The following is a 124132-nucleotide window of genomic DNA, read 5'->3' on the forward strand; positions in this document are numbered from 1 at the left end:
AGTGCCACCATTGTTTAGAACCCAGTAGACCAGGCTTAGAGAGCTGCAGTAGGATAGCTTTGTGTGAAGCAGGCGCAGAAACTAAAGGATGGGTGAATAAGAGTTTATTTTATTTATTTATTTATTTATTTTTTGCAGGGAGATTGTTTTTTGAAATCAGCATGATTAAAAGTTCCACCAGCAAATTGGATTCAATAGCCGACTGGTTTCATTTGGATTCACAATGTATATGATCTTCAACCCATCTTTACAGAAATTAGTCTAAATTCAGATTGTAGAGGCGCATAGCGTAATTAGGACACACCAGTACTGGTCATTATCTGAATTTCCAACAGGGAATACTTTTGTACTGTGTCTGACCCACAAAAACAAGGCTGATACATAAATATTAAAACCTGACTCGACTAACCCCAATAAGAGGAACTGTATAAGCAATGGGAAGAAAATCGTGGTAAACAGTTCTGAGAAGTAATCTTATGACTCCATATTACTTATTATTTTACAGTTTATTTTCCAGATTCTGTTTTAACCTGGGTGAAGCCTATTATGCCACAAAACATTTGCAGGTTCTTCTCTCCCTGTGTTACAATAGGTTATTTCATGCTGCCGTATGGAACTGTTGAGCTAGTACACTATATAGAACAGAGGAAGTTAGCGCTGTGGTAAAAATGGGCTTCACTTTTGTGCAAATTAAAAAAAAAAAAAAAAAAAAAAACTGGATAAAAAACAACTTCAATCGAAAATAAATTCAAAATAAATTCAAAATTGTTTCCTTATTAGAAAAAAACTACTAAAATAAATCAATAATCAATTTATATTGAGATGTGTTTTTGCTTGTATCACACAATGAATCCAGTTCAGTTACAAATACGTGTAACTTTACTTACCCTCATGAAAATAACCTATAGGTTACCTATAGAAGACATCTATATAATTTCTATAGAATCCTATAGAAGATCTATAGGCTATTGTATTGAACCAAGAGGTTTTATAGACGATTGGGACATTTGGCTTATAGGCTATAGAAACCTATAGGTACCTATAGGGGATTGGGACATTTGGCCGATAGGTCTATAGAAACCTATATGTTATTTTGGTAAGGGTTATGTGTGTAGTTTCTATAGATTTGTCACAATTTATTAATTATTAGCATCTTCGACACGTCGCGTCGTAATAATACGTTACCATTCTTGATACATTCATGTCTGAATTGTTGTTCAGTGTTATGCCAAATAGTCTTCTGTCAGTATTTGGCACTTTAGGTGCTACTGGCCTTGCCAAATAATGTCTCTGGTATTTGTCATTCAGACGCAATTTCTAGTAATAATGTGCACTATACTGTATAACTTTATTGATTGACTATGTCATTTGTTTTACATTCTGCTTTGTAAGACTGGAGAACATCATTGTATTGATAATTAGTGCAACTATTGTAGCGGAACCGAATTACCTTAGTTCTATGTGTGAAATCTGCAAAAATAGTCCTCGACACATTTTTTTGAAATATGTATTTTTTTTTTTTTTAGAGTTGTATAATACATCTAAGGTTAAAACATATAAAAATTTGATACTCAGCTTCTTATACAATAATTAAAGATATACTGTATACACGGAGAACATAGCTTTTATTTAAAACAGAAGGGTGTCCTGCAAATAAGTTCAATGTTACTGTACAATTAATTTGTTTCTTTACTACATTATTCAAAAGTTTTCAATGCGAAACCACTGAAGGGAGACCGTTTTTAGCAGACCGAGTCAAAGACTCAAACTAGGCATGCGCGCTAAATACAAATGAGACTACTCTTCTCGGCATAACACGGGGTATTATGAAAATATTGTGACCCCTGAAGCATTTGGGTTGGATTAGGCAAAGGACTACAACGCACGTGATGCAATTGCACAAACGGTTAAACCAAGACATTTATTTAAACATTTCTGTATGCACATATAGATTTTGTGCATTTATAGTCAGATCCAGTTTACCCCCTATGTTTTTAGATTCGAAAGCCCCAAACGTGTTCAGAACGATATCTGCTGCTCAAGTTAGCTGATCTTTTTAACTTGAAATGTTTAAGAAACCGAACCGGAATTTTAGGAGGAGACGGGCTGATTCGAGCGAGGAAGATGAGATAAAGAGGACAGGAGAAGAAGTGCAAGGGACACAAGAAGAGATTCACGTATCTACCGCGGCCCGACAGAGCCTGCAGCAGCAGCTAGGCAGGGGCATCGCCTGTAATTCTAAGCGGGAGTCGGTGAGCTCCAAACCGGATTCAGGGGATGGAGACGATCCGCTAGAGAACGACTTAAATGATCAGACTTCAGAGGTAGCAACTGAACAAGGAATAGACGAGACAGTAGAAAAGAAAAGGAAAAGTGAAATCAAAGAGAAAAAGAAAAGTGTGTTGAGTTTTGTTGATGATAAAGGTAAGCGCTCGTTACCTGTTTGTTGCTCAAATACTGCAGCATGCCTGTGTGTCGTCAGTGTCAGTCAGTCAGTTTCAAGACTTAGTAAACGTACACACGTCGGCCAATTTGGGATATTTTGTTTACAATTTGTAGCTCTTTGCATTACCCAGAAATTGTGTTGGCCATTTTTATTAGCACTTTGTAAAACCTGAGACCGAACAGTCAATTATTCGTTCAGAAAAGTAATATAAATAATAATAATTAAAATAAATGTACACTATTACAGTCCACGCTTTACAGAATTAATACTTCTGCAAAACCATAGAAGTGCTCACTGAAAACATTTGTATTCCTTTTTTTTAATCTTTTCAGTTTATAGAAATGAATTTAAGATTAAGAAGCCTATTGCAAACACAATTGTTTTCAAAGCACAGAAGAAAGAGGAAGCTCGACCAGCAGATAAAAAGCTTGTACAATCTAAAGGTAAAGTAACTTTATTACAAGTATTCATTAAACATTAACTGTTATGTTTCTCAGGTTTGTAATGCATTTTTTTCTAGCTTCAGCACCACAGTATATTGTAGAACATGATTTACTAGTTACTTTAATGGGGTTGCATTGGTAGTGGCAAAACCTTTTTCTTTAGACTTTCTTAGACTGAATAGATTAAGTCATATGTGCCTGCTGTTTACAATTAGCTTGGGAAGATCGCAAAGCAGGGAGCAGCTCTGGAGAAGAAGGTGATGATGCTGAAGGAGATGAGATGTCTGTTGGAAGCGATGATGACAGTAGCTCCCAGACATCTAGTAGATCCTGTTCATCAGACTCTGCCGCGGGTTTGTAATGAAAACAATATACTTCTGTTTTTATTTTTTATTATTATTTCTAGCCATTATGTGAACAATTATACTGAGTGTTTTGTTTTTATTTTGTATTTTTTTTTAAATTATTCTAACAATTTATTTTTTGTAGCACTTTAATTGCACATTTTAACGTAGAGACTTACAGGCACTGGCAAGTGTCTAAATGCCTTTCTGTACAAGCTCCTGTGCTGTGTGCCACCTTGACTAATTTTAGAATAGTCCACATTTTTTAAAATGCAGCTAGTCTACGTTTCAGACAAAATGACCTGAAACACATCAGAGGAAAGTTGTAAGTGTTAAGCAGCTTACAGAACATTCGCTGATCACTTTAGATCTTGGGATTTAAACCTGCATCACCTCTAAAGAGCCTGAAGGGTCAGTCCTGAAATGTGGCCCATTTGGCACAAATTGGATTTAAGGCTGTGGTTTTATTACTGATCATAGTGCTAAGACAAAAACATATTTCTTAACCGATATGCCTGTTTGCTTTTTACTCTTTACATCTGCTTTGTTTAGTGCAGGTGATATCCCTGATGCCCAGCAAATCCAGGCAGCCAGAAGGCAACGTCAGCTGGCTAGAGCCCAAAAGGACTTCATTTCCTTGGACAGAACCCAGGGAAATAGCTCTGGAGTAAAGGATCAAGAAGATGGAGATAGTGACCATGAGCCAGATAATCATGAGCAAAGGATCCAGTTTGCACCAAAACCAAAAACCTTAAGACAAAGGATAGCTGCAAAGATTGGTGAGTTACACTAAAATGTATTTTATTACATATACCTGTAAACTGAATTGTTACAGCAAAATGGTTTAACATATGAATCATTCCATCAGACATGTTTGAATCTGAATCTGGTCAGTGCCTTTATCCTCTTTGTATGAATCCCGTAGGAGGAAATACAGTTAACTGCTAAATATGTAACGACAGTTTACAAGAATTCAATTTTTCAATTTGAGGACTGCACAGTTAAATGTGTGAATTATGCTATTTTATTCTCATTCTACACCAAAGTGTTTCTATTGTCGTTTGGTGTCTAGGTAGGACTGAAAGTGAAGATGAAATGACCGACAGCCAGGAAGATGATTATCAGACTCTGTGGGAGAAACAACAGATCCGAAAAGGGACAAACATCCCACAGGTAGGATTCCACATCTCCCATTCCTTCTTGGTCCCGTTCCAGGAATAGCCCACAATTTCACCCTTTAACAGCTTAATTTTTATTTTTTTGGAGAGATTACGAATTGGTGATGTGTAGGTGTTATGACTTAATTGCCCACTTTAGTGTTAAGTTTAGGATTAAATGAGTCAGTGGTGGAACAGTTGTCCAATGTATCTCATTCTGTTGTTTGTTGTTAGCCATTAAAGTCTGCACACTTGTAATTCTTGCAGAGTTGTAATGACTCGGAATCAAGTCGAAATTTTTTGTGGCTCAACTCGACTTGTCATTTCCATCAAATGACTAGGCTTAACTCGACTTCTTGCTCAAAAGACTTGACTCAACGTATCACGCAAAAAAGTCTCCATCTGACTAATATTAGGTTGTTCAAGGTCAGTGCTAATCAGGGTCTGTGAAACGAGAGGTTAAAGACTTTAACTTAGGCTTAAGTTTTTTTTTTTCTTTCTTTTCGGTCATGTCTTATACTTTGTAAACGTACACACGTCAGCCAATTTGGGATATTTTGTTTAAAATTTGTAGTTCTTTGCATTACCCAGAAATTGTGTTGCCCATTTTTATCATTTTTATTATTCATTCAGAAAAGTAATAAATAATAATAATAAATAATAATAATAAAAATAAATGTACACTATTACTGTCCACGCTTTACAGAATTAATACTTCTGCAAAACCATAGAAGTGCCACTGAAGTTTTATCTATGTGTATATAAAAGTATAAGACATGACCAGGAGAAAGTTTAGAAGATTTTTTTTTTTTGTACATTTTCAGTACAGTATTGTTTTTTTATGCCATTAGGACTCCAACAAACACCGTTTTGTGTTTTTGTGAAACAGTATCTGTTACTTAAATGTCTACTTGACATTTATTGGAAAAAGACAGTCCAGCTTACACCAAGAGGAGAGATGCGTAGTACAGATTCGTGTTACCTGTGAATTATGTAAAACTGAATTATATAACAGTTTGCCTCCTGTTTTTTTTTATTTTTCTGTTTGTCTCCTATGTGCTAAAACCTTGAAGTAATATCTCAACATGAAATGAAATGCCACCAAATGTCCTTTCATTTGGTTAATGTATCTGAAACAAAACTGTAAGGGAGTGCCAGTGTTGAAGTGAGAAAATATGTAGATATGTTCTTTGTTTTGTGGTATAACTCATTACTAAACATCCAACCCAGTTGAGCACAGAGAAAGGGGTCTTTATACAGTGGCAAAATGTGCTTATAAATAGATCAAGGAATCAATTTCACTAAAATGGAAAGGTGCAAACATAGCAGAAACCGTGGACTTTTAATGGTGAACATAAATGGGGCAAGTATGACCACATTACTGTGCATCCTAATTTTGTATTTAACTTTTTTTTATGTATAGATTGTTAATCTTCTGTAAAACTAATCTGATTAAATCAAGACATCTTGAACTGTCAGAACTAATGACTTGAAGTGACTCGAGCCAGGTTGGTGACTCGACATGATCAGTTTAGTGACTCGACTCGAGCTTGGCATGTCAAAGACTCGACTCGAGTCTTTACTCCCAAATGACTCGTCTCGACTCGACTCGAGTCCCAATTCTGGTGACTTGTTACAACTCTGAATTCTTGAATTCTTCTTTTCTTTTTCAGATTTCAGATATTGATAATTCCAGAAAGGTTGTGAAACATTTCAATTCTGCTACATCCCTTCCTCCAGTCAACCTAGAAATCATAAAGAGGCGTTTAACTAAAAAGCAAGTAATAATGATCATTATGTATTATTGCAAGCCATTGGCTAATTGTTTTAACTTCTGAAACTCCAGTTGGTGTTTGTTATGAATCTACTAGGTTATGTGACCAGTCATTACAAAATCAGTCAAATGTCAAAATAACAGATACAGCCCAAAAACATGTAACTTTTTCTTTAAATCCGCTTCATAGATCACAATTAAAAACTGTGAGTGGCATATCAACAGAAGGGCTCGTGACTGCTCTGATACATGGGGAGCGATTTGCTCTTTACATAGATTTTACTGTGTTTTTTCGACTAGGCTTGAGTCTGTAGGGCAGGTTCATCGAGCACACCAAAGGGAGCAGGAAAAAAATCAACAGGACATTGAGAGCGCCAAGACCTGTTTAGAAAACTTAGAAGATGCCTCTCGAGACCTCCGCTACAAATTCTACAAGGAAATGAGAATATATGTACAAAACTTGGTAGACTGCCTCAGTGAAAAGGTATGTTGGGATGGGGGTGGGTAGTAGGAGTGCTAACAAATTACATTACTGTATTCAGATACCTCAGATCATTGCCTCTCAGACAGTACGCTTCTGCTGCTGATGTGTTACAGTAACATGCAGTACCCTACGGGTGTACTATTTTAAATTGAGAATTTAGTCTTTGCATGTTAAATGGTAACGTAAATTAATAGTGGCCTAGGACTAGTGGTGCAATCTGCAAACTAATTTCTTATTCGATTATCGGATAGGCATTTATCTACAATAATCGATTCTCTGATGTTTTGTCTTTCAAAATAAACTTTTTTTTTTTTTAACTAAAAACTACTGTGCTTAATAGTTAAACAAAAAGTCACAATTTACCTTCAAATTAGAATGCTTTTGATTTATTAAAAATAAATACAAAGGACTTGTTAACAGAAAAGAATATGCGTGCGTCCACCTCAGATGTCCCTTTAACATTGGAATTATAAAAAAAATACTCTATTTTAACAGAAGTCATTCCTCTGTGAACTGTGGTTTTTCAATACTGTTAACCTTTTATGTCCAAAGCAAAATATTTGAGTTAATCTCACAAATCCTGACTAATTTAACTACCGTACTAAATTCAGCTTGTTTTTGTATAATATTGCCATAACCCTAACCCCCAAAAAGTACCAGTCTTTCTCAGATTCTTCCATTTGGGGGGAAAAAAAAAAGTATTGCCTTCATTTTTAAATCAATAAAACATGAATACAATAGGCCTTATGATTTGGCTTGTCCAGCGCGAACGTAGAGGCCTAAAGTGTGTATCATAGCAACGTGTGGTCGTTGTTTATCTACCGTACTAGCACTAAAAAGCGCATTCTCACACACTCAAGGTTTTTATGCAAACTGGCAACAGGAGACTTCAAACTTGGTTCTAAATTTATTATTATTATTATTATTATTATTATTATTATTATATCCAAGGCGACTTACAGAGACTAGGGTTTGTGAACTATGCATCAGCTGCAGAGTCACTTACAACGACATCTCACCCAAAAGACAGAGCACAAGGAGGATAAGTGACTTGCTCCAGGTCAGACAGTGAGTCAGTGACTGAGCTGGGATTTGAACCAGGGACCCCCTGGTCACAAGCCCTTTTTTTAACCTTTTCTTCAACCACTGGACCACCAATATATAATCGAAGCTCAGAAAATTTAAGGACAGATGATCAATAATCGATGCACTGATTAATTGTTGCACCACTAGCTAGGACAGATCAGTCGTATTTTAGCCCCAGCAAACCATATCATTTACTGCAGTTTGTAAGTTTTTGCTGTTTTGTTTAGATCCAGATGATAAGCGAAGTAGAATCGGATCTGCATCGCTTGTTAAAACAGCAAGCACAAGCTATTTTGAATCGAAGACGGGAGGAGGTCAAAGAGGAATCTTTATATATCCAACAATTCACAAGTGAGTGTTGTTCAGATGGTTCTGCATCGCAATGCAGATGGTGTTTGCTTTACTGCACAGAGGCTGCAATTCCAGCTTTGAAAGTACAGAAATGATTACAAATAAAAAGCATGAATACTGCACAGAATGTCCCAAAGTTTTATGACTGATGGATGCTCTTTATGAAAAGGTAACAAGAGGTGTACCCTGCTGTATTTCATTTAAGAAGTTAGGCTGTGCATTGACCTGTACCATTGGGACCTGAAAATATTGCAGTGTTTTGTTTATTTTCTCAGAAGCATTCATTCATAGGTAAACGTTCAGTCTCATGCAATTTAACGATTGTTTGTATAGTCGTATTGGCCATATCTAAAATCCTTATCCTTCCTTGTAACATGCAGTATTTTTTGTTGGGTTGACTTGGACACAAGGAGAGCTAAACATAACCTCTTTGCTTCCGATTATCAAGTCTGAACATTTGTCCACAACCAGCTATGTTCTTGAGTTCATGGCAGACATGACTGTTCTTACATAGGTTGTTCAGACTGCAGAAGCATTCCTTTTTTTATTTTGTCCCTTTTCAGATAACACTAGTTCATCTAATATTGGTGATAGGAAGAAATGCCTTGTGGAACAGAAGGAAAGAAGGTAAGTGAACATCTCAGTAATACTCTGAAACCTGTAATGTTGAGCTGCATATTTGACTATGAAGGCTATGAATGAGAATTCTAGTAAATTGGTGAAGCTGCATTTTGAAGAATATGTCATAAACTGATATATATATATATCTATGATATATATATATATATATATATATTATATATATATATTGAATGAGTGTTCTATTATTGTAGGGTGAGTCGCCAAGTGCCTAGAAAGTCCTGTGAGGCTAGGGCTTTAATCACAATTGGTCCGTCTGCCCTTTTATTAAGGTTTAATAGATGTCACGTTTCAAACTATTGAAGCTCTTCTTCAAATTTGTAGCATTTATTACACACACCACTGATAGCATATTACACTGAAACTAGTTATTGTGCTCCCAAGAGAAGTGTGTCCTTCTGCCAAGTAAAATAGGACATTCCTCATCTGAACTGAGCACATCCAATATTTCTCTTGCAGCTATAGAATGCTATACTGAAACTAAAATCTGTTGGGTGGCAGTATTGGTAGGGTTGTTACTTTTTTTTTTCGCATGTCACTTTCAGTAGAGGTCGAGCTAAAGAATATAAAGAAAATAAAATAAAAAAAAGTGTGTCCCCGTCCCCGGAATTGCAAGTTTAGCCTTTGCTTCTGCTGTTGAATTTTCAGGGCTCGCAGAAGGCAGATCAGTGAGAACAAAGCAGGTCATCATGAAGGCCTATCTAGTGATGATGAAGTAGACCCAGCTGACATGGGTGATTTCCAGAAAAGGAGAGGTGTGTGATGTAACAAAGAAGATGAACCTGGGTTTGTCCCCTAGAAGTTTATTTTATTGTTTAATGATAGGCCACATAAAGATTATGGTGAATTCCTTTTTCATGATACTGATGGCCTACATTTTGTATTTCCAGCTGTGGGAGGGGGTATACATTACTGGCATACTTTGGAAAGCAGACAACAGACATGTGATTAACTTTTCTTATTTTACTGCCCAGATGACATATTATGCGAGTCTTGGAAGATCTTCAATGATGTTCACGAGGACTTCCATAACATTAAGGACATCCTTTCAAAGTTTGATCAGTGGAGAGGCAGGTTTGCTGACTCCTACTATGATGCTTACATTGGGCTTTGTCTTCCTAAACTTCTTGGCCCTTTAATCCGCTATCAACTTGTTGACTGGAATCCCCTGAAGGTATTTATTAAGTCTAGATTTTTCTTTTCTTGATTACATTATTGTGGTTTATTATTCAAGACTTCTTGACCAAGGCCGATAGAGCCTGGGGTGGGATTTTTCAGATTGACACGTCCTTCCAAACTTAGCTGCTGCTTCAGCACTAAAATAATTTTCTGCTGACACCAGTACTGGACTACATGTTGTGGTCAGATCTGTACATAGTATAGGTTCTTAAAATCTCTGTCCCCTGCCCCCCAGGTTAACACTCACCTCTAGGAAATTCCCCATTCAATGGGGAGTTCTCCCTAGACCACGTGTCGGAAGCATTGTACTCCACTTACTGTTTTGTAGACACCAGATTTGGCTAATTAAGCTAATCAGACTCGCTGTATCAATGAGTACATCTTCTGTTTCCATCAGCAGCCACACCTAGTACACAGCTGTTACCAGAAGTACTTTGCTTCTCTGAAATGGAATCTAGTATGAACCCTGCAGTTATTTTAGCCAGTAACACTTGTTGATGACACTATTTTGCACGTTGACTTTTGACACATTTGGAATGCCTGTGATTATGGTGAGAAAGAGCCTTATACAGTACATTAAACTGGGTGTTATAAGGGTTGTAGTGTACCGTGGACTATGCATTGTACGCTCTGCACAATTCAGATTATTCAACACTGGATATAACACAGTTTTGTGAGTGTAATAACATGAAATAAAAAATGATTCCTGATAAGTTCTGTCTTTCAGACAGGTTACGACGTACATAAAATAAACTACAAACAGCTTTGCACGTGGAGTCATGTGCACACTCCAAAGAAAAACATGTTTTATTATTGGCAAGTGAATGCTTATGCCAATATGTCGTTTTATGCTAATAAATACTTTGAATAATGAACTTCTGTTAAATTCCACACAGGTGTCTTATCTTTAGATTTATAACCTTTTTAAATTAAGGGGTGCCTCCAGTCATTTCAGTTACCTGACAACACAGTGGTCACTTGAAAGTAAGTCTTCATTATTCTGTATAATTATATGGATTTGCATTGCATTGCAGGAAGATTGTGAAGACTTTGAGACAATGCCCTGGTACACAGCTGTGGAGCAGTTTTGTTATGGCAGAGAACATGAAGGATTTGAGATTAAGGATAACCCTGATATGAAAACCTTGCCCTCAATCATCGAGAAAACAGTCATTCCAAAAATTCAAGGTCAGTTCTTCACAAGACAGTCCTACTCTATGTGTAAAGGGTGGGGGTGTTTCTGTACATTTTTGATTTCCTCCTGGAGATATACTTCCATCTTGAATGTTATTAAGTGGAAGAATCAGCACTGAAAATGTTAAATGAGACAAAGTACATCACAGTAAATGGCAAACCAACAAACCAAAAAATAATACAATAAAATGTGCAGCCCTACAGCTTTACCCAACATTAAATTACTGTTATATGATAAAATATTGCAGATTTTGTGCAACATATTTGGGACCCTCATTCATCAACACAGACCCGATGTCTAGTGAGGCTTTGCAGGAAGCTGGAAGATGACTATTTACTATTTCAGGGTTCACAGAAGAAAGCAGTACAGGTAAAAAAAAAAAAAAAAAAAAAAACACCTTCTGTTTGTTTTTTTTGTTTTGATTTTTAATAATGGTCCACCAAATAAGAATTGTAAAGCCAGTTTTACTATAGGCTATTTTTAAAATGCCATTTTTGGAGAATATGCCTATAAATTAAAAGACACTTTGTATAGTGCAAGCTGTTTTAGCTTCCTTGATGCCCTTTGCAGTCTCATTGAAGGGTTCTTCATCTGTACTGGAAAACCATCCTACAACTTTGCATTAGATGTTGATTTGGTTTTACCTTTTTTCTAAACAGGATTTTGTTCATGCTGTAATCTTGAGAATGAGAAGTTCAGTTGATGAAGACGTGTTTATTCCTCTCTATGCTAAAAAGTAAGTTAATGACAGAGGTGACTTGTATATGGTGTGACTGGGCCTTTTCACATGTGAAATTTCACATACAGTATGTATTTGCAACTTTGGGGTGAAGTCAAACCAACCCCCACCACCCCCCCCCCCTCTTGGTGTGGACCAAGGTCCATTTGACGTGTTTGATTGGTTCACCCTTACCTGAGGGCATTGTTTTTTTTTTTTTTTTTTTTTTTTTTTTTTTAATTTTTTAATTTCGTTTGAAATAGAGTTATCTAACATAAAGAATAATAAACAGTAACGTTTTAGTTTGTCCATGTGCATACGTTTACACGTAAGCATTTATCAAATGGATCTTTTTATTTTTTATTTTATTATATTTTATTTTATACACCAGGTTCCTGGAGGACAGAAATTCATTGCAATGTCAGTTCCAGGACAAGCAGTTCTGGTCAGCTGTCAAGGTAAGAAAGTCACTAATTTGTTTTGATCTGAAGTTTATTTATGTAAGATAAGAAAAAGGTAACACTTTGTTCCTGACGTTTTTGATGAAGGCTTTAGTAGTCTGATTCAGCCTCTTGCTCTTATGTAATGCTTACTACTTATGCCACCAAGCAAAAAGAAAACAGTGGTTGAGTAGAATGGCTAGTATAAAGTAATGCATGTGCAGTTGGTATTTATAAATCATCAATCACTATAATAGGTTTTATTTGCATTTTATTTTTTTTTATTAATAATAATTTAGCTTCTAGGTAATATTATGCAGTGGGATGGCTTGGTACCAGAGGAGGTTGTAAAAGAACTGGCGTTAGACAAGCTCCTCAATCGCTACATTGTGATAACTCTTCTGAATACTCAACCTGGAAGAGACAGTGTGGAGAAGTGCAAAGAGGTATTGTGTGTGTTTAAGTTGAAGTACACAACCACAAATTGGAGTATTTTTTATTTAGTGCAACCTAAAATGTATAATTATGTAAAGGGTCTTTTTAGAGGAGTTTGTATGGCTGTAATAGTATATGAAAGTTTTCCTCCATTAGGATGGAATGTTGTGAAACACAAGTGAAATGTGGATAGACAGAGGATTCATGTTGCCTCTCAGTTTAGGATTCTTTGCGCTCAAGTACTTTGTACATTAGAAACTTGAGGATAAACCCCCTCATCTTCAGCCATTAAAAATGTTTACTACAGAAAATATGCCAAGAACCGATTCTTTCATTCTGTTTGACAGTTCCGTGGTACCCAACCCATGGCATATACAGAAAGCAATTTACCCCAGGCCTGGAGATCCTTTTTTTTAAAAAATGTATTTTGTTGCAGGAACACTGTACTTTACCATCAGTGTTGGTATGTTTGTGTTTTTCTTCCTACAGACAATTGCATGTTTTCCTAAGAGTTGGTTTAAAGATGTGAACAGCAGGTCTACACTCCCTCAGCTTAGAAACTTCAGCAAGCACTTACTCCAGACTGCACATACCTTGTGCAAGAACGTCAGTGAAAGCAGCATCAGGTAACTGATCTGGAACTTAACTGGCATGTTGCTTTTTTGTTTTGTAAAGGTGAGGTGGGTGTGTGTGTGTTTTTTTGAAAGCATTCAATTTCATCTAATTTGCAAAAGTATTGTTGTTCTTTTTATTGTAGGGAGATTGCAGCAGAAGTTGTGGTTCTTCTAGTAACCATCAAAGCTCTGGACCATGCAGAAGATATTATCAGGGAATACCAATTGGATGATCTAGCAACTCTTGGCATCAATTAATTGGGGAAAGGTTACTTAATCCTTCAGTTTCAATAAGCAATACATTTATTGAGCAACATAACTAAAAGAAATTCAAAAATGTGTAATGTCGATCAAGATGTAAACATTAATAAAGTGATTTTTTTTTTTGTATTATGTTCAGCTTAAGAATTATTATAAACCTTATATAGTGAAAATGTTATATATGAACATCTAAACATATAGCATTCCTAACAGTAGAAATCTTAAATTGAAATAAAACTTTAGTATTCTTATTTCATGTTAATGAATCCTAAATTAATTTTGTCAGCTTCTCTGCTGCCATGGTAACCCCACCACATTTATTTTTGCCAATTCATCTCCTGCTGCTTCCACCAGCTATGTGTAAAATAATAACACCCACTCTAAACAAATGTGTTGAACCCACATGGTGAATTGGATAAAAGTGAGTCTTCTGCTTAATGAAAGAAAATGCAATTTTTTTTTTTTTAAACTGTGCTTATACTGCTTTTTTTTATTACAATACATGGATCATTTCAAACTCGGGAACATGTCATTTTCCTTGTTAACTTATGATCCCCTAACCTTGATCCACAACACATTTTATATCCAGCAGCCTGTATTATCATGATATGCATAACTGACTGGAAATTTGTTTAGTCTTTAGACTGATCGTTATAGTCCTATATAGCCCCTGTGACATGTTGCTTATGAAAGACAGTGCTCTCTTGACAACATGTGTGGTGCATTTTTATTATTTTTTTCTAACCACACCCAATTTGGACACAGTAAGATTAATAGCTGACACACAGGTAAAAACTAAATCTGTAAAAGTTATACAATACAAAAAGAACATTTTAAGAGCAGACCACAATCGCCTGAACTATTTAAGCCTTACTGTTGTATGCAGTTCCCTAGAGTCAGTACTAAACATGTCCAGATGCCATCGTATAATGGTCTATCATTAAACTTCATTTAGAACTCATTTCTCTCTGTACTTCCTCCCAGATTTGTTTCTCTATCTTTGATGTATCATACTCCTTTAGCATGTCAAACTCCAGCCAGGGTTGATCCCATTTTTTGGCTTCTTTCATTTTTTCTTCTGATAGGCTTAGTTCAAAACGAATTCCCTGGATCTTAAACTTCGGATGCTCCCAACGCTTCGACCAGGGCTTAGGCTTCATTTTCACTTTAATCTTAATTTAAAAATAATAATAATATAACAAATAATGAATATAACAGCTTAATGTACCACCTACATACCCACTCTTAACACGTTAGATTATTAAGCAGACACATTTAACAGCGTCTAACAATATTGACCACAAGTGGATGGGCAGTGAATATATTTTTATGCATTACTCCCCAAAGGGCTCCTTGTGCATCACATCCTATGTCTGGGAAAATACTACAATAGGGACAAAGAAACTGAAATTTGTTAAGTATGGGGAAGAAGATTCACACACAACTTGCAATACAAAAAATTAACAGGATGGGCATCATACTAGTTGAACTAGTTAAATTGAATGAACTTGCATCTTACTTGGTTGACAGGAACCTCTCCATTTGCAGGGTGAGGCACTGGCTTCATGTTAAAGTCGATTGTGCAATATTCTGGTAAAGCATCACGTAGATACATCAGGTTATCATCTAGTCTCTTCTCTAACTTCAGCACCTCAATCTGGTGGATTCAAGGGTTGTAGAGTTCATAACAAATCTCAACCCCTACAAATGGAAAGCAAAATATTATATGAACACTAATACGAGTAAAAATAGGGAACAATGTTATTGCCAGAAAATCAAAAATAAGTTGTCCATAGCAGTAGGATGAGAAAAGAACTACAGAATGGATTTCCCTTTAAATCTTGCACAGTTTGAAACAAAGTGACTGCACTACAGTTAAGGCCTTACACTAATCCCATAATTTTAAAAATTACAAAAGTTTACAACAACAACAAAAAAAAAAAACTTAAATACAAAACAGATACTTCTAGATGGAAAAGCAATCTCCAGATTTACGTACACAAGTGATTTCATAAGAAAACAAAAACAGTACATTTGCTGATTTTAAAGAAAACATGCCCTTCTAAAACGCAACCAATGAAATTTTACCTTGCCCGTCAATAACGTTTCTCAGGACAAAAGTCGCTCCAAGTCCTTTGCCGGATATCTGGGTGCATATACCCACAAAACGGTTTATTTTTCCATTGGCATGGGGGTCTGCCACGTTTACAGCAAGAATGCTTCCTAAAACAAAAATAAATATGTTTTAAGTATTTATTTTAATATGCAGAACATAATTGTGTAGCACCTGGGCATAACAGACCTGATGGTGTCAACTGCATACAGAGCTTTGTTTAACACCAAATCTTGAACCTTTATTTGATCTTCAAACTAGATCCATAATATATATATGTGGAAGATCAATTCTCACGTGTGATACTGAAACAAGATGAACTGTTTCATTGCCCTACTTTTGTTATTGCCCCAAATAAAAAAAAAAAACATGTGAATCAAACACAGTACTCGCCCGCATAAAACTCAGGAATATTCAGAACTTTTCGCCTCTGAATCATATCCTTTCTCTCGATAATGAATTTGATTGGGTTGGTTCTCTGTCTGGGTGGAATGAACTCGGGACTCAGGAACCTGAAAAAAGAAGAAAAACAACCCACACATTTCCTTCATTTTTTGCCTTAATGTGGGAATCACTAGATTTTTATCTGGTATGCCTCCTTCCCTCCCATTAAATGTAGGAAATTAAGTTATACTTCCCAGGTATCCCAATTATTAAAGAGAACAAGGCAAAAAAATACCAAAGGGAAACAAACAAGTACACATTTTAGATTTTTTATAAGAATTTCCAAATCTGAGCCCTGTGGCTGGTGTTTATGTATGTTTAATATAAAACACAAGTTTGACATGTTGCCTTTTACTTTTACCTGACTTTAAATGTTTCCACTGAAATACAGTGTATTTATGAAAATGTCAGGAGGCTAAGTAATTCCCTCCATTGTATAATGCATTTCCTTCTCATATACTTCTCTAAATCCAGACTTTCCTTACCTTCTCTGGGTTCTCTCTGTTTGTGTCTTGTCCACAATAACGGGTTTCGGTGGAGGCATGAATTTCGGTGGCTGTCCATCTCCACTGTCCAAACTAAGAAGTGTGGTTGATGTTGACAACAATCCTTGATAAAGAAAACAGTAACAGCAAAACAATTGCTATTATTCTCACGCTAGAATGAACCAACGCTTCGACTCTATTTTTGGACATATCTTGATTTGTCTCCCGAGATCCACAGTTAAACGTGACAATGGAATAAAATCAATATTGGATTTTTGTGCTGCACTTTCTGAATCAATTTGGCAACTGTGCACGGCATTTGAAATTATCAAACGATTCTCAGCCTGACTTGACTTTGCACACTATCAGGCAGTAGACATGAGTCTCACTATATTCATGGCCCATGCTATTTTTTGTGTTTGTTTGTTGTACTTCAAACATCAAACTAGGCAAATTCAAAGTCACTCACGTCGATGAACGTTACTGCGCGCTGTCTTACTAAAAATGATAAATGTACAGCCATAGAAGCCTGTTCTGGAAGCTGCCATATTTGTACCTCACTGTGACCTCACATAACAGGTGAACAGCTTTGGTGGAGGGGTTCCCAACTAGGACAAACAAGTTCAGTGTCACATTTCGCTGGAGACGTCAGAAGAATCCTCTCAAAGAAGGGAATAGTTCGTTATCGAATTAATTGCGGTTCATATTGACTAAAAATAAATATACACGTAGAATAAATTAGTTATGTTTTTTTTTTTTTTTTTTTTTTTTTTTTTTTACAATACTGAATTAGTTTGTTTATTATTATTTTTCTTTAAAAACGTAAAGGGCTATGCACACCTGTAAAGTATGCACACGGGAACGAAGCGAACGACACGAATACAGCAAGACTGCATAATAAAGACGACAACTGTAGCTAGTCAGGAAAAGTAAAGACTGTCTCCTTTTGCTTATTTTATTGGAGAAGAAACAAAATAAATCAAAGAAAGAAATACTAGAGTATGGGTACACAACACACTAAAAAGGAAATTTAACAGTGACTGTTTATGTGATCTAGTTTAACATGTAAATTATAAAAAAAAATATACAACTATACATGTTTATTTGGAAATACTGAAGAAATTAGTTTAATATAATATACTTTTATTGATTTTCAATTAATAAAATCTTCTCATTGTGTGAATGTGATTATTATTGTTATTGGTCAATATTATTAAAACAAAGAAGGGTCATTTTACAGAAGTACGAAACCAGTGTGTGGCGATCCCCATCACTTTGACTAAAATTAAGGTTAAATAAAGAGAGAAATGTTCTGCTATTTCTTGCCATATGGCGTCCTTCTTTTTATTGTATTTACAACTACTGACAATGGCATTATGAAGAACATTATATTTTTCAACTTTAATAATTACATTCTCATTAATGCCCATTTATTTCTGTAGTCATCTCTGCGTGAGCGAGACAGTGACATTTTGACAGCCACTACCATTGACCTGATTTCTGATTGGTTAATTGCGACGCTAATAGCTCGTGTTGCGAATAGAAATAAAACAATGGTATTTCTAAATTCGCTCGCTTCGTTTGCTGCGCTAGATACGGCTGCGACGTGCATTGCTCCGTTTAAATCAATAGGTTTCATTTTTTTATTCGGTAGCTCGCTTCATTCGCGTCCGATGTGCATAGCCCTGCTGTTGGTAGAGAACAACATTTCCTACTGTGAAAAAAAAAAAAAGCGAACGAACGACTGGCTGTGAACATGAGATGTTTATTGTGTGGATTCTTATGATTAATATGCCAGTATACCGTTAACTTCTACTACACATTGCTATTTAGAGGAGTTAATGATTTTGGAAAAGAGATATTGCTGATTAAATGCAGACTTAGTGAAATCCAGTCAGTGTTTAATATGACGTAATTTCTAACGGGGATTGGTAATGAAACAAGATTTATCATGACGTCAGGTAATCAGTAACTGTTTTACAAACTACTGCACAGTAAATAAATGTCAGTCACCTTTAAAAGGTGTACAGTATATACAAGGAGTATTTGTATAACACCAGGAGGTGTCAGCATTATCTGTAGAATAGTCAATTGTTTATATTGAGCCCAGGAGACGCTTTTGGGGCCTGGGCGGGGCAATGAAGACCACTACTGTTAGCTTTGCAATCATTTTTGTGGTAAGTAAAAGTGGCGTGTACTCTGTGGTGAAACCCTATGCAAGCTAGATGTTTTGACGGTGTTAATGCTGATACATCTTAAATTGATTAATATGTGCTGCCTGAGCAATATTTTCAGTCTCACTTCAGTCAGACGGGCCCCTGGGTGTTTTTTTTCGAAATGGTCCGAACAAAAACTATTTTCCACAAGAGCGCTCACACTACACTTTGTTGCAATCCTGTCTGTTTCATTTACCAGACTCCAGCTCCACATCATTGAAAAGGCAACACTTGAAGCAGAATAATTTACTGTTCAATATTCATATAGTAACAAAAGCGCTTGAAAATAGCATTTATAACCCATAACGTGGGAAACAAACAAATATACTGTAGCGACCCGAGCACCGTTATGTGTCTGTTGGATTTGTATGTTGTTCCGTTTGTTTGTCTCCTGTCATGTCCTGTGTACATGTTGCGTGTATTGTAGGGTGCCACCCAAGAACGCCACCACCGCACTACTTCAGGACTGGAGAAGCGTGGTGTATTGAGCTGCTTGTGGCCGATGTCAATGATAAAATTTGGCGACTTCTTTCTCTGAAAATCGCTGTTGTCGGTTATAAAAGTAACTAGATTTGTCGCTAGTCCTTTGGCAGTGTTTCTGTCGCAAGGGGAACCCAAACATCGCTACATCTAGTGACAGAATCGCTAAGATGACAATACTGGTGCCACCACACCACTTGGAATGGGAGAGGCGTGAGGGATGGATCTGGTTTGTGTCAGGTCCATTTAACCCCCCCCCTAAGTCTCTCACCTTCAAACTTACGAACCCCCCCCCACTAAGTTCTCACCTTCCAAACTTACGAGAGTGGAAGGTTTGAATGCCTCCCCACTAAGTCTCTCACCTTCCAAACTTAGAACCCCCCCCCAGGTCTCTCACCTGCTTGGGGGGGGGGGTGGAGAGTGGAAGTCTCTCACCTTCCAAACTTACGGGGGGGGTTCCCCCCCACTAAGTCTCTGACCTGCCAAACTTACGGGGGGTGATGACCTTCAGAGAGTGGAAGGTTTGACCTGGGGGGGGGTGAAACTTACGAACCCCCCCCCACTAAGTCTTGAATGCTTGGGGGGGGGTAATTCAGAGAGTCCAAACTTTGAATGCCCCCCCACTAAGTGATTCAGAGAGTGGAAGGTTTGAATGCTTGGGGGGGGGTGATTCAGAAGAGTGGAAGGTTCCAAACTTGGGGGGGGGGTGATTCAGAGAGTGGAAGGTTCTCAATGCTTCCAAACTTACGAATTCAGAGAGTGGAAGGTTTCTCACCTTGGGGGGGGGGTGATTCAGAGAGTGGAAGGTTTGAATGCTTGGGGGGGGGGGGTGATTCAGAGAAGTGGAAGGTTTGAATGCTTGGGGGGGGGGGGGGTATCCAGAACCCCCCCCCCCAATGCTTGGTCACTCACCTTCAACTTACTTAACCCTGGGGGGGGGGGGGGGGGGGGATTCAGAGAGTGGAAGGTTCGAAGCTGGCCGCAAACAAAGCAGTCAGTCCACCAGTGCGAAACAGGAAGTGCCACTGGGCCTGTGGGAGATTGAGAGATTGAAGCCGTGGAATGAAGAACAGCGGGAGCCTGAGAGAGAGAGAGAGAGCAAGGAAATAAAAAATGCTTATTAATTGCACCTAGTACGTACTTAAATGTAGAATAATTGATTACAAATCAATTATCAGGACGTTTCGGACTATAAGTCCTTTATCGGCTAAATACAAAAAACAGTACTTTAATCAACTTCTTAACCCTCTTTTTAGGTGTAAAATATCTTAATGACTTGCTCATCCATTTAAAGAAACATAAAGATCTTTTCTGACTGATATTTATGACAAAACCCATCAACAGCATCGAACTTATATATTAGGGGATCTTGGCAAGACAGTAGCAACATGTGACAAGAATTTTTTTTAATTTTAATTTTAATTTTACTTTTTTTTTAAATATATAAATAATTACATGTGGATTATAATTCCTGCACAGAAACCACTTGTAATACGTATAGTTCGACATTAGAGGAAAGCTAATGATTAACAATCAGTCAACAGCAGCTTTGTATCTATTTGGTTGTAAATGCATTTAAAAGAAGCGCTTATCTGCATGCAAAAGTCTGGGGTGTGGACGTGTCAACAGAAATAGTTGAAAAGCACAGGGCTGCCGCTCTTCCTCACTGGCACTTGTCCGCTGGCTCAAATGAATTGCCTGTAACTCATTACAGTCCAGTAGTTGGAGATAAGAACACAATGAGAACATAAGCAAAGTTGGGAACGGGAAGGCGGTGTTAACCTGCCCTTTACTATCACACAGTTAGCCTCAGGACAGCTAATGCTTTTTTAAATGATGTTTATTATTCTGTGTCAAAAAAAATAAATAAAAAATACCCACTTTCACAGCTTAGTGTTTACATGAAGACGAATCATATACAGTGCTTGCTTTAATAACACCAGTTGTTTTGTTTTTGTTTTAAGTATATTCTGAACCAAATTAAATTACTTTTAATATTTTAGGTGCTTGTCAAAACAACGTGAAAACATCAGGAAAACTTGAAAAAGTTAAATGGGTGACACAGTTGCTAGAATATTAAATAAAGGCAATTTGATGATGATGATGATGATGATTATTATGATTATTATAAAAAAAGTCGTGTTGTTATTTAGTTATTTATTTATTTATTTTTAGTTTTAAACCCTAAGTATTAGCAAATAATTTATTAGACGTTTTTGCGCATGTGGAAAGGTTGTAGACTACAATTAATCCAGCAGAGTAATAGGCTGGGCTGCTATTGTTTTACACCTTGATTGGTGGGGCATTAGGACCATGTGGACAAACACCCACTTTAGGTAGGCAGGAGTGCCTAAGTTTCAACATGTCATAGTAAAGGTGATGTTTTTTCATGCCTTCTGTGTGTGAGGGGCTGATGCATTTAGTCAGCCTTGCTTGTTGTCAGCAATGGAACCAGATATCTACACACTGGAATGTAGACCACACATATTAGGAGCTGCCATTTAAACCTTCAAAATATAGAAAACGAAAAGAACTTCATACATGATTTTAAGGATGTTTGCCCCAGATGTGTCTTCCTCAGCTTTGAATTACACACTTTTCTTGGGAATAACTTGTTTGACAGTCTTCAGCAACTTTACCAAAAGTTCTTCTGACTTCTCAGGTAAGACAAAATCAATATACCCTTTGCATTACGAATAGTTTCAAAACTTTTTTTTTTTTGGAAATGGTGTATTTCTTCTACAGTATTAAAGCGGATTATTACTTTTTACACAAAAGATACGTGCAAATACAAACCGGTCAGTGTAATTTATATCGTCATCAGGTAAGAAGGGCAAACACGTTGTTACGTCTGTATTTAACACTTGCGTCTTACCTTTCGGTGTTCAGTATGACCACTTAAAGAGCAGATTATTTGAGTGTGTGGCAGTGTAAACGTTTGCTGTGATATACTGTAACTGTCACAAAAGTAGTTAGGTCCATGCTGTTTTCTTATTCCGAGTGCTGTCTTTTATACTTAACTGCGTATTGACAAGTTATTAGTTGTGGACATGGAGATGGAGTCGTGTGTATCAACCCATTTTGAATTTAACACAATGAATTGCAAGTCATCTATCAACATCAAAATTGTACACCTTTTTTAATAATTAATGATATAATTTGCATATTTACTCTACTGGTTTACCCTAGCATTGTTTTGATGTAATGGGAAGCAGTCTCATTAGCATTGTAATTACAACAATTTAAAAGCAGGATCCACCGATTTTTTTTTTTCTTTTCTTTCAAAATGATCAGAGTTGGAGAGGTGAGATTCTGTGTAAAGAAGCTGCAAATGCAGATCTGTGCTTTTTTATTTGCATCATTCTTGCTTGAAAATGTTTTTTCTTCTTGGTATTAGGTTGTATTAGTTTGAATATTATGTGTATAGACTGGGCAACCTGTATAAAATATGGAACCCATAACTTTTTATTTTCATTTAAATTAAGCCTCAAACAGTGAACTCCCGCAGTGTTAAACCCATTTCTTTTGGCCTCTTGTGTGAGAATGCACTGCAAACAGCCACTGCTATTACACCCGAAGGACTGGAAGTACATTCTAGGGGCAGGCAAGATTCATGTGTTAAAGTACTGTGCTGTACAGCTGAAGTGCTGCACTGCTCTCCTCTCTTGTTTCTGCAAGGTGGCACATGGTTGTGAATTGCTATTAGGAGCATGAAAGGCTGCATCAGTTTATTTATTGTGGGTGGTTTAACATGTAAACCCTGTACTGTCACTTCACTGCTAAGTGTCTCTTGTATGTTTATTCCAGCCTCTGACTTGATTTATGACTTGGCTTCTAGTGAAGTACGCTTTCTTCCCTCTGATAGCATTTATCAGACCCCATTCAGTGCATCATCAGTGACATCCATGTGTTAGCAGCTTTCAAATGGGCATTAAATAACACTTAAGATATTGAGTTTGAACTGCATAGAAAAGAAGGAGGTCTCAGTGGTGGGAGGGAGATTCATCATACAGTTTATAACTGTAATAAGCATTTCACAAGGTATCACATTCTCTGTATCTCAGGGCATTCAAAGGAATAAAGCACACAGTGTTATATCACAGTGATTGCAGTAAAGAGCTTGTGGAAAGGTATGTGCCGGCACCAGCATTTCAGTTGGATCGGTACAGGGTATTACCACAATGAAGGGATTGTTCAAGTTTCAACTAAATCACTTTTTTGAGCATTTACTGACACATAAAAAAATACTGTTTCTGATTCCAGATATTAAAACAAAATGTACTGAAATTGATTAATCTAGGATTTTTCAGCAGACTATTCTATATTATAAATTTGCAGTGGGTGATATAAATGAATATTTGTATTTTATATAAATACAGAAATATATATAATATATATATATATATATATATATATATATATATATATATATATATATATATATATATATATATATATATATATATATAGATAATTATCAGTCCAGGTCCATCTTTCAGTTGTAGTTACATTGCATGTACACTAATTTTGTCTTCCATTCAGGTGAAATTTACCAGGAATGTTAACATTCAGGTTAAATTGAAGGTAAACTGTATTGTATGCTATAAGCACCAACAAAAATTAGTTTATTCAAGTTCAAAAGCTTTGTCATGTTCTATTTTTATTTGTTAATTTAACCCTTTTGAATAGATATGTTTTGTTTTTAGCTTATTCTAAGAGCTTGCATTTGAGTCTTGGCTGAACAGTCCCAACATTGAGACTTTTTGAAGTGCCTTATATTGCTGTTACCTGCACATTCTTTATATACATAAGCTGTAGTCATTTTACATATCTTACCAAACAGGTCTATTCATGTCACACTGATATACAAAATTCGCTGGTTTTACACAAATTGAATGTGAATTCTTAAAAACACTGTTGTGTGTATGAAGCCAGGACTGAAGGATTAAGAGGCTAAGAGAGTCAATGATGCAAAGCAGTGGGACTCCGGTTTGCTTAAAGATACGAGAATAATACATTCTATACTCAACTGTGAACAAAATGGGGGGAGCCTTCCAGATACTCCAACAGTATCTACTTGACCAGCAATGAGAGGAATGAAAGCCTGGGGAGAGGAAGATAAAAGGAAAGACAAGGGCAACAGAAAGGACTGGGCTGGCTTTCTTGTGTAAAGCAAGTGGAATGGCACCGAAATATAACATACCTGTTCAGTTCGTCCAATCAGATTTTCTTAACCGAGGTACACAACAGGCTGTATTTGAATTATCTACACAGTGGCAGTGTTTAGAGCTACTCCTGTACATGTATTGAATAGACACTGCTGTACGGTACCATACCAGGAGAATGCTGTTAGATGTCGTTTTGCATGCCACCTCAGGATTAGAGATTGAGATTTGTAGGTTGTCCTAATTTGTGGTATGGAGTTGGTGACTTTAAAGCTGATGTAAAGAGGGAAAAGGCTGTTGTTACCAAGACTGATTCCAAGTTTGACATTGAGTTAAAAGGGACTTTGGAAGCAAGTGTTATTTGCTGTTGTTATTTCATGTTACCCAAGTAAAATAAAATATGTACACACGTCCCCTAGCATTGTCTCTTATAATATTAAACTTCTGCACCTTTCATAACAACCTTGTACCTTTGTTACACATTTTGTTTTAGTTGATTTAATTAAAGGTACTACTTTAAACCACCAAATCATGACAGCATTTTACTGGTGGGATAATAGAGCACTTTACTAAAACCAGGAGAGAATTAATAGCAGTTAAAGCTTGACAATCAAAACAAGCATTCAAGGCACAGAGAAGACGTGACCGCTTTGATCCCCTGAGCGCTTTTATGTTTAATCTTCACACTAGGGGAGTAACTTTGGTATTAAAATACAGCCAGAGGGGAGAGGGTAGAGGAGATCGTTTTGATAAACACAATTAGATGTTTTGATACCACATGTCTGTAAACACAGCTGTAGTTATAAAAAAAAAAACACCCACCCCTGCACTGTTAATTAAATACTATGATTGAGCAGTATATAATTAACAATGTGGAATTGTGTATGGAAGTGCTGAACAGAGTAGGCTGATATTGCATGGGCTGACTCTGTTTATATACAGCTAGGTATGGGGCCTGTGGCAAAGGAGGACTAACTTCAACCCATTCTGAGAAAACTCACACAGTGACTTATACAAGGCTGTAATATTTATGCTAGTTTATACTGTGCTTTTCAGAATCAATGTAATATCAAATTTCGTTGTCCAGACAGACACCCATACAAAATGTACTGCAATAATATTAATCCAGTACTATGCAATACTGCTACATTTTTATATTTTTAGTACCACATCCAGAATACCAATTTTATACTAAATTTATTGTTGGAATACTACATTCTCAAACACCTCAATGACACTATTGTCCTGTTCTGTTTAAAAATATTTTGCAGAATAACACGTTTGTTTATGGAGCCCTTTATATATATCTCGGAATAATACATACAGAATAAGTGTTCACTTCAGTAAGCTAGTTCATATGGTGTAATAGTTTTAATTTGAGGTACATTTTTAAATAAAGATTTCGTATTTAATGTAGTATGCTTTTTTTTTTTTTGTATATCATGTGTTATGGATTTCTCTGTATTTAAAGTATTATGGATTTTCTTGTCGTTACTGCATCTTGTAAAGCGCTTTGTGATGGTGGTCCACTATGAAAGGCGCTATATAAAATAAAGATTGATTGATTGATTGATTGATTTATTACCCCCCCCCCCCGGTTTTAGCCATCTTACGAAATACAAAGCCATTACCATGTAATATCTCAACCACTGGAAAAAAATAAAAAAAAATGCACACCCTAATGTGACTAGGAATATAAATTACTTGAAACCCACAGCTGTCATACTTCTGTTTGACAATAATAAGATGCATAATGAAAGATTTTTGATTGATTTGATTTAATGATTTCCTCTACTGGCTCACCCCAGCATTGTTTTGATGTAATGGGAAGCAGCCTCATTAGCATTGTAATAGAGAGGGATTAGTTGAAAGTTATACCCATGACGCTGTTCTGCTGTTAAACCTAGCAGACTCTGACATGCCATTGTTCGTTCCCTCTATGAACCTCACTTCATCCCACCTAACCTTTGTGCATATGAGGGGACTTTCCCTTGTGAATTCCTTCTCCTGGAGAAGAGTAGGAAAGAATTAGAGAGCATCCAAGTGTTTGGAAGCTTCTCTTTCATTTCACTTTGGGATTTATGATTATCAGTGGCTAAAGTTGTTTTTAAAATCAAGACAGATTCACCAGATCTTGGCAAAGGTTCATGTAGTTGTTTAGTTTGTTTTTATTTTCTGTTAATTAAATGATATGCATTGAAAAAAGGCAAGGGAAAACACGGTGGTTATTTATTTATTATGAAATAAAGGTGTTAGTAGCTTCATGTGCTGCGGGGCTCTGAATGGGTATAAGTTCAACACCAATTTCAATAAAACGTTGTTACTGTTATTGTTGTTAAGCACTGGTAATAATCTGAAGCAGTGGTATTTCAAAATAACAGAAGCACGTTTTTACTTTAGTGAAGCATGCTAGAATATTTTTTTTATTAGAAGTGTGTCTTCTTTATTGAAATTAGGGAGGGGCACCAATATCGATATTTTGATATGATATTGATAATTTTCATATCACGATATCGTGGTATTAAAAACCTCACATACGCTCAGAGAGACATAGCTTTTATTGCCAATATTGCTAAAAATACAAACCCAGTATAATCACGTTTAATTTGTACAACAAACCCTATACATTCCAGTTATGGTCAGTCTCGTAGGCAAACACCACACACTAAAGTATTATTTACCATTTTATTCAACTGATTTGTGTTTAGGTACAAAATATAATTTTCAGATCGCATTTTGTCCGTGTGATTACTTACGCTGTTATTAATGTATTTTTAAAATGTGAACTTTTGGTATTGTAAATGAGATGTACTTTAAAAACTTTAAAACACATTTAAAAATAATGTAAACTTAGGCATGACACAATACATAACAGTTTTAGAGGTGTTGCGAGTCAGCATTCATATGCAGCAGCTGAAGGTTCAATTACTTCCAGATTGGCTAGAAAGTCTGTGCGCAGTGAAGTATAGAAATATTTTGGTTTTGAGGTGGCTTCTCCATGGGTATTTGTGAAGTACTATTAAATTAAAGTAAGTTATTGCTTTTCATATATAAATATCTGTTAACATCTATATATTGTAGGGCTGGTAGGTGACATAATCACACATAAAGACATAAGTCCGATATATGCTCCTTGCAAGGGAGCCAGCTTCGTACAGCGGTATCAGAACTGTAATTTAGTATAAGAGGTTCGCACCCGATCTCCGCCTGTGTATGGATTGCCTCTCCCTGTGTGGTGCGCCTGCTTGTGTTAACCGAGATCACTAAAATATGTTTGATATTGCAATTGTGTATATTTTTCTGTGTTTTGGAAGACTTCAATATTATCGATATCGTCCACGTATTTCGATATACAATTTTCATATGGTTGCCCACCCCTAATTTGAAACACATATTCAGCTTTCATATTCAAGCTTGTTGTGTACTACTCATTCAATCAAACAAAGCAGGAATTTGCCCTCTATATCAATGGACTATATTTTGAAGCAAGCACAAAGGCAAAGACACAATTTCTTAGAGGAATAAGACCATTCAATGGTATAAAACAAGAATAAACTGTTGGCCACTCCTTCCTGCAGCTGAGTTTATACAGTTAAATATATTCTGTTGAAATTGTTTTATTCAGCAAAAAAAAAAAAAAAAAAATCTTTGCATTTGCTTCAGAACTAAGTCTTTTTTTTTTATATAGTAAACTAATGCTTCTGACATGGCAAGTATTTTTAACTGCCTTACTTAGGGAACACTTGCCTTCAGAAGAACAGTACTTGCTTTTCTTTGTTTGTTAATGCGTGCTCAGTAAATACCTATTGAACATTTTATGCTGAAACACCTACCCGATTAATTGCTCCAGCTAGTCCTTCAGTTAACAAAGTTAGGCACCTGTGATTGAGGCACACAATTCATTTACATTGATTTAAAACACTTTTGTTGTACTGCTTTTAGAATAAAACACCAAAAAGTAAGTGTATGTGTGTGTGTGTATATATATATATATATATATATATATATATATATATATATATATATATATATATATATATATATATATATATAATATCTCTCTCTCTCTCTCTCTCTCTCTCTCTCTATATATATATATATATATATATAATTAATTAATTAATTAATCTACCTATCTACCTATCTATCTATCTATCTATATATATATATATATATATATATATATATATATATATATATATATATATATATATATATATATATATATATAATTAATAATTAATTAGTGGTCACTTGATCGATTATTAGTCACATGTTTCTGGCAGTTCCCAGATCCATTCTCTAGCTACAGCAAGCAGGATGTTCCCAATTGACCATTGAGACGTGGGAAACCAACAAAATGTATTACATGAAGCTTTATGTACAGCACATTCCATGCATATTCTTTACACATTCAATTTAGATATCATACATAATTCTTATTTTTTCAATGTGTAAAACACCCAGTACACAGCTTATCTGGAGCGCTGCATGCACCTGGAATATGTTCCAAACATCCCAAGCTGTCCGAAAGCTAACAGAGCACAGGAGCTGGATTCTCGTGTGCAGCAGCTCCCTGTGTCCCTTGGAGAAAGGGTTTCTTTGATATCTCTGTGTACTCTTTCAATTTCTTGTCTTGCACATTTTCACATTGTAATCTTTGTTTGCAATTTCCTTGATATTTATTTGAAATATACCATGGCACAACTAAATATCTCCATCTCTATTCTGCTTTTATTATATCCATAGTCCTTTAGCTCTTCTACATGCTGATAAAGACATGTGGAGTTACCAACATTTTTATCAAATACTGTACATGGATTCATTATGGTTATGTAACATGTGTCCTTTGAGGTAATTTACTGCTAGGATCAGATTTAGAGAGATTTGGTTGATGAATTGCTATACTTAAACTGAAATTGTGGAGCATGCTTTCACTTTTATGGATCCCTGTGTTTTTGTAATGATTGACTTTTCTGTAGGAGAATTTCACCAGGTCACTGGGGCCAGCACTCCTCTGACTGTTCTTCAGTGAGCTTTGCTTGGTTTCCACAATACAAGTATTACTGGACCTCATTCTTAAGTTTCATCCATGCACACCGCCTTCTAAATATATGGTGTTGCTAATTGGAGCATTTACAAGTTTTGTACCCTGAGGCTGAATCTAAACCAAAGTCTTTCTGTCCCCTTTGTTATCTGAGGAACCATTGACCACGTTGAATTAAACTTCCAGCACCCAGCTCCTAGTTATACAGTATAAAAGCTATAGGTAAAAAGGTCTACATTGTAAACTGCTAACCCTTCTACAAACTCCCTGCTCGCAAGTGTACTCAACTGCGCAGCGTCACTGGAGGCTCCTCCAGAAGCAGCCGGTTCTCCCGTCTCTCAACAGTTTGAACAGTTCCGGCGGTCAGAGCAGCCGCTGGAGTGATTGATCACGTGGGAGGGACGCAAGACCCTGTTGATTTCAGGAGAGACCCCCAAGTAATGGGAAAACAAAAAGGAGGGTTGCAGATGATTGAAACCTGCTGTTTGTTGGGAGCGGGAAAGGTCGGCTTTTGTCCCTTTTAGGTCAGCATTCCTTTCAACACAGGGAACACAGAAATGTCAGTTGTCTTAACAATTGTATTATCATTTTTCTTTAGGTTTACTTTAGCTCATTTTCTGTTTTAGTCCTCACCTCCTAGTGACTTTCTATACAAGTTTAGAGCTCCTGTGACCTCATTACAGCTCCTAGAAATGTCTTGGTTCAGATGGTACACCAGAGTGTAACCACTGACTTGTCCTTCTGTCCTCAGTGAATGTAACAACTCCATTAGTAAGAAACAAAGAAATGTGGCATTTCTTACATGCTCAGCCCCTCCCCCAAGTCTTCTATAGAGGAGGTGATAGGACGTGGTGTTTCAGCTATCCATATTGAGGTTTAACTGGTCAGATATATATCTTAATGTTTTTAAAATGATGAAATCATCTTCTGTTTAGCCATGCATAATGATTATGATTGGACACTGGCTGAGTAAAAAGACTGCTGAGGTTTCTCAGTGACACACAAAAGAATCACTCCAACATAGACTACAAAAAATATGTCTGATATAAAAATAAAGTAAATGTGCATTTATATTTCAGAATATAATTTATTTGATATTTTGTTTCTCAGAAGTTGCTTAATTTTGGTATTCATGTTAGTGCATTAGTAATTATTTTCTGAGCTTTACTTTCAAACTAAATAAGAAAGCATTGCTTTACATGTCACTGCTTGTGTGGTGTTATTGTGTAGGTGGCACAGGGATGCAGAGAATGTATTCTGTTGCATTGAGATACTGTTTATCTGATGTTACCAATTTGACAAGGAGTGCTGATGTTAAAATGGAGGTATTCAATATTAAAAGCGCCCAGCTGTCTGTACTTGCATTAAAGAAAATAAGGCAACAGGATATCTTAAAATATGTATTTTTTTTTCACCTGTACTGTAGCATACAATTCTTTAATTTATTGTTTTTACTTGTGTTTGTGGTGTACTGTAGGTGTGTACCCACTTTTGAAGTAACAGCCTGGGCAGATACTGACTGAGTTCAGAATTTCTACAACCTGTTTGGAGACAGTCTGGAGCATTTCATCACTACCTTTTCCTCAGATGCAGTAAAACCTGAATGTCTAACTGCTATGCAATGAGAGTGTTAATTCTGTCTAATATAAGTTTCTAATGTTAAAAATTGGCATTGCAGGAATCCGTCATTCATTGGGGGTCCAAGGGGGTCCATTGAGGTATTAAAGTCTACCATATATGATGGTTGTTAAGCAGAACTATAAATTATGCAATTGGTGCTTTGTGACAGAAAGTGACATTTGACAAAGCCCGGACACAACATACAGAAGCTTAGAAATGGATACTGATAAAAAAAAAAAAAAAAAGTAAAATGTTTTAAAGGTTTGAATAATATGTCCTCCGAAGGTTCTCTTCAAGGTCTGCTTTGAGGTGCTAGTGTAGGATTGTTTCACCAGTAGAATAATGGTTAATGAATGCTGGGTCTTGCAGTGGCCCACTTCAGGTCCAGAACAATGGAATGCTTTACACTACTGGAATGATTTTTTAAAAAGCATTCTACCTCCAGCTGGGAGTGCAAAGGGAACCAAAGGTTATGAAGGATGAGAATGCAAACTTCAATTCTTTCAATGAATACTGACATCTGTAATGCTTAACAAGATATCCAAATACCCCCATATGTGCTTCCTACAGGTTTGAAGCTACAATTAATCTGACAATACGGGTACAGGAGGAAATATTTCCTGTGACATCTTCTGAAAATACCCTTGATGGATAGTGCATGAACAGACTGTCTGTACATTTGTACACTGTTTGTTTGTATGGTGCCAACATTATGTTTAATGCTGCTAGGAGTATCTTGGCAGGCAGATTATTTTTTCAGTATACAGGATTCACACTATGACATTGGATATGTGGCAGTGTTGTAGTAATATTGTCTGGCATTTGGTTGACAATACATGGCAAACCTTTGCTACTTCATAGCAAGTGTTTACTCTTCAGTGCATACGCTATTTTGATTTTAGTAGTTATCTGCATTTTCATCCTTCTGTTTTATCTCATCTCATTGTGTTTGTATCGTATTTGATACACAGTTTGTCTAACACGACCCAGAATTATGAGCTGCCAATGGGATGTCCCTGTGAATGTGGTCATTCATGTGAGAAGATATATCCTGTATGCAAGTTTTAATAGATGAAAAGAAATACATTATTGGTCAGTGTTGCGCTAAAATAACTAGGCTGACCTGGGACACAACTATGCTCGGTAGTGTGGAGCCAATCTGAAAGCATCTTGCCCTCAAATAGAATGAATGGAATTGCTGCCATCCGAGTTGAGAGAGTGCTGTACTGCGATTGCTAGACGGTTGCTTTAGTTGATCTCAGGTTGGGTAGGATTGGAAGGATTAGCTGCTAAGGAAGTAATTATGCACTCTATAATTAATATCTTTATTCCTTGCCAACCTGGAATGTTAACCATTCTTTTAGTTGCCAGCTGTGTGTAACTCTCCACACACATCATTGTACTGCGTTAAATTAGCTGCAAGGTGGAGCCTTAAGTCATCTACATGACTTGGTTGGGACACACACAAGCGTTTATTTATTTGTTTATTTGTTTATAGTACTTTTTCACAGGCGTGATAAGTTATTTACCAGTTCTGTTTTATAAAGGAAGACGCCAGTTGTTGACCAGGTTTTTCATTGACTTTTCATTTCAAAACGGTAAGGCTTATGTGTCCATGACCAGCTGTACTCCACGGATGCCGCCCGAATGGGCATTAGACGCTACACTGGGCTTAATGGTGGAGAAAGTCATGAGAACACTGATAGTGTTTTAATGGGAATGTGTGTTTGCTCAGGCTTAAAGGCCTTTCGGTCAACTCATTAGTTTTAATACGATCAAAGACAAGTTCTCAGGATTGGCAAAGACAGATTTAATTAATTGACAAGCTGTTAATGAATATAGGAGAAAGACATACTGTTTAATTCACATGCCAGTGATATGACCTGTCTATGTTACTGTAAATAACTTTTGTATTATGTGCCAATGCACGTTGTTTAATGCTTTATCAAAAGCTGACCTCTTAAGTCCCCTCAGCTGACCTCTATTTAACAGTAGGGAGGAAGCAGTGTGTTTAGATAATAGAGCAAAGAGACCCTGGGTTCAAATTCCAGCTTGGCAATTCTCACTATGTATCTTGGGCTGGTAATTAAAGTCGGAGGGAGTCAAATAATACTCTCTGTGTCACTCCTTCGCATCACACTCACTCACACTGACAGCTCCAGTTTTTTTTTTTTTTTTTTTGACAAAAAAAGTCTTACTGCAGTAAGATCTGGGTTTGGCTAGTCTACATGTTGTCATCCCCTATTAGTTTCTTCCATGGGGCTAATTTTCAGGCAAGGCTAGAACACAGCCTTGCATTGGAAAACATGAAAAACTTACAAGTCACAGGTTACAATTCAGCAAGCCTCAAAAAGAAACACATACAGTATTACAGCATCTCTCTTGCAAATGTCTTTAAATAAACTTACAGCATAAGAAATAGCAAGTGTTTATTTTTTTTTCAACCACCCCTAGTAGATTTGTTTCAGTTTTAGAATATTTCAAGGCCTCATATTCAACTTTCTTGTTTACTGTTCAGATGACAACAATGTTTTAATCGTACTATTAGACATAAAATTCCAAAAATGGACGATATAGCAAAACAAGCTAAGTATATTTTGGCTGATGATCATGTCAAGACATTTCTCAAATAAACTGTACATGCAGATGGAGGTAGTTGTTTTGCACATTTTGTGACAAAGAAAATACGATCGATTGCTGTAACTTCAGAATAACACATTAAACAAACGGCTACTAGTATAGAGGCTGCTAAACAGAACGTAAAACAAACAACAGCTTTCAGAAAAAAACTGGAAAGTCAGTGCAGACAAAAAAAGTATTCCTGTGTCGGTTGTAGCCAAGTTAAATCCGCACTACAGGTACAATCAAGCACAGCTACCTGTTCAAGCAACCTGCCGTTTACTTTTTAAACACAGTTTGAATTTTAGACCCCAATAGGCACGTTTTCTTTGTTTTGACTCTGTACTGATAAAATAAATTCACTAGACAGAGAATGTCGGCAGCAAATGTTGGGAGATATTTTTAGGCTTTTGTTGTGCTCTGAAATATTAGGTGTGTTTAATGTTTAAACAGGTGTGCAAAATGTCAGTGAAATTCTAATTACAACTCTGTTCCTAATTGGATGACTTGACCATGGGCATATGATTGAATCCATTTTATGCTTTTTTGCTTTTTAGTGACGGGCTCGTCAACAACACCACCTATCATGACACTTTGCCAGTAAAACCGGACTCACAGGCGCAAGCACCTAGAAAAACACATGACGTTAACGTGATTGGATAGAGACAACACAGACAACACACCCTAAACCAATAGAGTATGCTGCTGCACCACGAGACAGTTCAGCAACCACATATGTGAAATTTACAAAAAAGAAAATAAAAATGTCACATTTTATGCCTGGGTTTTCAACGTTTAGTCTAAACATCGGGAGCCCCGACACTACCCCGGTTGATTATGCAATGGAATAGTGGTCTTCACACATATTAAGTGGGCTATAATGATTTAAAAAGAAAAAAAAAAAGATTTTACACTTTTCTGTTCAGAAATACATTTAACAAACACCTTCCTAGCAATACTAAAAACAACTAGTTTACTGGGGACCAGAAATAGCTGGGAACTGGGACATACATTTTTGTATTGATTTCAAGCTGGTTAATCAGCTGGTTTCATCACAGGTTGACAACTGTTGTATTGTTTTCACTGAAAGTTTTATTAAATGAACTAGACAGTGAGAGTGACTTTATGTGTATTGCCTTGTATAAACCCTCAGATTATAAGAACCAGTACAAAATCTTACCATAGCCATCTAGAAACTCACACAAGCAACTGCAATCTGCTGAAAACCAGAATTAGTCATATCTAGAGATTCTAAAAAGCCATGCTCATTACATAGAGCCTGTCTAGATGTTGGTTCATTGTTTCATGTCAGGAGTTAGGTTTCCTGGCAGGAATGTGTTTGGGTGCCAATAGGTAATCGTAGGGTAAATTTCATCATAGAGTGAAAATGTTATTTTCTTAATAATCTTCAGACCTTTTGCTGTTTAGAAAGGTATAAAACGGTATAGTTTCAGTGGATATTTGCCCGGATACAAGCCCTGAAGTCTAATTATGTCAGTCGGACCTCAAAAGGGTAGAATATTCAGTCTGCAAATGGATAAACTACTGTACGGATTAAAAGAATATGAAGAACTTCTTGAAATCAATAAAGAAAATGTTAGTCTGCTTAGAGTGGTTTATTTTGTGGGAAAATTGAGTTTCATGGTAAAATGACTCATCAAAATGGAACAGTTGTTTTAATAAAAAAAAAAGTTATGTTGTAAAGGAGGGTAAATAGTGCATTACAATTTCAAAGCTTCATACACTTCCTAGCTGAGTATGGTATAGCAGTGTGGTCACAACGCCTCGCAACACAAGGCTATAAAATCTTGAGCATTGTAAAACTGGACTATTCATCTGTCAATGTTCAAATTCCAATGTTAACTTTGCCTTTTAAATAAGTAAAGAAAATACCTACATCTGTAGTTTTGGCATTTTTTGCTGAGTTTTCTTCACTTTACCAATAAATTAGGTAGGTTGTACTGAAGTTTTAAATTAAGTCCTTACTGCACCTTAAAAGCGAAGTCCAAACAGACAAACAAAACCAGGTGTGTTGATCTCCAAATACATGAAGTAATTAAAAGTCCAAGGGTGTTTTATCGGTGTTTATCGGTTAAAACAGAAGATCTGAAGTCCTGGTTATATACCTGTGGGATTTTGGTTAAACCACAGTGTGCTGACTGCTCTTATAAAAGTTTCTCATGGTAAATCTGCATGGTCATATTTTTTTTTTTTTTTTTTTTAAATATGCTTTACCATATCTTTCTGGGGTTTGTAATGCTTACCTATGCTTTACCATGCATTTGCTATGGTTTATTACACTTTGCTATGCTTTAACTATGGTAAACTTTTCTAAGAGTGGTGAATGCCAAACAAGATAAATCCATTCATAGAAAATGACTGATCCGTAATGCAATTCAACCACGTACTGCACTCATTTTGGGAAGATTAAGAGATGCATGTCTCTTTTATTTAATTTTTTTAATAAAAGGTTTTATAAAAGTCAGAAGAGATATTGTACCCTGAATGTTTATTGGATGCAGGGCATATTATGAGGGTTCAATGCTGTGCTACAGTATATTTCCACTGTTTTATATGATAATAAAATAACAACAACAAAGAATGTATCCAACTGATATAATGACCACGGATGAGTTTAATACAGTACTAGTATTAAACAGAATCTACTGTTAAACAGGTTGAGTTTTGAAATGGCACTCCCTCCACACTTGAAATTTGATAAGTAAAGACAGCTCGGAGCATGTCTTGTTTTCCTGTCTATAGTTATTAAAAATCCAGACTTCATATTGGGAATCCAGCTGCAGTAGCACTCAAACTGACATCAATATCAGCAAGTTCATGGCGTCTATCAGATTTTTTCGCCAGGGGTTCTCATTAAGGAGTCACTGCCCTCCTTCTAATCTTGTAGTCATGTGATACTCCCTGAAGCACAGTCTAATCATTCTGAAAAAAGCTTGCTTGCATGAGGCCACAAAAACCATGTGCCCATCAAATCTCCTTGCCTAATTACCGTAATGTTTTCACCGTGCTGGTCTCGCTCTTATTGATCTATAAAGCAGGCTTGGCTCTTATTCTGATTAACAGACCATGGATTGTAAGGTCAGGAAACCTTATTCTGATCAATGCTTATGTTTATCTTTTTTGATAAGTGGAGAAAATTAATAATTTACGAGGGTTCCGCAATTTGGAATTCTATGAACATGGAAACTATTCTTAAAGCACAGCTGAGATTGAAAAAAATCAAAAGAAAATAATGTTTTAAGAGAAAGAAACTCATGTTCAAAGGCTGACCTGTCTCAGAGTGTTGGACTCTGCCATTCATCTTACTGCTTTATCCAAGTCAATTCTTAATAACAAAGACCTAGACTGAACATTGATAACAGCAATAACACTTTGTCATACACTAAAGTTAATTTTAACAGCGCAGATTTACACCATACAGTAATCCAACCATCTGATCAAGTTAAGGCTACTACTGTTAGACTATCACTATTACTACTAATGATGAAAGCCTTTGTGATGGAAACAAAAACAAATCCCATATCCTTTATTTCCCGTGCCGGAACCAGTGACCTGCATTCCTGCCATGATCTACAAAGAAAAATCACGTCTTCTTTCCACATGTTGACTGAATGAGTGACTGTCCAACAATAAGCTGTGTCAATTTAGTTATATTTAATATATTATAAATAAGACTGTGAATATAATGGTAACTTTTCTGTAAATTATGTAAAGATTGCTATAGATAAAGTGGTTTTCTTATTGAAAACTTCTTTTTCCAGTTATAGACACATATTGTTTTAAAGCTTTTCTGAAAAAAGTAAGGTTCTCTGTCCAATTATAGATACATTTACATTTTTAAGTAAGCATAGCTTAAAAAAAAAAAGAATGGTTTGGTTTCTGGTTACTCAAAAACGTGTAATAAGCTGCAACTTTTCTTATTTACTGTTGGTAAAAAAGAAATTTAAAGAATATTCTGCTGAGGGTTTTCATTATGTTAGTACATTCTTCACAGCACTGAAGTTAAATTTGGAGTCATTTTGCATAGTGATTGTGCACTGTAATTTGCCATTTTTTCCACGTTTTTCCCATCCTTTCACAATGCTTTATACTAGAATGTATTGCTATGCTTTTACTATGAGAATCTTTTGTAAGGGTCCTGAGTCGATTATCTGGTAAAGGCACGGCTGTGTGGTGTGCAGGGTGAGTTATACAGTCAGGGGAGTGCTGGGGAGTCAAGTTGACGGTTTTTGCTGGGGATTCCACAGGGAGTGTCACCTTGACTTTGCCACTCTTGAACTTTAGTGAGGCAAAAATGTAAGGAACCATATCTTCTCACTACCCTATAGTGGCTCAAGCTCACCAACGTGCGCTGTCAGGTCTAAAGAGGCAGTTGGCTTAGTCGTGGAATGGGAGGACATTCCTCACAATACAATAAATTGTAAGGATCTTGGATTTGCTGATTACTGAAGGCTAGGGTTGTTAGGTTCATAGTTATTGTTTTAGTTATTGTAACATGACCCAGCATGGCCCCTACTCGTCACTCTGATTAACCCTTCCGTTACAATCCTGAACTTGCTGAGCACAGTTAATGACCAGAGTGTTGAATTGTCATGGCCAGTGCTTACAAACTTCAGTACTGCCAATACTTTTGGGCTTTAGTGCTGTGCATTTTGGGTTATAAGTGTCTCTTTGTTGAAGTTAAAGTTTGAACAACAGAGATGCAGAAAATTAATGATAGTTTTTCCTCTGAGGTTTATATGACCCGCTATATTGCATTACAGTATGAGCACAGTGCCTTTTCAATAAAGCAATGCAGTATCCATGAGGGTTCAGTGTAGTCTTGCAAGACTGATTTTTTTTGTAATTGCACTTATTTATCTAGTTATCGTACTTACTACGTGCTCTTAATAGACTGTGCTCATATATGCAGATATTTTTACTATAAGTTGTACAGCTCTTAGTCACTCGCTTTTAAATGTAATTATTTACTGTTCTTTATTTTGCTCTTATTTGAATTTGATCTTATTTTCTACTGATTTTGATTGATTCTACAGTCACCTTGGACAAGGGTTCCTGCTAAGAAATAATTAGCAGTACAGACTGTATTCAGTACAAACTGAAGCCTTTCTGTAAAGTGTTTGGGGAAACCCTACAAACAATATGTAACACTGTTGCACATTATTGCAACTATACAACTTCATTTGTCAACACAGTGTATTAAGGGGAGTGGGAAATCCAGCCACATTTTTCTTAAACTTTTTTTTCTTCCTTAGTGACCTCCAAAATGTATCTTTTGATGTCTTCTTTACACCATGCCTTTCCTCTGACTGTTTGATAATACAAGGAATGCTCTTGTTCTGCTTGAAATAACTTGAGGCATCTTTTCACATTACACCCATTCTCCCTCATGCTCCTTAACTTTCCTCCATTGTAACCCCATGACCCAGGTGGAGGGAGAAATGTGATAGTAATTTGTCTGATTTCTGGATTGTCCATTCGTTTTCAATACCTTGAATGCTTATGAATGCTTTGAATGCTTATCTTTGTGAATTACTGCAGTTGATTGTGACATAAATGGTTTTCTGTTCAACATTGCTTGTCTGAAAACCAGCTCTGGTTTCGTTTTTCATATGTCTGAGAGTGAGACTTGGTTTACACAAAAAAAAAAAAAAAAAAAAAAACCCAGTTTCGCTACAAGCTGATTTCACAAACCACACACTACTTTACCTAAAGTAACATTAGGTATGGAAATCCTGACTTTGTTTACTTGGTATGCACATGCGTCATAAATGGATAAACCCCTTTTAAGTTCTGGATGTGTCTTACTCACATTTAGAATGTGCTCATTTCATCACACGTGGTTCTGACACGTCCCTTTTGTGCTATAAGTCATTAGATCCTTTTGCATGTCAGGCCTCGGTTGCAAGGGTGTGCGGTTCTTTGATGGACCCAGATTCAGTTGAAATGTATTTGCCCACTGATGATGGGAATGGGAATGCAGAGATGGGAGCCCAGCTAAGAAGATTTTAGTTTTAGCAGGTATCAGGTTTTTAAAGACTGTCACCCACACCTGTGAGCAGAAACTGCACAGAGACGGCACAGCTATTTTTTCCCCTGTCACTGACAGTGAAGACACACTGTTTGAGCAGAACAGATGAGAGGAATAAAAATAAATACGACGACGTCTCGAATTTCAGTAGTTTTTTTTTTTTATTGTTGTTTTTTCTGTAGTATTACAAACTGGTAAAACACATTATTTTAAGTGACAAAGTCGGGGTGACTGAGTAGAAAGACAGCGATTTTTTTTTTTTTTTTTTTTTTTGTTCATCTTCCAGTTCGTTTAATTGTTCTTTATCCAAATCATCTACTTACTACTTTGGGATTTTTTGCAGGTAATTGGTCACTCAGTTCCACAGTTGCAGCTGTACATTTGTAACTGTAAAAGCAAGATGGCTACCGTCCGATACTTTTAAATTCGTGAGGCAGCGCAGTGATTTAGAATATGTGACAAGGCTCCAACTGTCCGTATCCATCCACTGGAATCCATTCCAATGGAATTTAGGGATTTAGGGTATTGAGTGTTTAACAACAAGCTACTGAAATAGACTAAACTAAGTGATGATAGTAATCATTACTGGGTCTGTAGGGCCTGTTATAATGTCTGAGCAGGAAAAGACAAGGCAACATGACACTTGTATCCTTGACCCATTCTTTTCACCCTGCTATGACTTCATGTTACCTGAAAGGTGATCAGCACACTTGGGTGAGACAACTGAAGAAGTGTGTAAGATCAATCACCACTGAGGTGTCTTTCAAAAGGATGTATTCCTAATGATTGTGTTCTATATAGAGATATCTATGTGAAAGAATATCCTAAAGTAGTGAGAGTTTAGTTACCAGTATTTAAACATATCACACCCTCTTTTTTTGTATCCTTTTTAGGAATAATGATAAATTGTAATATTAATATAACAAGTATAATTAATACTACTACTACAATGGTAGTATCTAGATAAGAAAAAACTAAAATAGTAGGCAGTATATTTGCTCCTACTGTATATCTATTAGAAGGGTGTAACCTGTTCAACAGTTGAATACATGTCACAATTTATTGTTCTTGTACCAACAGCAAAAAAATCTCCCAATTTGTTGCGTCTTGGGATGTGGGTTTCAGCTTCGTCCACAGGCTTACTAGATTACATGGCTTGTTTACATATAATGTAGGTAGCTCTGGTGTGTATTTAATGTTCCGTGTTTGTTTTGCTTTCCTGTGACATTAAATATAAAAGTTCTGCAAGCTTTTAGAGGGGATAAACATTTGATTTTTTGTTGAACGGTTTTAAATGATGCTTTGTCAAGTGGAATCATTGTGAAGATGGACAGCAACGTTACCAGGGTTAAAAGGTTGGATCCATTAAATGACCTACCCTTAAATAAACTGTATGCATGATAAAGGCTAATGCTCTGCTGGCCCTGGTGGTCCCAGACAAACAAGACTGATAGCCGCAGAATGGCAGTTCAAGGCTGGTAACACTGACAAATTGAGTGCTACAGAGCAAGCATGCTATAATGAACCCCCTGGTGTCACTTCAGGAACTGATTACACCGTGTAACAATTTTTTTTTTTTTTTTTTTTTTTTGTTCCTGGGTAGTAAGTGTTATTTCCTAATTGCTTATGCCTCAAAAGTATAGAAAATGGCTATTATTCCCCACAAACATTGCTTTTGTGACCAGGACAGTGATATTTCAAAATATCACTATTTCCAATGGGAAAACAGGCAAATGTGTGTCTTTTCGTTCACATAAAGTCAGAAAAAAAACAACATATGAATCCAAATTAACATGTATTTATACTAAAGTAATACAAAAATGACTACAAAAGATTTAGAAGTGAGTAGTTTTTCGAGATTTACAATTATACTGTAAATGGAGTATAATCGTAAATCTCAAAAAACTACTCACTACTCACTTACGAAAAGACACACATTTGCCCGTTTTCCCATTGGAAATAGTGATATTTTGAAATATCACTGTCCTGGTCACAAAAGCAATGTTTGTGGGGAATAATAGCCATTTTCTATACTTTTGAGGCATAAGCAATTAGGAAATAACACTTACTACCCAGGAACAAACATTGTGTTACATAGTTTTATACATGTTAAACTTGTTTAATCAAGATAGATGAGTTTATTTCATGTTTAATTGTATCATTAAAATTAGTCTGCTGTTAAGTAACGAAGCTTGATCCAGTCACTGTCTCCCCCATGCCAGCTATGAAATGAGAGCCTTTTTTTTTAAATAAGGGTTATTAGGGTTTTTATGGTGCATGTTTAGCATTTAAACACAATTTGTTTAGTTTGAAACAATGTATCAATGTGCCTGCTGTTCACACTTACCTGCGAGCAAAGGGACCGAGTTCATTTGTATGCGAACTAAAGTTGTTTTTTTTTTTTTTTTGGCCTTTTCCATTTTTTTTTCAGGACCGAGTCCGTTTGTGTTCACAATGCTGATTGCAAGTGCACTCAGTTCGTTTTATGTGGTGTGTGAACTGGATGTGAATATCCTGCCAGGCATATTGAAAGATGACAGCTATTGATGTATTGCTCTGGTTTTTAATATAGCATGTTTTAGAGTATTATCATATTGCTGCAGAAGAAAGCACTTGGGGAGCACTTTGCCAATTTAATTAATACATGTATCGAATGCCTACAGTAGGAGATGAATGCAGTTTATGCAGTTCTGCATGGTTCTCCTACTGTCGACCATTAAACAAAGTCATTTAAGAAAAGACTAAATATATTTGACTTTTTTGTCCAAGTTTTGTCCAGTTCGACTTGGATTTTGGTGTCTGATGAAATTTCTGTCAGAGCTTCAGTTTCTCCCACTGTCCAGATTTTCAGTGATAAACTGGAATTTAAGTTTTTTTCTCCAATTCACTGACACTGTAGCAACTCTGAAGCCATTATACAGTGGCTTGCGAAAGTATTGACCACCCTTGGCATTTTTCCTATTTTGTTGCCTTACAACCTGGAATTAAAATGGATTTTTTGGGGGTTTGTTTCATTTGATTTACACAACATGCCTACCACTTTGAAGATGCAAAATATTTTTTATTGTGAAACAAACAAGAAATCAGAAAACTTGAGCGTGCATAAGTATTAACCCCCCCCCCCCCCCCCAAAGTCAATACTTTGTAGAGCCACCTTTTGCAGCAATTACAGCTGCAAGTCTCTTGGGTTATGTATCTATAAGCTTGGCACATCCAGCCACTGGGATTTTTGCCCATTCTTCAAGGCAAAACTGCTCCAGCTCCTTTAAGTTGGATGGGTTCCGCTGGTGTACAGCAATCTTTAAGTCATACCACAGATTCTCAATTGGATTGAGGTCTGGGCTTTGACTAGGCCATTCCAAGACATTTAAATGTTTCCCCTTAAACCACTCGAGTGTTGCTTTAGCAGTATGCTTAGGGTCATTGTCCTGCTGGAAGGTGAACCTCCGTCCCAGTCTCAAATCTCTGGAAGACTGAAACAGGTTTCCCTCAAGAATTTCCCTGTATTTAGCGCCATCCATCATTCCTTCAATTCTGACCAGTTTCCCAGTCCCTGCCGATGAAAAGCATCCCCATAGCATGATGCTGCCACCACCATGCTTCACTGTGGGGATGGTGTTCTCGGGGTGATGAGAGGTGTTGGGTTTGCGCCAGACATAGTGTTTTCCTTGATGGCCAAAAAGCTCAATTTTAGTCTCATCTGACCAGAGTACCTTCTTCCATATGTTTGGGGAGTCTCCCACATGCCTTTTGGCGAACACCAAACATGTTTGCTTATTTTTTTCTTTAAGCAATGGCTTTTTAGCTCCTTCAGGGTTATCTTTGGTCTCTTTGTTGCCTCTCTGATTAATGCCCTCCTTGCCTGGTCCGTGAGTTTTGGTGGGCGGCCCTCTCTTGCCAGGTTTGTTGTGGTGCCATATTCTTTCCATTTTTTAATAATGGCTTTAATGGTGCTCCGTGGGATGTTCAAAGTTTCGGATATTTTTTTATAACCCAACCCTGATCTGTACTTCTCCACAACTTTGTCCCTGACCTGTTTGGAGAGCTCCTTGGTCTTCATGGTGCCGCTTGCTTGGTGGTGCCCCTTGCTTAGTGGTGTTGCAGACTGTGGCAGGCTGGCGAGTGGATAGAGGCCCAGAGACAGACTGCAGTTCAAAAAAATAACAATTTTATTATAAATAAACAAAAATAAAGTGCACAAGGGCAAAATAACAAACACTCAAACATAAATAAAGCAAAAACAAAACTCACAAAAATAAAGTTTCCAGGCTGGGCAATGCCTTCACTGGATTTAGAAAATTCAAAAAACCACAAAACAAACACCAACCTGCTTCCTCAGCTCCCTTCTCTCAAATGAGAAGCAGAGGCCTCCTTTTATATCAGGTGGCTGGGCGCTGATTGATCGTTAATCAACCTAATCAACTAATCAACCCCAGCCACCTGAACATAATAAACCCAGGCAGGCAGGGGAAGTTAACCCCATCCCTGCCAATTTAAAAGGGCAGAGCTTTGCTCTGCCACACACCTCCCCCCATGTACAACGTACACCGGCCGCAATCGGCAGCAGATCCTCCTCCCTCTCTGGCTCTGGGAGCGACAGCAGATCCTCCTCCCTCTCTCTCTCTGGGAGCGACAGCAGATCCTCCTCCCTCTCTGGCTCTGGGAGCGACAGCAGATCCTCCTCCCTCTCTGGCTCTGGGAGCGACAGCAGATCCTCCTCCCTCTCTGGCTCTGGGAGCGACGGCAGCTCCTCACCCCTCTCTGGCTCTGGGAACGACGGCAGCTCCTCACCCCTCTCTGGCTCTGGGAGCGACGGCAGCTCCTCACCCCTCTCTGGCTCTGGGAGCGACGGCAGCTCCTCGCCCCTCTCTGGCTCTGGGAGCGACGGCAGCTCCTCGCCCCTCTCTGGCTCTGGGAGCGACGGCAGCTCCTCGCCCCTCTCTGGCTCTGGGAGCGACGGCAGCTCCTCGCCCCTCTCTGGCTCCCGGGAAGGCGGCTCACCCCTCTCTGGCTCTCGGGAAGGCGGCTCACCTCTCTTTATTGGAGTGACCGGTGGATCTCCCATGTCTACCGCCAGGTAATTAACCACCATGAGGGCAACCTCTGGGAAGGAGGCCGGGTGGTGTTGTTCCTCCCACTGTTCCCACCTCTCCCCATCTCGACGCCACAGCGTGTTGATAACTATGGGGAGATCGTGGACGAGGTCTGCCTCAGGGTGCATCAACCAGTCCCAGATCTCCTGGGACGGTGGTGAAGGTGGTGGTGCTGGAGGTAGTGGGGTGGCCCCTGATGCCCGGGGTGAACACGGCACCTCTTCCTGGGCCTGGTTGTAGGGGCATCCTGCCCAGTTGTGGCCGTCCTCCTCACACCGGCCACACCAGTTTGCCGGTGGCACGTCTGGGCAGGACCGCCAACGATGGTCCTCCTTCCCACACCAGGAACACCAGGGGAAGAGGCTGGCCGGGTCCTCCAGCGGTGGCTGCAGCAGCTTACATTTCTTCAGCTGCTGCTTGTCCTGCCTTTTCCACTGTCTGCTCTTCTTTCCCATTTTTTTTTTTCTCAAAAAAAAAATAAATACTGCTCTGAGCCTCTAGGTGGCGCTATCCCACTTCTGACACCAAATGTGGCAGGCTGGCGAGTGGATAGAGGCCCAGAGACAGACTGCAGTTCAAAAAAATAACAATTTTATTATAAATAAACAAAAATAAAGTGCACAAGGGCAAAATAACAAACACTCAAACATAAATAAAGCAAAAACAAAACTCACAAAAATAAAGTTTCCAGGCTGGGCAATGCCTTCACTGGATTTAGAAAATTCAAAAAACCACAAAACAAACACCAACCTGCTTCCTCAGCTCCCTTCTCTCAAATGAGAAGCTGAGGCCTCCTTTTATATCAGGTGGCTGGGCGCTGATTGATCGTTAATCAACCTAATCAACTAATCAACCCCAGCCACCTGAACATAATAAACCCAGGCAGGCAGGGGAAGTTAACCCCATCCCTGCCAATTTAAAAGGGCAGAGCTTTGCTCTGCCACACAGACCCTGGGGCCTTTCAGAACAGGTGTATATATACTGAGATCATGTTACAGATCATGTGACGCTTAGATTGCACACAGGTGGACTTTATTTAACTAATTATGTGACTTCTGAAGGTAATTGGTTGCACCAGATCTTATTTAGAGGCTTAATAGCAAAGGGGGTTAATACATTTGCACGCACCACTTTTCCGTTATTTATTTTTTAGAATTTTTTTAAACAAGTTATTTTTTTCATTTCACTTCACCAATTTGGACTATTTTGTGTATGTCCATTACATGAAATCCAAATAAAAATCCATTTTAATTCCAGGTTGTAAGGCAACAAAATAGGAAAGATGCCAAGGGGGGTCAATACTTTCGCAAGCCACTGTAATAACAGTATAACACAGTAATAGTTTAAAAATGAAACATCGGGTGAATTTATTGCAGATCATAACAACTCCTTATTTTCTTTATATTGCCATCTAGTCAACATGTGTTAAATGTACAAAAACACAGATTTTAAAAAATAGATCAGTTATTACCATTTAATATGGCATACACATAATCAGAATGATTAAACAAATAATCCATATAATTGTTTATTTTATTTTTGAATGGCACTAACCCAACCTAATACATTACTCTGCTATTAACTTGTAGAGCTCACTCATGCAGTTTTGTACTAAATAATAATAAATAATAATAATAAAAAAAAGATTAACAATTTTACTGTTTCCGACCGAGACAACAAATTAAGGCTGAAGCTGACAATCCCAGTTTTCACGGGATGTCTGCAAACCCTGATGTAGTTCCCAAATCAGAATATGAACTAAACTACATGAAAAATGTGTACTCTCGAAGATTACCTTGTATAGTTTGTTTTCAATGTGCAAAAGAACCTAGTCCAGCTGTTGTTCACGTTAAGGTTTAGCAAGCGAACCAGACTCATGTGTTTGCCAAACAGACCAAGACCACCTCTTTAGGTGGACTTGGTACTGTTCATTTCCCAAGCGGACTTTGTTGTACACACTTCACACCAAACGTACCGAACCGTACCATACCGCGTGAGGCCCAAACCCTCTAAATGGATCCAGTGTGAACACAGCCTTAACTAAAGACTTGAATTAACACTTTGGATCACAATTCCACATCACTACCTTATTCTTATAAAGCTAGTTAATAGTAAACAACATCATTTATTTGTGTTTTTAAATGAAGAAGATACCAGGAGTGGAGAGTCTGCCATCTTGTGCCATGGTGAAAAGGTAGTAAAATAGTAGTTAACTATTTTGTTGTTGCTGCACAGAAGGGAACAAGAGCTGCGATCATGGCAACTGATACTGTTCTGAAGAATAGCCAGTCTATCTCTAATTAAAGCACACAGTCCAGACGTTGTGAGGATAGCTATTAAACCTGAGAGAAACCACAGATGCTGAATTGTTCTGTTGGTGTAACACAGATCCCACTTGAGATAACATATTCCTTCTTATCTATGGCTGTCTTGTTTGTGGACATTTGTTGCTAACCTGGACTGGAACCTGGAAAATATGAACAGAAAAGAAAGTAAGATGGACTGCTTGTAGGCTTAGGGCATGTGGCAAGGTGGTGGAGTGGATTAAAGCATATGAATTTCAGCTGTGGGGGCTTGCACTGGGTTACACTAGTTTAAAAAAAATGCAAAGCTAAACTTAAAGCCTTTATGTGTAAAAGCAAAAAGTCATATAAGACTGGCAATTATATATTTCTCATCATGGCATTGTTATATCTTGGAGTATGTACAGATGCAGACACAGAACTGTAGTGTAACCCGCATCAGAAAAACCAACACCCAATTCAGAACAGCTGTCAAAGATGTGCTTGGAGACTGGAACTGCTCCCTCCCTTTCTCTGTTTGTAGTTATCTTTTTTATTGTTGTACAGATATCCATCATAGCACATTAGACATTTGCAGCGACATGCAATAGAATTAGGTTAACATATTTATTATGATATGCATATTTTTTACACTGACCATTTGTAATGATACAGTACTTTTCTCTTCCTCCCCACAGAGAAATGGCAACATTATATTTATATCTTAAGTTCACCAGTAGTGGACTTATATGTTAGTCCTGTCTTGAACTGGTTGAAGTGGTACAGGAAAACAAATACCAAGTTATCTAACCTATATACGCCCACCCTCTCAATTTAGAATGACATTGTCATAACTACTGGGAGTCACTCATCTGCTCGACTGCATTCTGAATGGGACATCCTGTCTTCCTTTCCACCTCCTTGTGTGCTGTTGGGAGAGGCTTCCTCTCCAGCACTTTGCTCTCTCACGCAGGTTCTCTCCAGCACCACACTACACTCCTGCAGGTGTAGGACAAACCCAACACAGTACATCATGCAGGTAAGACCATCTCTACTGTGAAGCATGGTGGTGGCAGCATCATGCTATGGGGAAGTTTTTCATCAGCAGGGACTGGGAAGCTTGTCAGGGTAGAGGGCAAAATGGATGGAGCTAAATACAGGCAAATCCTTGAGGAAAACCTGCTTCAGTCTGCAAAAGACCCAACCCATGTTATTTTTAGAGTTTTGCATGTTAGATGCTACAGGGGTGACGTAATGGGGGACTGCTGTTGGTCCTGTGGAGACAGCGTGGGCTAGGAACACAGAGTCAGACAGTCTAATATAAAGCTATGTGTTACTGAGTGTTTGTTCTTCCATTTAATAAACAGCGTTTATAAGTACAACAGTCTTGCATCCTACCTGACACAACGCACGGTTCTGACAAAAGTATGACTTTATAGTGTAATACTGGAAGGAAAATAAAATTCATATTTTTCACGGTAAATTGCAAGAAGCTGAAAACAATTTTTCGTTTTTGCTTAGGAAATCAGCATACAAAAGCAGAACCTGCTTTTTTTAGGTCTTATTTTCATTTATTAATGTATATTTCATGTTTTGTCCCGTCAGTCTTCTAATCTACTCAGTGAGCTAAAGTAAACCCATCAAGACAACCAAAGCTTTGCGTGTGACAGAAATATGTAACCAGGTTTCTTGACATTGTATGTTCATTAACTTACAGCAACCCTAAGGTCTTTGCTTTCAAAACCCGACCGGGACTAATTGGACTTGGGCAAAGCTCTTTATCATAAGACATGACAGCTCTCACCATTCATCTCAGGAGTGGGTTTTTTCCAAACATAAAAGGCAAAACTGCACCCAAGCTAAGGCTATCTCAGTGCGTTTTCTTTCTCTCTCCGTTCCACTGCTCAGACTGGGCAAGAGTCTTCACTGAACCATCTCTCTGCCAGCTGCTGCCCCAAAACAAAAATGTATTTTGTATTTGATCAGGGGTTAATTGATTATCAATAATTCAATTCCCTGGCCACGTTCCACACTTTTCTAATAATCAACTAAAACATTTCACTTTTCAATTAACTAATTAAACATTTCCAAAACTACTTTACACTGTTACACAATTACCTTACTTAACTTGTGGCTGTGCAAAGGGGGCCATCTTGGCACTAGGTTGTTCCTCCACACCTGAGCCCAAGATGGCAGCCAGCCACAAAACACATGCTTTTACTGTGCAGGGCATCAGTTTCAATAGGGAATAATGGGACTGTTAATATATTTTGGTGCAGAAAATAAAGGCATAATATACAAATAAAAGACAGAGGTTCAGTATTTTAAGTGCTTAGGCATTTTGTGGAATGAGGGATTCAGTCATGAACATCAACGTGAAGATACAGTAACATCTGCTAAACTATTTAGCAACAAACCTCTTCAAAGGCGGTAGCTGACCTTTGCCCTTTTCAGTTAATTGCAGTATGGGAGGGATTTATAATTTGACCGGTATCAAATATACCAGACAGGCACAGTAATACAGTGAGTTAATTACTAATGTTTATTAGCAGCTGTACCATACTTGTTCATTTTTCTGATAAAACAAAATCATGCATTATTCTGTTGAAATCATAAATGCTCATTTTAAATATTCTCAACGTTTTTCAGTCCTGAAAAGGGAGCTGGGTTTGCTGATAAAATGTTGGAATTGCTCAAGGAGAAAATGATTTAAATACAGCCCATGTCTAGGCCTGTAGAAATGGAAGACACAACCAAGAAACATTTTGGTGGTTGAGTACATCCTAATAGCTCACCAGACATAAGTTAGAAATTGTAAGCTATAGTTAAGCACAGTAGTAAAAGCATGCTAAACTACTGAACAAACGTACAGTACTATGGCAACGCTTCATAAGGGGCACTGCAGGTCTTTTCTGGTTGGCGGTGCTTGAGTATTTGAAAACCTGCAAGCTCCCTTTTACCGGTCAGTAGTTTGGGCCTGTCAGACTGACAAGCCTGAACAAATTAAAAACACACAAGATGCTTATTTTTCTTAAACTCTCACCTTTGAAGTGTGTGTGGCCTTCTTTAGTCTCAGTCAATCTGACAGCACAGGTGCTCACAAAGAATCATATTTGTAGATGAACGTGGTTATTAAAATAAAGTGGAAATAACTAAAACTAGCTTATGTTAGTGCCTCATGGAGTACAGGGCATGAGTCAAGCTCTCATTACTTTGCTATGTAAGAGTAGAATTTATCAAAATGGAGACCTCCAAAAGACTTAATGGAGACATTCCTCCAATTAAGAGAGAATTTTGGAGATGGCATTGATTACTGTGTAGGAGCTCTTAATAAACATACAAGAGATTGCACAAAAATATATCTTTCACTGTGTCAACAAAGGTGGGCACTGATTTCAAAACATGCTTTGCTGGGATAAACTTGGATCCTAATTAAGGGGCAAGCTTCTCTTGGACTCACAGCAGTTTAAAATAGCTCAGATAATCCTCAGCCATTAGTGGTAATATTTTGTTTTTCTTAGTCTGCTCAACTTCCCTCCTGGCTTTGAACCCTTAAGTCTGTTTCATTCCTGTTAAGACTGTCAGATTTTTTGTTTGTTTGTTTGGTTTATTCAGTTCACATTCCAGGACAATTCTTAAGGTTTAGAAATTCTAAACTGATGTCAGTGGTGACTGCTCACAAAAAAGTCAAGCTTGGATTGAATATGATTGTTTCATGGTCATGCATGGTGTGACAGTGAATAGTTGATTTGTGTGACCATGTTCTTAAACTAAAGTTAATGGTTTCTCTACAAATTTAGCATGATGGAACATGGTTTAAACTTGAATGAAGTCTGTCTCTGAGCTGGGATTAAAAAGTCTGAATTGTATGGGTCCCATTCATAATCGGTGGGTTACTTTGATCTATGCTTATTCAATATTACAAATCAGATTCAAGCAGCAGCAGCTGTAAAAACGTATATATTGTTAAATGTTCTGGTATCACAATCTTTGTATGCTGTGGTTTGCTGTGCGGATTCTGACTGAACCGCCATGGTTACATTTCAGCGTGTCAAGCAGCTGTTGCAGTACATATGAAATGCTGATGTGTGTTGTACATTTTTACTTTACAAGTGGGTCATTCCACACTAAATAGACTGCATTTGTGGCTCTTCCCCACCTCACTGTCTCAGATTCTTTTGATACGTCATATGGATGTATCTGGAAGCATTTTAGGAAGAATCCCCAAATATTTGCTCTCAACTCTCATTATTTTTTAAGTCACGGGCCAGTAATGGGGGGCTGCCTGTGATGGACAAAAGTAAGCACTGAAAAGGGGCTACGTCTGAGGTCCTGTCAAAGCATTCAGGATATCTTCTTGGTACTCACTCCACACACAGAACTGGTCTTTAATGCCACGGAGGCAAATGTAGAAAAAAGTGGCATCTTGTTCTTGTGAGAACTCCTGAGTCACTGTAGTTATCACCTCAGTAGTTTTAAACATGGACTTTTCTTACTGCTCCTTTTCATCTGTTACAGGCACATCCCATTATAAACCACTCCCAGGTACATTCATGTGAGATATCAAAAGAATCTGAGAGGGTCAAGTGGGGACAACTGATGAACTAGAATGACCCAAGTGCTGTGTTCAAAGGTGCAGTGCTGGTTTTTGTTTTTAATTCTGATGCCAATATTTAAACTTTTAATTACTAATTCCACTGTTCATTGTACCTTCCGTGTTCAGTCTCAACATAAAGTCTACTTTGTCAGTTTGTTTACATTTGCAAAAAGTTAGTTTCAGGTGCAGCGTATTACAAACTTCCTAATCTTGAAACCTGCTTGGGGGCATGCTTGCTACTTTTTCATTCTGTGGGCCAAAACATCACAGACCCTCTACTGCTAGCATCAGAAGAACCTTATAAATGCTACAAGAAGCAACATGGAAGGGTTTGGAAATCATATAATGTAGTCAAGCTGTTAAAACTACTATTTTGTGTGCCTTTGTTGCGTGTCTTAAACAATGAATATTCCTAATTAAATAAACACAAGAATATCTGCTGATGAATGTGGTAAGACAAACAGTATAATTCAAATTTCCCCTCCATGTTTTGTGGCAGGTTACCTGTCCAAAGTGTTGAGGAATTACACAGGGCATGCTTGTGATGGGGAGTACATATCTGTGCGGTGCCCTCACCGGACTACCATCAGCATCCAGGCTTCCTTTTATGGCAGGATGCCAAGCCATCAAATGGGCCCGCCCCGCTACCCACATTCCAACACCAAGCTATTCAAGGAAGACCCATCCTGTTCAACTGTTAACTCACTTCAGGTAAGTGCTATCAAAGCTGTCCCTTTAGAGTACAAAATGTATATCCTAAGAACCTGTGCTATATGTTATGCTTAAAAAAACATTATGTTGCAACCCAACATTTTCGACCTGGTGTCATGTGCTTCGGGTATAAAATATCATACTGCTTTTGATAAAGCAGGGTTGACCTGTGACAGACACAAGCAAACAATACGCTTATCAATGCCCAGGAAGCAACTTGTTAATGGCACTTCCATCCAAGCTTCTCTGGACTGAACCGTCGGCTCAAGTGTTGATCAGAAGAAATGTTTCTTCATCCCTGCTGCAATCTGGCTCATGGTGTGTCTCAAGCAACAACAATGGGGCTAAACAGAATAAACAGAAACGTTCCTTGTGGAAGTGAAAATTTCACGCAGGCGTGGCTGTTTGTTATTGTGTTGGTTCACGAACGGCCGTCAAGCATTTTGTCTCACTCAATCTGGGTCAAAGTGTATCATCCCACATCCTGAGGTGGGTCACTGGGACCCAGGTATGTGGTTTCACACTACGTGGGATTGTGACCCAGTTAGCCAGGACCCAGGTAGGAGTGCCAGTGTGAAAGGGGCTCTAGTCACAATTAAGTTATGGGAGAACATACGAAAGTGAACTTCTTTCACAGTCATCTCTTTTCCAAGAGCTTAATTGAATGGAGTGCTCAAAAGAGATACATCGTGATCAAAAATAAAAAACTGAAAACAATGAGCCCTAGTTGAACTATAAAAATGTGTTATTCCTTTCTGAAAATGTGAGGAACTTCGAATAATTCAATTTGAAGAATCCTGTAAACTGTATGATGGCAAGGTTTAAGAAATCTAGTTGTGGTTCTTGAGTGAAGTGCATAATAAGTTTGTTTTGTCATACGATTTGGCTAACATCCCAAGCTCCCAGCAGACCTACAGTAAAAACCTCCCTGGTGTTTTTTTGTATAATGTATATTTTTATTAATGGATACAATCTTGATACACCAGAAACAGTATTTATTGTATATTTGTAAAAACAAAAGCAGTACCTGTTTTTGCGATGCCCATCTGCTCGTTGTTCAGTTCAGCTTTCTTTCCTATTATGTTTTCTCCTCAAAAGGGTGTGGTTGTAACTCTATGAAACAGCACTCTGCATTTTAGTCTGCATTAGTCCCCTCATACTTTCTTAACAGGTGAGAAATCTATTGTTCTACTTGACACCTGAATGACACTTAAAGTCACTGTCTAGCACAGCATTTTTTTAATTTTAATTTTTATCCAACTTCTCTTAATTTTTATCTACTTCTGTTGATGTTGCTTTTAACAGAAATCACCACAATTTTACAGAGAAACAATGCTGGAAGAATTCTGCATCTTTACATATGTGGCTAATTGGGAACAGTCTTAGCTAAAAAAAAAAAAATAAATTGAAATGAATACTTGTATTATTACTAAACAAAAAAACGAACTTTAAGAGCAATCAAAAACATAATCATGTTTGAAGAGAAAGAATAATGGAATGCTTGTAGTTCTATAAGACCTTTTGACATGTATCAAGTGCCAGCTTGCCTGAGGGCTCAGACTGTTGGTTCAGCGTTAACACCTCAGCTGTCATTCCTAATCCATGCTTTAGAAGTAGTTCCCAGGGTCAAATGTTGGATTCCCCAGTAGTCATCACTCATTTCCAGAGACACCAAGGATCTGCACTTCTGGTGTACACCTGTAGCAGTGTACGACTGGAAGAAGCTTTACAGTAGTTTAAACATCATGTGTCGCTCCAATATATCCCCCCCCCCCCTTAACGAGTTTTGATTTGAAAAATGAGAACTGATTTGGAATAATTCAACTCTTTAGGCTATACACATTGTAAGCCATGTCTGTAACGAATGATTTTTCAGCATTTCTCTTTTTTTTTTTTTTAATTTGTTTGGCAACGTGGTGATGTGAAATTTGTCAAGCTGTGTAGACATTCACTCAACCTCACAACCAGCAACTGTAATAATTCAAACTCGATTAACATTGACCAAAGTTGTATTTCAATGAAGGGCAATTGCTGTCTTATATAAACTGTTGCTGTAGGACAGAAAATCTGTACGCGGGGAAACTAAACGTTTTAACTACTGTATGTGTAGGGCTTCTGAGTTTCGGTATTAACCGATAAAACATCTCCAGTAGAAAAAAAAAAACGCAAATAAACACCGGAAATACTAGAAATGGTTAATCAATTCCCGTTGACTCACCCTTTTCCCATTAAAACACTAAACCTAGTACAAAAATAATAAAATACATTTCCCAGTGCTGCTGGGCATCCCGCCTTCCTGACTTCTATTTATCATTGATTCGTTCTAAATACTTTAAACCCACCCCAACTACTGAGTGACAGCACAATCTTACATTTCTATTGGAGACCCCGCTTGTGAGATTTAAAATGAGATTCCAATCAGGATTGTTAGTGGGATTTAAAGCTATATTAGTTAAGATACTGAGGATTTAAAACAGAATTGTGCCAAAATGTACAAAAATGCCTACAAACAAAAACCCCAGAAGAATGTGCCCGTGACCATAGGGATTTCGTTGTGGAAGACAGCAAAGGAAAGCAGATTCAACTTAAGTGTACAAGTACTGTCGAGTAACTACCATACATATTTTGACGAAAAAAAATAAAACGCTCAAGCATTTTGGAAAGTAACCGAAAACACTAATTTCATACAGTATATCAAAAAGGAAAGCCCCGAAAACAAAACAAAACAAAAAAAATGATTTACATACAACTCAAAAATAGCTAAAACAATGTATTCAATCACTACAGAGTGGTTTTCTAAGGAACTCTTGGATAATCCCTGTGCACCCGTTTCGAACCACTGTTATAAGACAATAAAAAAATGTGAAAGCAATTAACTGATATGTATGTGCATACAAATAAAAAATAGTGTATCACTTGTTTGAATCAGTTGTACATTTAATGTACTTTGTATACAACACCAGTACGTTGTGTGTGCAATATATGTACAGTGAAAAAGTATTTACCCCCTGTCTGATTTTCTGCATTTTTGCACATTTTTCACATTGAATTTAGTCAGATCTTTTTGTGGGTTGTAGTAGTATATAGGGGAGTCAGAGAAAAAATTACACCAAAGTTTGGTGCTTCTTTCATTTGTTTGGTGTGCAAGGTAATCAAACATGCAATCTTCAGGTGTGAAAAAGTTATTGCCCCCCCTAGTTAACCCAACCCAATTAAAGGGATAATTAGGGTCAGCTGTTTGAATACTTTGGTTAACAATCAGGCCTGATTTGGGCCAGCCTTGCTCAATATAAATCTGACTAACTTTGGCCCTTACCATCAGTGTGAAGTTGTCAGCACACAGGTTCTAGAGGCTCCTGAAGAAATTCCTGAAGACCTCCGGAAAAAAAAAATTGTTGATGCCTATCAGTCTGGAAAGGGTTACATGGCTCTGGGCCTCCACCAAACCACAGTCAGAGCCATATTGTCCAAATGGAGAAAGTTTGGGTCAGTAGTGAATCTTCCCAGGAGTGGCCGTCTTGCCAAAATCTCTCCAAGAGCAAGGTATAAAATCGTCCAGGAAGTCACAAAGAACCCTAGAACAACATCCAGGAATCTGCAGGCCTCTCTCTCCTTGGCTAGGATCAGTGTTCATGACTCCACCATCAGAAAGACACTGGGTAAAAATGGGATTCATGGCAGAGTAGTCGTAGTAGCCCCGAAAGTGCCTGATAATTATTGCACCTCACATTTAAAGTTTAGTTCAAGGTTAAATTAAAGCATTACATTAATAATTGTTTAAAGGAAATTTAAGTCCTTAAATTGTAATATATATCATATTATATATATATATATACTATATATCTATATATATGATATATATATATATATATATTATATGTACAAAGAAAATAAAGGAAATTTCCTTTAATAATAATTACAATGCTTTATATAATATATATATATATTATATATATATATCTAGATATATATATATATATATATATATCTATATATATATATATATATATATATATTTAATTATAGACGTGCGTTGCACGTACTTGGGTTAACCCACTGAAGTTGTACTGACACTCCTTAAACATCAGGTCAGGAATTTGTTAGTTGTTTGTGATGCAAATAATTATACAATATATGTCTTATGCCAAATATGCATAGGTATCATACATTTTCAGCAGTGCATGTAGGCTAAGATATGGCTGCTTGTGGGTAATTGTTAAAATATTTTATAACTGTGAAGTGCAAACAGCCTATTAGAATAAAGAAACTTAGAATGCAGCCCATACATGTTCGAACCTCTCAATTCTCTTTGCATAATAATTATGCTTTTAATCACTGTATTTATATTCCTTCTTTTTAAATATCATTACATTTGTAATTCTTTCCAGGTGATGTAATCCCCAGATTAACTAGGTTTTAAAAGAAAGCACACATAGTAATTTATTAAAGAGCACTTAAAGTAAAATCAGAATGACTTTATTCATGTGTTGCCAAAAAAGTTGTTGAAAAAAATAATTAGTATTATTATATTTTAGTATTTTGGCGTCCTCCCCCATTAACTTGTAGCTGATAAAAAGTAATAATAAAAATGGAACAGCATTTATATGATCTGAAAAAAAACATATTGGTGATGTTGTGTTTATGATATCAAAATAAATATTTGTTCTTGTCTATTTATCAGAGAGAGGTTGAGGAGGGTAGCATACATTAGTGTGAGTGATGGGGCAAGAGACCTGTGGGCCCCTCAATTTATTAAGTCAATAAGCCAGAAAACGTAAAGGTGTAATAGCCAAGCCTTTAAAAAAACAATTTGTTATCTGGAAGGTGTTGTTCTTGTAACATGGGAAATGTTGTGGGATGATTAATGTAGGCAGGTATAAAAGGCTTTACCCTTTTAAGGTTATTTTTTATTTTTTTCATTTTCGTCAGAGAAACTAGTCAAGTTCATCAAAATTTTAAGAAAGTGCAGCTAACAGGATGATCCATTTTACAAAAGGTACCGTGTGTGTGTGTGTGTGTGTGTGTGTGTGTGTGTGTGTGTGTGTGTGTGTGTGTGTGTGTGTGTGTGTGTGTGTGTGTGTGTGTGTGTGTGTGTGTGTGTGTTTATCATTGGAATCAGGTGTGGTGTTCTATGAACAGGATGACATCTGTAGGCTACACAGTATAAGATGTACTGGAGTCTTAGGCAAATGCATCACTGTGATTGGATGATTGCTGATATGTAATTTATAATTCTCACTATTGTGGGCGGCAAGTCAAAATGAATTGCTACAGTGGGAAATGATTCAAAAAAGGTTGACAACTGAGGCACATACAGTAAGAGAGACCGTATCCTGTCATCACTTCATGTTTTCCTTTTTTTTTTTTTTTACTTGTCTAGAAAATGCAGGATGATTGCCAGGACAGACGAAGCTGCCAGCTTCTTGTCAACAGCAGGCTCTTTGGGGTGGACCCCTGCCCCAGCACCAGCAAATGTCTCACTGCGTGGTACAAATGCAGACCAAGTAAGTTCCGCACAGACTGTCACGGTCTGAGTAATCCCAGACCCAATTCTTTACTGAACAATTTCACCTTTTTCTGCTTTCAGTACCCCTTTAATGTAATATAAAATAATAATAAAAAAAAAACAATTACAAAACAGAATGCCCCTACCTGCTCTTAAGTTTGTAGTGCTTCATTTACAACAACATTATTTCAGTGTCTGCTGAGTTACTGTACATTTTAACAGTAACAACATTGATGAGTGGAGTATTGCAATGTTCTAAGTAAACAAACTGAATGCTTTGGAAGTCAAGCAAGTTGTGTCTCAGTTCACAGAAACAATGTAGTAAAAGATGATTGACAGGTGTAATATTAAAAAGACACAAATTCTATCTTATTGCATAAAAATACTCGAGTTTACCTCAGATTTAATGTATCCAATTCTCCACACAGCTCAGTAGCAGCTAGTCTTAATAATAATACAATGAATTTCCACATTGCCACAATGCATCTTGTCACCACGACGCACGCATATATAATATATATCATATATATATTATATATATATCTATAATATATATATATATATATATAATATATATATATATTATTTTGCGATTTGAACATGTACTAATGACTTCGAATAGGAAAAAACATGTATTTATATATCATCCTAACAAATGGCCTGTGAAGCAACACTAACAGCGTATGCCTCATTGGTAAACTAGAACATTAAGAGCGCACTTTCAGCAGTGATTCTCCTCAAAGCAAATTTGTAATTACAGTTCAGTTCTAAAATGGAAGCGGTTATTGCTTTAACCACTCGTGGACAAATATTGATTCTTGCAGCTACACAAAGAAGGTTGACTGCGGTGTACCAGATAAGACTAGAGAGACATGTATAAAAAGCGTAACCCATATATTTGTATCATGTTTAAACCATGCTCTTTTCATGACTAAACCATTATTAACCATTGCCAGACTGTGCTTGGAATATGGCACCACGTGTTCAACTCAGTCGTTGCTATACCTTGAGTGAACATGAAATAGTGGTTAACTGTGGTACTATGATTTACTGTATGTATTTGTAACCATGTGCTCTAGAATGAGCCCTATAAAAGTGCTAATTAACCAAGAATAAGCTCCTCTAATGCACCACAAGTTGAAACAGCACTCCTCAGAAGCCAGCCATACAAGTAGTGCATTAGCAGTCAAGCAAGAGCTAGTGAAGAGGAAACATGGAGTCTCTTCAGAAACCTCTACAGTACTTAGAAGTGTCCAAGTGGCCTTACACACTAGAGGTATTATTTTTGATATTATTTTAAGCATAACACTTTGATGCTTCCTTTTTAAGATTGACTGTACTGTTCATGCTCATTTTCCCCAGGCATACATTTTAAACCTTTGTGCAAGCTCTCATCCAATATGTACTTTGTTCCAGATGAATACAAGAATAAAATTGTATGTGAAGATGACAAGTTGAAGCTGAACTGCAAACAAAGCACGGTGATAGCGATCTACTCTGCCATCTTTGGAAGGTCACTGGAGGGGAGCTTGGAGTGTCCTTATCAGAACACAGGGGTTTCAGCTATAGGTAAGACTCCAAGCATCATAAAACAGGAAATGAAGACTTCTGGGTAATTGTGGCAAAGTGGCTGCTGATTGTGAACAGGTGCAGAGGAGATGCATTGCAAGAACAAACACAGACAGGAGACTGTAACCCGTTTGGAAAAGGGGTCTTTTATTTGTACTCCCGGTCTGGCAACCAAACAATAAACTCTGGCAATACAAATCAATGTGTAATGCACGAAGAGTAACGACAAGGGATTGCAGCCAAAATAATACATACAATAATACTGGACACGGTCACCAGTCCGGGTGCGTACAGTAGTGCTCGTCGTTGGTGATAACACTTTATTTTAGTGACTGTGGTGAAGTGCTGTTCCGGCTTTGTGCTGGCCCAAGGCGACAGTTCCAGATACGTGTTAGCCGTCTGGTGGTTTACAAAGAAAGACAATTAATAACAGTGACAAACAAAACACTCACAGATATTCTTTTCAGATTTCACTGGGTCTCTCACAGTCCTTCCAGTCTCTTTAACAAAAAAAAAAAACAAGCAAAAGAGTAGATTGCGATTCTCTGGCCCCTTTTATGTTGTCACGCATGCGTTGTTTCCCTTCCGGGTCAATACGTTCTTCCAGACTGACCAACTTCCCGACCCTGGGAAAGAACTGTCGGGCCAGCCCGTCCAAAGGACTCTACTTTTGCTGCTTAGCCCCCTCAAGTCGGGAGGGAGATTTACAAACAAGATTCATTATATTTCTGTCACAGTAATCCATTGACTAGTACGTGTGACTTTAAGCAAGACACATAAGGCCATAGCTACTGTTCTAAGCTTTTTCCCCAAGTGCAAAGTAAAATAAAAAACATATTAAACAGTCACTAGTGCTCAATTTAGAACCACTGGATTTATTAAGTTTATTTCAATATTTAAACAAAAAAAAATTGTCAGAAACCACTTACTCTAAAATGGTGATGTATTTCATACGGTCAACGGTAAATTAACTCTCAATTAGTAGCCTATGAAGTAATTTATTAACATACAGAAAATATTGGGAAACTGGTTTTAAAAAGTGGTACAGTAATGATCAGCATCTGGTGATATCAAAGTGTCCGCTTCAACAAGAAGTTTGGTTACTTGCTAGGAAGACAATAACAAGAGGGACAGGTCGACTGGATGAAAAAATGATGGGCAAAGTGAATAGAAATGGTTAAATACACTTAGGCCCAACCAGCAACATGACACTTTGACAATTTCAAGCATTATTGAAAAAAAAAAAAAAAATGGTTGGTGTGTGTCACAGGTCCCTTTTTAGTCAAGTTCCCCTAATTAAATATAGAAAACCATCCGAAATCAAATTTTCTTTTTTAAATAACAAGAGTTCAGTTTATGAACGGAAACAATGTCCATGTTCCAAATCTGCAAACCACTTTGCAAACATATTTACTGTGAAAGAGAAATAAAAACAACAATATAATAAAGCGATAAACAAAATACATTTGTATAGATTGTACTATACTTCCCTATACCCTAACTTTAGGATCTCACAGAACCATAATGGTCCCATCGCCTCCTCCTTTGACCATTGTGGTCCTGGACCTTCTGTCAGGGGTGCCAATTTAGCCTCCATGGTTACCCCTGGGTTTCTGTAAGGGGGTGCCAGTTTTAAACCCCTTGGTGACCCCTGGGCTCCTGTGAGGAGGTACCTGTTTAATTCCATTTCTAAGTCCCCCGCCCCCATTCAGATTGACAAAGGTGTTGTTTCTGTGCCAAGAATAAAGGACATTAGTGGAACTGAGCCAGCACCAAGCCAGAATGGAGCTTTGGAGCTTTGTGAGTGGTTTCCAGGAACATAGCTCCAAGCAAGAACTACATTACAAGCACAGAAGGAACCACTCATTTGAGACACTGATACACTGATCCAGACACCTCCAGCACAGGTGGGAAGAACAGCTCCACTTCAGATTGTAATTATATACACCACACTGTTATTAATAACATGAGAAATATTATTTACAAAAGCTACAAGAATATCAAATGCCGCGGGTGGAAGGTGTACAAGAGTTAAAAGCTGTGTAAGAAGTAATGTGTAATGTAGATTCATATTGTTCTTCCCTGGAGACTTATCCAGGCTTTTAGGGCCAATGAGGTGTATTTAGGTGGTCTCAGTAACAGGCTATTTAGATTACTGATATATGGTCTGACAATCAAACCTCTAACTATGCATGTGCATCATGTTTAAAATATAAAACGTACCAGCAATGTATATATTTTGATTAGTTGAATCCACCCCACTGTGTCATAAAAGACAGGGTGCTATAATACTGCTTCTAAGTTTTCAAGAAGGATGTATTATGCACAGCTTCACATTCGTACCTAGTTCAAATGGATATATTTTACTATTTAGCCGATCAAATCACCTCTGTTTTTCTTAGTATACCCAGAAAACAGAGTGTCAACTGTATGCTATCCAGCTGAAAGTGCGTCAAGAAAAAACTGAGCACGGTTGAAGAACAAACAAATAATAATAATAATAATAATAATAATTATTATTATTATTATTATTATTATTATTATTATTATTATTATTATTATTATTATTTTTATTAAATATTAAATATATAAAAGGCAATAACAATTATAATGGTACAAACTAAACATGCCAAATTGACATACTATAAGCAAAATGTTTGAATATCTTCTGTACAGTTTACATTTTCCAGCAGAAAGACATTGTCAGTACAAAATGTATTTTCCCTGCTGGGGTTGGAAGTTCCCCCCTTCATGTAAGTTCCCTGTCATGCAAAATTGTTCATTACTTTGAGATATGCGCATGCATCAGCGTTTCATATTCATTTATTCATCGTCATGGTTTCAATGTGAAATTTCGGCATTATAAATGAACAATTTTTTGGTTCATGTAATGTTTGATAACTGTAAATCCAGTAATGTGAGGAATAAACCGAATTTAGCAGTTGGTTCAAACAGTTTAACAACAATGGTGAATTGTAAATAAATATAAAACTATAAAGAGTATCCAGAAATAGGAAAACAGGGTTTTTATGCTGGGTTGTTTTTTGAATAATAATAATAATAAATAATAATAATAATAATAATAATAAATAATAAATAATAAAACAAACTTAAAAAAAAAAAAACATTAAAAAAATTAAAACTCTACCTACGTCATAAACATAGTTAATTTACACTAATTTGGTTCTAATTGACTCTAATTAAAAATTTTAAAATTCTAATTAAAAACATTAGTGAATCACTGACAGCAATTAATATCACGATGTGTTGATATATATATATATATATATATATATATATATATATATATATATATTATATATATATATATATATATATATATAGTCTCTCTCTGGAGTACTTCATAAACTAAATACAGGATAGCTAAACTGTTTTCCTGTCAAAACAATAACACACTTTTTTTTTTTTAAATAACAAACATTAAATCCTGCACATATGATTCCGAAGGTCATGTCACACAGTTGCTTTTCACACAGCAGACCTCCCACTACTGACTAATTGCATGCTTTTCATACTCTGCAGCTGGCCCTAATTTACAGTGATCACCAGCTGCAGGTAATGATGGGTCAAACAATTACTTACTTAACACACTTTAAACAATAACAAAGCACCTAGTGCACACTATTTACAAAATTTACACATGTGTTACACACTCTGACTCACTATGTAGCACTTTTTTGAGGAGGCTGGTGGAAAGCCAATTGCCTGGAACCCTTTACTCAATATACATAGAAAATGTAAAGTACAAAGTGGCAATAGGGATAATGCAACATTTACTGTCTTTTACTGCTGAATTGGGAAGATCTCCTTTTTTCAGTATTTGTGTACATTGTTGGCCCTCTTATGCTGCAAAAGATCACAAGAATCATTTAACCCAGGGGTCTCCAATCCTGGTCCTGGAGGGCTGGTGTGCCTTGTGTTTTTTTTTTTAATAATTTAAATAAATTTAGTAGTTGCCAATTGATTTTTACCCAATTTTTCTCCCAATTTGAAGTAGTGATGCTCAACCAATTGTGTGCCACCCCTTGGGATGTCCATGGTTGGCAGTGGAATGGTCTGGACTCAAACTGGAACCCTCCTTTTGCTGGATGCGCCACTTCTGGTCCCTCCTGGTTTTTGTTCCAACTGTACCCTAAATTACTTAATTGAACCAATTAAGCTTAGCTGGAGGGACACCAGCCCTCCAGGACCAGGACTGGAAACTCCTGATATAACCATTTTAAAGGTCAAGCTTTCCATTTAAAATACATCCATAATACATCCATCTTTCATGATAAACTGCTGAAAGTAAAAGCTTTTTTTTAAGGCTGAACATCCCTGTCCACCACAAACGTAGAAGATTAACGTCAAGGTTAAAAAAGTAGAATACAGTTCTGCTGACGTCTCCGTTAATGACACACTGAATCAAAACAACAAAAGGTTCCTGCAGTTATCTGGAGGTATAATAAACAAACCAGCAACCAGATACTGAGATTATCTCTTCACAAAAAATGCAGCCCCATTCATCTCCCTTGTTTGTTGTTCAGTGCATGTGGGTTTTCAAAGCCCTGTTTCCAGCTTTAAGCTACCTCACTGCCACAAGCCACTCTAGCTGCTGATTTATGGGAGCTGGGGCCCTGTGGGGAGACAAAACCTGTTGTTAACAGTTGCCAGGGAATCATTAAAAGGCTACAATTAGAAAGTAGGGTCAGTGCTGAGTGATTGTTGCTGGAAATAAAGGAAGTGGTGATAACCTAAATGGCAAGGCTCCACACATACAATCACAGGTTAGGTACTTGGTTTATGTATTAGTACAGTAATAGTGTGGTGTTTTGCCAAGGGGGGAAACTAACAACAGCGTTATCTGCAAATGAGTGCTATGTTTCATGTAGATCAAAGACTTATGTTTTGTGCCATTGGGGTTCTGTCAATCGGTAGTATCCTGTTCATTTCGCTAATTGCAGCCATCACATAAATGCAGAATTGCTGGTTCTGCTGTCCTATATTTCTTTCATTATTAAAAATTACCTGGACTGGGAGAATTAGCTTTAATTCAGCCAAGTAACCCCAAAAATGTTTTCAATTCCATGAAAATCAAATCAATCAATCTTTGCACTTTACAGAAATTCCTCCATTTGCACAAGTCTACTGTAACTTACTTAATTTCATTGAATGTTTAGAAAATGGTATTTAGTGAAATTAATAATTAATTATAACTTTATCATGTTTTATCATTATTCTATAAACAAGATTAAATGAGCAAAGTATGCTTGTATTGCTGGTGTCGCATGAACAGATTCCAGGGCTGCACAATAAAATAAATCTTCACTGAGAGGATGCCATCTTGTTATGTGAAAACCAATTATTAACTTTAGTCAGAGATTTTCATTTTGCCTTTCTGCAGTGATTCAAATTCATGTCTGCTGTATCGTCGGCGATATATTAAAAGGCTGTCCAGTGGCACTGGAACCATTTTTAAAGTGTGGGTGCTGAAAGCCATTGAACAAAACTGTAACCCCTGTGTATGATGGAAGCCATGCAAAGCCAAGGGGGTGCCACTGCACCCCCAGCACCCCTAGTTCCAGCGCCCTGAGGCTGCCTTTTGCTGTCTCTTCACTTTTTAAATCAGTTCTGTGTCCATGCCTCTGGCAGTAAATAGCAATGCTGTTCACAGTCTGCTTCCAGTTAAACTCTTTCCACAATAAATAATTTTACCCATGTTTTAAACTGATGCTCTAGCGACGTGCCAAACTGAATTCAAGCACAAAATATTTACTATGTCCCAATTAAGTACGTGAGTAGATCGACATCTGAAACAGTGACGAACGCCTTGACTCTCTTTCGACGCTAGTGCGCCTTCCTGTGTTGCTCAGAGCGCCTCTGGTGCGCCATGGTTTCATACGGCGCTCCAGCAGCGAACTGTACTTAAGCCAGTGTACCCAAATGCTATGGTAGAGTATCATATGTCCCACAGTGCTGCACTGATCATCTGTTACCACCAGTACCAATCACGGCAGCGCCCACAGAGAAGCAACCAGTTCTGAGTGTCCCATGCTGAGGATAACCATCATCTTTCTTCTTTCACTGTTGAAGAATCTTCCAAATAATGATTCACTGTTGAATCCATATCTGACTAGCTAGCTAGAACACGGAATGCTTTGTGATAGAGCAGGTAAATGTTTCTGTTTGTACAATTGCACAATATCGATAACAAACGTAGACAAACACACATTCACACTCACTCACTTGTTTTGTCATTACTTACTATGATGCATTTGGGAGATTACTTTGGAATAAGTGTGGCGTGCTTCAGTTCTCCAGTGTGAAATCAATTGTTTCATGGAGTATATTGAAACGTGGTTCTAACGCGTACTTAATTTCAACCCGAAGAAATTGTTTCAAAGCGGTAAACCAAGAATTAGGGCTTATACCATATGGAATTTTTTTTTTTGCTGGTTTACTGTTTTGAGAAGTTATCTTTGAGTATATGAAAAACTACAAATAGGTAAGTAATTCAATATGTTAACGTAACATTATTCATCAGGTTTCGTTCAACTTTATGAAGAAAAATCTGTTAATTGTATAGGGTGATGCAAAACATTTGGCCATAGCTGTAGGATCCTTTTTGTCAACCAAAAGTAAAATATCATGACCTCTGACCTGTTTCAGGAAGGCATGTGAATATTTCAAACTCAATAAAAGTGTAATAGTTTTTTTATATAAACCCCACAACCCCACTCCCTCTTTGTATGCTTTTAGTAAATGCTCATTTTGGTTGGCCCCTTAGCTTTTTAGAGATCCATTCATGTTCTAAACCAGGAATCCAAAACCTGCACAGTTCAGGTTTTAAAGTTAAAAAGAAAAGCTGAGGGAACTAATCCTTGTGGCAAATTCTTAAAGAAAAACCTGACCTAAACTAAGCTTGCAAAGTACAGGATAGCACTGAGAACATCTTTTACACCTGAAGTCCTTGTTATATGATGCGAGTCAGGTATAAATTGCAGTAGTCCATTAAAGCTGTTTGTATGGTTTGACTGTGGGAATGCTTTTAACAATCTCAAGAGTGTCATGCACCAAGGTGTTAAGAATGAAGCTTGAAACAGCCAAAATATGCAGAAATTCTTTTGTGAAATATCTGTTACATGCATGGTGGTGGCTCAAATCAAGCACATGCTTGGAATTATATTGCAAAAATATGTTGAAAAAGCAATACAGTATTAAGAATGTATTCCCCAGGTAATTTATGACCTTTATGTGTAAATAATAAAAAAAATAATAGGGTTTATGTTAAATAACACTCTACAATTTACACAATTACTAAATTGACAACTGGCAGAGTGAGTTATTCAGGTGCTATGTTTCCTTCAGGTAAAAGTATGCATCTTTGTGCATTTACAATCAAAGTGATAGTGGCAGGGTGAAAGTGACAGTTAAGATTTATGACAGGCACATTCTCATCCATCACCCTGCCTTGTCTCTCTGATGTGAAGGCTGACATTTTCCATATCAGATGGCCAGAGCATAAAGGAATCTGACTTACTCTCCACGAACCACAGGCCCGCACCACAACAGTTGGATGAGCTGTGCCTGGTGAACAAAAACCTGCTCTGTGTGTCCAAACACCTGGACAGGCTGTAGGCAGATACTTGGCTGCGCTGGTAGCTGCCCGCAGGCAGCTTTGGCTTTCCCAGGCATGGGCACCCGACGGATACAAAACACTGCTGTTGAATGCAGTGTCTCAGGAGGTGACAGGCTCTGCTGCAAAAACGGGCTGCTTGCATGATAGACCCCCTCGAGATGGAGGAAGGGTTCTACTGCAGGTACTTTCCAGTGCCAAAGTGGAATGGTGGCCTCAGACCGATACTTGACCTTAGACAGGTCAACCTGTATCTGATGTTGACAATGCAGCGGCTGTTGCAGTCAGTCAGGCCAGGCAACTGGTTCATCATGGTGGACCTCAAAGATGCCATTTCCACTTCCCATAAAACCAGTGCACAGGAAGTACCTGCGGTTTGCCTTCCAGGTCTTGCCATTTGGCCTCTCCTAGATTCACGTGCCTTCTTGAGTGCATGGAAGCCATTTTGGCTCCATTGAGACTCAAAAGATTGAACTATCTAGACAACTGGCTAATTTGTGCCAGGTCTTCAGCATAGGCAGAGACATATATGGAACCAGAGCCAGCTCTACCCTTCCCAGGCAGCCTTGGACGGCAGTGCAGAGAGTAGCCTCCTGTTTGGAGCTCTTTCAGCTCAACAGTGTGCTCACAGTAATAACGTTCTAGAAACTTCTGGGCTTGATGGCATCAGCTCCCCAGACACTTCCATTGAGTCTCCTGCACGTGTGACCGCTGTATTGTTCAACCGCAGGTTCTGTTATACACCTTCCCACTGCTCGGCCTGCTGGAGAAAATAAGGCAGGGCCAGGCCAAGGTGCTCCTAATAGCCCCATATTGCTCCTGAGTTGCCAGCCGTGGAGACTGCCAATGCACCCCGACTTGCTCAGACACGTTGACCCATATGGCATCATGACCCATCGAGCCTGCAGCTCTGAGTCTGGGACTTTCTAGCAGGGTTAGCGAAAGAGCAGTGGGGCATCTTGCCATGTCAAGATTGACTGTCTCCCCAAGATTTCACTGCCTGGTGGGGCAATTTTTGAAAGGAGCTCGATGGCATTGCCCACCTATGAAGGACATTGTTCCTCCCTGGAGACTAAATGTGGTGTTTAATGCACTCATGAAGCCTCCATTTGAGCCCTTGCATTCAACTGAGTTGAAATTTTTATTGTTCAAAGCAGTTTTCTTGCTCCGCAAAGCAGGTGAGTGAAATGCACGCATTCTCTATTGAGAAAGCCTGCTAAGGTCACGCTCCATTTCAATCCTGCCTTCTTGCTGAAGACCATCTCGGCTTTCCATGTGAACCAGGCTGTTTCCATGTCAACAGGGGGAAACAGCTCCATACGCTCTGCCCAGTTCGGGCCCTGGTGTATTATGATGACAGGATAAAAGATTGGGAGCAGTCTGAACAATGTTGTGTCTGGTATGGGGCAAAGGCCTGTGGTCAATCCCTGACTAAGCAGAAACTGTCCAAGTGGATAGCAGACATGGTCAGAACTGCCTATGAGCTGGCCAACTTGTCCCTTTCCATAAAAGCTCACTGCCCATTACATTTCTATTTCAGGGAACCAGGGTTATGATAATAACCTAATGTTTTAGGTAATTTTCACAGCACTTCAGGAGAGGAGTGTCAGGAGCACTCTCTTAATAACTTTGATATCATTCTTTAAACATAATTTTCCATTTGTTTTGATGGGGTAACCTCAGCTAAGTTACTGTAACCAACATACACACACACGTCCTAGTAAAACTTACAGTTTATGGAGTAGCAACATATATGTCCAGTAAACTATGAATGTAAACTTTTTTTATTGCCCTTCACTTTAATTGACATATAAACTAGGTAGACATGGAACTCCTGCCAGTATTCCATATGGCTGTGCTATTTTGAAGGCACAGACTTCTACTGAGCCCTTGCACTCTGACACAGTGCCAGCAGGATATACAGCTCACAGCACGTTTATTGTCAATATCACTTCATCTTTACTGGCGCCGAGAGATGACTAAATTACATATTTGGACATGTTTCATAGATTGTTTGCAATTTCATTCCCTCTTTAGGTATGTCATTGTCAGCCAATTAAATAGCAATAGTGTTGGCCTTTATCTTAGACCTTGATGAATGTTAGCCCATAGGAATGGCAAATGCTGCGGATCTTAATACAGTATCTGGGTTTATTATTTAGAATTGATTTGTCATATTTATAAGCACAGTGGACTTAATGACTATCATATTCATAAGCACATGAGAAATAAAAGAAAAACATCTGCATGCAATATAATTAAATACAGTATTACAGTACTGGTACAATATTATTCTATTTTTGAAAGGTGTTAAAGTATCATAAATATTAAGTACAAGGTAGGAGCTGCAGACGTCGCATCGTAGGAGTCGGACATCGCGTGCGCTCCCCCTTCCTCCCACTGTGTTCCCCCTGAGGCTACAGGCATCGCTGTGCTGGTCCACAGTCGCACACCTCTGCCTGCCGTTCCTCGCTCCCGGTCACAGGCCTGCGCTGCGGTCGCCCTGGTCAAGCCGTTCGCGGTCCCTTGCCGGAAGCGCTGGTGGGACCAGCCCATCCTCAAACTCGCCCTCAGGAAAGGGCGAAACATTGAGTCCTGGTCCTGGGGACCCATGTGTCTACTGGTTTTCATTCCAACTGAACTCTCAATTACTTAACTAGACCCTTAATTGAATTGATCATTTGCTTAATTAGACCTTTTTAAAATTCTAGGTGATACAAAACTTTTGGCCATAGCTGTATGTCCAACTGACAGTGCTTTCATCACAGTAAAACATTGTAATAAAGTTAGAGCCACTTTTTTTTTTCTTTCCCACAGATATATATTTTTTTAATTGCCACAGTTATTTTCTTCCCTTGTGTAATTCCAGAATGCCAGTCAGGCACTGCCCTGCACATCGTGATGAGCCTGTGCCATGGGAAGAGACGCTGCAGTGGGTATGCTAGCTCTCATGCATTTGGGGACCCGTGTTACCCTGGCGTTCGCAAGTACCTCAGTGTCATTTACACCTGTGGTAAGTCTCAAAGAATGTACTTGAAATGCATCCAGTGATATGGTTGGATAGGTTACTGAAATTGAAGCCAAGAACCAAGTAACTCTTTTTACTTTGAGTTTAGACAGACTTGAGCTAGCTTAAATGTCATCAAAGGATACATACATTTTATTTTTTTAATTCGTTTTACAGAGAAAATACAGATGTTACTAATATTCTTACAAACACAATAGCATGAAAACAATAACACCGGTGTCATTTTTAAAATACGTATATTTTTGACAAATATCTTCAAGTTGAAACACAGACAATTTGCTTTGAATGTTACTGTCAAAAATGATGTATGGAATTTGATGTAAAGTGCTTATTGTCATGTTTATTTGGAGAAAGAAAGTGTTAAAGTTACACTTCATCTTGTGTTACGTAAGGACTAATTGCAGTAAAGACTTCAGGGACATAGCCCCTGACTGAATCCAAATCACACAATGACTTCAAACAAATGAAATGCTTAAAATATACAAGAAAAGCGACAATTCTAATTCTTAAAATAGCTCTATCAATTGTGTTTTGATTTTGAAGCATGTTATTTGTACTTGGCAAACTGAACCATTTCAAAAGACATAAACTGCAATTCTTAAACGTGAAATGAAGGCAAGTAACTACCACAAGAAAGTGCTGAGGGGTGCTGTGCATGAGCAGACAGTGAAATACTTTGGCTAGTGCTACAGGGCAATAAGGAGGAGGAAACCATCTTAGAACGTGTCTCTGTTGTTTTGCAATTGTAGAAGAGATCGCAATTTCCTACGGTCTGGTTCAGTTCTTATTCGTTTTACATAAAGGTGCTTATAGAATGTTACAACGCATTCATTTATTCATTTATTTATGTATATCTTTATCAGACACTATATATTCAGGATTAGACCATCAGTTAGTCACCATTTCTATTTTATTTCAGATGGCTTTTGTAGTTTATGTTTTAAATGTTAAAAACAGATTGCTACTGTTAGTCCAGGCTTTTACCATCTTTAAAAACATCTCATCCATCAGTCTTATGGCAATTTAAATTTACAACAGGTTGACAGCCTGTGGCTGAGAGAGTTTGTTTTACTGTCAATCACAAATTCTACAATGTAAAGAGTCAAATGACAGAAAACGACAAATTCTCTGTGTCGTGTTCGATTGCAGAGGGTCGTTAATCATTGAGCTCTTGTACGGATGAAACGGCTGCTGATTTCTGATGGGAGTGTGTATGTTTTAATAAAGGGATGAGGAAATGACATGCTTGGTTGTATACAGTAGATCTCCCTGATGAAGTCACTTTAGTCTGCTGTGTAAAAGGGAGCATCCACTTTCAAAGTCAATAATGGCTGCAACAGCATCAGAATTTCCTGAGTCTTGTTTGCAAAGTATTATAAATGCCTCCCAGTCGCAGTTTCTGCATTCTGTGTCAGAGACCCGTTCCTTCTAGATATCTTTACTGTAAATATGATATGTTCTCATCAGGAGATGTATTGGTCCCTGATTGTTTCTGCATGGGGTTACAGTATATTTCATTTACCAGCACGCCGATGCTTTACCAGTACAGGTTTTAGTTGAAATCGAAACATTTTAAAGGGTTCAGATAACACAAAGTGGAGCTCGGTGATCTCCAGATGACTAGACCATGGGTTTGCTTTTGGCTGAATTTCTCTTTCCTACTGCCTTCACAGCTGGGTCAGCAGGTGGTGCTATTTTTTTTCACAGGATCACAAACCACTTTTTATTTATTTATTTTTTTTTAATTAAACTGATGCAGTCCTATTCACATGCACATTTTATTCAACTACAGGGTTGAATTAGTGATAGTTGTAGAAAATGGCTATAATGTGTGTTGGGGGTATACACTCTCTGTTTTCAGATTTGCTGTGCTTTGAGACAGTCTATAGTATGCTGCATGATGGAATGCTGCATAGGCTATCTACAGTGCACACCAAGCTTTTAGTTACTTTTTACTTAGTGATGCAGTACCCTATATTTGACTGAAAAAGCCCTGGTCACCCTAAATTAACACAGTTTATAAAACTGGAAAACGTTGTTTGATTATTGAAACAATTATACACACAAACACACACACACACACACACACACACACACACACACACACGCTTAGAAGTGATCTCCCCTGACCTCTTGGCAAGTTGAGAGTGGCTTCTTGTGCATTCTGTGAACATGGACATTCTGTGAACAAAGATGTCATTGTTTATATATATATATATATATATATATATATATATATATATATATATATATATATATATATATATATATATATATATATATATATATATATATATATATATATATATATATATATATATATATATATATATATATATATATATATATATATATATATATATATATATATATATATATATATATATATATATATATATAATACGTACGTCTTGTTTTTGAAATCTATCAACTTTGTTACTAACTTATTATTCAGGGTCTGAGCTCCCCCTCTCCTGCTTTAGCACAGCTGGACTCGCACGCAAGGCAGATGGGTGCGTTTCGTCCTGCGGAGACCTCAGCCGTCGGCCAGGGTATTCTGCACAACATTCATTAAGTGTTTTTCTCTTGCGCCACATTTTCAAATCAAACTAGCAACTGTCACCGTATACCTAAAGCAAAAGCTTCTGTACACCTTAACCTTCTCATTTCAAAGTAGGGACTTTGAATGACAGATGAGATCTGTTAGAACAGGATGAAATAACAGACCACTGAGATAACTGACAGCGACCCCCAGGCATTCAGAGTGGAATGGAGACAGGACAGACAGCAAGTATAAAAACTACAATAACTAGAGATTATTTCTAAATACATTAGCGAGTGGTTTTACCAACCTTTATCGTATATAAATTTATTCCAGTCGAACTCATATTTTTTGGGGATTCAACGATAACGAGCTTTACTGATTAATATCGAAAAGTAGCAAGCCTACTTATAATTAAAAAGGGTCTTCAGTCTACTGGGTCCAAAAGGAAAACTGGAATAAAAAGATCTTCTAAAACAATTGTATACAATATAGCTCAGCTTCAGAGTAGCTACAATATGTTCTGGGTGTGTTGTAGCCCATGAAACGCATTATGTTGATAAAGGACATGAAAACACTGAATTCAAATGGGCCTTGAATATTTTATCCTTCTGAGGCAATATGGTGTTAATTAGCTAACTAAATCAGGCCATGAACACATAAAAACGGCATGGCTCAATGCCCTTCGAATGGGCCTGACATTTTATTCTAATAAGCTGCTGAAGAGAGCATATTAAACTTGTTTATGTTAAGTAACTGTTAAATTGTATCAAATCAAATATGCTTCTTATGCAAATACTTAAAAAGTACTATTCGTAAATGTGTGCAGTAAGCATAATTGACACATGAACAATATGTGATAGCCTGTGCCTCGTTTCCCTGTTAACTCATTTGAAATCATACCCATCCCTACCCTTAATTCACATGAAGTGTCACCGATTGTGATAATCATTTTTCTTTTTCAAATCTGACAACATCTGAATGATCTTGGAACTGCCAAGGCGTGAGGACATTTGAAACCTAACAAGAATTTATACTCATTAGGCTGGCCCACCAGGGCCATGTCAACATATTTGTGGAATTACACGCTGATGTGAAGTTGAATAAAAACGTGAAAGTGCAAACAAGTGAGATTGGTTAAATGACCCAGATTATATTGGACCCAAACCAACTTTTTTTTCCCAGTCCACTTAGGCCTCTGCTGAACGCTTGTTCTTTTAATTGGCACATACACGCATCAGAACCACAGTATTTTGAAATGCCAGGCTCCCCAGGTTTTTACCATTGAAGAGAGGGCCAATGTAACATAAAGGGTTTGGCTGAAATCACAATGGGCCAGTACTGCAGTATTTAGCGTTACCACAAGATTAACAAGCCTGGGTGGTGGGCTAATTAAATAAAACAAAACAAAAATGAATGTATTAATTAAACCATCCATCAATACAGTGCAGCTGTTAACACCTAATCAAAGTGTTTAGCAAAGTAAAGTTAGTTTCTAAAGTATCATAGGAGCCAGAAATAGAGGGAGCCAGAAATAGAGGGATTTCTTTTGACTTCTACCTGTTTTATCTGCCAGTCAGGCGCACACTCACAGCACATAAAAGGCAGATGGTGATAAATAAGCGTTTAGACAAGAGGTAAACTGATCACTTCTTCCCATGTGGGAAGGTATTACCAGAAGTGAGGGTAGTAGTGAGGAATTGTAACCTTTATTGTACATGTATGATTAGTTTGGAATTTCCTGAGTTAAGGTTTCTGTGGGCAGAGTGTGCTTTTGAGGTAATTCCAGTAAAGGTCCATTAAGAAGTCTTTCAGTTACAACTTATTCATACTTGGAAGTGTTTTAAATAGAAAAATAGGGATGATTGCAAGATTCAGTGTTGAGCTTCATTCATGCCAATTTCCCAGTGTTTTGTAGCCTTTTTGTGGATGTGGTTGACTTAAATTTGTATTTGTCATAAGCTATTTCTGTTTGATAGTTATATTCATATGATCCATGTTATGTATTTAAAAAGTGACTATATCAAAAATGGGTTAAAGAGAGAGAAAAGGGAAGAAACGTGTTTTCCCTAAATGATTGAATAAGTGGGAACTGTTTGTGCTTAAGCTTGAAACTAAATTTGGTGTCTAAAAACAAGTTGTTTTAATACAGTTGTGAGTTATTAAAGGTCCAGAAAAATGGAAAGTGCTATTTGCAATACAGTGAAGCTGCAGCATACTACTACCTGAGTCAGAAAATCAAAACCAGGCGTACCTGAAATGCTATTCATCGTTTAGGAAATGCGCTTGGCTGATTAGCACACAAAGAGTCAGACAAGTTCAGCATTTTTAATCTGCCTCGCTGTGATCAAAGACAGGAGACTGATCTCTGTAAGTTACTTACCAATTGAGGAAAGCTAAAAGGCTAACCCCTGTGGCCCTGCAAGAGCTCATTGAAACATTCTGCTTGCATCTTACATGCCAGGGAACAATGAAGTGAACAGTGAAAATGAAGTGGAGTCGTTTACCAGCGGAAGAATGCAGTGCATAAGAGTTTCACTTTATTGCAAAATGAGAAGGGCCTTCCCCAATTAAAACATTGTGTTCTCTTTTATTCACTTTCATACCACAGTAAAAGCGTAGCAAAGTGTAATAAAGCGCAACGCACACATGGTAAAGCATAATTAAGCATTGTAAAGCACAAAGAGGCATGGTAAACTATATTAAAAATATGACAAACCCAGGTAAACTATGGTAAATGCATAGTATAACCATGGGAAAAGCATGGTAAAAATGCAATAATACCATGCAGTAATACCATGCAATAATACCATGCAATAATACCACGATGAACTTTTATAAGGGTCGTCTTACAGGATGGTTGCGTTTCCTAAAGCATGCATGACTCAGCAGGTGCAGCATGGGATTTAGATACTAGCTGGTTAATGGTACTGTTCCCATTTTATGGGCAACTATGTAACTAACATCTGACTGCTCATAAACCTACTGTTTATACTGCCCATTTCAGTCAGTGTAGGTCTATTGCATAGCATTGCTATTTCTTTTTTAATTTGTTTATACTTCCTAGTAGTGACCTCACTCTTCATTCACACCACAGCATCGATTAATTCTCAAAAGCATTTTCCTGCCTCCTTTTTACTGGACAAAAAATAATAAATTAAAAAAAAATAATAAAAAAATAAAAAAAAAATAACTGCTTATTCTTCACAACCCAAACCCCTTTCCGTAGAACCTATAATAACAAGCCTGGAATAAGACCCTAAAGGCCCAAATGTAATATAAGAGATAACTGCAGAATTATTCTTTTTTAAAACATGCACAACTATAGTACATTATCATTATTCACTTTTTTAGATAGGAGGGAAAAAGGTGCTTATATTAAAGACCGAATGAACTTTACAAATTAGAAACTGAAGTGCAATTTTACAATTGCAATGCTTCAGTACTGCTGGTATTTGAAGGGAAAAAAAAAACATCTGAAAATGGCTTCAGTTGAGATTCAAATGCAATCAGATCTGAAACCAAGTTGGGCAAGTTAAATGTGTAGCAGATGTGTGAAATACAGAGCCTAATCCATTGTGTATTCATCAGGTATTCAGGTTAGACACAGCAACATCTGGTTTGTGTCACCTATTGTGTTTCCTTCTGTCTAAAAAATATCCACTGGTACAAAATAACTAACAGCTCCGACACTTACAGATACTATATTGCTCATGTTTTCTAATTGCATTTTGTAAACCAGGAGATTTACAATTGATGAATGTAGAGGTGCAACATCATAATATTAGACTGACGATCAAACTTCCTTTCTTTATTATTTTTATTTACAAAGAACAAAGTTAAAAAACAAAACAACATTCCGGCCAGATGGCTTTCATCAAGAGATTTACCCATTGAGTGAGGGGCCTTGTTTACAAGGGGGTCCTACAAGACAAGACAGGACAATTGCAAAACACAAACAACACAATAAAAACATGCATGGTTCAGACTTAATAAGCAGCATATCAAAGAACATAATATAAGACAGATATCTCTATCTTAATGTGGACCGAAGGAGTAGCATTAGAACAATAACACTCTTGGGATCTGAATTCCAAAGCCTGGGTACACCTCCCACAATGCCACTGGCTATGCTAAATGGATATGACCTTTTGGCTAGTGATGGTGTGACAGCATGCATTGGTCACTTGCTATACAAAATGGAAAGCCACAGGAGCTAAATGTCCTTGTGCTGCTGGCTTGAGGCTGAGGAAATGTGCGCTTTTCATGCGCCGTCTACCTCTTCAGATAATGACTGGTAGTCTGATATGCCGTTGAGTTTGTCAGCTTAGCATTGCCTCAAGACTGACTTGGCCTTTCAGAGGTTTTGGGGGGCTTGAATGAATTTAGAATGGATTAAAGCTCATTTGAGTTACTTAAGCAAATACAAATGCAAAGTCTAACATTACTATGTAAACAAAGGAACGGTTTATTTAGAGTAAGAAGTAGTAACAGTAATTCATAAGTAACTTTACAGACCATTCAGATAGCCCCAACCCCCCCTCCCAATGTGAAACCTTCCCTGTTCTTTATAATTTATTTTATATATATATATATATATATATATATATATATATATATATATATATATAATATTATATTTTTTTGGATACTGTTGCTTAAAAATCCACTGAACTGTTCCTTATCAGGTTGCAGGCCCCTGGAATTCATTCACACACATTTTTTGCTTGAAGGGGACCATCCATTTGAAGGGCGAGTGTGTAATTCAGTTTTTATGCTTTTTCATCTTGGTAAATATAATTCAGCTTCTTTGCTCTTTCAAAGGAAGTTCAGCTGAATGTCTTCTTATCAGACTGAAGTCACCAGAATTTAAAAAAGAAATGTTAATTTGTTCAGTGTAATCTCTCTCTCTCTCTCTCTCTCTCTCTCTCTCTCTCTCTCTCTCTCTCTCTCTCTCTCTCTCTCTCTCTCTCTTTTTTGCTTGTACAGTAATCCGTTACATATCCGCCCTCACCATTTATCTGCCATGCTCAAGCTCTTCAGCAACGTTAGTTTATTATTGAACAGAGAAGATTAGTTCAGATATTGTAGATCCTACCAAAGTCTTCATACACTGTGTTGTATGTGCTCTGTGAGCTACCATTGCTGGTAGTGTCACGTGAGCTGTTCTGTGTGTTAACAGTGTATATGTAAATAAATCTGGTTCGCCTGTGGGGCATATGAACTTCAACCTCCATCTTGCTCTCCTGCCTGTCACTCAGCAGCGAGTGCACCCATGCACGGATACTCTGTCACAAGCATTAACACCATTAGTACGCTGCCAGTTTAAAACTGCTGTTGTGTATAGAGAGGGGGGTAGCAGTAAAACAGCGGGAAAGTGACACACCCAAAACTTGTTATTTAGTTTTATTTTTAAAAAAGAAATGCAATTGGATAAGTGGTACATCATAGTTACCGATAACATCCATCATTGCATGTACTTGCAGTGGACGTAAGTCATGGTACGGTCATTTTATATGTCACTTAAAATGTTGTATTTACAACCTTAGCATAACATCATTTAGATTTGATAATTTACTTGTGAAGCTACTGGCTACAAGCCATATTGAAGCCTACAAAATAAGTCGACAATTACAAATTTGGAAGGTTAAAACACAGTCTGCAGTGTCGGTGTGCTGTTATGCAACTTAAACTCAAAGGAGGGCTCTTTAGTTGAAGCAGTGTGTGAAGAGGGGAAAGGTTCATCTGACAATCTCAGTCTGCAACAGTACCTCCAGGAACTCGTCCTGCTCAAATCCGGCTCCTGTAATTCATCATTCCCTGCTTTGTTATCACGCTATACATGCACCAGCACTTCTTTAGAGCTCAGTGGGGGAAGCAGGATTTCCCAGGTCACCGATGCTTGAGTAAATAATTTATGAGAGTTCAGTTGCTCTTGTCGAGAGAGCTACCCAGGGGCAGACTGGTTTCCCTCCAGCTATTCCGGCTCTCCTGCAAACATCTGTCACCAAGACAACTGAGAGGGTATTGTTTGTTTTAGAAAAGCACTCGTGCTTTATGGCCGCCATTGACCACCAGACCTGCTCTCACTGCAAACTATTGTTGTGTCTGGTTCCTCCCTGTTATGGGCAAGGTCTGTTGTAGAGAAATCTGTATTCGGAATGTACACAGCATTAATCAGTGGATTTTTCTTTATGTGTCTGTTTTCATAGCCAGAGACATACAGCTACAAGGTAACCAAAGAAGAGTTAGAATGATCCATTAGGATAAGACATACAATATAACAGATACGGCGGCTGTTTTTTATACTAAATATTATAAATGTTATAATGTATATTATAACTAGACTGAGTGTTTCTGAGTGATGTGTCTCTGGGGGAAGGGGGGTGACAGTTCAGATGAAGGAGGCACTAGTACAAGAAATGGTGGACACTACCATTAATCAATATCCTGACGGAGCAAGGCAGATGTGTGCGATATCTAGGGTCTGGCACACCCCCATCCCCACCACCCACTCGCAAACACACTATTGTTTGAATGGTGCCTCTGTCTGATATTCCTGGACTATCTTGTTTTCTGTTTAGAACACAGTGCTGAAAGGTGTCACAAGGGATGTTAATCCTTTCAGTCATTATTAGGTGTTGACAAATGTGCTGTTCAAGTTCATCCCAAACATGCTCAGTTGTATTGAGATCCGGGTATTGTGGTGTCCATGGAAGATGCTCCTCAAACCAGTTCTGTCTCAATGGATGGACGCATTATCATCACGAAAGGAGCCATCACCATCAGGGTACATGTGCAGCATTGTTGGGTGGGCTTGATCAAATTCATTGCTTAAGTAAACTATGGCATTAATTTGGCCTTCATAGTCAAGGGACCCAGTGAATATGAGGAGAACATGCCCCACACCAGGGCAATGCCAAATCCAATTGGGGTAGGCAGGCTCTAATAAAGTAGCCAGGTAGTGTATGTATTATACAGCATACAAGTGGCAGATTGCCTCCATCGTCGTTTCAGAAAGTTGTGGAGCTCTGCCCAGAGGAGAAAATGTAAACTCCTGGAAGCTGGAGAGGGAAAGAGACAGAAAGTGTGTGATATTATAAAAAAAAAATCAGGTTCAGTTAACAAAACAGAGAGCAATGTGGGCTACTGAACTTTGAGCCGTAACCTGTGGAATCCTGAAATCACAGGGGCCCAGCAGTCCGGTTTAAAACAATCCCTTTAAATGCGTTTGAAAAGACCCAGTGTTATCAAAAAATATTCTTTCAGAGAGAACAAAGTATCTCCTTAAGTCTTCATCTGAAGTTCTATTAAATATCCCTTAGCATCCGCTCTGACACAGACATGTCAATTATATACAGATTTCTGAAACATGTTGCCGGCTTTGATTAAATATACTGCCAGCTCCAGCTTTTTTATCACGATTGTTTGATAATCTCAGCACTCTTTGTTTCTGTTTTTTATTGCATTTCTTTGAACTTGATGTGATTTATAATCTGTACTCTTGAATGGTGGCGCCTTCAACAGTTTTAAATAAATAAAGGCTTTATTCAGCTCTGGACAGCTCTTCATAAGTAGCTGTTACCTGGTTAAACTGGAGTTTTATTACAATAGGCAGTAAGGTAACGATTAAGAGAATAATTAACCTGTAAAGGTAACTCTGAAGACATTCCATTGATTTATGACCACACAAAACTCTGCTATGCTTCAGTAATACTTATTTTACTCTTGGGTAGCATTAATAAAACAATTTTGTTGCTTCAATCACCTTATTCTTTTATCCTGTGAGTTACAGACTTGCGGGGCAATTTGACACAAAAGTGTTTTCCTTAAACTTCAAACCAGACAGTTAGTTGTTTTAAGTTTGTTTAAAAGTGACATGAGTTTATATTTCATTCATCCTTTAAAAATCAGTTTGTAAGGTTTAAATGACAGCTGGAACACACTGTCGAGTTAGAATTTGTCTTTACACAAAAAGGTAACCAAGGTGGAGCCCTCAGTGTTTCTTTAAAACATAGGTAATGTTGTATAGATGCTGACTAAGTTTATGCGTAGGTCCTTGAACATATGCTGTATTACTATTCAGTCAGTGGTGATGACATCATCCTCACTTGATTGGTGAATTGCATGCAAAAATAGTGCTATAATGTAATCAGTGGTGTTTGGTAAAAGGACTTGTTTTTTTATTAAAAGTCTTCATCAGTGATCTGTGTTTAATGCAGTGTAATGTTTAAGTTGATGCACACTGTACAAAAATGACATAATTATACTTTCTTCTTTCTGCTGTTTATTTTTTGAAGTGTTGACATATACTCTTGGGAAATGTCAAAGTGCAAGCACCTATTTTAACATCACTGAAGCATTGGTAAGTACACTGCTATATTTGGCAACACAATTGGAAGGATTGAGCCAAATTTGAATAATGACCCCATGTAAACTACATTCAGATGCTGCAGGCAGAAAAACGCTTGCAATGTGCCATCACTTTTTAAATTGTGATCTCTTTGATATACTGCATGTCTGAATTTAATGGTGCATTACTTGACTTCAACACTGAAACCAATCTGACTTGTATGGCTCTGATTCATAGCTTTATTTGCTGTAGACAAGGGAACCAGTACATACTGCTTGTGCGTCCTATTCCAAGCTGGGTTTGTCGCCACTGCCTAAAAGCATCTAAGTTATGCAATCCATTAAAAAATAAATAACCAAGATTCCCTAAAGCTTGAACTATTCTTGGAGACAAAATTGCTTCAAAAACTTCCAGAAAGGTTTAGAAAAGGTGCATAGAAGGATAAGCTTTGGATGAAAGTATTCAGACAGACTGAAAAATTAATATTACTATGACCTCACTCTTTGTTTCCCTGTTAGTACTGATCAAAGTTAGATAACAAAATCATACTGGTCCTAGAGGAACACAGACAGTTGAGTTAAAAAAAAAAAAAAAAAAACAGTTTCTGCTTGCCTCAACTCCACAGCTAGTCAGTGGCTGAGTGCCACCTAATATATACTAACCCCTCCTTCACACAGACTCCTTGGTAGGATTTGTAATTACACACTAATTGTAGCTCCAGAGAACAAACCTATATTTTCTTTTGTCAGCATATGTCCAGTCATAAAGTTTGGAATGCCTTTCTTGGATGTATACATTAGATAAGCAGCAAAGGCGCTTAGTAATCTGTCTAAGATCTTTCCCTTTCTTTTAAAGTTTGTTCCATACCTGACTGGCACTTTGCCATCGTCTGAGAAATCGTATTGATTTATCCCTCTTTTAAATTACACAGTACCATTTCACTATGACCCCTTTGAAAAACATGTTTGCATATTGATTGACATCGCTGGACTGAATAGCCGATTTATCAGACACGTGTTTCATAATTTCCGCCTGCCTGCAGCCAGTGTTGAGCTTAACACAATACCCTGATGGCAGAGCTGTGATAAATAAGCACTAGAACTGTGAAACACACAATGTAGAAATGAAAAGAAAGAAAGAACAGTGGACTCACTAGTTTGAACTCGAGTGGCTTAAATAATGATCAGCTTGCCAGCTTGATCAGCTATCTCCATCTTTACCCAACCTAAACATCATAATGATGTGCTACAGTACTGCTACCCTACTTAAAATGCAGCATAAAACATTTGGCCACAGAGAGATAACTCCACTGTCAAACTGCTGATGCTCAACTGTTAGATGTGCAATCACAGCATATCTAAAAAGCTGTTGTCATTACAGTCTGGGTGCAGTGGTTTGATCACTAGCTTTGAGTTCAGCTGGTTATTGCGGTAGGCTCCAAATAGAATACTCATGGAACATCTACATGTTTGAGGCTGTTCGTGGACTATGTCAATCCTTCTGTACTGAGGAGAAGCAAATTATTTCTGAAAGTGCTCGTCTTACCAGAAACTGCTACTGGTACCCTTAAACGCAAAGCATACTGGGATAACGCAATTTAGAACTTTTGTTTAGCGTGCTAGTCTGGATTGGATTTCTGTGTATAGATTTGATAGCCTTAAGTAACAAAAAATAATCTTGTCTTCTGAAGCAATTTAGAACCTTTTATGCAAAATGATATTCCAGGAAGAACAATAAATACAGTGAATTGACCTCTGCATAGTACTATAGTAGGTGACCCTCAGAGCAAATTGTCTGAAGTCGCTACAAACAATCAAAGCATGTGACCCTGTGGCTCAGAATTCAGAATTGGAAAAGGGCTCACATTATTTTTGATGGGTGTGCTTTGTGACCTCAGCATGATTATTCAAGGTTTCAGGTAATGTGCTGTACATGCCTCCAAATTAAACCTCTGTTCCAGTGGATTTTAATGGATTTGTTTTGCTCACACTACCCTGAGGAAAACCAGGTGAGGTTTTTGCAGATTGATTGTTTAGTCTGTTGAGACCTTAATTTAGGGTCTGTGCTGTTTTTCTTACTGTTGTCAGAGTTGTGGTTACAACTCTAAATATAAAGGTTACAGGTACATGTCATACATGAAATGGATGTGCACACACTAGGCTTTCATTAAAAAAAAGTGAAAAAGAGACGCTTTTTAGAAAGAAAAACTGTATTGTTTGTAAAAAATACTTTAGCATGACTGGAAATACACAAGTACGACCTTGTTTTAGAGAATTACAAGCAGGGATGTCTCTCATAGTCCCTGAGTAAAAAGGGCCAGGTCGTTGGCAGGATATTTAACGTTGGGCGAATCCTATTGAATAAAATACTTTTAATACAGTAAAAAAAGGTAAATGTATTTTAATAAGATTGTGAGCCCTAGTAACAAAAGTATATGGACTGTATTAAGGAATGTTTTTAAGGACTGCTTTTTTGTTGAATATTTATAATTGTTCCCTTAAATTAAATAGTGCTTAGAGACATGAAAGAAATTTTAATCTGCTGTAAAAAAGTTGACATTTTGTTTGCTGGACTGAAAACTTGGTTCAATTGAACACACATTTAAAGTACATTTATTTTGATAATGTTGCCACTAAATTCAAGTCAGTAAGTGTCAGTTTTAATGCAGGACCTTGGGTTTCAAGGTTTCAGTTTTAATAAACATAAATGCAATGTGCATCAGCAGAGATTTGTAAAACAATCTTTTGGTGCCACATTTTGTTGTTAAGTCTTGCTGATTGCCCCCAAACAAGGAGAGGCCCATCCCGTCTGAGCCAGACTGGCCTGCTTCCAATTATCTGACTCCCCTTACCTCAAATGGTAAAGCAATTGGCATGATGCTGATTGGGTGATTATAGGTATTGCAGCAACCCCCTTTTTTATATGAAAGGCAAGCTTGACGCATATTGTTAACTGGTCAAAGAGCTTAAACAATGCTGTCTGTTCTAGTTAAATGCAGACTGCCATGTTTTTGTTTCATCTTTAAGCATCACAAGAGGTAATCAACAAGCAAGTGCAAACTTGTAGCCGGGGGAGGGTGAACACTACCTATTTAAACACTGGGCATGTTTGTTTTTGGCATTACCATCAGTCAGTGTATTTTTGACAGCCTGAGCTAGCCAAGCCCTAATCTGAGTTGTATAATGTTGTGTCATTTTCTGTTGCTGCTCAGTGTCTCAGGCTCTCTCTCTCTCTCTCTCTCTCTCTCTCTCTCTCTCTCTCTAATTCTACACTCACATTTGTTCAGTGGCGAGGTCCAAAGCCGGCACCCCATGCCCTCTTCTGTCACATTCCAGCTTTCCAGCTGCCTCAGGCTGACCTTCGCTTTATGCAAGTGGAGGGAAAGTTGAGACTCTTTGGTACGGCGTCCCTTTGGGCTTCCAGTGTTTACACAAAGGTGTAGCTGAAGTATTCTGCAGTATACTTTATTAAGAGGACAACCCCAGTTATTTACATACTTTGACTGCTTGTACATTTCTGCATTTATGAAAAAAACTTGTATGACACAATGTGGACTATTGGTAGGATTCTCCAGTGAAAAGGTGGATTCTGCTAGTCTGGAATAAGATATTTGCATCGCAGCATGACTACTGAACCAAATCATGAACTTGTAAGTGTGCTATTTTCTACTTGCATTTGCTTTTCATCACAACACTCAAAAGTTAATTTTATGTAGAACATGTTTTAGCTAGCAGGAAAAACTTATTTGTTTATGTCTTAATGTAGAAATAGTCCTTACCTTCAGAGCACACACAATTCAACTTTTACTTCATCAATAATCATTCAGTCTTTCTGTATAATAAAACTCGTGTTCTAGTCCAAGGGTGTGTTATAAAAGTCCACAACAATAGCACATACCACCGGCTGCGTTATATTCTATGTGCATAGTGTTCTTTCAAAACTTTGGTGTGGCTGTGCATAAGTGCTAATAAGTGCTGACCCTTTTGGGTCACTTCAAAACAAGAAAAAACAAGCAGTTGTTAAGTGAAGCACCATTTTTAATGAAAATACATAGAAGGATTTAGTTGTGACAGCTTTGAAGCAGGTGACTCGATGTTGAGGCAGACGAGTTACTGGGGAACAACTGTACAAAAGTTGTACACACTGCATTCCTGTGTCAAAGCCGATCAGCTCAGAGGGGCTCCATTCAGGCACCAATTCACTCTCCTTTTGTAATAGACGTGCCTAGTTATAGGATAGCTTTTATAAAAAGGGTCATAAGATTTAGATATTAACAGACAATGAAGGGTGTTCTGTGGTTGATAGCCTTAGTATATCTTAAATCTGTTTTCATTTACTTCAGAATAAGCCAGAGTTTGTGAGGCTTTCTAAAACCCCTTCCTCGTGGACCCCTTAAAGTGCATATAACACAAATACAACAAAACTGAAGGTTTTATTTTTTGTTATGTTACTGTATCAGGGAGGAGGTAAGAAGATAATAGTACTGCATATGATTTTGCAATCTCAGGTAACTAAGAAATACAGTACATTCTTTATATTGAATGACAGGTGAACTCTCGCTGCCATACACTTTCACTGGGATTCCAAATTCTGTTATCCTGCGTTAAAATGATATGGTGCAGGAAACAATATCAGAAAGGATCAGTTGATAGCACAGCAGCCTGGCGAGGAATAGAAGACTGATTTGGCTGAAGGTAGACTCATATCAAGTAGCCCTTAAGTTGTTTTGATTTTTAATTAAAAAACAGGAATTTAAATACAGGAAATATAATCCCTTGTTATATAATAGCTTCAGGGTGCCTCTGGAGTACTGAGAGACTCTGCCTCAGATTTGATCCATCCCAATAGGTTTTTTCTGGTTAAACATTTTAAAAATAATAAATTAACCTGTTACAGTTATAGTCTTGTCAGTTTTATTTTGATTGAACAGAGCACTATAGTACTATACATCTAGTACTGGTTGGATATGTGTAAGAGACAGCTGGTCCCTAATTTACATTAAAACTGAATTCACAAGTATTGTGTTAAACCCCCACAGGTATTGTATATCTGATGAGAGACTGATCATTTCTGACTTTTAAGCCTGATGCATGTAGGCAGGGAGGGACAAATTAGTTCACACAGACTTGTTCCACTTGCTCCATATTTATTCCTCATTCCCAATGATATTGTTTTACAAAAATCCTGTAGGATCTCAAACTGGAGAATGGTTGTAAAACTGGGCTGGCACAGTTCAAATTCATCACCTCAGGGACCTGGTTGAAATTGGGGCATCTTACTCTGTAATCACACACTTTGTTTCTAAAGCAAATGAGATGCTTCTGTGCATGAAAATCATCAGTAAATGAAATTACAATAGCAATAATTATTATATTTTTTAGGACAATACTTAATAAGACTAATGCGGATACTACTTCTACTGCAAGTCACTGTAGCTGTTGCATTGTTAGTTGAAGTCGTCCCAATGTTTGCCTTTATAACCATTGCCAGTAATATGAACCATAGTCTGTCAGATAAAGGAGACTTGCCAATTGATGAGAAATTAAGGAGTTAAAAGGCATAGCTTTTTCACCAGCTTTTACAACTGGATTACATTTCAGCACCTTGGTTCATATCGCTGTTTTACTATTTTAATATCAGAATATAAACTTTTACCACTGTGGCATATTTCAACTAAGGTAACTGCCCTTATGCTGCTATTGCCCCCCATTGCATTGTTATTGTAGCAAAACTGCATTACCATTGACAATCATTTGGTAAAGATTATAACTAGTGGAGACAGCGGGGGAAAAAAAAACAAACTATCCAGCATTTTCAAATGATTTAGATGCTATTGTAAATCCTTGTGATCTTCTCCAATTAGAACATAACATAATTAAGAAATGAAAATGCAAACAGAGCGTTTGCTTGACACATTGAGGCACAGCAGAAATGAGTTATAAACCAGGAGCGGGAGGATATTATCTGTGGGAATCTCTGTACAGACTGTGCTCTGTGCTGCTGTAGTTTATATTCCAGTCCTGTCAGCACCCGTATATGTCTGAGGGAAGGGAAGAAATTAGCCCTCGTTCACAACCCCCCCCCCCCCTTTTTCTTTCCCAGCCTGCTACGACCACTACTCCTGGTTTAACACAGATGCTCTTGAGATTTTTTTTTTAATTCAGAAAGCAGATGTTTGGAACTTCCTGGCATTCTGTTGGTAACAAGCAGCTGCTTTGTGTCAGTTCCTCATTTTACTCCAGTCTGTGCTGTCATTACCTAAGGATGGCAGTGGACTGGATACACTGTGGCGCATTGTTTGGGAAACTGCAACCCTAACTTTCTCCAGCACTGTGATACAAAATGATATGGTCGGGAGCTTATAACAGGAGTAGCTTTGGAATATTTCATAATTCTTCATTCACATAACTTGGAGGTAAGTCTGATAACACTTACATTCTGTATCTGATTCTACAGTACAAACCAACCCCCTGGCTGGGGTTTCAAACTGTAGCAGTAATGTATTGAAAGCATGAATGGAATCAAACTGGATACACAGTACTGTGGCCCATTGTTTTGAATGCTTTGATATGTCATTAAAAGAGTACTTCTGAGAAGCCTTTAACAATACTTTTGCTTCATAATTTTGAGATTATTTTCTCATGGTTTAAACTTTGCTTTTAAACTTGTAGAAGCCTTTTGTTGACTTTTGAAACACAACTAGCAAGTCTGTCTTTTACTACAGCAGCTAAGCATGCTCTAGTTCCTTCAGATTTTAAAAACAGATAGGGATACTGGATGAATGAAGTGTGTATAATATCCTAATATACCTAAGAGTCGTGATATAGACAGAGTTAGGTGGTGTGGAATGTTTTAGATTAGCCAGTGTGAATAGTTGTATAAATGTATTTAGATATATCTTGACACAACTTGTGGGAGACCCAAACTATTATTAACTTAGGTTTAACATCTTATTTTGTTTGTTTCTTAAAGATGTTTCAACATATTTTTTTGAAAATGAGCAGTCATAATTAGCAAAACGTCTTCCCTCAACGAAACATCAAAATAAATGTAAAAAAAAAAAAAAAAAAACCTCCGCGTATCACTGATGTTGAAACAGGAGACGTTTAGACCAAAGAAAGTATGACTAAAAACATACATCAAGGCTAATAATCCTCAAACCGCATGTAAATAGGTTATGCTTGGCATTAAACATGTGGTATTTTTTACAAACACACCCCACCCTCATTAAAATAATTTTATTATGAGGGTTAAGAATCTTTGTGGGTTTTAATAAAACATTGTCTGCAAGGCATAAAGCAGTTGGAAGATCATGTACATTCAATGTAGTCAGCTTTATTCTAATTCATGGGCATGGAGGCAGCTTGGCAATTTTGTAGTTTGAATCAAGTTGTGTTTAAAACAAAAAAAATATAACATGTTGTGGAAAGCTATAAAACAACCAGAACCTAAGTGGTGACCCTCAGGAGAATATTCTTTTGAATCTAATTAGAACAAAAATGTATTCCCTTTTCTCATCTGGCAAACTGTAGGCTATTCACATACAGGCTATTCACAGGCAGTGGGCATTACCTCCTAGACAATTCTGTGTTATGGCACAATGTACAGTAAGCTTTTAGTCATTACAGGCTTCTGTGATTATTCTGCCTGTGGGAAAAAATGAAAGCAATTTTTTGCCTATGGGAAAAAATGAAAGCAATTTAACCAGAACTATTTATACCAGTCTATATTAAGACCCAATAAAGTCTCAAAATCAACACAGTAAAGAAGATAACAGCATAAGTATGTTTAGTTGAAGCTTTAAAACACTACAGTTGCGATTCTTAAAAAAAGCTTATCCTGAGTCTGGTTACAATAAGTGCACATGGAGATGTCTTGGCAAACAACGGTTCCCTGGCCTTGATACATTATTTGAAAAGAAAAGGCTGTTCATCATGAGTATATGGAAGGAGAAAGCAAGGTCAAATCAGAAAGGCTATGAACTTAAACAGCAAGTATTAATATAAGCAACATTTTGAATCACAAAACGTGTCTGAAAGGTGACACAGCTGGCAAGGAGGAAGTATTTTGACATATGCTGTGACAGGTATTATGGATCCCAAAACAGACGAAAATAAAGTAGTCCAGCTTTTCATTTCTTTTTACTGACTCGATTATTAAGTTTAGTGAATCAATTCAACAGATTTGTTCGTTTGATTCACTGATTCACTAACGCAAAATAAATACATCTTGCTGAAATACTTGGTTATGAAAATTTGTTTGAACAATACAATTCGTGCAGCAAGGGCCATTTAATTTAAGACTGTTCACTTGGTGAGCCACACTGTTAAAATATATATATATATATATATATATATATATATATATATATATATATATATATATATATATATATATATATAATATATATTATGTTGTATAACTACATAAAAATATCATGTCTTTATCCGTGTATTTTGATCTTCGTCGAAAGGATCTGTGACTGGTTTTTTTTGAGTCATAGTGATTACATATATTATTTTCATAAAAGTAAATTATACCTAAATCTCAAACAGTAAAAAAAAAAAAAAAAAAAAAAAAAAAAAATGTTAGAGTATATAATGCTAAGTCTCAATATTTAATTTGCATTCCATGTTTTTAACAGCACTGAAAAAAGACACTGACAAGCTGTGGAAATGTGAAATAGTAAACAGCACCACTATGAAATGTACCTCTTTAGGACTTCTGTCCACACACTTAGCACTTCTTTTCTGGCGCACTTGATAACGATGCTCATTATGTGTTCTAATTCAGCAACTTTTCCACATAACGCCTGGGTATAAATGGGTACTTCTGCATTTCTTTAATTTTTTTCCAGCGCTCTGCTTGCCAGTCTACTTTTTTATCCACTCCTATATGTTCATGGAATCCACAGCACTTTCATTTTTTTCTTCTCGTTTTCAGAAAAACGTTAGTTGAGACTCCACAGCTTCTTTTATTTCCAGTAAACTCAAAATATGTTGCTTTGTGCAGCGTGTCATTGTGACGTTGTATGTTACAATCTTTCATAACTGCAACCGTTGCATTGCAAATCAGACATATCGCCTTGCCACCAAAATTGTTCATTGAACAAATAATCATCTGGCTAACGATTCTGGAATCTTCTGTGTGTCCTCCTCCACCTTTCGCTTCTGTGACGTCTCCAAGTACTTTTTGGCTACTGATTTTATATATTGCACAAAGTAAAATAAATAGTTTAAAACAAGCCTTCGCTTCGTCATCCTAATCAAAATTGTGTGCTGTGTGCGTGAGGAAATGGATCCTGTGTGCTATTTGATTGGCTATCTTACTACCTCTGTAAGCTATTATTGGCTTAATGGGAATGCCATTCATGCAATGCAGACTGCACATGCTGAATACGCGTGTTATATTAAAGAGGTGGGTTGTTTTAACGAAGAATCAGATAAGGAATACATGGTAAAAGTAAAAGGTAAGCAGTGCAGTTTCAGTTTACGTTGCGTCTGCCTGTCCCCTGCTGTGTCTTTTCGATCATTTTCGTACAATGTAAGCCACTCCACCTTCACAATAAGCTACTGACCAAAAGATACACCTGGACTGCTGGGGCTTTTGCTATTATGATGCCCACAAGTAAGTCTCTGACATTATCGTGCACATTAAATAATCGCTCACTATACATGTAGCGTGCACGGTATGGTATGTAAATTAGCCAAATACTGTGCACGTAAATGAATGCGTTCTCAGTAAATGGGGCGGTACATTTAGATTTGTCGCACACATTAGGCTCACTACTTTACTTGCGCACGAACTCCAAATTTAGTGCCCTTTTGTAAATGAGGCCCTTAGTGTGTTCTATTAAATGTTCATTCATAAATACATATGACATGATTTATGTTGCATCTACTACCAGGATACACACAGAAAACTCATCAATTATTCGACTTTAAATACCGGTACAACTGTTACTACTTGTGTATTGGAATGTTCAATTAGTTCTTGTTTGTAAGAAGCAAGATGTTACCTTAACCCTTTAAAAACTTCTTGCTTAGGATGGCTACATTTTCACATCTCCGTGGGCTTAAGACAGTCTATGCCTTGAAGCGACTTTGCTGTACGTTTGGAAATTATTACAGGGTACATTTGTCATGAAGGTCTGATTTAGGTTTGGAACATTTTTAAATTCCAAAAATAAAATATATACTTGCTCGTAGCTGTGCACTGCCATCATAATGAGGCAGATGAAGTCATCCAAAGAACAAAGTATCAACAGCTAAAACCTGAATTATAAAAATTATCTGGTGCTTATGAGTTTAGTCAAGTGGAAGGTGATTTTGTGTTTGTGCAGTCTGAAAGGCAGAAATGTATTGTTTTATCCAGCACTCTCACAGCAACTGGCATGTGAAGTTGAATTGACAGTTTTAGAAAAATAATTGAATGCAATTTAATGAGCATCAGCTGCGTATAAGAACTATTAGCCATTTCCTAAGGTTATTAAACTCTGGTACTGGAGTAATTGTCTTTCGTTCCATAGTGGTGCATTATACATGGCTTTCAATTTGTTTTGACTTATGTGGCACTTACAAGGTAGTAGTGGGCACGAATGTCATTGAGGCGCATTGCGGTGAGAGGGGAAACCTTTAAGAAGGGGCACAAATGTGCATTCTAGCACACTGTTGCATAGTTTAAGGAGGTAAGAACATAAGAAAGTTTACAAACGAAAGGAGGCCATTCAGCCCATCTTGCTTGTTTGGTTGTTAGTAGCTTATTGATCCCAGAATCTCATCAAGCAGCTTCTTGAAGGATCCCAGGGTGTCAGCTTCAACAACATTACTGGGGAGTTGATTCCAGACCCTCACAATTCTCTGTGTAAAAAAGTGCCTCCTATTTTCTGTTCTGAATGCCCCTTTGTCTAATCTCCATTTGTGACCCCTGGTCCTTGTTTCTTTTTTCAGGCTGAAAAAGTCCCTTGGGTCGACACTGTCAATACCTTTTAGAATTTTGAATGCTTGAGTTAGGTCGCCACGTAGTCTTCTTTGTTCAAGACTGAATAGATTCAATTCTTTTAGCCTGTCTGCATATGACATGCCTTTTAAGCCCGGAATAATTCTGGTCGCTTTTCTTTGCACTCTTTCTAGAGCAGCAATATCTTTTTTATAGCGAGGTGAACAGAACTGCACACAATATTCAAGATGAGGTCTTACTAGTGCATTGTACGGTTTTAACATTACTTCCCTTGATTTAAATTCAACACTTTTCACAATGTTTCCGAGCATCTTGTTAGCCTTTTTTATAGCTTCCCCACATTGTCTAGATGAAGACATTTCTGAGTCAACAAAAACTCCTAGGTCTTTTTCATAGATTCCTTCTCCAATTTCAGTATCTCCCATATGATATTTATAATGTACATGTTTATTTCCTGCGTGCAGTACCTTACACTTTTCTCTATTAAATGTCATTTGCCATGTGTCTGCCCAGTTCTGAATCTTGTCTAGATCATTTTGAATGACCTTTGCTGCTGCAACAGTGTTTGCCACTCCTACTTTTTTTGTGTCGTCTGCAAATTTAACAAGTTTGCTTACTATACCAGAATCTAAATCATTAATGTAGATTAGGAATAGCAGAGGACCTAATACTGATCCCTGTGGTACACCACTGGTTACCACACTCCATTCTGAGGTTTTTCCTCTAATCAGTACTTTCTGTTTTCTACATGTTAACCACTCCCTAATCCATGTACATGTGTTTCCTTGAATCCCAACTGCGTTCAGTTCGAGAATTAATCTTTTGTGCGGGACTTTGTCAAAAGCTTTCTGGAAATCTAAGTAAACCATGTCATATGCTTTGCAATTATCCATTATCGATGTTGCATCCTCAAAAAAATCAAGCAAGTTAGTTAGACACGATCTCCCTTTCCTAAAACCATGTTGACTGTCTCCCAGGACCCTGTTACCATATAGGTAATTTTCCATTTTGGATCTTATTATAGTTTCCATAAGTTTGCATATAATAGAAGTCAGGCTTACTGGTCTGTAGTTACCTGGTTCAGTTTTGTTTCCCTTTTTGTGGATTGGTATTACGTTTGCAATTTTCCAGTCTGTCGGTACCACCCCTGTGTCAAGAGACTGCTGCATGATCTTGGTTAGTGGTTTGTAAATTACTTCTTTCATTTCTTTGAGTACTACTGGGAGGATCTCATCCGGCCCAGGGGATTTGTTTATTTTAAGAGCTCCTAGTCCCTTTAACACGTCTGCCTCAGTTATGCTAAAGTTATTTAAAACTGGATAGGAACTGGATGACATGTGGGGCATGTTGTCAGTATCTTCCTTTGTAAAAACTTGTGAAAAGTAATCATTTAATATATTTGCTATTTTTTTTCTTCTTCATCTACGATTTTGCCATTTGTATCTCTTAAACATTTAATCTCCTCTTTGAATGTTCTCTTGCTGTTGTAATATTGGAAAAACATTTTGGAATTGGTTTTAGCTCCCTTAGCAATGTTCATTTCTATTTCTCTCTTGGCCTTTCTAACTTCCTTTTTGACTTGCGTTTGCAGTTCCGTGTAGTCATTCTGCGTACTTTCTTTTTGGTTCTTTTTTAATGCTCTGTAAAGTGCCTTTTTTCACTGAATTTTTTTTTTTTAATTGATCTATTAAACCATTTTGGCAATTTAGTTTTACATTTAGATTTGTCTACTTTAGGGATGTAATTGTTTTGCGCCTCTAGTACTACATTTTTGAAGAACAACCATCCTTCTTCTGTGGGTGTTTTCTCTATTTTACTCCAATCTACTTCTGTTAGTCTCTGTTTCATACCTTCATAGTTTGCTTTTCTAAAATTGTAAACCTTAGCTTTAGTCATTACTTTTGGGGTTTTAAAAAACACTTCAAATGAGACCATGTTGTGGTCTGAGTTTGCCAGTGGTTCTCTGACCTCTTTTTTAGTTATTCTGTCTTTGTTATTTGAAAAGACTAAATCAAGGCATGCCTCCCCTCTAGTCGGTGCCTTGACAAATTGTGTTAGGAAGCAGTCATTTGTCATTTCCACCATTTCTATTTCATCCTTCATGCTACCCACAGGGTTTTCCCATTTTATATGGGGGAAGTTGAAATCCCCCATTAGTATGGCTTCTCCTTTGCTAAACGCATTTCTAATGTCATTGTATAACAGATTATTTTGCTCACCGTCTGAATCTGGCGGTCTATAACACGCTCCTATTATTATGCCCTTTGAATTTTTGTCTGTTATTCTGACCGATATTGATTCGGCTTGAGGTAGACTAGCAATGGTCTGCTTGTGGTGTCTGATAAAGTACTTCATGAGTGCAATGAAGGAGCTTTATTTCAGCACTGCTCACAGCAAGGCAAGATCAACAAGAAGAAAATTTGACTTCAGGATCATCAAGGCCCCTGCAATACAAGCCTAGAAAAAGAACTAGTATTTCAATGAATGCTCTGATGCAAAATATTCTCTTTCAGTCAACTTAAATATACCCCTACTGCTTTAAATCACACACATTTTACAAAATAGTACAGATAGCTGAACTATAAGAACACAGTAAACATCCAAGTATAATCAACAGTATTTTAAATATTATCGTTCTATTTCATTTGTTATCATTTGATACTCTCTTGTTGCATACTGGAATGGGTAACTTGTCATATTATTTATTTGGAATGCTGCCAATCCAAGGCGACCCATCTATTTGATTATTATTTAATAATATAAGAGGCTGGCTTATTTTGAAAACCCTGCTGTGTGTGTATGCTGTGCTTCACATTTTGTTGTGTCAGTGCCTCAGAGTTTCATGCATTTAAATGAGGATTTTTTCCACTTATCTACACACCATACTCCACACTGTTAAGGGGAAAAAAGTTTTTATTGAGTATTAAGCATGTATTGAGTTAATACATGCTGGAAGCACCTTTGGCAGCAATTACAGCTGTGAGTCTGCTGGGATAGGTCTCTACCAACTTTGCACACCTAGATTTGGCAGTATATGACCATTTTACAAAACTGTTCAAGATCTGTCAAGTTTCTTTGGAGCGTTGATGGAAAGCAATCTTCAAGTCATGCCACACATTTTAGATTGAATTTAGGTCTGGGCTCTGACTGGGCCACTCAAGGACATTTACCTTTTTATTCCTTAGCCACTCCAGTGTAGCTTTGGCTCTGTGCTTTGTGTCGTTGTCATGCTGAAAGGTGAACTTCCGTCCCAGTTTCAGCTTTCTTGTAGAGGGCAGCAGGTTTTCCTCAAGAACTTCTCTATACTTTGCTCCATTCATTTTTCCTTCTATCCTGACAATTGCCCCAGTCGTTGCCGATGAGAAACATGCCCATAACATGATGCTGCAACAACTGTGCTTCACAGTAGGGATGGTGTTCTTTGGGTGATGTGCTGTGTTGGGTTTGCGCCAAACATAACGCTTTGCATTAGGACAAAAAGTTCAATTTAAGTTTCGTCAGACCACAAAACTTCTTGCCACATGACTACAGAATCTCCTGAGTGTTTTTTTGCATACTTCAAATGGGATTCAAGGTGGGCTTTCTTGAGTAATGGCTTCCTTTTTCCCACCCTATCATACAGGCCAGATTTGTGGAGTTCATGGGATATTGTTGTCACATGCACAGTTTGACCAGTCTTGGCCATAAAAGCCTGTAGCTGCCAAAGTTGCCATTTCCCTCTTGGTAGCTTCTCTGATCAGTGTCCTTGCTCGGTTGTCCAGTATTAATGGACATATTAATACTCTGGTGTACCGCCTAAGAGAGAAGGCATGTTTGAGAGCTCTGTTGAGGCAGCAGGGTGTTTAAAACATCTGAAACAGAAAATTTTATACAAAATGATCCTAAACAAGAAGAATAATACATCATTTAAGAAAACTGTGAAATTTCAGACCCCTATCAAGTTATTATTTAATCCAGTACTGGAAGCTGCAGTTGATTGACAATCAAAAAGGCTGGCTAAAGAATTTAAACAGTAGCAGCCAAATTAATTTAAATCAATAAACTGGAGCAGCTAGAACACTGCAGCAACACTGCCAGTGTTTCCCGGGCCTCTTTGTTTGTCTGTATTGAAGCCATAGTGTTCAGGGTGATGGCTCTTGTTGATTACAGTATTCCTCTTGAGACGAGTGCTGCTGCCTGGGGATGTTTAGAAACTATGCATCCTGAGTTGATGTTCCAGACGACTGCTCTTCTAATGCCTCTGGGAGTGTTTATTTTTGTCTGTCAGCTGTGGTGGAAGGGTTACTGTGTTTGGGTTTCTTTCTCATTTTGTTCAGGAGCCGCTTGTCATTTTTTCACCGATCATCAAGGGGTTATTCGCTCCATAAATATTTTAGTCAAAGGGTGTCCCTGTAGGGCAGTGGTCTTCAACTGGAGAGCTACTGGGTCTACTGGTTTTTGTTTCAACTGAGTTTTCAGATACTTAGTTGCACCAGTTATTGACTTAATTAGTCAAGATTAACAGGTATTCCAGATCTTTAGCTACTGATGATATAAAGACACCTATAAAACCTGCTGGATAGGGGCTCTCCAGGACCAGGGTTTGAGTCCCCATAGTTCTTGAACAAGAAAGGTATTTCCCGCAAAAACACTATGTTGGATACACAGATTTGTTTTACAGTCTCTTTGACTGAAATGTATTGCTAGAGTGTAGATTAAGAAATTCCTGTATTCATATCTTGAATTACAACTTTACTTTTACTGTCAGTATTTCAACATTAAAATAACATGCCAAACAACAATAACAATTTGGAAAAATAATTTCTGCTTGTCAAACTTGATTCTGCTGTTTCCTCAGCTGTGTAGCCTGAGCAAGTACAGAAAAGTGAAGTACTACAGAACAATAATGGTGGAAAACATTTGTCACGATCTCACATAAAAAAAACAAAATATAAAGCGTGTAACTTTTAAGTCACATCATTGGGTTATAAAGTAAGAGAAACCCATCAGTTTTTATGGACAACCTGTCACCAAAAACATTTTGAAAAGGAGAATAACATTTGTCTTGAAGTCATTCAGCCTCACTTCGCTGTTTCATTCATTTCAAATAGTGGTTTAATAACACTAGTTACATGCCTATTATTGCCATTATCTATGCTGACAAAGTTTACAGTACCAATACTTATAGTATCTTATTTAATCTAATTGCAATGTGAATGTCATTATTTAGAAAAACTGTGTTTCTGTTCCTACAGTGCATTTTACATATTCCTACAGTGCATTTTACATATGAGATATACAGAAGTATAGCTCATATGCACAACCCTACTTTGTTTGATAGCAAGTCATTTTATAAAACAAGGATTTGCTTTATTATTTTATTGATTTTTTGTTTCTTCTGTGTGCACGTTGAGGTCTTGCTTTGCTTCTCAGAGTTGAATAGACGAGTGTGTTCACTGTTGTAAAAGTGTAGGCAGCAACGTTCAGCTTGCCTAATGCCCTGGCAGGGAAACCAGACATAAACAAAGTGTTTGATTTTGACAAGGTGTTTTATAGACGGTTTCCTAGAGCTGAAAGGCAGTATTTGAGTCTGTCTGCAACTGTGGGTGTTACTACATTACTCACACATGTGGGGGAGGGAAAGATTTATGTTAATGTAAATAAAATGGGGGAAAGCTGATTAGTTGGTTAACTCAGATATCTTGAGAGTTCTTCATTTTGAATGTCAGTAATTTTGACTTAAGTTATAAGATCAACAATAAAATGTGGCAAGAAAATAAAGTCAAGATTCTGATATTCTGCATCTGTTTTTCACAAGGCTCTACAATGATAAGTTGAATGTGTTTTGTTTGAGTCACAAGATTAAAACATAGCCTGTGCATATCTTAATGCAACAAACATGTGCGTTTGCCAAAATTAAGTTAATGATATTGAGTACTTCTTTATTACACTAAAGTTCATGCTGTGGGTGTTTAGACGAATGCAGTAAAACATTCCGGGCCCTGTTTAGCAAATATGTGCGCAGCCGTTATGGCTTGGGCAAAAATGACTGCGTTTGTGAAGCGCTGTTATAGGGCATGAATACGTGATTTAGAAGTTCGGTCTCATGCGTGGGTTAACGCACATCAAATAGCGAATCGTGCACCCAGCCAATCAAAGCACAATGGGGTGAGTAAGGTTACAACCAATAAGGATTCAACATTTATGAGGATTTGTGCATCTGCGATAGTGAACGGAAGGTATTTTGAAACCAAACAAAAAAAAAAAGGAAGACACAAGCGCCTCAAGTAAGGCTACTTTTTAAAATGTATTTATTTTTTTAAGCAGTTTGGGGGGATAGTGAATACTTATGAAATAATAAAAAAAAAAAAAAAATCTATAAACAAAATTAAGTTACATAAATATTTTTTGTTGGCATCACAGATCACACACTGCTTGCGCTTTTACAGAATAGGTCCCCATACGATATACGTAGAAGTGCCTATTCTGTGTTGGTGAGTGTACTTTGTTGCTACAGGCAAACAGTGTGCTCTCCGCATGTCTCCTTGCAGGTCAGCCTGAAGCAGTTGGCAAATGTCAGTGATTATCTGTAAAGGTGAAATTGCTGCATACATTGTGTGTAAGACAGACTCAGAAAAGACAGATGACTTTTAAAAATGTAGGGACGTCTCCTCCTCCACAATTTGTCTGGCCACATAGAAATTATTATTATTATTATTATTATTATTATTATTATTATTATTATTATTATTATTATTATTATTATTATTATTTATTTCTTAGCAGACGCCCTTACCCGGGGGACATTAATCCAGTTCGCACCCCCTTTTATTTCTCTTTTCTCTCTCTCTTTGCCTTGCCAGCTTCCCTGGTAGTTTCTCCAGTATTTATAGTCGACCATGCTATTTTATGCACAGTTTAGACCTGCTTTTCACATGTCTAATGAAACACAAACGCTGCTGATGGTTTCGTAATCGTTACATGCATATTTAAATGAGGACACTCCCCAGGTTCAGCCCATGTCCAGCGCTAATGCTGACTTGCCGAGTGGGAACAAAAACATGTGTTGCTAAATCACATAGGTGGGCAAAGTCTGTTTGCCCACACGTGCGCCCGATTCTGGTGCTGTAACTGTCTGCAAAAGTGTTTTGCGATTGTCTTAGGGGTTTGTAAACATTGCTAAATAGGGTCCTCCATCGCTTTTGGATATTACTATATGACCATGTTCACCTTGTCCACTCATAGCTTTCACTGGCATCAAATTAACATTTGTTTGTATGGACTTTGATGTTTCAAATTAAATGGAACCGAAGGGGGGGATGATTGAAACCAGACTCTATTGGTCAATCTTTTTCAACATAAAAGGACGTTTGTGCATGTTTTTAATCTTGTACTCTTAAATGCTGAACCGACGCTTGGTTCCCCTGCCATTCTGGTAATTTTATTATTCATCGGCAAACCGGATTTTATAGTTCTTGAGCCAAATAGTATAAACCATTTTACTATTGTAGCTTTTTTTCCTTTCCTCAAGTGAGAAACATGTCTCCGGCAACCTGGAGAAAAGCCATTGCAAACAGAAGCGGGTGTGGGTTACATGGAAGCCTGCTTTCCTAGAGGGTTTTAGTCACGATTCTCTCTATGGCTTTTTTAACTACCTACAGCAATGATTTGCAAATTATTGCCATTCTACTTTATTTGTAATTTATGGCTGTTGGTTTATTTGAGAAATTATTGACTAAATCCTTTGTCATTCAGACTTGCAAATGTCCACTATATTGCTCTGTTGGCGAGTTTTATTGCACCATCCTCTGCCTCATCTGTGAGGGGTTTTCCTTACTGTATTTAACAAGCCCCTGCCATGTCTGACTGACATAAATGATAACAAATAAAATGTTTGCTGTTTATTGTAAATCTTTTTTTTTTATGGTACCCTCTTATAAAGTGTAGTTATGCTGTTAGAAATAAGGCTTTGCATTTAAAATAGCAGCAATCGTGGTCTTGGCATAGTTTTTCTGATGTTATCTCCATAATCAGATGTTTACACAGTGTTGCACTGTTTAAGATGTAGCTACCTGAAAATAAATATCTCAGTAAAAGAGCTAGTCTCCTATAACTCACATCTGTAGCTTTGTTCAAACAACAGACCTACTTAACTGCAAATTGATCATGCTACTTTATAGTGGTTTAGGGTCAAGGTTGCATCTATGGGCCATATCTCAAGATATTTAAGATGTCTTGATATATTGCAATTTGATTCTAAGTGATATGTCATGGGGCCGGTTTTTCATAATTTGTAATCTGGATAAATATTATCTGGATTTTGTAATCCTATATTTTGTGATCGAGATTACTTTTATTTGGATCATTTTGATCTGATTTTTCAGAAAATGTCACTGTTGGATTACATTTATCCAGATTACAAATAAGCACGGTTACGAAATCCAGGTATTTCTTAATAGTTTATAGACTTATTAATACAACCTAACTTAAAAAAGAAATAAGACCAGTGATAATTATGAGTATTAATACACAAGTTTATTTCTTTATATTTTATATATATATATAAAAAAAAAAAACTCAGACAATTCACTTTTAATGTAACTGCACATATAAAGCATGCAAATAATCTTTATTTTATTTACTGGGCAGAAATTAAATAACTAAAACGAGATGCACAATAGAACGCTTCAACAAGGTGCTTTAGAGACGATTCGGATGGAAACGCTACGAGAATGCAATATTCTAGCGTGTATTGTTTTGCATTGTTTTAATTAGACACATGTTGTTAATTTGCCAGCATGGATACAAAACCTAAATAAATATGTGAAACGTGATTAAAAGTGCGATCGGATAACCAAAGCAAAATCCGGAGGTCGCAATATAATCCCGATCAAATGTGGAAACCGGATTACTCAATTTGAAAAATCGTCCCCAGGGGTTAAAACAGTGGGAAATTGAAACTTTTAAATGAACTAAACCAAACACCCATAGTGGAACTTGAATGGAGCTTCATACCAAATATGAAGACAATTTAAAGAATGTTTTTAAAAAGTTAGTTTTCATGGATTAAACATCTGTTTTAGACTGAGGTCAGTATCTCAGATGGTCTCTGAAGTGTATAAGGCCCGTATTTGGCCAAAGATCCAGTTAAACAGAAAAACAGTTTGTACCTCAAATATATATGAGCCGTTGAAAAGTTGGTGGCGGCAGAATTAGCGAAAGCTTCCCCTTACGGCGAATCTTAATTACATCAAAGACTTGTGATGCCCTGTAATTGGATTTTAATCCCATTTCCTTGTTGCAGACAAACATTAAAAGCTTCCTTCAGGCAGCGTCTAACTGCTTGACGTTCAGCTTAGTGTCAGAGGTCACCCTCGCCTCAGTGGGCTTGACCTTTCAACCTATAGGACTCAGTCAATAGCTCTTAATGAATGGGTAGAGCGAATAAAGAATGAAGAACACAGGAAAGCGGATATCCATTAGATGCTAGTCCTCGGGGCAGCAGAGGTCAAGATGTTTAAAGGAAAGAGTGGGCTGCGTTTGGGCCAGCCTGAAAGGGAGATTTAAGTCTAAAGACAACAAAGTGACTACAATTTTTCTTACTTGATCAAATTGTAAATTTGTCCAGCAATAGCCACAACAATAAAATCATCCAAGGCTGGATAATAAAAATCAGAACCTTTCCCACAAGCTGATGATTTTAATTCTGTATGTGTGGGATGATTGATAGGGAAACTGTTTGTTTTCCTAGAATCAAACTGCTTATTACTCCCTCATTCCTGAGTGTTAGAGATTACAATAATAAGGAGTCACTCATTCTCTGGTATAAGTAATAACCACAGGTGACACTGCAAGACAGGCTTGTCACACTTCCATCTGCACCAGCTTCAGGTTCACCACATAATTACTGGTGCAGCCTTTTTTTGCATAGTTTTGGTTGATCTTGATAAAATCAACTACATTGGATAATGTTTGCACCGAGTATGACAGCAGTCAGATGCAGGAAGTAGAACCCTTGATTGCAATTAGACAAGTACATCATAAATTATTTCTGACGATGATCTGCAGTTAAGATTAATGTTTGCATATTTTGAGATGAAATATAACATGTCTTTAACACAGGAGTAAGAAGTGTGACGGTGGCATTTTGGCTGTCAGCATAGAAAAGTAGACTAGAGCTTTAACCTCCTGTAAATGGATGCATTTAGTACCGCTATTATAACAGTGGGAAAGGTTTACACTTTTATTGTTTTTGAGCCAAGGTTCTGCTTTAAGCAATATATAACGTTTTGTTTTATTATCCTTAACATGGTCTTTCAGTTATTTCCTTTGCTTGGTTTTGCATACATGTTCAGACATTTTAATAATTTATTTTCCCTGCCCTTACTTTTTACACCATTGCTGCCTTTACCTTTCATCCCATCTTGGTACAAGCAATATTTTAGGAAAATTGTCACTTGCAATGATTATATTTGTATGAAAAAGCGACCCTTCGCCAAAATGCGATAAATCTCAGTATCTTGTGTGATTAAGGATGGCAGACTCGATGTGAAGATCATGTGGTTGTCGTCTTAATGGCCTACAATTTGCAATTTGCTTTGAAAACATGCCTCTGTACTCTGTTTTAATTAGCTAAGTCTTTTCCTTTTTAACCCTCTGTCTATTAATATCTTTATTTCCATTAATTATGTGTTCACATGAAACGGTTTGGTGTTCAAAGCTATTACCTCTTCCTAATCGCTGAGGTTTCTGTCAAACATCTTACATGCTCGTTTCTGTTTTGTTTGTCTTCTTGTTTGTCTTCACCTGTGTTTTTCTTCACACCAAATAAAATAAAGTAGATGTATGACAATTTAAAGAGTTGTCTGAACTTTTTAACTACCCACATATTCATGAGTAAAATAGGATTTGGCACAAATCATATGCAAACAATATTAATTGAACATTATTGTATGAATACAAAAGCTGCAGGGATATTTTTTAAGGAGCTGAAATTAGTTGGCTGGCCACACATTCAGCAGAACCCCCCCCTAAAAAAACAGATTATGTTACTTGCTTTTAATAGGCTAAGTTACTAGAACTCTTGAATATTATTTAAACACTGGGTTAGCCAAAAACAACACTGTTCAGAAATTCAACTCTGGCCTACCAGAATGTTAACTGAATAATTTAATTAGAAACTTACATCCTAATGGACTGTTAGTCTACGTTGGGTGCTGTCAGGCAGGTTTATTTATTAGATATACAGAGAGGGAAGAAAGTCAGTGGCTTATAACATCAGTATACATCATAGGCATAGAGTTTTGCAATACAAACCTAATAAGACAAGGTTTTTATGCTGAGCACAGACATGTGAACTGGACACATACCAATCATTCAGACCGTGGCATATTTTTACAGGACAGTTTTGTTATAGGTTCGATTAATAATTGACTTTGTCTCCTTGGTAGTAGGTCTGTGAACCAGCTAGATGTGAGTCAGCATATAAATCGAGTTGTTTTTTTTCTTTCCTCCATCTCTAGTACCACAGAAAGTGTTGGAAGAAGCCAAACCCAAGCTGACAAAGTACCAGAGTCTGAGCCACCCTCAGTCGCCCAGATCATATGACCCAAATATTATAGGAGATGGGGTGCTTCCTGATGTGCCAACGATTATAACAACAGACACAGTGGCAGGTATTCTCACACTTTCTTTCTTTCTAAACCATAGCCACATTAAATGTGATGCCACTGACCTCAGAGAAAATCAGTAGTGCTGTATGAGATTAGTTAGTTGCCTTGTACGCTTTGACATGAGGTGAAGATGACAGTTATAAATGCTTTTAAGATATTTAAGTTGTGTTTGCTTAGCCTCAGTTTCCCTGCAGCTCTGCATTTTTGTGTTACTGGAAAAAAAAGAGATCTGTCAGGGAAACTGCCAGGCTTTGATGACTAATCAACGCCTCTGTTTGAGTTGAACAAATGTAAACTGCATTTAATAATTGTAAATAATATTACTGCAGTTATTACTTACATAAAACTACTTTTGAATCGTATGAAATTAACACAAATTGTACTAACTACAATACTTAAAATGGCTACTGGTATTAAAGTTTGTTAAACGGCTTGGATAAACTAATAACGGCATGATTGGCTGAACAAGATCATATGACCTTGCAGTAAGTAGAATATCTTACTGCATTGCAGTGACTTCAGTCTCATCACCTCTGAAGATCAAAGCACATCTGGATCAACTTCTTTAAAAAATGTCTCACCACCACTACTGGCAGTTAAGGACTTTAAGCTCCTTAGAGATTGAGCATTGTTTTAAACAATATTTTATTAAATAGTTTATTAAAATGTATTAAAAAGAACCTGTAAGCTTTACACTGATCTAAAATTGGGATAAAGAGTGCTTGCTTTAGATGACAAAAAAAAACAACATATTCAGATTTTCAAGTTAAATACATTACAGTAATTGCAGACACCGATGTGTATTATAATGCAGTGTGCAGTTTCTTTTTTTCATACACAATTTCTTCATTGTTAAGATCCAACGCAACCTCTCTACCCTGTTCTCATATCTTGAAGTTCAGCTGAATTTTCTGCTTAAGCATGGGGAATTACAAGTGCTCTTGCCTTGGTCAGACAGATAGAGATTTTGAGATTTAAAAGAAAATCTTTCATAGGAAAAGGCAATCGATCATCGTTTTATGCAATTCTATTTCATTTATGTTTGTGCTTGACTAATAAAATTATTTGTATGCTAACTAAATAAAGTTGCTGATGCTATCTAAAATAATCAAATAACAGCCCAATTAAGCAAACCAATGTGGAATATAAAGATCATATTATTGCTAATATAGCTTTTAAAAAGGGGAGCGAATTCATGAAAAAAAATTTGTAACTCTGACATAGATTAATTCAATTAGTGTGTTGAGCATTTTCAATTGGGCATATATTATCATTGAGCTCAGTTGTTGATGCTTGAGGCTTTCACAATCTAATGTGTGTTACTTTCACCTCTCATAGAATCAAAGTTCGACAATAAACTTGAAATATTTAGTGATGTTAGACACAATTATTTTTACAGTCCTAGCAAAGCATCTGTGCCAATTTCACTTCTGTTTATCATTGGACAATAGAAGCCCCAGACTGGTGCGGAAGTAACTTGTTGAGGTCTGGTTGGAAAAGGGATATATCTAGGAATTCTGAATACAATTGTAATAATATATGAGCATGCATCATATAAAACACTGGTGGCCTGTTTAACTATTGTACCAAAGGTATGGTATCAAGTCGTTTGTGCAAAAACCCTTTAATCCTGTGTCAATAATACAGTAATCTGTACTAGAAGGCAGCTAGCTTACTACATGTGAGGTCTGACAATGGGAGATTGCCACCAGGCATGTTGCAATTGATTTCATTTATGCATGTTTGCTTTCAGAATTGCAGCCAAACCCGCACTGTTGACATATGCATGTTTTCCATAATTCTTGTAAGTGGCTCAACTGTTTTGATTTGCTTCCAAATATAGACCACAGTCAGACATTACAGGAGATATTATTGTCTACATTTGATATTGAAATTGAAGTCAAAATTTACAAAGCCTTTGCAGTGTATGTTCTTCATAAAAAAAGAGACACATGTGTTATGCTTTTTTCCAAACAAAATACACAATATTAAGGTCCTACAGTTTATTTTTTCCATGACTCTGTTCGAATGGCTCAAGCCCATAGAGTCAAAGCGTAAAGCACCATGAGCCAATTGTCAAATAGCCCTATGTTCTAGTGCTATTATCCAGCAGTTATCTCACAGAAATATCTAGTAAGTAAAAATGTAGGTCCTGAAACTGTATTTAAGTAATCTTATTGACTAGATTGTATGTGTAATTCACAATTCGATTATGAGTGCTACTGTATGTAGACATTTTGGTCTGTAAAAAAAGATTCATATACAACAGTATTTAGTTTATATTGTGCATGCCATGTAGAAAAAGATAAATTAAAAAAATAAGTTTAAGTATAATCCATCAAAAAGTTCTTCATGAAAAACACAGAGAAGCACTAGAATAGTCTCAAAGGCTGAGACGTGGCTTATCATATTTTCACCACCTGGCTGATGTTGACCATTTCTAAGCCAGCTTTCTTTGGGAATACATAGTGCTTTCCTGCATTGTTCCAAAAAGCTATAATCTTAACTATGTAACAATGTTCTGTTCCATTTCAACAATGTTATTCTTGTCTGTGATTCAGTTCCAAATATAAAAACACTAGCTGAAGTACCCGGCATTTCCTGGGGAAATTCAATATTTCAATATTTCATGCATGACAAATTGGAGAACAGTAGCCTTATGGTTTTTTAACTCTATTTTTTGGGGAGCTGACATTTTTTAATTTTTAAAATGATTATTTTTTTTTAAATAATTTTTTTGGTTTTGTGATCCAGCAATGGGGTTACTAAATAAAGTACCCCGGGTGTCAAAATTTTGGATCCAAACATAGCCCTCGACCTTCCCCTGGATGAAAGAGGAGGCCATGCAGAGTCTGGTTAGCTTTGCTCCTGCGGGGTCCAAATGCGTAAAGGAGCAGACAGACTGACTAACTTTCTTCTTCATATCTTAACATTTCCAGGATTCCAGCAACGACTTCCAAGTTCATCTGCTGCAGAATAACCAGAAACAGCTCTGCAAAAATAAATGTATTTACTAAGATAAACAGTATAGTTCTGTGTGAAAAATAAACAATATGTGAGTAATGCTCATCCCTCAATGGGAAGAAGTGTTTTTGTTGTTTACCGTTAGGTTTTGGATGTACTTTTATTCTAGCACACCAGTTAGTGGCCTAACTTGTAATGAAGGTAAACACATAGTCACCTTCATTATAAGCTAGGCTACTCTAAACCATAAGCATTTCTTAAAATGTTTAGCATGTAAGTATGTGTTACTTGTTACAGTTGCTGGTGTTCTGGGAGGGTTTGGTTACCTGCAGGCTGTGTTTCTCATGTGGTTTTTTGGATGGAGTGCAGTGGTATTCATTTATAGTGAGAGAGGTTGGGGTTGCAGTCAGCTCCCCCATATGCTGCAGTTTAAGGGACCTGAGATGTGACTTTGCTTTGTTTGGTGTGCAGAGGAAAAGAAGATAGGAAGGGTATCTGGGTTCTACCCCATGGAAGAGAAGTCCTCGCTGGTCCCTTTGGATGAAAACCTTAGACGGATGTTAAACAGCATGGAGTCGAAGCCTGTCACCACAGAGATGGCATTGCTAAGCACCATCCTTGCTGCCTATTCTTTCATCTTGGGTAAGTCAGATCAGTCCCAAAGCAGACACTACTTTCATTTCTTAAATCCATAGTAATAATCCAATTAATCATAAGCATCAATATTCAATTCATCTCTCATTACCTGTTCTATAACTGACCTTGGCAAAAGTTAGGTGTCCCGAGTCGAAGCCTTGTTACTGTATCTTTTGAGCCAAGAGGCTTTAGAGGGCATCCACCTGTTGGGTAGTGACAGATCTACATGGAATCTGGAAGGTTGAAATACCCTACGAGGTGTATAATAAGAATTGAAAAATGATGGCTTAAGTGAGTAAATATAATAGGCAAAACACAAGATGCAAACAGTTAATTTGAGAAGGTCTAACATTTAATGTAATGCTTGAGGAAGAGCAGTGAGCAGGCCATAAAAACTAAGGTTATTTTATTAATTACCTGTGGCAGCGCAGCTGCAGTATGCAAACATTCCTTTAGTTAAAGTGGATGGTAAGGTCTTAGTTTGACTCCTTCTCGTTAATACCCCTCACATTTCTGTTACTGTTGGACAATGTCCTTTCTATAACCTCCAAGCCTATTTTAGATTAGTTTCCCCATAAGAGGTCAGCTGAAAGGAGGACTGACTAGAAATAACCTGTTTACCCAGCATACAGTAGCTCTTGTTTCTGAGCTTCCTATACTTTCAGCTGGATGGGAGCAGAACTATTGTAGTTATTTCTTTAGGCCAGAGGTCATTTATTGATCTGGGAATGGAAACTTGTGGCTTCCAGATTCATCTACTACATTTATCAAATTGACGTCTTGACCTGAAGCATTTCAGTGCTCTCTTGCGCCATTGTCAGAGGGCCACCACATGGTGAAATGCAGACCTCAGTCAGCAGTATGACATAAAAGTCTGCTGATGAATTAAAGAAATGTTGGAATAGTAAGAAAATAAATAAATTGCTTTTTGACTTAGTTAAGCTCAACTTTAGTGATCTTTCAGGGATTTTCTAAGGCATTTGTCTGATGCACTGTGAATTTGCAGGAACTTTGCTTGTATTCAGAGGTACACATCATTTGTTACTTTTTAGAAACAGGAAATATACATTACAGTAGGTAATAAACAACAGAACATTGAGCCACAAAAGTAAAGAATGCATACTGTTATAATATTTAATTAACAAACCTAGTTTTTCCTTGTCCTATCCCCTTAGCTAAAAAGACATTTTGAACAAACATTCTGGTCACTCAGCTGATACGTTTTTTTTGGTCAAATTAATAGATACTAAAATAGCCGGATTTGGGATGTCGTCCAGAATGTATCTCCTGCCCCCCTTCGCCCCTGGCCATTTCACATCGTGCCACATTAGTCTGTAATTCACAGAGGAGTAAAAAGGAAATGTTTCATAGGAAAAGGAGAAGATGTATTATACCTGAATATTTACTAAACATATTCACATTGGTTCTTCAGGAAATCCCCACATACAGCAAGTGCCTTGAGTGTGAATGTTCTGCAGTATGCCTGGGTGCTAACTGACAGTTTAAACCCTGACTGTGTTTGGATCCTACTGTACAGTATGTGTATTTGTGTTACAATAATGTTGGCACAGGGTGTTTTAAATTCCCACAATTTATTGATTTATCATTTTTCACCGGACTTTTGAAGAATAAACATTTCTTTGTTAAGTCGTTTGAATTACAGGAAGTACATTTAAAGTGGAGTCAAACACTCTGCATAACAGGTACTTTGTGTGTCAATGTGTTAGAGCATTCAAAGTGAAACATTTTCTTTGAAGGGCTCAAGCTGGCAGTGGACATAATGTGTTTTATTGTATGGATGGATATCTGTGTCTATGGCAGCATGTGAATGTCTTGTATTATTTTTAAAACATTTAATATAATATAAGAGAGAATGATTGTTGAGCTTAATCATTTTATTTGATGTGTTAGGCAAACGCCATTCTAATTTATATAAGTATATTCGTTTAATTAGTGGTAGTACATGAATCAGGCTATGCTGGGTATTTACACAAACATCACTATATTCTTGCGACACCACCACCCTTAAAAAAATACAATAAAAAGCAGTTCCCTCAATACTGGCTTGACAGATTGGATTGCCATAAATCATCTGTTTTAAGAAGCTAGTAAAGGCAGAAGTGTCATTTCCTCATTTCATTTGTCTCCCATGTTGAAAAAAGACCCATAACAAACAAAGATTCCTGCTATAAGGAAACAAAGATTCATCACCTGCTAAATTGGGGGGGGGGGGGGGGGGGGGGGGTGACAGATCAAGTGTGATACGGTTATGCCAATAACACACTTGTCTGACACTCAGATAGAGGAACATCCCTTGTTATTCAAGTGGTGACACTTTATAATATTAACGGCGGCCTACTTACGCATTTGCTGAAAGGTTTGTACTAATATACTTTAAAAGGGTTATGATTCATAAGCTTTGTGTATGGTCGACCCACATTAACCAAATTTTTACGGAATTCAGGCTTATATAATTAAACCCGAATATATTTTTGTAATTACAAAAATAATGGTATATAAATGGTTGTGATGCTAACCATATATTATTTGACCACACACGATATATATATATATTATATATATAGATATATATATATATATATATATATAATCAAGAAGGATGTGTGCTTCTTTTATAACGGGCCAAAATGGGTGGTTTATACTAAACTAAAAATATAAAGGATTTGATGACAAGTGATATTGTCAGATAAAGCATTTTTGTCACACCCTGTCGTAAAAAAAGTGGACATTGAAAACGGTATATGATATAGTGCGCAGAGCATGGATATAAGGCTTCTCGACGACCGTTTTATTTACCCCGTCGAATGTAAAGGACTTGGGGGTCCCATTAAGCCCCCAGCAACAGTAAAATCTTATTATTGTATTCTGACTGAACACACTTTTATTATTATTATTATTATTATTATTATTATTATTATTATTATTTGGCAGACACCTTTATCCAAGGTGACGTACAGGTGTTACAGGCAGTACTGTACAGGGTTACAATGCAAGATTAATATTTAAATACAGTATAGTTTACAGTAAGTGCAGATAATACTAAGATACAGTATGAACTAGGATGCAACAAGTTACGATTATGTTATACATACAATGCCATATTAGTAGTGCATCAACTGGAGGATTCAGTAGTGGTGGTGCTGAAGTCCAGTGCATCAGGGTAGATGAAGAGATCTTCAAGTGCAGTCTAAACAGGTTTCACCCCAAGTTTGCCTGCACTGGGGAAAATACTGTTGGGGAAATAAAATTAACAGAAAAACAAAAACCAACAACTAGATTTGTTCCCAGAGAAAGGAAGTGTTTTCAAAAGAAACTTTGAAAATATATCTCACTTTACTGACACTACCGGTCTCAGAATGCAATGGGCATATATGCGCACAGTGTCTTCTGGGAGTTTGTCTGGTACACGCTGAAAGGTATTTCCAATCAGCAGAAATGCAGAGGAAAACTACAACACCCATAATCCATGCATGTCAACAACGCTGGCTTCAAATTTAACTTTGGTTTAATGGGACTAAACAGTCAAGGGATTTTCCACGCTATCGAGCAGTTGATTTTTTGTCTACCATCCCAGGTGTTTTTAAAATCCAGCTGCCATCAAATAAAACCATATTGCTTCCTGGATGAGCTCTACTGCTCTTTCCTGTCACTTGCAGACAGTGTACTAAATGTTGCAAATACTGATTGCTCAGAGCTATGTTAGAGAAATGGCTACTAATCCTTTAAATACCTGACTGGTCAGGTAACATAAGTGGTTTGTTCTTACTCTGAACAGCCCTCATCTGAAGAAACAGTCAAATTAGAGCAATCTTATGACATCGTATTCTTACTGTAGCCATAATTATTCAGATGGGACACCGATATAAAATATCGGCTTCATATGAATTGTTATATGTTTAATTTGATTTGTTTGGTTTTTGCACAGAACAACAAGATGTTGAGACAGGATTAAACTGTGTGCTGTTGAATCAGGAGAATCATTGATTCATGTAGTTGATTCAATTTTCAGCGCTATGTATGTATAAATTGTCTTTGCTAATATGGGAACAAAATGTTGGTTTTACATTAAAACATAAAAGTAATTTAAACTGCATTAAACATAGTTGTTAATGTTTCTTTTTAAATACATAAAAGAGTGAACTCTGCCATTCAGGATAGGTTTGAAACGCATTGAATGTCGTTGAAAACCTCTGTCCTAGTCTATGTTTCAGACTTAATACGCTAAAAATAGTTGAAAAATGTAAATAGCCCACTCGACACTGATAAAAGAATAAAGCATGAACAGAACACATACAAGGAATTGATAACACAGAGGTAAAACACTGTAAAAACTACAAAGGCGCAATTTTGAAGCAAGTGTATATAATAGCATGTTGCTAATTTTGTACCATTAAAACAATAGAATTTAACTAAACTCCTTATCGGTTCTTTTCTACTGGGTTGAGCAGGACCAGCTGACGGTTTAAAGGCATGTTTAGCTAAACCAATGTCATTTTTAAATGACTTTTCCATGATGGTAGTAATAAATGGCATTCTGAATATTGACTTCCACGGTAGTTGATATTCTGTAGGGAAAATCAAGTAGAATGGAATTTTACATTTGACTGCTTCTCAAATGCCCTTAAAATATAAAACACTACCTGGTAGGAACAAGGGAAATAAATCAACACAGGCACAACCACCAAAAATATTTTCCTGTAACCCTTGAGGGAACTTATATAGCTAGCTGTAAAACACATTAAGAACCATGCAGAATAGGTTCCACATGAAGGTCAGAATTTCAAAGACAAATTGTCAGTACTGGGAAAAACAGAATTAAAAAAACATGTGGAAATAATATATCCTCATATATAATATATCTATGGAATATGCACATGAAGAAAGAATGAACTAACTGAATATGTTAATAGTATGTTGCATTTACCTATTCAAAACTACTACATAGTTTACATTGTGCTTTCCCATGCATTCTCTTTGTTTTTTAGGGTTTTTTTGCAATTTGCATACATTTATTAAAGATTCATTCAAGCTATTTTGTATAGTTCACTTCCTTGGCATGTGTTCTCAATCAATTTTGAACCCAGTTTACTTAAAGAAACATTGAATGATAAATTAATTTTAATATGTTTTTATTATTGGTATGAGGATGAAACTGACCACATCCTCTATGCAGAACATTTGTCAATGTGTGTCTTGTCAAAAAATAGTGTCCAGGTGTGTTAACTCCTCTGTGCTGTCCAGATTCTTACAGTAATGATTTCAATGTGTGCCCGTATACATTTAGAAAGATGCCTTAGGTCATTGTCTTTAAACTTGTCTGTTTCACCATAGTTTTAAATCTGGCTCCAGTAAAGTATATTTTATGATGGTTTGTGGCAGTCACTGAAGACTTGTAATGAGTATACTCCACTGGTACCTTCCATTGCAGTGCATAGTGCCAAATTGACTGGATCATACACCATATTAACTGTTGCTTGCTTTATAAAAAATCAAAACAAAGATCTATATTTTGTTAATTATTAATTATGCAATTGTAACATCAAAGATAAAGCCAGTATTTAGAGGTGATACTGACTATACTTACTATACCTACTAGCTGTTAGCGTTGGCTCATTTTCTGTTTTAAATTAGAGGGTAAAGATGCTTGCTGTATCATTTTGGCCGGCATGCAGGCAAGACTAAAATGTTTCAGTTAGCATCTAATCACATCTTAGTTTTCCGTTACAGAAAACCCTGAGCGAGCAGCCTTGTTCTTTGTGTCTGGCGTCTGCATTGGCCTCATCTTGATGCTGTGCGCTGTGGTGGTACAGATCTCCTGCAGGACAGACTGCAAAGCCACCCCTGCCAAGAAGCCTCAGAAGAACGAAGTCAGTGACAGCGACAGCAGCGACAGCGACAGCGACTGGGACACCACCTCGGATCTGTCTGCACGGCGCCACCGACGCTTCGAGAGGACTTTGAACATGAACGTTTTTACTTCAGCAGAGGAGCTGGAGCGAGCGCAGAGGCTTGAGGAGCGAGAACGGATAATCCGGGAGATCTGGATGAACGGACAGCCGGAAATCCCGGGCACCCGCAGTTTGAACCGTTATTACTAGTGATGGGATTAGTGTTACTCTTACAGTGGACCTGCTGCTTTGGACTTGGGAGTAATAGCAGTTTGCCAGGCCTTAACAACTTTTTAGGGCATTAAATGGTGGAAGCTAACTTGGAAGCTCCCATCCACTCAGTGAGAATAAGCTTTTCAGGAGTGAAGCTGGAGATTGATAATCACTCTTTATTTAATAGACATTCTACATGAGAACCAACAGCTACTCACAGCACTGACCGTGTCACCTCTGTTTATTAACAAAGTCTGGGAGGTCTTAGGAATTCCAGCCATAATTATAAAACAAGTGAAAGATGAAAATGGCAACAGCTACAGCTATAGTACAAGGACTTTCTGGCTTGGAGAGCATGGTGTTGTGTTGAATTGCCACAATGAAAGTGGAAGATTTTTGCTCGTAGTGCACAGATCTCTTTGAACCAATGCCCATGGCATGGTGTAAAAAAAGGATGTTTCATGGAAGTGGAAAACAAAGACATGGAGACCCCCCACATCCTAACAGACAGACATTTGGAACACTATAATCCAAACATGTTGTAAAATCACTTCAACACTTAGACATTATGAAATAGATTTTATTATTTAATAGATTTGTTGTTTTTTTGTCATGGAATCCTGCTATACAGTGGCAAAGCTTTGACTGACACCTCAGGGATGAAATCCTACTATTTTACTTTTATACTTTGCTTTGTATTTCTATGAAGATTAATGACTACATTTCTTGAGATGTGTCAGAAAGTTTTTCTTAAAAAAAAACCCAGTTAAAAACCTCAAAGAGGTTTATTTTGGTGCTTTTAAGAAAATGCATAATGATGTGCCTTTACCTGCTAGTTAGCTATAGTTTTATATGGACATTAAAGCCCAGGTATTTTATTCGCAGTGAAATCCTGATAAGGGTTGAATCATGATTGTGTGAAGTCAGGGCATACAAAGTAGGACACTAAAGCAGTTTGTAAAAGGAATACATGATTAATGGCTAGTTTCACAGACCCCTGTTAACACTAGTCTTGGACTGCCTTACCTATGGTACCATTATGTAGTCCAGGGTTAGTGCGAATCAAGGTATGTGAAACCAACCATACATGTTTTTACAACCTTGGGTTGTGTTCACCTTCTGGGGGGAAAAAAAAAAAAAACCCTGTGTAGCTGTTTACTGCTTTACTTTTGCTGAAAAAAAGTCCTGTTGTATTCAACCACACAATATATATTTTGAATTGCAATGGTACCTTTTATAACCCCAAGGAGCTGAACAGTAGACAGATTGAAAATAAAATGATGCTGCTTTCGTTACCTTTACCTTCATGAACAACATCACTCTTTATTTTTATATGGTATAGTCTTATATTTTTTAAGTATTCCTCCATTTCACTCGTACAAATGGAAACATTCCCTTATGGAACTGTGTTGCCTTCAAAAGTCTAGGTGATAACGGAAATGTGTAATTCACGTTTCACGCGATGCCCGATATATATGCAGCTTTGTCATTTTCTCCAGAAGGTTACATTGTATTTATGTACATATAATTTGTCAGTTTGAATTGGTACAAATAAAATATATTTCTCTTACTGCTATGGAGTGACCATGGATTATTTTATTTTTTATTACAGCAAAATTAAATCTAAATGTTATCCATGCACAAAACTGCGTAAAACGTAAAAGGCAGTGCAATTTAGCAAACAAACAAAAAAAAGAAACAGTTTCCAGAGTTAAAACAGCATCCCAAGTCATTATGCAAAATTGCAGAATGTAGTGCCCCATAAGGCCCTAATGTCGCAGTTCACTTGCAAATGAAAATGCACAAAAGCAACTAAAGATCACAGATACAAAATAAAATACATCACAGTATTTAAACTGTTTCATGATTAACTGTTTCATTACCCTAGCTTGTCTCGTTAGCTTTGTTTTGACTGCATTTTTGTCAGGTGTAACTGGAGGAAGCGCTGTGTAACTGCACAATTAAAACAGACTGATTTGGCATTAGAGGGAATTAAAAAAAAAAAAAAAAAACTGTGACGGATATTCAGAGAAATTGTAACATTGAAGATATGGGCTTTGTATCAGAAAACTGGTGACGGGGTTGGAAATCACGTGTGACGGGTAAGTGCATTAATTTGTTACATATATATAATAAATGGAGGGTGGTAAAACGCGACTGATGTGCATCTGGGTAATGGATAACCGAATGCTGACTATAGTATGTTTTGTAATTCGTTTTCTGTTACGTCACAGAATTGGCATTCAGCCATTTTGTCTTGTGACAAGTGATGATGAGAGGCGTTCCTTTTAAAAAGGGGTGGGACTGACAGTGATTAGTGCAATATTTCAATCTATTTTTCCTTGTATGATGAAGTTTTAACCAATCACAGGTTAGAATTTCCAACCACTGATTCATCGTGGAAGTCTGGAACCAACTCTGCAGTAATGTTGAAGCTGACACCCTGGGATGATCCTTCAAGAAGCTGCTTGATGAGCTCCTGGATCAACACGCTGCTAACAACCAAATGAGCAAGCTGGGCCGAATGGCCTCCTCTCATTTTGTAAACTTTGTTATGTTTTTATTTATTTATTTTTATATATAAAAAAGGCTCTGTGGTCCAGTGGTTAAAGAAAGAGGCTTGTAACCAGGTGGTCCCTGGTTCAAATCTCAGCCACTGACTCACTGTGTGACCCCGAGCAAGAACCTCCTTGTGCTCCATCGTTCGGGTGAGATGTTGTTGTACGTGACTTTGCAACCAATACATAGTTCACACTCCCTAGTCTTTTATCTTGTAGAAAGCTTTGTGATGGTGGTCCACTCTGAAAGGCGCTACATAAAAATAAAGATTTTAAATATATATATATAGATAGATAGATAGATAGATAGAGATGGGCTTCAGTGAGTTACAGGAAATTAATTCCATCTCAGGTTTCCGTAACATCATAAATTACAAGAAGGAAGGTAAACCCGAGATGGAATTGTTTTCCTGTAACTCACTGAAGAGGCCCATCTGTTATTTTTTACAATACGTGGATACCCTTGTGATGCTACTATTGAAGATGAGGTTCAGCAGTACAGTTGTTTTTTTTTTTTAAATGTAGTGTTTCAGTGCTGCACAGATGTTCTATGTTGTTGTCCGCTACTGCTTCAGCTTTATTTTGATGATTGCTTTTACCTTGTTTTAATTTCCCTTTCCTCTTCAGTTTCTCTGATACAAATATATAGTTTTCACACAAATACCATTTTTTTGGGCCACTGTCAGTCACATACCTGAAAACATAGGACAGTTGAGCTGTGTTTCCATCATTGATTGTTCAATCTACCATTACAGCTAAGTACTTGGCTTCCTGCACTGCTTTCATTTGTTCTGAATCTTGTTAGAGGTACATAAGAATACTGTGGCTATTGACAAGTGATAGCTTAACATGTTGTCATAGTCAGAAATCAGAGAAAGTAAATCCCCATAATTACCACATTTTTGGAGGAACTGGTGCCTTCATCGTGCCCTCTGAGCGCCAGCTCTTGCTTGCCAAGGTAAACAAAAGAATCAATCAAGCGTTTAAGAACCTCACGATTTTTTCTTACTTGCTCATTGCGATATATCCCTACATTTCTGCTCGTCCAGTTGACCATCAATCCAGTTTGTCCAAAAGTCTTGAGTGTTACAGTGGCTCGCAAGTGGCTCGGGGTACGCTCATGTTTTTGTGCTGACTTCGATAGACATCTAGATTTCTTTAGGCAGTGCTGTTCCATATCGCCTTTTCTGTACTGAACAAAAGACAATTCCAGCTGTATATATTTTTTTAATTGACAGCTACTGGTAAGCCACGGATACCTTTCATAATTTGAATGTTGGAAGTGGTGAGTATATCCCTTCCCTCTGTGTCAGTTTGGATATTTGAGGTGTATACCTCCCTTTTTTTAACTATCTCCAATTTTTCGGAGAAAGTTATTCTTAAAATTGATTTACAACCAAATTGACTACAATGTCTCAGTCGTCTGGCATTTTTTAAAATTTGTTAAAACTTAATAAGATAAGCAAGATAAGCACCAACTAAGACTTTTACTGTAAACTAAAGTGATCCATCTGCATTTCCTTCCATCTGAGGATGTAGATATCCTTCTGCCTGGTGTTAATGGCTGAAGTGTAACATTGGCTCTAGGGACCAGACTATTTTGCCTCATTGGCACATCAGCATGCACAACGGCTGCAATGTTAGCTCCAGGGATCAATCACAGTGCGGCCTCCCTAGCGCATCAGCATTACAACCATCTGGACTGAGCTGAGTAGGATACTTCTCTGGGGTCTTCAAGTGGGCACCTTCCATCCTTGGTGTTTTGTCGACTAGCCCACAACACCTTAAGAGGTCTTGACGGTGATTCTGGCATCCCAGCATCACCCCTCTCCGTCCTTCACTCAGCTAAGGCCAGCTTACTTACCTTCATTTCAATGCTGTTGCTTTCTTTTTACTATGCTTGAGGTCCCCAACCAGAATATTTTCATCTCAACCAGAGCCAGTTGCTACTCCTCTCTGCTGCTTCAGATAAATTCTTCACTATGCGTCGCAACTCTTGACCACTGAATCCGATGTCTCTGAGAAACCGGGTTGTGGATTGCGCCACAAATCCTCGACAACCCACCTCCACTGGGTAAACCTGGACACTTGCTGTTGAGCATACTGAAGTTTCTTCCTTTCATATGCCTCATCCACAGCATCCTCCCATGGCAAAGTTAACTCTACTGGGTGAAAAAAGTGTGCTGGTCCAGACCACAAGACAATTACAGGTTGAAGGTTAGTGGAGGCAATCTTCGGTGGGAAAATAAGCCGTTGTCCAATTTCTGCCAGCATTTTCCAATCTAGCAGCTTCCAGTTGTCCTAGACAAGTTTTGGTTTTAATACATTTTTTTTTGGTGGTTGCTCCCCTGGATGGAGGAATGTTGTTCTTCGTGTGTCATATATTGCTGAAATTGGTGGCAACATGTTGGTGATGCTGCGCTTGTGTTCCAATGCTAAGGCCAAACATTGCAGCACCTGATCATGACACCAAGTAAAAAGTCCCTCATCCTCTCCTCCTGCTTTTGCACCTCACTGACTACCAGCTTTCTCCGTTGAGCTGGGGCTGCTTTGTGCTATGTTGGAGGCGCTGAACTGAGACCAATGCCTCCTCTTCCATGCTGTACTTGCCCAATGATATCACTAATGTGAAGGGCAGCCTTTGCATCTTCCACAGCTTCCTTTGCCATCCACTTTCTTCCAGTTTTCAACACAGGTGCTACCTCCCTCACACATTCATTGTGTGGCTCTACCAATGTTGTTTCCAATCGAACCTTGGCGCACTTAAACTTTCAGTTAGAGGTGAAACTGGCAGCTGCAGTATCCCTTAACCATACAGCTGAGGCAGAGTGGAACTCCTAACCATTTCCTGATGTATGAACCGAATAACGCTTCCAGCTTCTCTATTGTTGTCAAGGAAACTACGTAAACCTTATACACAGAAGTCTTGGCAGCACCAGATTTTAAGCTTGCCCGGTAAAGCACTGCTGTCTATGCTCTTCAACCTTTGCACTGCTTGTTGTCTCACTTCTCCCACATGAACGGAATCGTCCATCATACCATTTCCCAAGACTTTTCGCAGGCTTCTCAGACACTGTTGGTACTGCCTCACTGTTAATGTAGAACCTCTTATCAACTACTTTCCCTTTAATTATAGAGATGCTCCTTGACTTAGTGGGCATGAATTACATTCATGCCCATTCCATGTTATTGATTAGTTCGTCCAATAACCAATTAGTGCAGGCTACTGTTGTAGTCATGATTGTCATGTCATCCATCTATTTTCTAATTGGTGGCAGTCACACTCCAGAGGCCAAACGTTCTCCAACTACCCATTTTGAAGCCTTAATAATTACTTCCACTGCCATGGTAAAAGTCAGTGGAGAAATGGTACATCCTGCCATTATTCCAATTTCTGGACATGCCATGTAGTTGTGAATTCTGAAGTTAAAAAACAAAATTGCAAATCTCCAAAGTAGGCTTTTACAAAGTTTGTTATTGTCCTCGGTACACTGAAAAAAATGAAATGCTGCCAAAGAAGCTTATGTGGTACTATATGCATTAGCTAAATTCAGGAATGTTACATGGAGCTCCTTCTCATTTTTGGGTGTTTCAATTTGCTGCCTTATCACACTGCTGTGTTCTAAGCACCCTGGGAAACCTGGAATACCAGCTTTCTGTACTGAAGTGTCAATGAAACAGTTCTTCAATAAGTAAGGTGACAATATCTGAGCAACAATGCTGCCTTCCACGTTTAACAGGAAGATAAGGTGAAACTGACAGATACTGGTAGAATCTTTTTGGTTGGGTATAAAGACTCCACCTGCTCTTGGTACAACCTGTTTTTCCCATGCTACTTTTGTCAATTTCCACAGGATTCATAGAGCACCAGGGGCACTCTTGTATACTCTATATGGAACTCCGTTAGGCCCAGGAGATGATGACGCCCTTGCCTTTTTCACAGCTTGCACTTCTTCTTTCCACTTAGGTGCGTAGACCTCCATTTGGTATTCTGGTGGACTGATAGGTGGGATGTCTGAAGGAATCGACATAGGCTCCTGCCTTTTTTAATCTGCGTGCGTTTCCTTGAGATATCTCCCCAGCTCAGACTTAGTTGCTTTTAGTGTGCCATTTTCCTCCCCAGTGAATAACTTCTTTGCAAATTTTAACGGGTCTTAATAAACGTTAGTTCTTGCACGCTGCTTTTTTTGCAGCATTTTCGTAGGCGTTCAGCTCTGCACAATGTTGCAAGCTTATCTTTTATGACCCTTTGTAATAGATTGAGTATCTCCTTCTGACTTTGTTCTACTCTCCTCCATTGCTTCCTCAGCGGCTTCCTTTCTCTAAGTGCTCAATCTCCTGCTGCATCTAGTTACAGGAATGGTTTGTACTTTCTCCTTTCTTTTTTCAACTCCAAACGGCTCGCTTCCATATGTGTAGATGGTCTCCCCAAATTTATCCAGCTTCTTTTCGACTGTTCCACCTAACCTTTCCAACTCAAAACACAGATCCGTGTTTACTATGTCCCAACTGTTTTCTTAGAAGCTCTTGGACATTTAACTCCAGGCTTGTGCCTATTGAGGTTCTTTTCTCTCAAGCTGGTTCATCTGACTGGGTTCACAAGGATCATTAGGTTCATCACCAGTTTTGTTTATGCAAGTCCTCCTCACATCCATGACAGGGGTGTTGATATCCTGCGAACTGTGGTTTGCTTCCTGTCACTGGATTTCATTCGACTGACTTGACTGACTTTGTAAAAAGTACTGATCAATTTGAGGCACTTGTCCCTTCTGCTTCCAGCATTTCATTCTCCCCTGATGAATCTTCAGACCCCTAACCGCTGTCACTTTGCTCCAGCCCCGAAATATTAGTTTGAAGTTCTCAATAACGATCTCTATAATATTAGCACTATCGCGCCAAATTTAACTATTCTTGCTCTGTACACCTTAACATATTTATGTCCCGCCTCTCCTCACTAATGATTGGACAGCTGCAAAACCAGGGCAGATCTTTGACTTTTCCATTGGTTAAACTCACTAGACCTTCAACTGAAACAGAGAATACCTTCAACGGTGTATGTCATGCCTGTGATCACTCATGATCGGACACATGCATAACAAGGGGCAGCTCTTTGACTATCCACATTGATTAAACCTACTCAAGACCTTCAATTGTTTATGTCCCACCTTCGGTCAGTTATGATTGGACTGCTGCAGAGAAAATGCAGATCTTCTGTTGGTTGATTTGATATTATATAAAAAAAATTTAATTCAACACGATTAAATTGTAAAAATAAATAAATAAATAAATAAATCTGTGATCAGCTTTTTAGTTGATTAATTGGTAACCATGCCATAATAGTAATATATTATATATATATATATAGATATATATATATATATATATATATATATATATATATATATATATATATATATATACGTGCAGAATTAATTTTTTTTATATAAAATAATCTAGTAAGTTCTGGTACCTAAAATGTATTCCTTATACTCTTCTGCAAAGGATGAACAATTCCATAACCAGGCTCAGAGTATGTCTTGTAAATATATGAGGAGCTCTGTTTATACAAAATAGTAGCATATTGTGGAGAAGACCATTACTGACATTATTTCAATTGCTTTAGATCATCTAATGAAATGTCATTTCTACAGAAACAACAAAATTGAATTCCTTAAACAGTACTTTTCTAAAATATATTCTTGACTCTCTTGTCTCAGACTAAATACAAGCCCATTGACATGTGTAAGAAAGCAGAGGCTAGGCACGAACCGGCGACCCTACACATCACAAACATCCAGGCAAAAGAGCTGGGCTCATTTGCATCTGCGGTTTCAGAGCTTTTAACCTCATCTCATCTCAGAGGACAGGTCAGAATCTGCAATGGCAGTGTATCACACAACACTGCCCATTACACATGGCAAGAGACCCAGTTGATGTGCTGGAAATTATGACATCCATCTACAGGGGCACGCAATTTTAAACTATTACATTAAAATATTACAAAACACTTGCACAGTTATCCATGACAGTACATTTAACCCCCTTTTTTTTTAGAACATTGCATCATTTTTCTTCAGGGTTTACAGAAAATTGTTTTCATTTTCATGGGAATACATTTAATTACGCCTCAGAGTGATATCTTCAGGCTTAAAAATATACTGAAACCAACATCCGCTAAATGTAACAAATGGTGGTGTAAAATGGATTTCCCCAAGGAAATGGTTTGAATTGCATAGTTTCCCACCATTAATCTTTGAAAGTCTCTCTGTCTTGCACTGTATGCAGGATTTTTAATTCATGAAAGGTTAAGGGTAGGCAGAAATTAACTGTGGGTGTCAGCTTTTGATGTTTCTGTACATTGTTCTCTTTGTTTATTTAGAAACATAAATGACTTACTCGAGTCGTTATCTTGAGACACTATCTTGTTACCAGAATGTTATTGGCCCTACTTCCTGTTTCCTTTAGAGATTCAGGACCCTGGATACAGTATGATATTACAACTGCCTTTGATTCCGGTTAACATTTGTCCAGAGATTAAGTGAACATTCATGACTCCATAGTTAGAAAATTGCCTTAATAATTATAAGCAGTAATTAACATTTTAGTAATTGGTTTAATTGGTAACGAAGAGAGTAATTACAAATATTCACTGTACTTTCACAGGGGGTAATGAGTGTAAGAGTGGATAACAATCTTCCGAGTAGATACAATCCAAGACAAAGGATAAATCAGAGGGAAACTGTTGTCTGCAAGTAAACTCCATGCATCCTCCAGCTATCATATGACAAGTTCTTGGATCTTTCTTTGTTTTAGCATCCTGTTTTTTTACTAAAAACAAAGTTGGTTCAACAAAGCAGTCACTATACTATGACTGGACTTCAGGATCTTTATTTATCAACACTACTGTATTGCAGGATAACAGAACTTGGTATCCCAATTAAAGTCAATGGCAGAGAGAATCCACTTGTCACATGTTTATTAATATTTGTGAAAAACGGTAACAACACGTAGAGGAGAACATTGAACTACAATTATACATAACTTTACATAGTATTTTGATTATAGTTTTCTATAATCAAAATGGGTCTATGCTCTCACCGTGAAACAACAGCCAGCCGAGCCACACACTTAATGGGCTGCTGAAACCCTAATCTGTCCAAACATACTATCCGAAATGGCTCGGGTTAAGACTTCCACGTGGTAGTTTTAAATCTGTGGTTATTGCCTCGCCTGAATCATAATTACAAAAACAACAACAACAAAAAAAAGATACTTGAAAATGTTGCTACCAACAACAGTTGCTATTTGATAATTTTTACATATTTTCATATAAAGTGATACAAAAGTGATATAAAGCCAGGGTAATATACCATATAATACAAACAGTCTGGCCAGTTAAGAATGAGGTAAAACCAATAACAAATGACAGTAAACAATGTATAATGTTTGGGGCAGGGTATTACTGTATCTGTGAGAAGGATTTTACCTTAAAATGTGTTTCATATATTTGAAGAAGGAACAAATCTATTCTGGGAAATCAACATATTTATAGAGTATGAGTGGGGTAAAACATGCTACAAATGCTTCCTTCTCGTTCATTATTCATCTAAAGCAGCCACAAGATGCAGAGGGTAACAGTTTCCATATATAAACTATTACAGTTTCATTATGTATAATTTCCTATTGAAGTAATACAAAGTAAACATCAATTAATGAGCCATTTGTACACATATTAACCCCCCCCCCCACACACACACACATTCATGCCTCATAAACAGGATTAGAATGGCAGTATAATACTAAAGCTTTTGGTATAATATAATTTTTCCACTCTTCGGCTTGCTGCCAACCAGCCTATTTAAAGCAGAAGTATAAAGTTACTCTGTTTATGGAGCAAAATGAGTTTGATAAGGTGATGCAAAAGTTCGGGCCATAACTGTAGTATCACGTGAAAACACATACGTTGCTATATTGATACTGCAGATTAGCGCCTCGAGCATGTTTTAAAAATTTGGGGAACAAATCCCCCTGCCCCCTCCTCCCACCCTGTAATTCTGGTCATGCCGGGTTCTGACCGCAGCTCAATAATTGTAATGACCCATGCACTTTTGAAAATAA

General features: G+C 37.5%; 3 protein-coding genes across 3 annotated transcripts; 2 read left to right on the forward strand and 1 right to left on the reverse strand.

Moving 5' to 3' along the window:
* The first annotated feature begins 1646 nt into the window (after window positions 1-1646).
* On the forward strand, window positions 1647-13672 carry LOC121317501 (intron Large complex component GCFC2-like). Its single transcript, XM_041253506.1, has 18 exons — window positions 1647-2424; window positions 2779-2889; window positions 3105-3242; window positions 3791-4012; window positions 4306-4406; window positions 6064-6167; window positions 6465-6648; window positions 7962-8085; window positions 8649-8712; window positions 9373-9479; window positions 9699-9898; window positions 10938-11091; window positions 11346-11467; window positions 11758-11834; window positions 12208-12274; window positions 12556-12702; window positions 13181-13317; window positions 13449-13672. Exons 1-18 carry the CDS (start codon window positions 2067-2069, stop codon window positions 13561-13563), a joined length of 2532 nt encoding a protein of 843 aa, XP_041109440.1. The 5' UTR covers window positions 1647-2066; the 3' UTR covers window positions 13564-13672.
* Window positions 13673-14079: 407 nt separating this feature from the next.
* LOC121317502 (39S ribosomal protein L19, mitochondrial-like) lies at window positions 14080-17174 on the reverse strand. The gene is given in 6 exon segments (XM_041253507.1): window positions 14080-14738; window positions 15086-15267; window positions 15655-15789; window positions 16073-16191; window positions 16609-16732; window positions 17078-17174. Coding segments are annotated over 6 exon segments (864 nt in total). The 5' UTR covers window positions 17157-17174; the 3' UTR covers window positions 14080-14513.
* A 4567-nt stretch (window positions 17175-21741) lies between these two features.
* LOC121317503 (protein eva-1 homolog C-like) lies at window positions 21742-115044 on the forward strand. Its single transcript, XM_041253508.1, has 8 exons — window positions 21742-21966; window positions 52279-52490; window positions 57871-57994; window positions 59413-59565; window positions 70071-70214; window positions 103585-103737; window positions 107170-107340; window positions 113083-115044. The coding sequence occupies exons 1-8, from the start codon at window positions 21846-21848 to the stop codon at window positions 113451-113453; spliced, it is 1449 nt and encodes a 482-aa protein (XP_041109442.1). The 5' UTR covers window positions 21742-21845; the 3' UTR covers window positions 113454-115044.
* Window positions 115045-124132: the final 9088 nt, after the last annotated feature.

This window comes from Polyodon spathula, chromosome 6 (genome assembly GCF_017654505.1).
Source record: "Polyodon spathula isolate WHYD16114869_AA chromosome 6, ASM1765450v1, whole genome shotgun sequence".
Taxonomy (NCBI): Eukaryota; Metazoa; Chordata; class Actinopteri; order Acipenseriformes; family Polyodontidae; genus Polyodon; species Polyodon spathula.

Excerpts from the sequence above, each read along its gene's own strand:
- LOC121317503 (XM_041253508.1), top strand. The coding sequence starts at position 21,846 with ATGATTTTAAGGATGTTTGCCCCAGATGTGTCTTCCTCAGCTTTGAAT. Across the intron at positions 57,995-59,412 it reads GTGGTACAAATGCAGACCAA|ATGAATACAAGAATAAAATT; the intron begins GTAAGTTCCGCA and ends ACTTTGTTCCAG. Across the intron at positions 70,215-103,584 it reads CAGTGTCATTTACACCTGTG|TACCACAGAAAGTGTTGGAA; the intron begins GTAAGTCTCAAA and ends CTCCATCTCTAG.
- LOC121317501 (XM_041253506.1), top strand. The coding sequence starts at position 2,067 with ATGTTTAAGAAACCGAACCGGAATTTTAGGAGGAGACGGGCTGATTCG. Across the intron at positions 11,835-12,207 it reads ATTCCTCTCTATGCTAAAAA|GTTCCTGGAGGACAGAAATT; the intron begins GTAAGTTAATGA and ends TTTATACACCAG. Across the intron at positions 13,318-13,448 it reads GTCAGTGAAAGCAGCATCAG|GGAGATTGCAGCAGAAGTTG; the intron begins GTAACTGATCTG and ends TTTTTATTGTAG.